Source organism: Bubalus bubalis, chromosome 4, assembly GCF_019923935.1.
Source record: "Bubalus bubalis isolate 160015118507 breed Murrah chromosome 4, NDDB_SH_1, whole genome shotgun sequence".
Lineage (NCBI taxonomy): Eukaryota > Metazoa > Chordata > Mammalia > Artiodactyla > Bovidae > Bubalus > Bubalus bubalis.
In genome coordinates this window covers 50,730,568-50,874,746 of record NC_059160.1, presented here as the reverse complement: position 1 = coordinate 50,874,746, position 144,179 = coordinate 50,730,568, and the positions used below count along the sequence as shown (strand labels likewise).

Genomic DNA, 144,179 nt, shown 5'->3' with positions numbered 1-144,179 from the left:
GCTCTTCAAACCTTATGAGAGCTATATGGGATGCTTTAAATATTTCATGGAGAGTAAAGGAGTAACATTCTAGCTCCTGGAGCTTCTTCTCGGTAGGATCTAGCTATCCCAGGTGTGGAGTGCAGGGAGGGTATCGAGTTGCATTAAATTTTAATCACAAACCTTAGTCCAGCACTTAGAGAGTTTGCCAGCAAGCTACTCCCTTGCCTTAAAATATATGGCAGTCACTGAGTATCTATTATTCTACCTATTGAACACACGTCCTTTTACAGGGCCCAAGAACAAAGTTCATAGGATGAGTAACACTACATTCCCAATCCAAAGAGTCCTGCAAGAATCTCTGTAAAGAGAAAGTTGTCTGAAGAATAAAGCTTGCGTCTATATGCCTCTGTCTGGAATGTGGAAGACCGCAGCAGGCTTGGAGGTCATCTTTCTATTGTGGCTGTCCCGTAGGCATGTTCTTATAGCTCATAAATCCACACCATCTATTGTGGCAGAGTTTGAGAAATGGTTGATGGGATAACTCTAGCTGGACACTTGCCTTTCTCTCTGCTCATTCCATTATGTAGAAAAGGCCTATCTAGCAACTTCAGCCATTCAGAACATGGTCCCAAACAAAGATAGATGCATAATCACTTGGTCTATGTGTATTCTATCTCCCCAGTGAGATTTTTGTTTCCTTATAGCATAGGTAAGAACCTTATTTTTATTTAAATTATCTACAGACAATACACAGCTGGCACAAGATAGAGATTTTTCTGGATAATGATGGTGGAGTCAAAACCTGCCTTTTGTTGATGTCCACTTAACCAAATGTCATTGGTCCATTTACTGGAGCCATCTAGAAAAAGCTTTCTCCCTTCCACAGATGAGCTTTGCTTTTTAAAAATAATGGTTCCTCCCGTCTGTTCATAGGCATCATAATTGCTTTTGAAATGTTTGAAAGAATCATTATATGGACTTTAGAGGAAGACAGGCCGGAACTGAATCCCAAGTTTGCTTCTCTGTGGCCAGAGACCCTTCAGGCCATTAGGCTTCCTTTATTTGTCATTAGAATTGGAATGACAACCAGAAAGGCCTAAGGTTTCTTGAGAGGTGATGACACAGGTAATCTGGCCTGAGGAAGACTCAGTGATTGATTGTTGAATTTAAATAGAGTAACCCAGATCTTAAGCCCAGTGCCTTTTAACTCCAAGTTTGGTTTGTTTTCACTCTGCTGAGTTACCACCAAGCCCAATCAACTTGACAGACAATGCTCTTTGGTTATTCATTCTCCAACTATCTTTTTTTTTTTTTTTTTGTCCCTTAGAAAAATATAATAACACATCTGGGACCTATTATATGGTGGTATATATTTCAGTATATGTTTCTGCTAATGCTTTAGTAAACAGAAACCGCATGCATGTTGATTCTTCAAATACAGTAGCTGCTAGTCTGCCTTGAGAAAGGCTTAATACAAAGTTAAACATTGCAGGAGTTTTAAAAAGTGCCTCCATCAAAAGTAGAACTCAAGCCCCAGTTATATCAGAGTCACTTTTTATAGTTAATGCATTTAGTCACTTCCTACTGCTTAGAATGAGGAAAAACTTTAGTCTGAGATGTCCTTATTTATATCAATGGCAAAAATATCAGGAACACTTCTGGTTGTTAATATCAGAACACTTAACTAATGGTGATTGACCACATAGAGGGATATTTTGTCATTGTTTTCATAATTTCTCAAACAGAAACTTTGGTTCAGGGCCAGTATCTCTAGTATTCTTTTATTTTCCTCCTGGTTGTAAGATGGCTGCCTTGATGCCAGACATCAAGTCCACATCCAATTGAAGAGATTGAGTGAGAAAGTAGAGCAGTTACATGCACATATGTCCAGAAAAACAAACATTTTCAGAAGCACTGAAAAGACTTACACCTCATGGTGTCACAGGGCCACTTCTATCGGCAAAGAAGATTGGGAAAGTGAGGTTTTACCTATTTCAGCCCCTGTTGTAGAGGCAGATGAGAGAAAGAGAGATGAGTGTTGGGTTAGCCAATCCCCAATGTCTGTGATCATGAACTTCATAAAAGTGTTTGTAAGCTGAGGCCTATGCCAAATCTCCCTAAATGAACCCTGAAAACAACAGAAGTATCAGGTTGCAAAGCAAAGAAGAACTTTGGAATCAGACTCACCAAACTTTATGTCCTGGCTCAGTCACTTACTGAGAGGGATGGCTCTGGAGAAGTCACTTTTTCTCCTTGAACCTATTATTTCCTCACTTATAATAAACAATACTATGTCTTAGGGTTAGTGTGAAGATCAAATGAGACTAAGAAAGAACTTTCTGCACTGATTACTCCTCTGCACATGTACATTATAAAAGAGGAACAAAAGAGCCTGTTCCATGCTACACAGAAAAGCCAGTCCTGTAGGTCGATGATAACCCAGAGCTTCCTTTCTTTGGCCCTTCCTTCACGAAGCTCATTATTTGACACCCCTAAACTGTGATCTCAATATATCACATTCAGTTTTGCATCCCCAGTGCCTCATGCAAGGTGATAGGTGCTCAGGAAAAGTTTAATGAGTGAATGAATCTCCCCCAGGAGCGTGAACTAGTTTGAAAAAGAGAATATTGTCATTCAAACATGTTCAATAAAGACAAGTTTCTTGGGGAATTATTCAGTAGCTATTTAAGAATAAATAGGCAAGGAATTCTAATACGAAGGTGCGGACAGTCTCAAACATCCACAAACCTGCTAGACACAAGAGCCAAAACCCATGGGCTACATTTGCAAAAATAACTGGGTGACAATGTACATAACTTCCAACCCAAAACTATGGTGGGTGATGAAGAAATGCCAGTAACCGTAAGATCTGCATTGTCTCAACATCTGTGCTGGAGGAGCAAAGGAAGCAAGAAGACTGAAGGACCTGAGAAGAGAAGCCCAAATAGCCAACAGGTATTCACTGAGAAGCAGAGAGGGGTAGTTTGAGAACAGCCGCTACAACAGACATTCTGATAGGATTTTGTTCACTGGAAGAGGGGTGAGGTCACAGGAAGAACTGAAAATCCTGGGGCAGTCTAGCCCCTATGAAATCTTGAAACTGACAGCCGTTTCGTCCTTTCAGGAAAAGACCCCATACTAAGGAAAAAATCTGAGGAGTGGAATCAAATTTAGCAGGTCAGAGACAATAGTGATGAGGACAGAGAAGGTTCCGATAAACTAGAGAAGCAAGGAAAAAACACAGGAAATTTCTGAAAGAAAATCTTTATGTTTTTAAGAATACTTAAAAACCACAGAAGAGTGAGCTTTATGAAATTAAAAATGTTATCTAAAGAATGTCAGCTTCTTTTAAAAATTAGCAGAAACCAATTTCACATGAAAGTGAGCAATAGGAAATTATGGAGGTCAAGTTCTCTAAAAAGCTATTTTAAGAAAAAGGAGACAAACACATATGTCTCCTTCCCTATGAAAAATGAAAACATGCAAGAAAGATTTGTCCATAAAACTCAAAATTTCAATTTATCATTTTTAAATGACTAAAAGACATAAGAAAGTGTTATAAGACATGAAGAACAAAATAAATCATAATTAGACAAAAAGTCAGAAGTATAACTGAAGAAATAATTTAAGATAAAAAAATAATTTTAGTAATGAAGACCAAACTTTAAGGAGCACAGAACAAATAAACACAACAAATGATGCTTTTAGAGAAATAGAAGGTGAAAGGAGAAAAAAGTTTTAATCAAAAAATAAACAAAGAGCTAAAAGGTATTCAAGAGAATACTCTTTGTATATATTATGTATCTATACATATATAATATTGAAGATAGGTAAAGAAGATCCAATATTTAAATAATCAGAGTACCCTGAGAAGAAAATAATATCAAAGGAACAGAACAAATTCTAAAAATGAATTAAAAAAAAACTTTTCTGAAATTAAGCAACATTTGAACCTTCATACTGAAAGAACATATGAGGTACCTGAAAATATTAATATAGACTAATCAATGACAAGAAATATTACTAGATTTAAAGGAAAAAGGAAAAAAACCTCTTAGGCATCCAAGTCAAAAACAGCTTGTAACAACCAAGAAAAGAGAATTAGGTTACCTTCAGACTTTTAGGCCATATTTTATAGCAGAATACATAGAATACTTACATAGAATAACATATTTTAAATGGTAAGTTTAAATTCAACTGCATTTATAACTATATTAAAAGCAAGTGGTCTAAAAACCTTTTAAAAATAATTTTATTTATTTATTTTTGGCTATGCTGGGTCTTTGTTGCTGCATGGGCTTTTCTCTAGTTGCAGCAAGTGGGGGCTACTCTAGTTGGAGTATGCGGAATTCTCACTGCAGTGGCTTCTCTTCTTGTGGAGAATGGGCTCTATGGTGTATGGGATCCAGGAGTTGCAATTCCTGGGCTCTAGAGCACAGCTCAGTAATGGTGGCAATTGGCTTCACAGCATATGGGATCTTCCCAGACCAGGGATTGCATTGGCAGGCAGATTCTTTACCACTGAGCCACCCAGGGAAGCCCCCTAAAAATCTTTTTGGAGGTTGAAACATTTTCAGTATTCCTGCAGCACTCTCACCCCACCCTGCCTTGTTGCATTCAAACTCCACCTTATGATGGCAGAGAGCCTTGGATGAGACTAAGCTTCCTGTCCATGTCTCAGTGGCAATAGGACTCTACTTTATATCAATGTGGGATCCTGAATGTGATGGGTTTTTGCCCCTTTGCTAGCAGCAGAGGAGTTTTCCTAAGTTCAGAACAGCCAACGAGGGCTTGTTTTCCACTTCTTCTGTTGCAAGCCACCTTTGCCTTGAAGCAGGTGAGGGAAACTCACAAGAGAGTTTTCTGTTTGTCTTCGCAGTGGCAGCCAATCACCACCACGCACTAATGAGGGCTCAGAATGTGGACAGGCTGCTCCAAACTACCTTCAAACTTTGCCAAAGCCTGCTCCCCTTCACTGTGGAGGAGCGCACTCTCAGGTCTCCTTTCCTGCTGTCTTTCTCATATGCACTTGGTGAATGCCCTGGAAATGAGCCGTTGAGTATGTGTGGGCCCTCCAGTGTCTGGAACCCCAGCACTGTCATGCTAGCCCGCACTTGACATTTAAGAAGTTGTTGACATTATAGTTGTTCTTGTTCATTTTGATGGTTGCCACCTCTCCCCCCACATTCTGCCAAAGGTAAAACATTTTGTGTGGCCCGTATGTTCTCAGAGGGATTTGTCCATTGTTCGTATTCAGTTTATTTGGTTGTGTTGAGACCTCAGATCTCTGATGGACTAAGCAGAATAAGATTTTGTAGATTATATGGTCTTTTGTTGTTGTTGTAAAGATGGGAGTGATATTCTTATGTGGCTTTCTACAGCCTAAGTGAAAGAGAAGTTTCCAATTTTTAAAAAAACTATTTTTTGTTATCATAATTGGTAGTGGCAGTATTAGTATTATTTTGACCATTGTGTGTATAATTGTGTACTGTGGGATAAAGGAAATGAGTAATGATGAGATATTTTAATTCTCTCATTCACCGCGTCCTTGAGAACCAAGGTTTTTGGTATGGAAAAAAGGAGATACATATACAGTGTGGAAGGAAATAAGAAAAAATCATGCAACTCTGAATTTGAATTTGAAACACTATTATAAATTTATAAAATATTTTATATTTAAGTATATGTTTATTTCCTAATTCTACCAAAAATGTCTAGAAACATGACTCTCTAGATTGTGATCTTCAGACACCATTTCCTACCACAAGAAACCAGGGTTTCTTAGAGAAATAGCTGATTCATATTTGGGGTAGAAACTATGCAAAATGAGCCTAGACCATCTTATCCTACCAAATAGAAAAGATGCTATCAAAGAATAATGGGGTCATGTCAAATGGACCGAGCTGCCAATCTTAGGAGATTTCCACTTGCCAAAAATGGGACAACTTGAGTTTGAATAAAGAAAAAGAATGCAATGTACTTAAACCCATAAATATATCTAAATTAATGACTTCACAATTATATATATATTAAAAATCAAATAAATCTCTTTTAGAGGATCAGAGAACCAATTTATTATCTTGAAAACAAGTAAATAAACAAGCATTTTTTCTTTTATATCTAAACTATGCAACTGGGTAATGAAATAATAGATGAGAGAAGCATCTCTTTATAAATTATTCCAATGAAAACGTGAAATGAGATGTAGAATTAGAATGTCACCATTTTTCAATTTCCAATGAATTTATGGGTCTAGGCAGTGAGCCCACATGGCTGTTGACATCACAAAAAGAGAGACAACCAGACATATGCTATCTAGTGAAATAACATGCCACTTCCTACAGTCTTGCCAAAATGACTGAGTTAAAGTTTTATCCATCTCTGAATCCAGCTTCTGATTTGTAGATAATGCAGAGGACAGAGAAACATGTTGGACAGGACCATGAGTACACAATCAGCAAAATCCAGACGAGAGGGAAATTCCACAGGTCAAACCTTGAGGGATCTTTAACAAATAAATTATAGGCCAAAGGACAGGATGAAGGGAAAGCCAACAGATTCAAAGAAAGGTTAAAAACTTAGCAAATTTTTGAAAGTGAGTGAGAATAAACTGTAGTGCTAAGAATGTATACTTGAGTAACCAAATCGTAAAGAAACATAGGGAAGAGATTACTCTAAAAGTCAAGATACTGGTTATTTTTGGAAAGAGGAAGGAGACACATGTGAAGGCTTCTGAAATATCTGGAAATTTTCTATTTCTTGATCTGAGTGAGTGTTAGCCTTATAATTCACTAAGCCATGTGTTTGTTTTGTATGGTTTTCCATATCTGTGTTTTATTTTATAATTAAAGTTTTTTTTAAAGTAAAGTTTCCCTTCAGATCACCCTCTTACTCTCATCCCCCCAAAAGTGAATTGCATCTCTATGTGTAAAAACAAAACACGTTATAAATTTTTTAAAAGTATAAATAGACAGGAAGGATATGTTTAAGAATATGTTATAGATCAAATTATGTTTCCCTAAGTGCCTTTATTAGAACCTATTTCACAAAATCCTTTCCTTCCTTAAAAAAATCCTTTCAGAAGAGTCTGTGCACTTTTTTCTAGACTTGCCAAGCTAAATAGCTAAAAAGTATTTCCTTTTCAAAGTCCAAGGAACATGCAATCCTCTATATAATATAAAAAAAAGAGATGTGTTAAGGTTTCCAGTTCCCCACCCCTTCCTTTCATTTTAGAGGGGAAAAATATATGTGTATAAATATGCACACATGTATTTATAAAAGCAACATAAATATTATAATGTAAGTGTAGAAGTGGGATTCAAAAGAGAAACCTTCTCCATGAAAAATATAAATAATACCTTTTTCAGCAAGAGGATAAAACAGCTTCATCAAAAATTGAAATACATTAAAGAAATTTGATTGCCATCTGAACTGTAATTTTAAAGCTAAAATGTGAGCCCAATGTGGACATTTTAACAACTGAATTTGCTGACTTCTGAAAAGGAACTCCGGGTCTTCCCAAGTCTTTTGAAGTTCTATTTTGCTTTGTCTTCAGATGCCTTGACATAATCAGCCCATTGATGCCTTGTGCTGTCTCGTGAACGCAAGCGTTTGCTCCCAATTCCATATCAGGGCTGGAGACAAGGAAAGGTTCAGATCCCTTTGACACCAGGGCGCCTGGTCAGGAAGTTCTCAGATGTGCAGTCACGTGAACTTTTAGCTGAACTACTGCCCAGTGGGGCTCCCATCCTTTCAATCTCCATCGGCTCAGGTCTTCAAAGGCTGGGAGCATCTGTACCCAGTGACCTGACTGGCTGGCCTGACACATCTCTTTCCCTTGAGGTGGTGGGGGTAGATGGGATTGAAATCACTTTCCCAACTTTATTCCTCAAATTTGAGCCACAGCCCTAACCCGCCCCTGCCCCCCAGATCAAACAACACCTCAGTTGCCCTCTAGTTGCACTGGCCACTGAAGGAATAGCTGTTCGACCTGCTTTAAAAAGCTTGTTTCCCACACTTTGGGATTAGCACTGATTGTGACTGAGATTCTGCCACACACTTAGCTGAGTGTGAACACTGCCCTTCTTTAATCACTGCAACAACCACATAGGTAATTTAAGATAAAGGTACTGAGTGAATTCACTCAAGAACATGTATGCAATTATGGAGATTTTAACTCAGGGAGCAAGCTCTAGCTAGCAAGGCCATTCCTTAAACCACCATGCTATGGTGCCTATGGCCAGGGGAATAAACACCATTATAGACATAGTTTTGTGGAGTACTGCTGATGTTAGCTCCCTCCATGTGTCAGGCAATATACCAAGCTTCACAAACACTTCATTTAATTATTTATAGGAAGATCCCGTGAAGGAGGGCATGGCAACCCATTCCAGTACTCTTGTCTGGAGAATACCCGTGGATAGAGGAGTCTGGCGGGCTACAGTCCATAGGGTTGCAAAGAGTTGGCCATGACTGTGGATACTTAGCACACACACACACTTGTAGATATGGGCTTCCCTGGTAGCTCAGATGATAAAGAATCTGCCTGCAATGTAGGATACCTGGGTTTAATCCCTGGGTCAGGAAGATCCCCTGGAGAAAGGAATGGCCACCCATTCCAGTATTCTTGCCTGGAAAATCCCATGGATAGAAGAGCCTGGCAGGCTACAGTCTAGGGGGTTGCAAAGAGTCAGACATGACTGAGCGACTAAGCACAACACAGCATAGTACCGATACAAAGACAGAGATGGATGAAATCCTAAAATTTAGGACCTAGGTTTCATCCAGATTGCCTAGATTTAATCCCAACTCCACAGTTTACCAGCTGTGTGATCTTGAACAAATGCTTTTGTAGCCCTGGGCCATGGTCTCTTCAACCAAAAACACATCCCTCAGAGGATACTGCAAGTATTAAATGAATAATTTAATTTATGTAGAGCACATAATATATTTCCTAGCACAGAATAGGGACCAAAAAGCTAGATATGATGATAACCCGCCTGCAATGCGGGTGACCTGGGTTAGATCCCTGGGTTAGGAAAATCCCTTGAGGAGGGCATAGCAACCCACTCCAGTATGCTTGCCTGGAGAATCCCCATAGACAGTGGAGCCTGGTGGGCTACAGTCCATGGGGTCGCAAAAGAGTCAGACATGACTGATATTGACTCAGCATACAATATCATACATTATTACTAATACATTAATTACATGTCATATAATTAACAATATGAATACTATTATGCAATAACAGTGTTTACTATTACTATTATATACACATTTGTTGTTGTTATTTAGTAGCTAATTTGTGTCCGACTCTTTGCGACCCCATGGACTGTAGCCCGAAAGGCTCCCCTGTCTGTGGGATTTCCCAGGCAAGAACACTGGAGTGGGTGGCCATTTCCTTCTCCGGGGATCTTCCTGACCCAGGGATTGAACCCACGTCTCCTGCATTGGCCGACAGATTCTTTATGCTGAGCCACCAGGGGAGCCCCATTATATATACATAGATGGTCTATTTTCTCAAGCAATTCAGAAAGCTTAGTAAAGAGGAGTAACATTCTTCAAAACTTTTCTGGGTAAATGATCACCAAAAAAATATATGCTGAGCTGGCTCATTTTTTCCCAAGGAGATCAATATTAGAGATACAAACCAGCAAAATAGACTGATGAGAGTACAGCTGAAAATAAGTCTCAGGATGAGAGCCCACACACACCACACAAAAGCATTGTTCTGAGCAAGAGAGGCTGCCAACACTCTAGAGGGAGGACAGTTAGCATTTAGCTCTCATTGTCATTGTTGCTGCTGTTCATCTTGGCATGCATAAAGGCCAGGTGACCCTCTGATCACAATCTTCACTTTACCCATCTTTCATCACTGGTGAAAGATTCTGGTCCTTCTAAGATCAAGTTTATTTCTATCTCTATTCTAGTATCCAAATCTCATCTGGTGTTTAAACAATACATTCCTGTGTGGACTGATAATATGAGGGACTGATAATACAAACACAGGTAGAGGTTACTGATCAGGTATTTGAAATGGGCACTGTGTTAAACACAAGCATTCTCTCTTTGGATCTCATGGCTCCATATGGTAGTATTAGATCATCTTCAGGTCCCATATCCATATTTACTAATAGCAGAGGTGTCCTCAAGTTCAAATTCATTTATGCTGTTAAACCTTGCATTCAAAGTCGCCCTCATTCCTTTCCAAACTCTTGTTCACTTTATCTCTCTTTAACCACCATCCACACTCTACTTAAAGAAAGTTACCAAAGAAGCTCCTTCTCTGGGCATTAATTACTGGAAAAATAGCTGATGCGTCCATTTTTCTCCTCTGAACACATCTAGCATGTTGAACATGGTCTTCCTCCATCACTAGACAGTGACTTTTTGAAGGTGAGAACCTTGTCTTCTTCATCTTTCTGACCCTAGCGCTTAGCACAGTGCTGGCATAAAGAAGGATCTCAATAAATACTTGCAGTGAGCATAAATGATTGCCTAGATGGTTAGATGCATATATGAAGGGATGCCTCAGATGACCTCCTTCTCTTTCGCTAAGACATCACTACTAAGACCCATGCTGTTGATCACCAAAGAGTGGCTACAGCACTTAGCACAATGTCACTTCTATGGTTGGTGCCCAACACGTTCTAGTGAATGAAAAAATAAACACATAATTCAGGCTTAAGGTAATATAAATCACCTGGGAGATCTATTTAAACACTACTTGTTCTTCCATTTCTCATATCTATGGCAAAAGAAACCAACAAGCTGCTGGGAACAGGGGCTGCAGCCCACCAGGGCCCAAACTGTGCTGTGCTGGCCTCAGCCTATAATGAAGAAGCTGTAGCCTTATGACATTTTCCATCATGTCCCCCGCAGGCTGCTGTGGATGATTTTGTTCATTGCATCCAGAGTTGGGGTTCTGTCTGGTTTCAATGGTAAAAATAGTTCTACTTCTGAGAAATTGGCCAATTTGTATATTATATACTTGGTAAATTGTGAAATTGTCTTTATTTCCCCCTTTTTTTTTGGCCAGTAAAAAAATGAAACAAAATAAATAGCCAGTGGGAATCTGCTGTATGACACAGGGAACTCAAACTGGGGCTCAGTAACAACCTAGAGGGGTGGGTTGGGGAGGGAGTTGGGAGGGAGGTTCAAGAAGGAGGGAACATATGTATACCTATGACTGATTCGTGTTGATGTATGGCAGAAACCAACACAATATTGTGAAGCAATTACCCTTCAATTAAAAATAAGTTTTAAAAATTGGAGCTAAATCTGTAGCTACTCATAGCAACAGAAAGATCTTTTAATAACACATTTTTTCAATGTCCGTCTTGGCTCTTTTTCATTTCCTTACTACAAACCCTTTCCTTCCTTTTTCTTCTACTAATTTTGTACATTCTCATTTCTTTAGTAATGATGGTAAGCCATCCAGTGATTATAAAAGAAACTAAATGTAAAATAGCTTACTTTATTGTGTAACCACAGACTGAGCAAATGTATTCATCAAATATATTGTTATTCAAATACACAATTACTTTTACTTCCCCCTGGTATATTTAATGTATCCAGGACTAAAATCTTCTCTGGGGCTTCCCTGGTGGCTCAGTGGTGAAGAATCTGCCTGCCATTGCAGGAAACACAGGATCGATCCCTGGTCCAGGAAGATTCCCACATGCGGCAGAGCAACTAAGCCCATGACCACAACTACTGAGCATGTGCTCTAGAGCCCAATAACTGCAGCTATTGAGCCCACGTGCTACAACTACTGAAACCCACATACCCCAGAGCCTGTGCCCCGCAGCAAAGAAGCCTCTGCAATGAGAAGCCCACACATCACAACTAGAGAGTAGCCTACACAGCAGTGAAGACCCAGCTCAGCCAAAAATAAAAATAAATTAATAAATAATTAAAAAAAACTTCTCTGGAAAGAAGAAATAAAGTTATAAAATATTAAATAAAAAGGATATTTTAATAAGTCTGCTGGTATCACTCTCTGTGTGTTGGGAGTTTGACTCCTTAGGTGGCTGATCTTAGCTCTCCTCTGCCTCATGAAAGGGAGTCACCAAGTGTTTGCTGCAGGAGAAGAAAGGGAGGCAAGGAATATGCAAGAAGAGATGAAGGGATAGAAGGAAAAGAAAAGAGGGAAATGGAGAGAGGAGAAAGGACCTTCAGGGATGGGGATGGAGGAAAGGTACAAAAGATGAACTAACAATGGAGCTTACCTGAGCAGCTAAGGCTGATTCTCGGATCTCAGTTGTCTTCAAGAGGCTATTTGATGGCCAGAAATAAGAGGAACATTGGAGGTTACATCACTGCATTTACAGCCTTCTGATAAAGATGGTGATGGATCTATTCTATTCTATTTTAATACTGAACCGAGGGGATAAGTCACAACCAAATTTTAGAACCACCAACTCAGACCTTCAGCTCAGAATCAACCTTCTCACCACCCAATTTACTGTCTTGAGAAATACAAGCCAAAGTTTTCTGTTTTTCCTTGTGTTAAAAATCTAGCCATGTTTTCTGAAAAGTAAACTTAAATCATCACCATTTATTTTATATTCTTATTATATTAATTTTTCCTGAGAATAAAAGTAAGCAATCTATTGTAACCAATAGGGCAACAAAATTATATTAAAATAATATAAAATTGCTTTGATCTATCACCAAGAAATAACCATTGCAACAACTTTTGATTATTTCCTTCTCTAATCTTATCTATTTTCATATTTGTGGGGTGGACATGTATCAGATCAGATCAGATCAGTCGCTCAGTCGCGTCCAACTCTTTGCAATCCCATGAATCACAGCATGCCAGGCCTCCCTGTCCATCACCAACTCCTGGAGTTCACTCAGACTCATGTCCATCGAGTCAGTGATGCCATCCAGCCATCTCATCCTCTGTCGTCCCCTTCTCCTCCTGCCCCCAATCCCTCCCAGCATCAGAGTCTTTTCCAATGAGTCAACTCTTCGCATAAGGTGGCCAAAGTACTGGAGTTTCAGCTTTAGCATCATTCCTTCCAAAGAAATCCCAGGGCTGATCTCCTTCAGAATGGACTGATTGGATCTCCTTGCAGTCCAAGGGACTCTCAAGAGTCTTCTCCAACACCACAGTTCAAAAGCATCAATTCTTCGGCGCTCAGCCTTCTTCACAGTCCAACTCTCACATCCATACATGACCACTGGAAAAACCATAGCCTTGACTAGATGGACCTTTGTTGGCAAAGTAATGTCTCTGCTTTTGAATATGCTATCTAGGTTGGTCATAACTTTCCCTCCAAGGAGTAAGCGTCTTTTGATTTCATGGCTGCAGTCACCATCTGTAGTGATTTTGGAGCCCAGAAAACATAAAGCCTGACACTGTTTCCACTGTTTCCCCATCTATTTCCCATGAAGTGATGGGACCGGATGCCATGATCTTCGTTTTCTGAATGTTGAGCTTTAAGCCAACTTTTTCACTCTCCACTTTCACTTTCATCAAGAGGCTTTTTAGTTCCTCTTCACTTTCTGCCATAAGGGTAGTGTCATCTGCATATCTGAGGTGATTGATATTTCTCCCAGCAATTTTGATTCCAGCTTGTGTTTCTTCCAGCCCAGCGTTTCTCATGGTGTACTCTGCATATAAGTTAAATAAACAGGGTGACAGTATACAGCCTTGATGAACTCCTTTTCCTATTTGGAACCAGTCTGTTGTTCCATGTCCAGTTCTAACTTTTGCTTCCTGACCTGCATACAAATTTCTCAAGAGGCAGATCAGGTGGTCTGGTATTCCCATCTCTTGAAGAATTTTCCACAGTTTATTGTGATCCACACAGTCAAAGGCTTTGGCATAGTCAATAAAGCAGAAATAGATGCTCTTCTGGAACTCTCTTGCTTTTTCCATGATCCAGTGGATGTGGCAATTTGATCTGTGGTTCCTCTGCCTTTTCGAAAACCAGCTTGAACATCAGGAAGTTCACGGTTCACATATTGCTGAAGCCTGGCTTGGAGAATTTTGAGCATTACTTTACTACCATGTGAGATGAGTGCAATTGTGCAGTAGTTTGAGCATTCTTTGACATTGCCTTTCTTTGGGATTGGAATGAAAACTGACAGCTGAATGTAATCTCAGTCATTTTTTCCTTTTAATATTTTAATATGTCCCCAAGTTAACCCTGAATATTCATTGGAAGGACTGATGCTGAAGGTAAAGCACCAATACTTGGGCCACCTGATGTGAAAAACCAACTCATTGGAAAAGACCTTGGTGTTGGGAAAGATTGAAGGCAGGAGAAGAGGGTGACAGCATGAGATGGTGGGATGGCATCACTGAGTCAATGGACATGAGTCTGAGTAAACTCCAGGAGATAGTGAAGGACAGGGAAGCATGGCGTGCTGTAGTCCATGGGGTCACAAAGAATTGGACACGACTAGGGCTTCCCTGCTGGCTCAGAGGTTAAAGCATCTGCCTGGAATGAGGGAGACCCAGGTTCAATCCCTGGGTCGGGAAGATCCCCTGGAGAAGGAAATGGCAACCCACTCCAGTACTCTTGCCTGGAGAATCCCATGGAGGGAGGCGCCTGGTAGGCTACAGTCCATGGGGTCACTAAGAGTCAGACACAACTGAGCGACTTCACTCCACTTAGCAACTGAACAACAACCGTGCCAAGAAATAAATGTCCTTCAAATTTTGATTTTTTAATATATGCATTATATTACATTTACAGAATGAACTCTATTTTATCTTGCTATTGAATCTTTAGATAGCTTCCAAAAGATGGATATTTTATGTTTTCATTTAATTCCTCTAATTGCAAGGCACTCAAGTAATGGGATTTTGGTGTGAACATTAGTAAGAGAATCAAAAATCAGGTGGAAATCCAAAAAAGTCAGAGACCACAGTATGGTTAGGATTTAGAGTACTGAACTGCATTCAGGATAGCTCTTGTGGCAGGCAATCAAAGCTGGTTATCAATATTTATGGTTCTTCACTTTTCAGAAACTCTGTATAAATTGTACTTCTGTACTTTCCTATCTCTTGGGTTTAGACATGATCACGTGACTGTTAAAGTATGTCAAACACTATTCCTTTTTATAGCTGAGTTGAAGGTTAGTGAAGATTTGGTGGGCATGGAAGGGGCAATGGACACGGAGAGATATGTTCAGGGCCAAGGTCCATTTTGTAAGTAGGATGGACAAGACTTGGTGATTGATTGGATGTAGGAAGTGAGAGAGGGTTGACAAAAATGACTCCTGGGATCTTTGGACAACTATTTGGGTAGAGAGGTCATTTACCAAGAAGGGGGACTCTCATGGGGAAACAGGAGAGGAGAAGACCTTAGTCAGGTTTGTGAGCTACTACCATGAAGTATCGGAGAAGGCAGTAGCACCCCACTCCAGTACTCTTGCCTGGAAAAATCCCATGGGCGGAGGAGCCTAGTAGGCTGCAGTCCATGGGGTTGCGAAGAGTCAGACACGACTGAGCACCTTCACTTTCACTTTTCACTTTCATGCATTGGAGAAGGAAATGGCAACCCACTCCAGTGTTCTTGCCTGGAGAATCCCAGGGACAGCAGAGCCTGGTGGGCTGCCGTCTATGGGGTCACACAGAGTCAGACACGACTGAAGTGACTTAGCAGCAGCACAATGAAGTATTATTATTATTCATAGTTGATGACAAGCAGACAGACTCAGGAAAGCTATTTCACTTGCTCAAGATCACATATCTAGTAAGCAAAAGAGTCTGGGTTCACACCCAAGTTCATCTGCTTGACATCCCAAACTGTGCTGTTTCCCCTAGCATTTTCAGACAACCTCTTAAGAGGAAAGAAGAGATTTCCTGGAGCACAACAAAAACGGTGACACGGGGAGGTCAGCCAGAGAAGTGACATGAGCATCCCCAGTGAGGGTTGAAGGCTGCACCAGAATCACATGCAAACACCCGGATTGTGCAGCCAGGCCCTCAAGACCAGGACACTGGAAGTCAGTCACCAGACACAGTGATCCTGGCCAAAATGGCTTCCCTCAAAACATGACTGGGGACCAAGGACTCTTGATTTAGATCTGTGGTCTCCAAACACAGTCCCTGGATGGTAGCATCAGCAGATGTCAGAAGCACAAACCCTCAGACACCACCTCAGACCTATGGACCAGAGGCTCTGGGATTAGGATCCAGTTCTCTGTGTTTTAACAAGCCTCCTAGGAGATTCTCGCCGACACTCAAGCTTGAGAGTCGCTGAATTAAAGCATCTGGTTTCAACTGATGTAAGTTTTCTCCTGTGAGCCTGCATGAGTGCAGTATAATCCCATTAACAGGCCGAGTTTGGACGAATGCACAAGCTACTGCTGAAGCTGGATGGAAGCTCTTTTTCGCCGTCGTCTGATTCTTGTACATAAATCCTCATCCAAAAAGGAAATACCCACCCACCCCCACTTTTTTTTTTTAAAAGGACTGTTGTTTTGTGGCAAAAGGAATGCTTTGCTAATTTTAGGAAGATGGCTTCAGTTATAGACAGGAAGTCTTGAGAGGAGGGGAAACTTTGTCTTGAATTTTTTAAAGTTCTGTTTCTTTCTTCTTTTTTTTTTTATTTTTGGAAGAGAAAAACATTCCCAGCAAAGAAAACACCATTAAAAAAAATAAAATAAAACCTCAGCTGACTGAGAAGAGGAGCCCTTGGTAACCATTGGCTGAGTCCCCCTGAGCTGTAGCTGAGTAAACCTAGAAGGCAGTGGGCCTCAAGATTTCACTTGAGAAAGAGAATCTCTGCAGTTTAAATTGGCTCTGGGAAGAAACAGAATATCCAACTTCTTGGTAAGACGGATTTTCCAGAACATTCTTCATCTGCTATCTCCTCTATACTATGGGTGTTCTTCAGACAGGACCCTCCAAGTATCTCCCTGATAACCAAGTGCTCAGGAAGGCTCCTGGGCTTCACAGTTTCCAGAAGACTTCCACAGGCCTTATCATCTTTACTTTACAGCAACTCAGGCGCATCAGATGATTTTCACTTCTCAAGTAAGAAAACGGAGACTTACCGAGGAGGAAGTCTCAAAGGGAAAAAAGTCGTGAACCATAATTTTAGAGTCGTTAACGGTAATTGCATCTCACCGAATTCTTAAAGTGAGAAAAAAGTCTTGTTTTCGCTTTGCAGCTGAGGAAATTGATGGCTTAGAAAGTAGTGGGAATTAATCTAAAGTCACAAAGTTAGAAAGTAGAGGGACACAATCCAAGCTCAAGACTTCGGACACCCAGCCGTCTTCTCTGGATTAGAGATGAGTGCTCTAAAACTGTCCTGGAGAGCACATTTATCTCATACTGATCTCTAGAAAACCGAATATTTCAAAATAATTTCTTATAAATTCAGCTTATGCCAATAGGGGGCCCAGCCTAGAAAACATAGTTGAGGAAATCCTCGCATTAGGAATGTTTACCATAATAAACACAGCACTCAGAGGTCCAGTGTTGTAAAGAGTCTGCCAGTGCAGGAGACGCAGGAGACATGGGTTCAACCCCTGGGTCAGGAAGATCCCCTGCAGTAGGAAATGGCTACCTACTTCAGTATTTCTTGCCTGGAAAACCCCATGGACAGAGGAGCCTGGTGGGCTGCAGTCCATGGGGTCGTGAAGAATCAGACATGACTGAGCATGAGAGCAGAAGCTCACTGGGTAAATGTGGGTGCATAAGGAGTGGGCTGAGAGGTGGAGATGGATCATGGAGAAGAAGTTTTTCCCAAGGGTCTGAATGCCCTTCACAGCCTCTGGTCTGCCCTCTCCAAGATGAGATCGTCAAACCCTACTTGACTCCTCAAAAATCCCCTAAACAATGAAGGTGAAGCATCCCTGCTCCTTTTGGTACAGAACCATGAAAGAAAAAAGTGAAAATGTTAGTTGCTCAGTCATGTCTGACTCTTTTCGACCCCCATGTACTGTAGCCCCCCAGAACACTCTGTCCATGGAATTCTCCAGGCAAGAATACTGGAGTGGGTTGTCATTCCTTTCTCCAGAGGATCTTCCTTATCCAGGAATCAAACCTGAGTCTCCAGCATTGCCGGTAGATTCTTCACAGTCTGAGCCACTAGGGAAGCCCCCACAGAAGCAGGACCTGTCACCATTTCTTCCAGTGCACTGTGAGTCTCCAATGGTACCATCAGAAGATGGTTTCTGGGCTCAGGGAGACAGTGGCTGGCCACAGTGTGGGACCTTCAGGTCACTTTTGGCAAGCCTGGATCAGCCCACACATCCACGTCCAGCAGGCAGGCATACTGAGACAATCTGCATTACATGGACTCAAACTGCTGCCTATGAGGGTATCTTCATTTCTCTGGCTTCATGTGGGTTAGATTTGACCCACACTAGTCATTGGAATATAAGTGAGAGCCTAGGTATCACCTTCTATTTAGAAATGTTTGATGACATCCCATAGCCTTCAGGGTGAAGTCCAATGGAATGGAAAGCAGAAATTTCAAAATTCTAGCAGCAAGAAATCTATCACTCAATTGTCATACTTTCTCACCTCCTTTCCTTCATGATAGATTCTTTTAAAACATCCAACTTCTAGATGATGAGAAGGAAGAGAAGAAGGAAGAGGATGAGGAAAAAACCAGGGTGGTGGAGAATCAATTGACTAAATGCCCTGGCAGAAGTCTGAAAATGAATTTGGCTTTTACTAGCAAGTTCTGGCTTTTTTGGTTGTGAGGAGAAGTGTTTGTTTTTAAGAAAATCAAGTCTGTGTCAATTATCTCACGCTATCTCTCAGTCTCTGGAATTGGCTCAGAAATGAAACTGTGTCCCACATCGGACCAGTGACACCTGAGGACATAATTTGTTGAGGCTTCTGGGAATGGAAAAGTTTTGCATGTAAGGGAGAACTACCAAGAGAGCTATTCCCTTGTCTCCAGGGGATCCTCATGTGTGGATTAGGGCAGTCATGTGTTTTCAAGCCCGAAAGTCCAGTGAGTCACACAGAAAGAACCCAAGACCACATTGGATCAAATGAAGTGACTCCTTCTCACCGCCCCCCATGGTGAGGGCCCTGTGGGCAGGAGCTGGGTTGATGTCACCCACACTATCCTGCACGGTCAGCCTGGCCCAGCACCTGGCATGGAGGATAGGCTTGGCTCAAGATATAAGAATGAGTGGCCATTGAATTTAGGGTTTCCCCAGTGCTGTCAACTGAATTGCAAGCTTAACCTCATGCATGTAGTACAGGTTTCCCAGGCTGAGATTCAGGGACGTACCAATCAAATTTTGATAACGAGATGTGGGTAGGATATTGGGGAGGAAAATGGCAGGACAGGGCAGGGGCAGGAAAGAGCAAAGCATCGCCGCTTCTGTGCAGTGCCCCCGCCAGGACCACGTGTGTGAGTCCATCCCTGCCATGGACAAAACGTTCTCCTGTGTGCCTGTGCATGCTGAGCCAGCCAGGCACTTGGAAGGTGTCTGGAAGACACGTTAGATCTTTATTAGCTTAAGTACTTTACCAGAGTGTAGATTACATCCAAACCTGGAAGTTTTCAACAGCAAGCTTACAGTGGCTTTCCAAAAGCTTGAGGCTGGCCTTTCCTTCAGTCAAAAGGTAGCCTGTGCCAGTTAAAGCTGAGAACCAGAAAACGACCATGTCGATTTTGAAACTTGTATTTGATGAGATTTTCATGGCTTTCTGCTATGCAGACATCTAGTAAGGCTACAGAGATAGGTCAAATCCAACCTGCGGGCTCTGGCTCTTTCTGAATTAGCAGCTGCCTTATCTTGAAGGAGCTTCAAGGTCCAATTGAAAACAACTCTGGGCTAGATTTCATCTGAGCCCTAATTTAACTTGGCAGAGATGTTGACCTCTCTGGGCCTATAGCCTCTCCTGCATAAAGTGAGGGGTAGGAGAAGGCAGCAGCAGAGAAGGAGATAGTTAGATTGCATCACAGACTCGATGGAATGAATCTGAGGAAACTCTGGGAGATAGTGAAGGACAGGGAAGCCTGGTGTGCTGTAGTCCGTGGGGTCATAGGGAGTTGGACACAATTTAGCAACTGAACAACAATAAGACCTATACCAACACATTGAGAAAAAGCATTAACATGAAATGAAAATCCAAATAGCATTTAGAGAAAAAAAAGAGCATGTAATCTGGGCACAACCTAGGATTCAAGATTCAGTTCTGCCACTCACTACACAGCCTCAGTTACCTCACTATATAGCTTTGACTCTCAGTTTCATGATGTATATAGAAAACAGAAATAATCTCATTTCCATTAAGTAGTTGACAAAAAAGTAGATACCAAATAAAAACTTAATTCAGCAAATGTTTATCAAGTGTATGCTATGTGCCAAGAACTGTGCTAGGCTATAGTAATAAGCAAAATAACATCATCCTTACCCTCAGGGGCAGACAGACAAAACATTAGGAATCACATTTAAGAATATATAATTTCCTTATGAGATAAGACCTACAAAGGGAAGTGGTAGGGGGCTATGACACAGACAACTCCTTTTTTTTTTTCATTTGTCATTTTTTAAATTAGAGTATAATTGCTTTACAATAGTGCATTAGCTTTTGCTTTGTAAAACAAAGTGAATCAGTTATAAGTATACATATATCCTCTCCGTCTTGAGCCTTCCTCCCACCCTCCCTGTCTCAGCCCTCTAGGTCAGCACAGAGGACCAAGCTGGGCCCCCTGTGCTATACAGCAGCTTCCCACTAGCTGGCTATTTCACACGTGGTAGAGTCAATGCTACTCTCCCAGTTTGTCCCACCCTCCCTTCCCCGCTGTGTCCACAGGTCCATTCTCCATGTCTGCACTTCTATTCCTGCCCTGTATATTGAGGACTTCCTTGGTGATCCAATTGGTTAAGATTCCATGCTTCAACTGCAGAGGGTATGGGTTCCATCCGTGGTAAGGGAAGTTCCATATGCTATGCTATGCAGGGAAAAAAAATTAAAAAACAACCAAAACACTCCTTTTTTAATTTAGCAATGTCACCAAAGTCATCATTCACCAAAGGTCTCCCTCACAGCCCTTTTAATGGGTCATCAGGGAAAATGTATCACCCCAAACTTTATTTCCCTCTAGTTAATTTTCCAGTATCAGAGGTCTCTGGGACATGAGCTGATTTCACATGCAAATCATGCATAAAATAAAGCAAGCCTCTTCGTGGGAGTGGGAAACTAATCTTGGAACTGACATCGCCAATCTCGTGTTCTTTCTCCTAAGTCTACATGATCGCTCACCTCAGCTGAGGTTGATTTGATTACTCAACACATCCTGCTCCAGTCATCATCGACGAAGTTGTCTGACTACGAAGAATGAGGGCTCTCTGCCCAGTCTGACACCCACCTGGCGCCAGGTAGGTGCGGAGGCCCCAGGAGAGCCAGCCAGCTGGTGTAAATCCTGTCTGAGAGCCAAGGAAGAGGAGAAACCCTACTTTAGTAACACGGGAGTTTAGCTTTGTTAGGTAGGGAGTGTTTGGCATCTTGAGAGCAACTTGGGCATATCACCTCTAATCTCCATGCCACTGTTTTCTCATTCACGGCCAGGAACCATCACAGCCCAACCTGTGCATCGTGCAGATTCTTCATTCACATCATGGGAGTTGAATGTCTGCTTACTTCTTTCAGATCCATCACTTTACTTACACATCTATAATCAAAATCCTGTTCAAATCTTATCCTCTCACATCTGGTTTATCATGGTAATCTGCTCACAAATCACTCTTCTCTCAGTCTTGATCCCAAATTCCTTCTAATCTAGCTATGATATTGCTTCTAAGTTTAAAATATAAGTGATGTTGGAGAAGGAAATGGCAACCCACTCCAGTAGTCTTGCCTGGGAAATCCCATGGACAGAGGAGCCTGGCAGGCAAAGAGTCAGACACGACTGAGGGCGGGGCAGGCGCTCGCTGGAGGCCCCAGAGCTTTGGATGGCAGAGACAGCACTGTGGCTGAGGACTCCCGGCTCCCAGGCCTCTCTCACCAGATAGGAGTGTGGAAAACTAGTCTAAAATACGCCTGAGGGCTTTCCTGGCGGCTCAATGGTAAAGAATCGCCCCCCTGCCAAAGCAGGGGACGCGAGTTCCACCCCTGGTCTGGGAAGACCGCACGTGGCAGAGCAGCTGAGCCCATGCATCATAGCCACTGGGCCGGGGCTCTCGAGCCCAGGAGCCGCAGTACTGGGGTCTGTGGGCACCAGAGCCCGTGCTCAGCAACAAGAGGAGCCACCGCGGTGAGAAGCCCACGTCCCCTGACTGGAGAGCAGCCCCTGCTCGCCACAGCTAGAGAAAAGCTAGAGAAAAGCCCATGCAGCATGAAGACCCTGCACAACCATAAATAAAATCATGAAAAAATAAAAATAAAATAAAATATAAGTGATAGCCTATTGCTTTCTGCTTAAAAATATTTGATGAGAGAATTCCCTGGTGGTCCAGTGGTTAGGATTTGGTGCTTTCACTGCTGAGGGCCTGGGTTCAATCCCTGGTCATGGAACTAAGATCCTGCGAGCTGAGTGGCACAGCCCAAAAAAAAAAAAAAAAAAGTTTGATGATATCCCACTACCTCAGAATGAAGTCCACAATCTTCAGTGTGCAATTTATGGCATATACCAGGAATTGCCCACCCACCATCCATTCTTCTCCCCTTTCATTCCAACAAAATCCAGTTTAAGGTTTGGTTACAATATATTCTAACCAAGGGGATAAACTATGATTATGATAAGCTTATTCTAAGCCAACCATAGTGATCTCATTTCTCTTTGGATTAATAGGCATGTAACCCAGTTCTGGTCAATGAGATACAAGGGAAAGTTGACTGGCACTTTAGAGAAAGACTGTTTTCTTCTTGATAGAGAGAATCATGTGAAAAGATGGCCCATTTTCTGTGTGATGCTTGGTGCTGTGGCAGCCATGTTGTGACTGAGAGGAGAGATATTAAGATAACTCACCCCAGGTTGTCTGGGATTTTCCCACTTTTAGCACTAAAAAGTTCCATCTCCTAGGAAACCTTCAGTCCCAGGATAATTGAGACAGTTGGTCACCCCAGGACACATCACTGGGATTCTGAGAGAGAAAAAAATAAAATAATTTGAATACCTTAATGACCATCATTGAGCTGCTGAACCAACTCTGAGGGTCCTATTCTCATGTCCTCTTGTGTAAGTGCCTAAATGCCTTCATCGTGTGTCTTATAACTTGCAGCTGAAACTTGCAGCTTGAACACATCATATGGCCTTCATCAAATGAAGGCCCAGGTTATCTTTCACCTGTGATCTCCTACCATTCTATCCCCTCCCAATATATACCCAGTGTGGAATACCACTATTTCCTGAGCTTACCATGAATCCACACACCTCTGTGCCTTCGTTAATGTCATTTTCTTTTTCTGAAATTCCTTCTCTGCCTTCCATCACTGAAAATTTCTTAAACTTCCTCCAAGGCCCATTTTACCAAGTTTCTTTTTTTTTTTGTTTTTTTAATGCCTTCCACCCTCTCATTCCTTCCTCTGCGCTCCCATGGTTTTAGGAAGCAGAGAAATTCCTGGTTTATGTCTCTCAACTAACACTTTGAGTATTACAAGGGCTAGGATTATAACTTAACTCATTTTATATCTATAAGCCTTAGCCCAGTATCTGCCAATCATATCATGCTTGTCTACAGAATGAATGATGATGTTTATGGGATAAATAATTACATGGAATGAATACATTCGTTTTGAAAAAGCAGAGTGTTATGGAAAGTGTCCACTGCCCTTCTTTTTCTAATGGCCTCTGCCCAAGGAACCTTCCCTAAAAAAATGCTTATTCATGTTGAGATTCCTCTTCCTTGTAATTCACTTAATAACCACATTGTTATGGAGTCCACATGAGATGGCACTGCATACTTCTCAAAATATTGCAGACAATTATAGATGACTGGCTCTTATATAACTATTATCTTCCTAATAAAAGAATAAGAAAAGCAACTTTCATCTACTATGAAGGCCACCTAATTCTGAGCCTAGTGCTCTAAATGATGAAGTTTGGACACTATAAATGTTGGTGAGTAAATGCAATAAATGCTGTATTCTGCTGTTACATCAGGAAAGCATTTGGCTGCAAGTAATAGAAAAATCTACTAAGAGTTATTGTGGCAGGGAAGAGCTAGCCAACTATTAAAGGTTTAGATTTCCCTTACATAGTAGACTTCCCTGATGGCTCAGATGGTGAAGTGTCTGCCTACAATGTGGGACACCCAGGTTCAATCCCTGGGTTGGGAAGATCCCCTGGAGAAGGAAATGGCAACCCACTCCAGTATTCTTGCCTGGAAAATCCCATGGACGGAGGAGCCTGGTTGGCTACTGTCCATGGGGTTGTAAAGAGTTGGACACGACTGAGTAACTTCATTATCTATCTATCTATCTATCTACATAGTACAGGGTTGTTAAGCAGCTTTCTAGGCATAGACTTCATTTCTAAGTTGCCTTGCATTGAGGTGGAGCCATATTTCTACTTACAAGCCATTGGAATATGAACTGAAAAGATGAATGTCATTTTCCAGCCAAGAGGTTAGGGAGGGTTTATACCCATATTTTCATCTCCTTTAACGATGACTTTGGAGGCCAGAAGCTGAAGATGACAGGATCCCAAGCTGGAAGGAGCCTGAATCCCTAAGTTATCAGTTGAAGAACAATCCAATTAGAAAAAGCCTTTTTGGATTTTGTTTGAGCAAGATATCAACAATGATTGTATTAAGATACTGAGATTTACAAAGTTATTTTTACAGCATTTATATTTACTTATATTTATATTTACAGCTTATACTATCCTGATACATACAGTGACCTAAACAAATAATATATCATTTCTCAATAATAGAATATCTAAAGGCTTCCCAGGTGGCACTAGTGGTAAAGAATCTGCCTGCCAATGCAGGAGACACAAGAGACAATGGTTTGATCCCTGGGTTGGGAAGATCCCCTGAAACAGGAAATGGCAACCCACTCCAGTATTCTTGCTAGAAAATGTCATGGACAGAGGTGACTGGTGGGCTATAGTCCATGGGGTCACAGAGAGTCAGATACAACTGAGTGAACACATACAAAGACAGACAGTTACTGGTATTGCTAAAGAAGACTTTAAAGTTTCAAACACTTCTTATATTTTTACTCTGCCATCCTTAATTCTTTGCTTTTCTTCTTGTGGCTCTTGCCTCATGGCCACAAGATGGTAACTGCTGCTCCAGGCTTCACATCATTGTACCAACAGAAAAAGAGTCAAAGGAGTAGACTTTATGATTTTAATTCAAGTGGAAACTTCTAACCAGGTTCTCTTTCTGTGCCATTTGCCAGAATTAGGTCACATTGTCAACCCTAACTGTCATAGAGGCCAGTCAAAGGACTATGTACCTTTTCCTGTTCATCTAGATGAAGACAACAGGAAAGACTATGGTAGGGAAGGGATCTTTGGGCCAACTGACACCATCTGCCACAGCTTTTATTCCAATTTCCAACCATTTTATTTATAAAACTTGGCTGTATCTTCCTGTTAACAAGATAAGATTTACTGGTCAACCTGTCAGTGTTGGTGGTTTTAAGTTACTAAGTCAAGTCAGAACACAGATGGGTCCATTGCATTAATGTTTCATAAGGGCAAATTCATCCAGAGTGTGTGACAGGCATCAGAAAGTACAACCTTGTGAAGCAAGGGTGAGCTCAGGGAAGTCCTTGGGTTCCATCAACTCCAGTGCAGTAATGCTATTACTCACATTCACAGTGTACCTTGCTTCCGTTGTGCCTCTCTTTTTCATGTAGTTCCCCCATCCTGCAGCACCATTTTACTGGGCTCTCAACCAGGAGACCCACAGTCAGTATCAACAAGTCATTTCTCCTCTCTGGGCATTAGTGGGCTCCTCTATAAAATAAAAGGTTGGGTTGTCAAGATCTCTTAAGATTTCTTTCATCTCAATCCTTTGGCCCTTAGAGTCCTTAGAAAGATACTCATGCTTCAAAGCCAAGTTGAAAGGCTGCCTCCTCCATGAAGCATTCCTTGACTCCCAGCAGCCAAGCTGTAATTCCTCCTTCTAGGCTCCCTCAGTGAAGCTAATTATATAATTTACTCTCCTATCATTTTAAGATAGGTGGTTATTCATATGTCTGGTTTCCAACTGAACTGTGAACTCTTTGAGAGGAGACTCCTCTCTTTAATTCCCACTACTGCCTAGCAGAGTGATTTCCAAATACCAATAGCAGAATAAAAGACAATTGAATTGATTAATTAATCGATTACAAAATATGGGGAATTGAATAATGAAATGAACTGATTCTCCAATGTTTCTTTAACCAATGAACTTTTTTCCCAAACAAATTCGTAAGCAAAAGCTTTAAAGAAGAGGAAGAAGAGCTATTCGCTGGTTGAAGTGGGCCTTAGAGTCTAAGAACTTGACTGAACCGTCCTCCACCCACTAGGCACCTGTCTGTAGAGAACCTGAGGAGTCAGGGAGTATGTGTCCCAGATGGAATTTGGCTTCAATTTTATCATCAAATTATTGCTCTTGGCCTCGGTCTCCTGACCTACAAAACAACACGAATGGCAAATAAGTGACCCCGCATGATCATTTCTCTTTTACCTTTTCCTGGGCTTCTTTAGAATTCTTCAGAAGCTTTCTCAATGCATCACTCCCGGGAGTTTCCTTAGCTAGCCATTTAAGTTGGCTTCATATCACCTTTGGGCTAACTCTATGATGCTTAAATTCTCTTTCAGGTCTAACATCTCCTAATTCTCATTTTTTAAAAGTTCGGTGGCTCTGCTGATGCTGCAGTTCCGTCATCAATGACATTGTTAAGCAAATTAAGCCCTCCGAGTATGTGTCTAGAGATTCGTTCAGCAAAATCAGTATATCCAGAATGGGTAATTTAAGGCTAACAGAACAACTGAATCATGCAATATGAATCTGATCTTGAGCAAGATAAATGTGAGAGCCGTAACTTACAAATATGAACATAAGTGGATGACATTTACTAATTTCTTCTAATAGCCTAGGCTGAAGGGTCCTGGGCCCAAGGAGATGATAATGTGAATGGAAATTTTGACAGAGGGAGATAAAAATTTGCTAATGCTTTTTACTCTGGTGATGAAAATACCCACAGAGGATAAAGAGGATATTGAATCTCTGAAGGCCCTTCTAACAGATTTTGTCTCTAAGAATAGAACTAGGATTGAGCATAGCGGCTTGTTGACAGCAGAGATTGCAGGCTGGTGGCCATGTGCATCAGTGGGATCATCTATAAAATAAGAGGTTGGGTTGTCGAGATCGCTAAGGTTTCTTTCATCTTAAGCCTGTGGTCCTTAGATTCCTTGGAAAGATACTCATCCTTCAAGGCCAAGTTCAAAGGCTGCCTCCTCCACGAAGCATTCCTTGACTCCCAGCAGCAAAGTTACAACTCCTCCTTCTGTGCTTCCTCAATGCAACTAATTATATCACTTACTTTCCTATCAACTTACAGTAGATGACTATTCACCTCCCAGAGAATATCCTGTCTGGCTCATACAGCCTTTAGGAAATGTTTAACATAAAGCTAACTTCAAATCTTGATTACTTACATAAAAATATGATTTCTATGGCCTCTTAAAAATTCAGGGGATCTGATTGACATATATACACAACCATGTGTAAAATAGATAGTTAATGGGAAGCTGCCGTATAGTACAAGAAGCCCAGCTCAGTGCTCTGTGATGACCTAGAGAGGTGGGATGGAGACGGGGAGGGAGTTCCTAGAGGGAGGAGGCCTATGTATACAGAAAACTGATTCACTTCATTGAACAGCAGAAGCTAACCCAATATTGTAAACCAACTATACCCAAATAAAAAATAAAATCAGTGGGGGAAATTTTTTAAAAATTCAGGGGAGTTGGAAATCCCATCCTTGAGTGAGTACCTGGGACTGCTGCCTGAGGGTTTGCACTTGGGGTAAAGGAGGGGCACCCCATGGGGTACAGGTGGCTCTACCTTACTTTCCCCTTCTGACAAGTGAGACTTTATTAAAGTTATAAAATTCAAATTCAAATTTCAGTTTTGATATTTAACAATATCCTTAAGTACGGCCTCCATTCCAGTGGGACACTCCACATGAGTTAGGTTAACCTGGCCCCAAACAAAGCCTGGGAAGTCTGAACCTACATTCCTGCAAGGAAATCCTCTACTGATGTGGAGAAGCAGCCTCTGCTTTCAAAGGGTGTCTCTTTTCCAGTTAATCATCTTTCTCCATGACTCCTTGTCTTTACCAATCCCATGTCATTCATTTATCTTACCTCTCTCTGTAAGTGTCTCAGGCTTTCCTGGTGGCTCAGTGGTAAAGAATCTGCCTGCCAATGCAGGAGATGTGGGTTCAATCTCTTGGTCGGGAAGATCCCCCCAGGAGAAGGAAATGGTAACCCACTCCAGCATTCTTGCTTGGGAAATCCCATGGACAGAGGAGCCTGGTAAACTACAGTCCATGAGGTCACAAAGGAGTTAGACACAGCTTAGTGATTAAACAACACCACCACCACAGGAAAATAGATTCGGGTTTCATGTAAGGATTGTTAACTATCTAAAAATATTTCAAGTGTAATAGGCTTTAAGAATGAGAGAGTGAGTTTCCCCATCCCCAGAGGTATTCAAGGACCACCCACAAAAGGGAAACTGACATGGTTGGAAGATGGTTTAGAAGATACCCTTTGAGGCCTTCTCATCCTTAAAAGGCACAGCTCTGTGAGCAGCTGGTGGCCAGCAGGACTTGTTCAAGGCTGAGCATGCAGGAAGACGCCTGAGAGCTAAAAGAAAATAATTGGCGCATTACTTCAAGGTTAGGTCCAAAACCGTCTGGCAACTTTCTCCAAGGCAGGAAGAAAAATTTTAGTGCTCACCAGACTTGAAAAATAATCAGCATTTATTCCAGGAAAAATAATATTTTTCATTTGCTTGGTGCCGTGTGGTTGGAAGAGGACTTTGACATACATTGTGTGAGTGTGTGTGTGTGTGTGTGTGTGTGTGTGTGTGTGTGTGAGTCGCTCAGTCATGCCTGACTCTTTGCAACCCCATGGACAATAGCCCACAAGGCTCCTTTGTCCATTCTCCAGGCAAGAATACTGGAGTGGGTTGCCATGCCCTCCTTCAGGGGATGTCCCTGAACCAGGGACCAAACCCAGGTCTCCTGCATTACAGGTGGATTCTTCACCATCTGAGCTACCAGGGATCCAGCTCTATCTTCCCAAGGTTACCAGAGGAGATCCACATGGGTAAGAGTAATCCAATAATTCAGATGGAAATGGAGGTCCAGGAAAATGAAGCAAACAGGAATCAGGACCTATCTCTAGGTCTCAGCACTCTTTGCCTTTTACTCTTTACCAATATTATCTCATGGCAGCAAAGCTCAGAGTCAGAAAACTGAAGAAAATCCTCTTAGGCTCACCAGCCAGACTCCCTTCCTCAGGAGCTTCCATGGGAGAGATGCCATTGATAAGCTTCAGAGGCCGGGGCACTCGGCGCTACAGCCCAACAGCTTTCCCATCGGCCTCCCTTAGATCTCCTTTCCCCGACAAAAGCCTGATTCTTTTTCTGCTTTGGAGAAGATAGACAGATGGCCGCCATCTTCCCTAGAACAGCTCCACATGGACCCGAAGCCTATTATTAAGCTGACGCTCCATCTTTTTCATCTCCAGACAAAATAATTGACTTAACCTTTCCCCCAAATGACAAACACCCTCTTGAGTATCAAACACCCTTTTCGCATAAATGGAGAATTCCAGAGTGCCCACTTAACAAAACCCTCTTCTTTGAAAGCCCCCCCTTTCTAAAAGCAGTAAGGCTTTTAGCCAGCAAGCTCTTCAAGTAGCCCATTAGTATTCTGAAAGGATCAGTAAGAAATGCAATTAGACCTTTGACCTCAGGTCTGAGGGAGCACTTTGAAGAGAATGGCCAGGCCGTGAAGTCAAGGCAGGCTTTTTCTCTCCCTCCTCGGCCCCAGCTACTCCCTCAGTAAGTGTAGGGACCGCTGGGCTCTCTTGGGATCCAGTTCCTGCCTCTGGCCTCATCTGACTTCACATCCTGAAGTCCATTGCTGGCCATATCTCAAGGAAATTACATTTGCTTGATGATAATTCTTGGACCACAAACACGTTCCTTCTGTCTTGTTTTTCCACAGAAGGGACTTATGAAGTGTTTAAACTATTGTGACTCAAACTGTTTTTTTCCATCTGGCTTCTGGTAGTTAAACTATATTTCCTTCAACACAATAGAGAATAAGATTACTATATGTTTTTAAATGGTTGTCGTGAGACATACATGAAGTGAAGCTTATGAAAGGCCTTCAGAAGCTGTGAGGTGCTTTGTGCATGCCCAGAAGTATTAGCACTACCGTCTTAGCCACCCTTAAGATGATCCCCTAGCCTGCAGGTCCCCATGAGGGTGAGAAAGACAACGTCTCCATTAAACCTGGCCCAAATGAGGATGCTGGTGACAGGGGCAGGTGGTGTGGCTGAGCTTCTTGCATGTCTTGCTTTTGTTCGTGCACACCTGCCATCTCAGACATCTGACATCGGTGTAAATAGGCCCCTCATAGGAATTGCCTTTGTCACTGCACCTGCCGTTTCCAATTTACTTGCTGTGATCAGAGCCCATGGCTCTTGACGGCTTTTCAGATTCTGAAGGCACAAAAGAAAGCCTCTCCCTGGAGCCCATTTGTTTCCTGCTGAGATGCCCCAGTGGCTGCTAGTCCACACATGGAGCATTTGGAGACCCCCAGCTTGATTTGCCATCTCACAAGGTCCCTGCAGCCTGGCATCTGAACAAGAAGCTGCCTTTTTTCCTTTAATTTCTTGGTCTGGAACTGCACCCTCCCCTTGGTGTGACATTTAGGGAGGACCCTCTATCAATTTGTAATATACCATCTGAAATAAAAAGATAATTTTTTATTGATAAACCAAAGGAGATGTAAATAGACCTCTCATAAGAGAGAAAATCTATTGTTACCTCTGGTAGACTGATTGCATTACTGAACCAAATTCTTTTTTTTTTTTAATTTTCAAATTCTTGTTTTCTAATATGTAAAATACAAATACATAAAAAATTTACCATTGTAACCATTTTAAGTAGACAGTTCAGTGGCATTAAAAACACTAGTAACATGTTATTCTCACAATCATTTATCACCAGAACTCTTTTCATCTTGTAAAACTGGACTCTATATTCATTAAACCATGACTCCCCATTTCCCTCTTATCCTTCTCCATGGGCACCACCATTCTACTTTCTGTCTCAGTGATTTTGACAACTGTAAATAATTGTATAATTATTTACAGTTGTATAATTTTGTTGTTACTCAGTTGCTAAGTCATGTCTGACTATTTGTGACCCCACGGATTATAGCATGCCAGGCTCCTCTCTCCTCCACTATCCCCTGGAGTTTGCTCAAATTCATTGAGTTGGTGATGCTATCTAACCTTCTCATCCTCTGCTGTCCCCTTCTCCTTTTTCCTTCAATCTTTGCCAGCATTAAAATCTTTTCTGTGTATAAGTGAAATCATAGTATTTGTCTTTTTGTGATGGGCTTATTTCACTTAGTACAATGTCTTAAGTTTCATCCATGATGTAGCCTGTTGAATCCAGTTCTTTATTCTTCCTTCATGTGACTTTGGGGCCCTTGCAACAAAGGCAGGGTATATTTCTGTATCCCAGGAAACCCAGTTAAAAGAATGTTAGAGAAGTGAAGACGGACCTACATCTTCAGGGGCCTTATGTGTTTAAATTTGGCCTTGAGCTTCCACCCCTGGCAGGTGAAGAACATGTCTGAGCTGGCTGGGTCCAGGATGGGTTTGAGAAGCACATGGAGCACAGCTGCCCAAGCTTAGCATCAAACTCTGCTCCACAGAGCCGAGTTCACCTACAGACATGTGAGAGAGCCCAGCCAAGGGCACCCAACCCCCCAGTGACTCACAGATACACAAGACATAATAATACATGACTGTAACATTGGGTTTTAGGCTGGTTTGTCATATGCATGCACGCATGCTTAGTCGTTCGGTCTTCTCCAACTCTTTGGAACCCTATGGGCTGTAGCTCGCCAGGCTGCTCTCTTCATGGGGACTCTCCAGGCAAGAATACTGGAGTGGGCTGCCATGCCCTCCTTCTGGGTATCTTCCCCATCCAGGGATTGAATCAGCATCTCTAATGTCTCCTGCATTGGCAGGCAGGTTCTTTACCACTAGTGCCTCCTGGAAAGCCTGATTTGTCACATGTGTGTGCATGCTAAGTTGCTTCAGTAGTGTCTGACTCTTTGTGGCCCTATGGACAGTAGCTCGCCAGGCTCCTCTGTCCATTAGCAATTGCTAATTTCAGTATCACCAATGACAAATCTTCAGAGAATTAAAAAAGTTCACCTTTTCCTAAAATAAACAATGTTAAAAAGGGAAATGTTAGGAAATACATAAAGTTTCCCTTATTACTGAAGAATCAATTCATTACAGAATACTTAGAAAATAAAAGAAAAAGAGAGAGAAAAAAACAAACTATTTTTTAATCCTGAGAAGATCAACAGCTGTTGACATTTTGGTGTTTATCATCTTTTCTTTTAAAACCCCAAATGGTTTTGTTACTACGCTTAAAAATAATAGCAATAAATCATAAAGGAAAATATCAGTAAATCTGAGTGAATAAAAATATAATATGTCTGCATGTTTAAAGGGAATACTAGAAAATGAAGAACAAGAGAAGTGGGAGAAAATATTTTTAAGACATATGACAAAAGAAGTTATATCTTTGGAACATGAAGAATTCATCTACACTGAAAAGAAGAATGTGTGATCCTAAAAGCTAGAGAGCCAAAGGGCCCAACTAAAACACTGACAGAAAGACACATACAAGTAAACATAATGTGGGAAATTATCCAATCTTATATGCAAACAATGAAATAGGAATTTAACTGACACAGAAATGTTACTTTCCTATGGTATTAGAAAACAAAATTTAAATTATACTTATGATGAGAAGTAGTAGCTGTTGTTTTTTAGCCTCTAAGTTGTGTTTGCCCCTCTGTGACCCCATGGACTATAGCCTGCCAGTCTCATCTGCCCATGGGATTCTCCAGGCAAGAATACTGGAGTGGTTGTCGTTTCCTTCTCCAGGGGATCTTCACAATCCAGGGATCTAACCTGTGTCTCCTGCATTGGCAGGCAGATTCTTTACCACTGAGCCACCAGGGAAGCCAGTAGTAAGGTATAATAAATACACATTGGTGAAGTGGTAAATATATGCAATCCTCAGGGAAGTAAATACGTCTTATAAGCCTTAAAATATGCATCCTTTTGACCCAGTAATTTCACTTACAGGAATCTATCCTAAAGACATAATATTAAATGCAGTCAAAACTTCTTGCATAATTGGCCAACAATAAGGCAATCTTTAAGAAAATTGTGATACCCACAATGATAGAATTGTATGCAGCTACTAAAATAGGGAGCATGAGGCATTTTAATAACTTAGTGAAAATACTTACATTTAATATCAAGTGAAAAATCACCACTAAATTATACATGAAATGTAATTAAAATTGCATGCAATAAAAAATCTGAAAAGAAATATACCAAAATACTCACAGCAGTTTGTTTTGTTTGGGATGATGGAACAATGAGCTGCTTTGTCATTTGTTTCTATTTTTCTTCAGTCCAACTGAAACATTTTCTCAATTGATGGCAGACCTCACATTGGCCCTTTAAGCCTGTTGCTCTTGATGCTGTGGTCAGGAAAAAGCTCAGGAAAACACTAGCATTCTAGTAATTCTTTGCCCCATGACACACATAGCACCTTGCAATTAAATTAGTTTCCTAAAAATGTGTCTTTGGCTGTGTGGTGCCTGTCTAGTGAGAATTCTCTAGAAGCAGATCCTGAGATAAGAATTCTTATGAAAATGATTTGTTGAAGAGATATTCTTGGGAGGAGGGAAGGAGCTGGCTAGGGCAGGGGAGGGAAGCGGAGCCAGGACCAGCTGTGGCTCTCGATGGGTTGCAGCATGGCACCAGAATCTCTGGAGCAGGACCTACAGCCCCACGTGTCTATGCCCCGCAGTCACGAAGTGCTGGCTCTCCTCACCTCCCCATCCTGACCTTCAGTGTGGATGTCTGTCACCTGCTCAGCGAGGTCCTATCCCCGGAGAAGGAGGCAGCTCAGGCATGTCATTGGCACAGGCATGAGTGCACTGGGCCTTTTGGGGTCTGGACCACATTGAGGGCTGAAATTCCTTTGTTTCTTGGCTTCCAAACATCTCTGCCATGTCTCTGTGACCCAAAGTATTGATAATAGGGACATCTGACAAGAAGCCAGGCTTGGACAAAACTGGGACTGCGTAATTCAGGAGGGTAGTGTATCAGCATCTCCCATGGAGAGACCTGACCCAAAGCTGTGGCAGAATGGGCCAGGGTCTTCAGTCCAGCCTGTGTGTGTCCTTCCTTAGACCTGAGCTCAGAACATGGGCCTTTGAAAGGCTGGGACATAATGGTGACCACACTGGCTAAACAGAGAGAATGGGGAAATGTTATTTTCAAAAGAATGCAAGGAGTTAAAAAAAGCTGGTGACTCAAATCGGCTAATCCTGCTGGTGAGTTTTCCATCCATTTGTTAATCTCTTCCAGGAGCCACTGTTGAATGATCTGTAAATACTTCCTGAGGACTGAAAGGATAGGGGAGAGGAGACTTTTCTAGCTCAATCAGTCATGAGTAAAGGTGAGGTCAAGTCTCGGATGTACACAGAGTGTCTGCAGGCAGTGCGAGGTGGGGCTGCCTTGGGGAGCAGAGAGTTCAGTCAACATCGAGTATTGTTGATGGAATCTCCTTAAGCTTGTATTTATCCTGCAATTAGCTGGAAATGTGATGCTCTGTGGGCCAGATCATGTGAGACAAAACATTACAAACATTGTGGAAATATGTTCAAAGGAATGTGTTTATCAAATTTTAAAAATCAAAATATTTTGAATTTCTGCCTTAGTCCATCAATATCTGATGCTCCCATCTCTATTCTCCAACTATGTAGCTCATTTTGTGTTGTATTGGTTGATCTCATTAGGGAAATTTATCACAAAAAAGTCAGATTGTAAACTACAAGAATGGTCTTATTTATCTTTAGATTCCAAGCAATTGGCAATGTATGTTAACTGAATGAATGATGAATGAATTGAAATGAAGCTGTTTTTCTTTCATAACACCTCTACCAGAAAACCCTTCAGTGTCTGATTGTTTTACATTGCTGCCTTGCCCTACAGATGCATCCTGCATCCCACAAGCCCACTCCTGCTGTGTTCCTCCTCTTCCTCTATATTCCAATGTGTTGGATTCACTTGATGTTTGAGTCTTAAATTCTAAAAGTCTGGCTATTGCTCACCCTGCCAGGGAAGCCTGTCGAAAGTGCTATTCACAAGGGTTTTGCAGAGTTACAGGATTCTGGACCTGCAATGTTCCCAGCGGAATTTCTGTAACCATGGCAACTATGCAATTACTAATGCCATTGACCACAATGACACTGTTCTTGGTCCTTTACTCTCTGACTGGCATTGCGCCGAACACTTGATGTATATTTTCTCATTTAATTTTTCAGCCACTCTATGAGCAAAGTGTTATCATTGTCCCTATTTTCCAGAAAAGGAAACCAAGACTCAGAGGGGTCTGTTGACTTGCCCAAGGTCAAAAGATTAGTCAGAGAAAGGGAAGAAAAGGTTAGTGAAATGGTAGCACAAACCTTGGGATCCAAGTCTGGGTGACTGTAGGGCTCAGGTCTCCAATAGCTGCACTAAATTCTGTCCCAGAGTCACAAGCATTCACAGTTACTGAGAGTTGAGTATGTCCAGGCAGGGTGCTCAGCGCTTAGCGTATGTATCTCATTTAACCTTCTATGGAAATACAACTGGAGGGAGGGACTGAATTGTCATGCAGAAAGCAGCCAAAGGATGCCAGAGAAATGGAGACTAGTGTCAGGTATGATGAGACTTCCAGGCCGACAGAAGAAAATGCGACCACATGGCAGGGAGGGAGTGGAGTAGGCTGGGATGTGAGACACAAATGAGTAAATGAGTGAATAGTTTGGGATGATGGTGGAGAAGCCTCCAAGAGTATTGGAGCCCACCTTCATGTGTTAACTAAGGGCAAATGGAAGCAAGTTGGATCCATTCAAAGGGCGGGGCTGCAGCATCTTCGACAAGAACATCCTACTGGGTCCAGCCCTCATGCTCTCTCCTTTCAAGGACTGGCTGGATGCCACCTACTTTCACAGTGGGCTCCTCACTTCACAGACTATACAGAGGAGGGGTGTCAGGGTAGAGCAGATACAACACTGATTTGGAGTCCAGAGATCCTAAATTCTTTTCCTGTTCAGTCTCCTATCAAATGTGGTATTTTTAGGCACTAATTTAACCTCTCTGAACTCTGGTTTCTCAGTGGAGAAAATGATGCCTACACCATAGGGTACTTGAGTGACTGGATGAGGTACCATATGGGCAGCATTTAGCCCAAAGATGCAAGAGATGGAGGTTCCGTCTCTGGGTCAGGAAGATCCCCTGGAGTAGGAAATGGCAACCCACTCCAGTATTCTTGCCTGGAGATTTCCATGGAAAGAGGAGCCTCGTGGACTATAGTTTATGGGGTCACAAGGAGTCAGACATGACTGATTGACTGAGTGTGCACACACATGCACTTAGAAGTAATTCAGTAAATATTATCCTCCTCCTCCACAGGCTTCCCTGATAGCTCAATTGGTGAAGAATCCGCCTGCAATGCAGGAAATCCCAGTTCGAATCTGGTTTGGGAAGATCCACTGGAGAAGGGATGGGCTACCCACTCCAGAATTCTTGGGCTTCCCTTATGGCTCAGCTGGTTAAAGAATCTGCCTGTAATGTGGGAGACCTGGGTTCAATCCCTGGGTTGGAGAAGGGAAAGGCTACCCACTCCAGTATTCTGATCTGGAGAATTCTATGGACTGTATAGGCCACGGGGTTGCAAAGAGTTGGACACGTCTGAGCGACTTTAACTTTCACGTCACTCCTTCTCCATCTGTCTTTCTACAACCCCCTCTTTCTTTCTGTCCTTCCATTGCTTCATACAATTGAGTCTATGTCTTGAACTAAGTTGTAAATTCCTTTAGGACAAGGACTAAGTCTTTTGTTGTCTTGTTTTTGTTTTTTTTTTTCATTCATTCATTCATGCAACAGATACTCTATGTGAAGCACAGTTTACCTAGAGTTGATATTATGGATCTGATCACTTTTTTAAAGTAATCAATAGTATACAATCAATTTCTTGTTCTTAATATATATATTTTATAGAAGTATAGTTGACTTACAATGTTTCAGGTGCACAGAAGAAATGTGATTCAGTGGTACATGTACACATATATTATTTTTCAGGTTATTTTCCATTAAAGGTTTACAGTATAGCACAGGGAAGTATAGTCAATATCTTGTACATGATCAATTTTTTTATAGAAGATCCTTCACTAAAGTGTGAGGCTATGTTAACCTCAGTTTATACAACATAAAAATGTTACTTGGGACAGGCTTCTGAGTATGTGACATTGTCAAACATTGAATCAGCACACTGAATACTTGAAAGAAACTATTCCCAGAAGATGTCTCATTTCCCTCAGTTACTGAACACATTGCCTTAACCTCCACCTTTGACATCAATCACCCATGCCTTTTACACATTTTGGAGGCATAAATAGCTTAATCAGTGTCATACATCAACTTGTCAAGTTTTTAAATTAAAATTTTTTTCCAATTTATAAGAGGAGTTCATGTTTTTGCTTACAAAAATATTTTAATAACAATGAGAAAAAAGAAGACACATTTAAAACATTTTTAATCATTCCATGTAGAGGTACCAATTATCAACACTTTGATATAAATCCTTCTAGATTTTTGAAATGTGTGTGGGATTATATTATATATACCTAAAATAGGATTATACTACATAATATTTGTTTGTCTTTCATCACTTTAATTTCCACTTTGGATTCCACCAATCTTGATTTGTTTATCAAAAAGAAGATGAAAGAAGGATTTTCACATAAATATGAAGTCAAGCACGGCAGTGTTTATGTTACTTGAGTTCTCGGCTAACGCTTCTGTCAGCAAGAGTCTGTCCTCACGTAGAGAGAGGAAGGTATGCGTGTGTTTGGGTGTGTGTGTGACCCCAATGCCCCCCGCAGGTGTGGGTCCCACTGCAAATACTATTTCTTTTACATCCTAGTACATTCTGACTTTTTTTCACCCTCTCGCCCCCATTGTTGTCACTTATTTCTCTCTTGGCCTGTTAAGACCAAGAGACATTACAAGGACATTAACAGCGTCACCTGAAAAAGAGGTCAAGTCCTTCGAGATCCCTGTTCTCCAAGCGTACTGCCAGCAGCCTTTAGCTGACACACACCACAGGTGGCTCCGGTGGGGTGGATGGCGTACTGTGCAAGAAAGGAGCCAAGGCAAGGACACTCAGTTCTGTCTGTAATCAAATCCCATTAAATCGCGAATTCTTCGATTCAAAGGTTTGAATAGGTTGGTACTTTAAAAAGAGCTCCAGCTGGTTAAATTTAGAGTCTGAAAAAAAAAAATTCTGGTCTAACAATATGTTCTGGCTCGGGGCCCACCACATCCTTTAGATGGGGCGGCTGGATGAGTTTTCATTGTCTCTGGGCTGCTGTTGCGTGTTGACTCGGAGGCAGGCCACAAGCATCTTCACTTGAGTTGGCCTGGAGAAGATGGGGCCACTTAATGAGAAGAGCAGCTTCCTGTGTATCTCTGGCTGTTAAAGCAGCCTCGTGCTTGCTGATAGATTTTCAGAGGTGGATTGTGCAAGAAATAGTGCTATTTTTGTAAATGGTTTGGCCTCTTCAGTCATTAACCTGGCATTTCTTCCCATGGCCCTACCACATCCATCCACCCCTTCTTTTGTTTGTAAACTGTTTGCGAAAGAAAGTCCACAGAAATGTCCATCCTCCCGGCATCTCATATTAATGTCAACAAGAAATTTCTTTTGCTTATGTTTATCAACTCTACTAATATAGACATTTTCAGACTCTTAGCAGTACCTTCCTAATTCTTCCTAGTCTCTTAATTTAGCAGAGCATGTGCCCAGTTCCAGACCCTTTAATTGCTTGATTCTATCAAAATCTAAGTCAGCAAATGTTTCAGAAGTGCTTTCTGTGGGCAGGGCCCTCTGCTAGGTACCTGGGTGATGGAGAGTAGAAGAAACTGTCAGTTCCAGGGATTCACAAGCTGACCACACCAAGCCCTTCCCGCAGTTCTCCAGGCTGAATTAGCTGCACCTTCTACACCTACACCAAGATCACAGTCCCTCCCGATCATCCACTATGACTGGGCACTGCGGAATTTGCACATAGTAATCTTGTCTTCCAACACCCTTGAGGTGTAAACATTATCAATCTCATTTCATCGATGAGTAGACTGGGGCTCAGGGAGTGAGAAATGTAACTTAGGTAGCGCAGTTAATAGGTGGCAGAGCCAGATCAAACACAAGTAAACTGACCCCAGGGTCGAAGCTCTTTACCACGATACTATAGCACCCGGGACAGCCTAGAAAGGAAGTAAGATCGTTTTTCTTAGATTCTCCCTGCTGCCTCACCCCAGGGATTTTACTCAGCCTCAGAGATCAGCTAGCCATTGGGACAGTCTATGCTGTATGCTGGGGGAAGGAAGGTCTTGTCCTCTAAAAGTCTTGCCTAGCCTGGCTGCTGTGGGATTTTCCAGGCTTGAGCTGTGAAAGAAACTTTACACTACACACACACACACACACACAGGCACACACCTCTGGCTTCCAACCATGGAAGGCTGTGGATCTGCCTGACCCTTAAGGACTGTCCCTTCACAGAGGTACCTGCCCCAGGTAGCTTGGCTCCTTAGGAAATCTGGGCCTCTTCAGAAGGGCCCAACAACCCCTTCATTGTTCAGCAGAGGTTGGGAGGACACAGAACCTGACTAGGCCATCCAAGCTGGAATGTTCTGGAAGGTAAGAATTGGTGGAGGGGGAAAGGGAGAAGTGTTTAACTTTCCACATTATGTATATTTGTGTCATCTGAATTTTTTTAATTGAAATATAATTGATTTACAATATTGCATTAGTTTAGGTGTAGGAAAGTGATTCAGTTATTTTTCCAGATTATTTTCCACTATAGGTTATTACAAGACGTAGAGCATGGGTCTCTGTGCTGCACAGTAGATCCTTGTTGCTTATCTATTTTATGTATAGTAGTTTGTATCAATGTTTGTTAACTCCTGACTCCTAATTGATCCCTCCCCACTTTTCCCTATGGTAATCATAAGCTTGTTTTCTATGTCTGTGAGTCTGTTTCTATTTTGTATATAGATTCATTTGTATTACTTTTTAGACTCCACGTATAAGTGGTATTATGTGATATTTGTCTTTCTCTGTCTGACTCACTTCACTCAGTAGAGTAAATTTTAAGTCCATTCATGTTGCTGCAAATGGCAGCGTTTCATGCTTTTGGTGCTTTCACTCTTCGCTTTCATGCATTGGAGAAGGAAATGGCAACCCACTCCAGTGTTCTTGCCTGGAGAATCCCAGGGACGGGGGAGCCTGGTGGGCTGCCGTCTATGGGGTCGCACAGAGTCGGACACGACTGAAGCGACTTAGCAGTAGCAGCAATAGTCCACTGTGTGTGTGTGTGTGTGTGTGTCTGTACCACATCTTCTTAAACCAATCATCTCTTGATGGGCACTTAGGTTGTTTCCATGTTTGGGTTAGTATAAATAGAGCCGCTACCAACATTGAGTGCATGTATCTTTTCAAATTAGAGTTTTCATCTTTTCAGAATATATTCCCAGGTGTGGGATAGCTGGATCACTGTTGTTCAGTCACTCAGTCCAACTCTTCATGATCCTATGGACGGCAGCACGGGAGGCTTCCCTGTCCTTCACTATCTTTTGAACTTTGCTCAAACTCATGTCCATTGAATTGATGATGCCATCCAATCATCTCATCTTCTGCCGCCCCCTTCTTTTCCTGCCCTCAATCTTTCCCAGAATCAGGGTCTTTCCCAATGAGTCAGCTCTTTGCATCAGGTGGCCAAAGTATTGCAGTCTCAGCTTCAGCATCAGTCCTTCCAATGACTATTTAGGGTTGATTTCCTTTAGGATTGACTGGTTTGATCTCCTTGCAGTCCAAGGGACTCTCAAGAGTCTCCTCCATCACCACAGTTTGAAAGCATCAATTCTTTGGCACTCAGCCTTCTTTAAAGTCCAACTCTTACATCTGTGCATGCCTACTGAAAAAACCATAGCTTTGACTATATGGACCTTTGTTGGCAAAGGATCCAACTGCTGGATCATATGGTAGTTCTATTTTTAGTATTTTAAGGAACTCCCATACTGTTCTCAATAGTGGCTACACTAATTTACATTCCCATTAACAGTGTAGGAGGGTCCTCTTTGCTCAATACCCTCTCTAGCATTTATTTATAGAGGTTTTTTTTTTTTAAAGGTGGTCATTCTGACCCATGTGAGGTGATACCTCACTGTGGCTTTCATTTGCATTTCTCTAATAATTAGTGATGTATCATTTGAATTTTAACAACAAAATATTACATCTGTAGTATGTGGGGAGTGATTTAATGTATTACTTACAGACCCAGGGCCAAGTCAAAATGCATAGGTTCAAATCCAAGGCCCACCACTTGTGCCAGTTACTTAAACTTGCTGCAACCTCAGTTATCTGGATCTGTAAGTATAGTAACAACACCTGCCTCATAAGATGGTTGTGAGGTTTAAATGTAATAAGGAATGTAAGACTTTAGGGAACTTTAGGCACAAAGAACATACTTAACCAACTTTACTATTTATTATTATTGTTGCTGTTGGTGCTGTTTGAAAACAATAACATTTAATGAAACTTGGGGATTTCAAAGCAGGGAGGCAGCCTCCTGCTTCCCCAGCCATGGGAGCCCCGGGAGGCCAGCTAAGGGTGAAGGACGCAGAGAAATTAAAACCAATGGTTCCCCATTTTGCCCCCGCATCCTTTGACTTTTTCTGTCTCTTCTCATTTTCCTGAAACCTCTACCACCTGGGTAATGGGACAGTGAAAGAGACAGAGGAGGGAAGAGGGATGGGGACCCAAACTGAAAGGAGGGATGTTCATGGAAACGGGCTGTTTATAAAACCTAAGAGGTTTTATTTTTTATGAATTCTGTGAAAGCTCCAAAGTCAGTTTGTCATGAGGTTGCTGGGTGCGCCGTTAGAAGAAGGTTTTCCTGACGCTGCTATGATCTGGAGTGCATGAAGCCGTGTCAGGAGAACTGACCATGGGAGTTGGCCCATCATTCACCCCCATGGCTGGACCAAAAGGCCTTCTTTTCCAGTACTTCCTCTTTCATAGGGAACTAGAGAGGAAAATCAAATAAGATCCGTTGCCTTTCAAAATTTGCTCAGCAGTGATAAAAATAAACTTCAAATGTCCACATATTTGATCAATTTGCTTTTATCCTTTAATCGAATAAGCCCTGCAATCAGAAAGAAAAACATTTCGCTAAGCATTTCATTTCTCCAGTGATTCATCTAGCCATGGTCGCAAAGCTGACATGATGGGAATGAGGTATTTAATGCTGAAATAATTTCTATGACCACATCACAAGAGGCTGGAATGGCTTTTAAGGTACATCATATTTTAATCACAAGCACACATAAAGCATCCATTGCTTGAAAACTTCAGAGAAGTTTGAATTGGAATGCCAGAATCATAATACCACTATCAAGAAAAGAAAGACGGATTTTTTTTCAGTCCTTAACTCCCCTGTGTTGTCAGTTAGTTTGATAAACTTAGAAGCATTTTAGTAAAAAAGTAACAAAAAGTACATGAATTTGAGCAAACTCCAGGAGACAGTGAAGGACAGAGGAGCCTGGTGTGCTGCATGGGGTTGAAAAGAGTCAGACCGATTTAGTGACTGAACAACAAAAGCATACACAAAAAGAGATATCAAACCAGCAGATACCCAAAGACTCTTTAGAATAGCTGACCTCACTGTCTTAGGTTACTCACCAGGTGGAGGGAGAGTCTCCTTTGAAAGATCAGAAAGATTTCCAGCAGCCGGGACATCTGCAGCATTTCCAAGGACTGTGCTCCTAGCCAGTCTCCCACTGGTCTGTTCCAGACTCAATATCTCTGTCCTCCAAGGAGGGAGGAAAATTAAACCATTCCTGTGGTCGCTAATGCTAAGGCTCAAGTCACCCTCTCTCCAGTCTTTTGCCATTTAGGTCCAGGGAAACAGCAGGGAAAAGGCAAAGAGAAGTGGTTCAGGAAAGAAAGGAAGCAGACAAGAGTAAATGAGGAGGGGGCGGGGGTGGCTAGGAGGGTTTTTCAAGGAGGCAGGATGATATAGTGGGAAAAAATGAGCTTTGGAGCCAGCAAACCTGGGTTCAGATACTAGATCTGTCATTTTTTCAGCATGATCTTGGACCAATGACTTAACCTGTCTGAGCTTTATCTTCTCAAAACTAGGGGAAATAGCTGGTGTATTCAGTTATCATGAGAATGAATTAGATTTATGTAAAGGTTTTAGGTCAGTGCCTGAAATATAATAGGTACATGATAAATATTCATTTTCATATTTCCTCTTGTCCTCCAGCTTCTTCAAAGATGAGAAAATAAAATAAAATAGAGAGTGTTGCTCAATTCAAATCTCGTCCCTCGATTCTGAAATCCCTCCATGTTGCACCATGTTCTACACGAATAAAGCCCTAGCTTGCGGGCAGAGCATCTCAGTTCTGCATGATCCAGCCCCAGGTTGGCATCATTTGCCATCTCTCCTGTCACATGCATCTGTGTACCTTCCATCCCATCCCTTCCAGACCATTCTACACTCTCATTTTGCCACTTTTTTTTTTTTTTTTTACTTGTGTTACTCTCAGCTTGGGATTTCTGTCTCTCCTTATTTGTTCATGGAAATCCTAAAATTCTTCTCACTTATTGGGCAACTACAGTGTATCAGATGCTCTGCTGGGAGGCAGAAACTCAAAGAGAAAGATGACTGGCTTTGATTTGAGTGGAGTGGCTTGGGGTGAAGGCAGAGGAGATAGACTGTCCAACCAAGGCTTGAATACAAGCAAGGGAACCATGAATTTTCCTGGGAAAGATGGGCATGAATAACAGAGAGAGGAAGGAGGCAGCCACTGAACTGGGTTCTGAAAGTTATGTAGGAGTGTTTTGAAAAGGAAGAAGGAAGAGGGGCTGTGGTAGCAAAAGCAATGAAATAGACACCTTTCTGAGGGAGTAGCAACCTAATCACACCCTGCTGCTGCTGCTGCTAAGTCTCTTCAGTTGTGTCCGACTCTGTACAACCCCATAGACGGCAGCCCACCAGGCTCCCCCATCCCTGGGATTCTCCAGGCAAGAACACTAGAGTGGGTTGCCATTTCCTTCGCCAATGCATGAAAATGAAAAGTGAAAGTGAAGTCGCTCAGTCGTGTCCGACTCTTCGAGACCCCATGGACTGCAGCCCACCAGGCTCCTCCGTCCATGGGATTTTCCAGGCGAGAGTACTGGAATGGGGTGCCATTGCCTTCTGCGAATCAGACCCTAGAGGACACTAAAGCCGGGTAGTACAGGGCAGGTAACAACTCCAAGGTACAGATCACACACACCACTCTCTGGCTGGGCATTCTGGGCAATTCCCTCACCTCTCTAACTTCAGTTTCCTTGTCTGTAAAGTATGGTATAACTAGCCAGATGTGTGGAGATAAAAGCAGGTGATCTGTGTAATATTCTCACAGAAAATCTGGCAACATAGGAAGCGCTGAGCAAACATTAGTGGTTCTTACTTCTGTTTAAGTCTAGCATAAATGTCAGCCCCTAGTCAGCTTTTCATAACCCTCTGAGTCAACTCCATTTCCTTTGTCCTCCGTGCTTTCACAGTGCTTTTATCAACCTCTAGTTCATGGCCTTTCACATGATCCTGAATTTGTTTCTCTGCTTCTGTCTATGGTATAGGGAACCCGGTGCCTGGTTCATCTGCAGCATGTCCTATAGCACCAAGCACGGTTCCCTGGACGTGGTGATTAAATGCTACCAACTCAGCGAAACTTCTCATTAAACAACTTGAAGGGAATCATCTTTAAGAAATATTAGAGAGAACAGAAATCTTCTAATTCAATGTTTTTCAAATTTTGTTTACCCAGCCCTCTGTAAGGAAAGGATTTTATAAGACCTAAGGTACATCTACATATATATTTATGGTTAAAGGAAACAAAAATTTCATGAAACAATAGTTATCCTTACTAACTTCAGTAAATCTAAATATGTTCCAATCTATTCTTTTTTAACATAATTTTTTCCTTTAGAAGAGTTTTAGGTTAAAAAAAAAAACACCTATTTTGAGGATATCACAGAAAGCTTCCATATATGTCACACCCGGTTTCCTTTATTTTGAATATCTTACCTGAGTGTGGTACGTTTGTCACAATAAATGAACCAATATGAATGAATTTTTACCTGAAATCCATACTGGAGCTCAGATTCCCTTAGTTTTTACCTAAAGTCCTCTTTCTGTTCCAGGATCTATATTACATTTAGTCATCCTGTCTCCTTAGGTACCTGTTGGGCGAGAGAATCTCTCAGACTGTCTTTGTTTCTGATGACCTTATCCATTTTGAGGAATTCTGGTCAAATATTTGTAGAATGTCCCTCACTTGGGACTTGTCTGGCATTTTTCTCTTGATTAGACTGGGGTTGTGGTTTGGGGAAAGAAGACCACAGAGGGAAAGTGCTATTCTCATCACACCCATGTGTACACTGCTATATTTAAGGTGGATAACCAAGAAGGTCTTACTGTATAGCACTTGGAACTCTGCTCAGTGTAATGTGGCAGCCTGGATGGGAGCGGGGTTTGGGGAAAATGGATAGATGTATGGATGAACCCTTTTGCTATTCACCTGAAACTATCCCAACATTCTTAATCTGCTAAACCCCAATACAAAATTTAAAAAAAATTTAAAGAAAAGGGTACATACTATCAATATCAGTTATCAATGCTGATAATAACCTTGACACCTGGCTTGAGGTGGTGTTTGTCAGGCTTCTGCACTGTAACATTACTCTTTCTTCCTTTTTCTATACTGCACTCTTAGCAGAAAGCCCCTGTGTGAAGCCCGCACCTGAGGAGAGGTTCTATGTTGCATCATCTTGAGGATGGAATATGTACATGAACTACTTGGGATTCTTCTGCATTGATGTGTCTATTCTCCTATTTACTTATTCATTCATTCATTTATTCCTATCAGTATGGACTTATGGATTCTTCTTATACTTTGGTTATAATTCAATACTACTGCTACTACCTTAATTCGTTGTTGTTTTTTTTTTTTTTTTGCTCAAAACAACTATGGTTGAGCTGCTGTCAGCTGCCTCTAACTTACCAGTATCATTTATCATATTATTAAGATGGTGATAGATTCTTAAAAGCCAATGTGTGCTGGTGTGTGAGTTTGGGAGCGCTCTCTGTGCCCAGACCCAGGGAGTGATGACACCCTTCATCTCCTGGCCCTGCATTTAAGCCCCAGGCATCAGCACCTTCTGCAGGTGCACAGAGAGCATGGTGACGACAAATCCCAGCCCAGGACAGCTCATGGCTAGAATGACTCACCAGACACACAAGAGAAGAAGGAGTGTGTCTCGGTCTGGGTGAGCCAAGTGTTAGTCACTCAGTTGTGTCTGCCTCTTTGGGATCCCATGAACTGCAGCCCACCAGGCTCCTCTGTCCATGGAATTTTCCAGGACTGGAGCAGGTAGCCTTTCCCTTCTCTAGGGGATCTTCCTGACCCAGGAATCAAACCCAAGTATCCTGCGTTTCAGGCAGATTCTTTACCAGTTGAGCCACCAGGGAAATATTAAATTCTAGTTTAACGCTACCTGATGGCCACCAGGAAAAGACGAAATAGGCAGAGGGATTTTTCAGTGGTGTGGAGAGAAGGGGCAGGACGCAGGCAGGAAGGTACACAGCACCGTCTGGGCCTCCGTTACTTTCCACTTCATATCAGGAGAACTTCCTCTTCCTATGGCTGGCTCAGCTTTGGTGGCTCCCCACTTTGTTGTCCCTTGAATACACTTTATGAGTCAAAGGAAACCCAGGAATCACTGGGTCAGTGATGACTGGGGAAAAACAAACCCAACCACATTCACATTTGTCATTTCTCCAACATTTTTGATAAATCTCCAATTTACTCAAATCTCCTTAGACACGCCACTTTAGATGTCTGGCCTAATGTGAACCATTCAACACAGCCCTGCATGAATTATGGGTGATTTACAGAGATCACTGTCTGTAGTGGGGCTGGGGCTTCACTCATGTGGACGTTTTGTGCAGGATTCAGATTGCACAGGGCCCATCCACCTAATGACGGTTTCCTCTGCATTTTCTTTGAGTGCACTCACTAAGTGTTCTTGGAATAAACAGATGAAGGAATCTCTGCCTCACCTATAGAAGACAGGGAATGGGGAATAACATTTAATCAGATCCCTAAGAAGCACTCATTAGCTGATTACACTTACTATTCTGAATCATGGAGTAAAATTATAAAGCACTTACCTATTAGAGGCTCACTGGTTAGCTGGTCTTTATTAATAAGCCAGTTGTAGGTGGTTTGCTTATTACGGTATGTAACAAAATACAATATATACCTGGTTAAGAGCAGGGCTCTGAAGGCTCAGTGCCTTGGTTCAGAGCCAAGCTCTAGACTGCATGTGTCATCTATGGAAAGTTACTCAACCTCTGTGCCTCCATGATTTTCATCTGTTATATGGGGATGATAATAGGACACTAAAGATTATGTTATGTGTACAGTTAATACAATCAAGGGACCACTACATGGTGAGTGCTAGATAAATGTTACTATTAGATAGTGTTCGATATTTTTAATGATATTTTGAGAAGAGAAAGAAGTAACAATGTAATCTGATGGTGGGTAGAGCATCAATCTTATAGAAAGAAAATTCAGTTTCCAGTCCCCATCTTAGCACCCTGGCTATGCCACCCTAGCATGTTCTTAACCTCTTTAAGCCTTCCTAAGCTCCCCTTTCCTCACCTAGGAATTGGAGCTGACGGGGACATCCTCTCTGGATTGTGTGAAAATTAACCAAGATGCCATCTATGAAAAGATCCACAGCAGTTCCTGGGACATTTGAGGCACCCATGGACACTGAGTTGATGGTACTCGTTACATCTTTATTTTACTCATTTACCATTTTCCAAGAGATATTCACTCTATGGCATGTAAACTGGGGAAACTGTTAAAAATAAACACCTGTCATTTAGGGTTGGCAATGGCTCCCTGGAAAACCAGCATCTGGTGTTTGACTTGTAAGAGCAGGGAGGTGGGGCTGGTGTGGACAGAGAACATTGGCAAACATCTTCCAACACCAGAGGGACAGCTTCTTGTTCAAGGTGGTAGAAGGCATGCAGATTTTCATCCTCCAGAGAACTCACTGAACAAACCCTTCAGTAAAGAAAAGGATTCTCTGGGAACAAGAATTTCTCATCAGTTTGATGGAGATGTGTTAGTAGATGAAGCCAAGACAGAAGTTAGTCATGGCCCAGAATATGCCACCAAGGGGTGGGAGACTTGAGGGCACATGAACCATCTTCCAAGGGACACATGTGAGACCCCAAATTTGGAGTCAGTAGGTGCTGCAGATGGTGGGACTGGGAGCAGAGCTTGGGAGTAAGTCAAAGATCTCCATGTTGAACAGTGTGCTCCAGTGGGTCCCACCACCTCCCTTTCCCATTCCCAGCTCATGGGGCAAAGAGAAGCCTGGATCTCACCCCACGCAGATGTCTGGGAGGAGCTGATGGGCCTCGGGTATGTCTTGGCAGCTCAGAAGAATGTCCTTTTCCTTCCGGTACCAGGCACTGCAGGCTGCCAGCTGACTTTCTTTCTGGCCCCTATAAGTCCACCAGTCCAAGCATGCAGAGTCCTCACTGCAGAAAGAGGCTCCTGAAAGCAGCTCCAAAATGGAAGGCATCTGCACTGTGCTTGTAGAATACTGAACCCAGCCTTTCATGGTTGTGTGGGTAACCGCAGCCGTTACACTTGGGGAGATAAGTGCAGGGGACATTGTTGTTGTTGTTCAATCATGTCTGATTCTTTGTAACCCCATGGACTGCAGCATGCCAGGCTTCCCTGTCCTTCACCATCTCCTGGAGTTTCCTCAAACTCATGTCCTTTGAGTCAGTGATACCACCCAACCATCTCATGCTCTGTCACCCCCTTCTCCTCCTGTCTTCAATCTTTCCTGGCATCAGAGTCTTTTTCAAGCATTTCAAGACTCAGATGCTTTTTCCTAGCATCAGAGTCTTTTCCTAGCACTCTAGGAATGCTAGAACTTTTTCAGAGTTCTTCGCATCAGGTGGCTGAAGTATCAGAGCTTCAGCATCAGTCCTTCCAATGAATATTCAGGGTTGATTTTCTTTAGGATTGACTGGTTTTATCTCCTTGCTGTCCAAGGAACTCTCAGGCATCTTCTCTAGCACCTACAACTCGAAAGCATTAATTTTTTGACCCTCAGCCTTCATTATGGTCCAACTGTCACATCCATACATGACTACTGGAAAAACCATAACTTTGACTATATGGACACTTGTTGGCAAAGTCATGTCTCTGCTTTTTAATACACTGTCTAGGTTTGTCATAAATTTTCTTCCAAGGAGTAAGCGTCTTTTAGTTTCATGGTTGCAGTCACCATCTGCAGTGATTTTGGAGCCCAAGAATATAAAATCTGTCACAGCTTCCACTTTTCCCCCTTCTATTTGCCATGAAATGATGGGACTATGCAAATAGAAAGTGAAAATGAAGGTCACTCAGTCATGTCTGACTCTTTGTGATCCCATGGACTATACAGTCCATGGAATTTTCCAGGCCAGAATACTGAAGTGGGTAACCGTTCCCTTCTCCCGGGGATCTTCCCAACCCAGGGATCCAACCCATGTCTCCTGCATTGCAGGTGGGTTCTTTTATCAGCTGTACCACCAGGGAAGCCCAAGAATACTGCAGTGGGTAGCCTATCCCTTCTCCAGGGGATCTTCCCACCCAGGAATCAAACCTGCATTGCAGGTCTCTGCATTACAGGTGAATTCTTTACCAGCCGAGCTATCGGGGAAGTTGTATGTTATTAAACTACATAAGTGAGGGGAAATTGGAAAATCTTTCTGCATTGTGTAACACAATATCTGGACTTTTAATATCTTGAGGGAAGCCGAACCTCAAATTTCATCTTAAGGCATGCCTAATAAGTGAGCTGCTTTCCTTTATATCAGAGCAAAACAAGTGTCCCTAAATCTATGAACAAAACAACTTTTTTCTATTCTACTTTGATCATTTGTCAAATGTTTCCACTGAAAATTAGGTCCTCCTCGCCCTCTGTGTCCGTTACCTATCTCCTTAATAATGTTGTAGAGCAATTTTCTCCAGAACGTGGTGGTTTTGCCACTTTTCACAAGTGTGTGCATCCCTTGTGGTTGTGTGCATCCTTGTGGGTGGTTCTTCTGGTCTTGCCTGGGATCACCCGTGCATTTGTGGATCAGTTCTGCCGATCTTGGCTGGGCCCTCTCATGTGTGGAGGTTGATTGGCTCTAGGCTGGTCTAGGACGGCCTCTGCTTGGGATGAACGGCCTCTTCTCCATGGACCTCTCATCAGTTTCCACTGCTAGGCTAGCCCAGTCTTGTTCACATGCCATTGGGATGGATTCAAGAGAGAGCAAAAGTGTTTAAGGGCTCCTGAGACGTAGGCTTGGAACTGGAACACTGTTACTCTCACTTGCTTTGTTGCCCAAAGCAAGTTCCCAGGCCAGCGCAGAGTCCTGATGGGAGAAGCTGCAAAGCCATTGCAAACAAGTGAAAGTGTTAGTCGCTCAGTTGTGTCTCTTTGTGACCCCAAGGACTGTAGCCCTCCAGGCTCCTCTGTCTATGAAATTCTCTAGGCAAGAATACTGGAGTGGGTAGCCATTCCCTTCTCCAGGGTTTCTTCCTGACCCAGGGATTGAACCTGGGTCTCCTGCATTGCAGGCAGATTCTTTACTGTCTGAGTCACCAGGGATCTGTGTTTGCAAACAAGGGGCACAGCTAGAAGAGGAATGGTGGATCATGGTCATTTTTGCAATCAATCTGCCACACCCTCCATTCCACTTGTCCAATTTTACTACTTCCTTCTTAGAGTGAGTATCTCTCTCGGGGCAAATGGGAGACTCAAGATTGACCCAGTCTCATTAGGCATCTGCCTCCCTCTTCCCATGAGGTTGTAAGTGTATAGTGTCCCAAGGCTCTCTAAGTCTGGAGCTAGTTCATTATCTTTAGAGTGAAACAAAGAAAGAGGCTTCTATATTCACAAAAGGGCAATTTTCTCTTCCTATGTATCTACCATGTATTGAAGGGAAAAACAGAGATTAGAGAGTATCAAGTAAATATTCTCTGGTGGTGTGGTCATCAATCTCATGGACATAGAGAAAGAACTAGGGGAGGGAAGGTCAGTTTCATGAATTTCACCCACATCCCAGCCCCACAAGATACTCCTCATCTGCTCCCTTCCTCACTGTCTTTATCACACTGCCCATGAGTTCTGCTTGTCAGTCTCCCTGGTCTGCTTTGAAGGCACTGAATATTTCTTACTCACTGTTGTAACTGAGGATCTAGAAAAGTGTCTTACTCAAAGAAGATACTCAGGTAACTGCGTGAATGAGTGAATGACAACTGAGTCTGAAGAAGAATGACTAGGCACTGGCCAGGGGATAGAGGGAACAACATTCCAGGTGGCAGAAACAGTCTGTACAAAGACACATGTGTTGTTGGGGTATTTGTAGCAGAAGGGGACAAGGAGAACGTTAGGATTTGAGGCTTGAAAGATGGGCCATTTTAAGGAATTTGAAGTTTATTTTGAAAAAATGAAGAATTAACCAAGATTAATTGTAATTAATATGTATAATAATTAAGGTAATTTAATATGTAAAGAGAGGAGTGTACAAAATAAACTTTCATTAAAAAAAGCTTTCACACAACCAACTCAGTAAATTCATTTCTCCGAGCCTCAATTTTCCCATCTTTAAAATAAGGATAATAATAGTTGACACATAGTTGGCCAGGTTCTAGCCTAAGTACCTATTCTTCATGTGTATGCCCAATAACCCTATGGCATAGGAATTATTATCATACAACCATTTCTCATATTATAGATGAGGAACTGATGCTCAGGGAGGGTAAGGAACTTACCTGAGGTGACACAGCAATGAAATGGGAGAACTGAAATTTGAACCCAGTCTGGTTCCAGGGCCTGTGTTCTTAACTCTTATGTTATTTTATCATTTATCATCCAGTGGTACCTGGTTCATAGCACTATTGTAAAAAATCTAGGCAAAGGACCTTAAAACAGGGTCCAGCATACAGTGAAAGTTTAATGTTTGTGGTTATTATTGCTTATCATTGTGTTGTTAGATAGAAAATGGTGATATTAGTTAATATAGTTATTTATATAAATTACATTTTATTCATATTTATATAAGCACTATTGTTTATCTATACATATTTATACATAATTTATACATATAATTAATTTGCAGAATTATTATGAAATGTATGTGAGCAATTATGTAAGATATCTAACACAATGCCTGGAACTTTAGCATAATCCCACTGTTTCTTCTTTTCCATGTCAGGTGGTTTTTTCGAAGTTATTAAGCACTGTGTTAGATCAGATGACCAACAGCTTTTTCAAGGTGATCTAGGTTTTTTCTAACGTGAATATCAAAACTCTTCCAACCTCGACCCATCCCTCAGGTTCAAAGTCACTTCTACATTTTTAGGCATTTGTTATACAGCATCACTCTACTTCTTTGTACTAAAATCTGTTAGTGTGCTGGGGCTGCTGTAACCGAATACCGCATGGATGGCATAAACAATAGAAATATATTTTCTTACAGTTCTGGAAACTGGAAGTCAAAAATCAATGGGCCAACTGAGTTTACTTCCCCTGAGGATCTCTCTGTGGCTTGCAGATGGCCATCTTCTGTCCGTGTCCTCACGTGGTCATCCCTCTGTGCATGTCTGTGTCCTAATTTCTTTCTTACGAGGACACTAGTTACGCTAGTTTAGGCCCACCCACATGACCTCATTTTAATTACCTCTTTAAAGGTCCTATCTCCAAATACAGTCACATTCTCAAGTACTAGAGTTAAGACTTCGACATATGGATTTTGTACCTGTGTGCTCAGTTGCTCAGCCAGGTCTGACGATTCCCAATCCCATGGATTATAGCCCACCAGGCTCCTCTGTCCATGGGCTTCTCTAGGCAAGAATACCGTAGTGGGTTGCCATATCCTCCTCCAGGGGATCTTTCCGACCCAGGGACCGAAGGCATGCCTCTTACAGCTCCTGCATTAGCAGGCGGGTTCTTTACCACTGGTGCCACCTGGGAAGCCCTGTAGGGCATGCAATCAGTCCATAACAACCTCTTATCCAAATTATCTAGGAGAGAGATGCCAAGAGTCTAAAAGCAAAAGAGCGGAAGAGGGAAATGTGTTATAGATGAATAACCTTTATCTGTCTAGATCCTCCTAGCAGTCCCCAAATCTATCTTCCCAAGGTGCCTTGATAACTGTTCCATTTAGGGAAGAGGAAAGAGCTGAGTAGGATCAGTTCCTTGACCTCATGTTGAGAAATGAGTGGCCCCAGGATTTTCTGAGCATTATTCATTTTTCATGTGGTCATGTTGGCATCATGAAGACAGAAGCTGAGAGAAACATTATGAATTTGGAACTAAGGGAAACATGAAAACAGAAAGAATAAAAGGAAAAAGGTAACTCATTTCACTCCAGAGATCAGCTAGGGAAATCAAGAACTTCCAGCCTGAGCCTGGCCCTCTGTGTCCCAGAGAGGAAAGATCCCAGCCCCTATGAAGGGCAATGAAGGAGGGAAGAGGGTATTCCAGAGAAACGTGCACATCTGTGTTTATGGTGCAGACTGATGGAGACTCTTCTGCCAAAGTCACTTTTCATCAGAAAACAGCATGGTGTCAACAGAATTGCCTGTTTCTCAGGAGGAAAGGGCTTTGCAACTTGGGGACTTCAGGTTGTAAATGGCCAGGAGGGGGTGGTGCTTCTGGATGTGGGGGTCCTGATGGAAATCAAGGGTGAAATAGAGAATTCAGGGTCAAGGCTGAGCAATAGATCCTTTCAAGCAGCCATCTCCTGGTGCCAGTCCAGGGCTCGCCACCTCCAATGGAGGGCACAGGGAAACATCCCACCAGCATGGATGTTACCCAAGACAGTGGAAGCTGACCACTAGAGTCTAAGGAGAGGATAGGGTGGCATCTTCTATGTGAGCATCAACTTGGGTACCACTCACTTCCAGGGAAATCTTCAGCTACTTTCAAAACATCTCTGATGGAGCACTGGGATGGGAGTCAGAAGACCTGGGATTGGTTCTTGAATCTGCCTCCTAACATCACCTAAGTGATTTTGGACACATTTCTTGATTTTCCTGAGCCTCAGTGCCCTCATTTAGGATATGAGAACATTATATGTGTGGCCTCGCCCCACACTGGATTATGAAATTAGATCATGAGAGATATAAAAGCATTATGTTCATTTCTAAAATGATGAAGAAGAAACAAGTTGGGCCTTTAAAATCAGACAGATCTTTGTTCAGATATGGTTTTAGACACTGACAAGCAGGTTGATTCTGAATCAGATCTTAGACTGTTTCCTCATTTACATATTCTTTCATTCATAACTATGTTACAGAGCCCAACTACAGATGAGGTTCTAAATGATAAAGCAGACCCAAGGTCCTTAACTTCAAAGAGCTATCTTATCTGTAAAAAGGAAGAAGTGAAGTGCCAGTCTTACAAGGGTGCTGGAATAATTCAATAAGATCAAGCATTTGTAACACTCAGCCTAGTAGAGGCTTTCAGTTCAGCTCAGTCGCTCAGTCGCGTCCGACTCTTTGAGACCCCATGAATTGCAGTACGCCAGGCCTCCCTGCCCATCACCAACTCCCGGAGTTCACTCAGACTCACGTCCATCGAGTCAGTGATGCCATCCAGCCATCTCATCCTCTGTCGGCCCCTTCTCCTCCTGCCCCCAATCCCTTCCAGCATCAGAGTCTTTTCCAATGAGTCAACTTTTCGCATGAGGTGGCCAAAGTACTGGAGTTTCAGCTTTAGCATCATTCCTTCCAAAGAAATCCCAGGGCTGATCTCCTTCAGAATGGACTGGTTGGATCTCCTTGCAGTCCAAGGGACTCTCAAGAGTCTTCTCCAACACCACAGTTCAAAAGCATCAATTCTTCGGCGCTCAGCCTTCTTCACAGTCCAACTCTCACACCCATACATGACCACAGGAAAAACCATAGCCTTGACTAGATGGACCTTTGTTGGCAAAGTAATGTCTCTGCTTTTGAATAAGGGACGATCAATAAATCTCTTTCTTTGAGAAAAGCATTATCATCATTAATATGGGAAACTTCTTTTGAGCAATGTTTTTTAAGAAAAAAAATTGAAAATGATTACGGGAAAGGCCAGTTACTTTCACAAATTAAAAATGGGTTTGAGCATAAGCACAGTCTGCTGTGGCAGCCTGTGATGGATGGAGGATAAATGATTTGGAGATTTCTTTTCATTGAAGTCTAAATTAATCCGAGTAACCAGCCTGAGTCCACTCAACAGAATGTAATTCCATTTGCAGATGGAGATGCTATCTGTTTAATGGGCATCTGGAAGCCTGTATGTGAGCATCAAAGCCAAGAACCTATCCCTCTTTCTGTTTTGCTCTCCTTTGTTTTATTCCTCTCTTAACATGAACCTCCAGGCATATATGCACATGCATACACATGTACGCATATGTGTGTGAACATGAATACACACACACACACAGACACAAATATACACATGTGTACACACAGTTCCTGGAAGCTAGTGTGCCCTCATCATAACATCCCATTTTGAGAAATAGTTCATATTTTTGCTACTCTAGTAAATGTTTACTGAATGAAGAAATGATGGAAGAAGGAGTTAGCTTTCATGGGCCAAACATCAGTGCTGAAACATGCTTTTGGAAAAAAAAAGGGTACCCCAGTCAAATAAATTTAGGGAACACTGAATCCTATAATCAATCCCTGTAGGAAATTCATAACACACAAGAGCATGTTAAGGTTCTGAGAAGTTTTCTAGTAAAGAAATCAGTTTTGGACCTTCCTGGTGATACACTGTATAAGAATCCACTGTGTAAGAATCCGCCAATGCAGAGGACATGGGTTTGCGCCCTGCTGCAGGAAGATTCCACATGCCACAGAGCAACTAAGCCAGTGTACCACAACCCACGATCCCATACCCTAGAGCCTGCAAGCCACAACAGAAGCCTGTGTCCTCTAGAGCCCGTGCTCCACAACAAGAGAAACCATCACACTGAGAAGCCCAAGCCTGCCACAACTAGAGAGTAGCCCCTACTCTCCACAACTAGAGAAAACCCACATGTCGCAATGAAGACCCAGCTCAACCAAAACGAATTAAAATCAATAATTTTTTTTAAGTTTTTCTCCTGGTGATTTATCATTTAAGCCTGACAGTGCCCCATCTATCTTCCTTGAAATGTAATTGACTTATACATGGTGTAAATTTAAGGTGTACATCGTGTTGAGAAACCAGTTTAACTTTGTTAATCCAGAGATGTCCCAATCTACTTGACCAAGGATAGCTCCATTCTGTACGTGCTTGTTTGCTTGTGCTGCAACACCCATTAACTCCACAAAACCTATTGTTCTGAGAAAAACAGTTCAGGGGAAACTGTCCCAGCTAGTTAAGGTAATAGCACAGCCACACTCCCTGGACTCCAGCTTGGACCCGGCACTATGCGGTGTTACTGTATTGGGAAAGGCTCACTCTGCTGATCTCTGCAGATAATGGAGGTAAGCTCCAGTCAGGCCAACATTAAACACTGGGCTCTATAATAAGGGCAAGGGCTTCCCAGGTGGCACTAGTGGTACAGAACTCACCTGCCAATGCAGGAGATGAAAGAGATGCAGGTTTGATCCCCAGGTCAGGAAGATCTGGAGGAAGGCATGGCAACCCACTCCAGTATTCTTGCCTGGAAAATCTCATGGACAGAGGAGCCTGGTGGGCTACAGTCCATAGGGTCACAAAGAGTTGGACACGACTGAAGTGATAGCATACACACACAATAAGGGCAAAGGAGATCTCAGTAAACTCAAGGCCAACGATCCATGGGGATTCAGAAAATACTGGAATCAAGGACTAGAAGGTAGCAGGATGCTCTGTTTCCCATCCCTTCTCTTCTCCTTACATCAGCTTCATTCCTCCTGCTGGACATCCTTCCTTTGCTAACAGGTCCCCGAGCAGGTCAAAGTTGTCCATGGCAAAGTCAACATCTACTCCTACACATTAGCACCAAAGGTAGGTTATCCCAGCCCAGACATTTGTAGTCATGGGGCAGCATCACATCTGATAAGTGGCTGCTGGACCCCTTTCCCTTTGGGGAGGAAGATGGCTAGAGATTTCTTGGCAGCCACTGCACAAGGGTATACCATACTTTCATATCCTTTTTCCACTGTGGTTCTAAGCCATGGCTGTGCCTTAGAATCACCTGGAAGCATTTTCAAAATATTTGTCCTGGGCTCCCAGCAGAGCTGCCAATTCAGTAGATCCAGAGAGGGACACAGAAGTCTACATGTTATAAAAGTTCCTCTGATTTTGTCAACGTATTGCTCTAGGATCATCCATCTATGGTTGTAATCTGAATATTTCACATCCTCCAGAGCTCTCGACATATGGTTCTCATTATTTGCTCGCCTGGGTCATCCTCTGACAATTTTTTAACCTGTCAAAATAGATTTCATCTCTCAAGGCCCATCCATTTCCCAGGTGGCGCTAGTGGTAAAGAACCCACCTGCCCATGCAGGAGACATAAGAGACTCAGGTTCGATCCCTGGGTTGGGAAGATCCTATAGAGGAAGGCATGGCAACCCACTCCAGTATTCTTGCCTGGAGAATCCCATGGACAGAGGAGCCTGGAAGGCTACAGTCCATAAGGTCACAAAGAATCGGACACAATGGGCTACAGTCTTAGGGTCACAAAGAATTGGACACAACTGAAGTGACTTGGCACACATGCACTCAAGGCCCAGTTTAAATGCCTGCCCTCTAGGAAGTTTCCCTGATTCTGCCCACCCACTGAAATCAGTGAATTATCCCTTTGTTCCTTTATTGCATTTGCCTGTAATTCATTAGAGATTAATCTTTCTATCCCGCTAGATTACAAGCCACAGAAGGCAAAAGACCAGTTACTTTAAATAATGTTTTTCTGATCATAAATAATATACATTCATGTAAATTTTAGGACTTCCCTGGTGGCTCAGACAATAAGGAGTCTGCCTGCAATGCAGAAGACCTGGGTTCAATCCTTGGGTCAGGAAGATGCCCTGGAGAAGGGAATGGCAACCCGTTCCAGTATTCTTGCCTGAAGAATTCCATGCACAGAGGAGCCTGGTGGGCTACAGTCCATGGAGGTCTCAAAGAGTCGGACACCACTGAGAGAATTTCACTTTCACATGTAAATTTTGGAAAATTCGGATAACTCAAAAAAGAAGATGAAAATTTCTAATTCCCCCAAACAGAAATAGCCATGGTTAAGTTTGGATATGTTCCCTCTAGTCTTTTTTCAGGGCATCATGTATGTATTTTTTTTTCATATTTGGAATCATATATAATTTTCTACCTTGCTTTTCTTCAGTTGACTTTAGATTGTTTCCTATGCTATTGTTTCTCCAAAAGTGTTCTTTTAAATGGCCATGTAACATCCACAGCAAAGCATACCCCACTTTATTGACTCTTTCCCAGTTGTTGGACGTTCACACTAGCTTCCATTTTTATTCTTTCTCTTAATGCTAACAAAGTGTGCTGGGCATTTCTCGTTTGTCTCTGCAGATCCACTGGCCACGCTGGGCCCATATGGACTTTGTCAAAGGGCTGTGTTGCCATTGACTTTGCTTGGACTCAGAATGGAAGATGTGGGCAGGAGACTGGAAGTGGGGAAAAGGATAAGGGTGGGTGGTGTATTCCTCTAGGGTGGCCACCCGGGGCCCTCTGCAAGAAGCCTCCCTCTCCAGGTTCTTCCCCACAGTCCTGCACCACCCCTCATGCTGTGATCACACCCTGCCCACACTTGGTAAGTAGTTGGGTTTTTTTTGTTTGTTTGTTTCACTATGCTCTTTGATTAAACTGGCCTCAAATGACTCTGTTTGAGAGTGCTGATTCCTGACAAGATACACATGGCAGTTGACATGTTGTACTTCAATATTTCACTGTGCTCAATTTCCCTGCTAGAGGTTCTAGATAAATTCTTAAAAGTGCATCAACAGATAGAAACAGGTTTATGGCACTTCATTTAGACTGTCACATTGCTTGTCGGCGAAGAGCTGACTCATTGGAAAAGACCCTAAACCTGGGAAAGATTGAAGGCAGGAGGAGAAGGGGGCAAGAGAGGATGAGATGGTTGGACTATATCACCAACTCTATGGACATGAGTTTGAACAAACTCCGGGAGATAGTGAAGGACAGGGAAGCCTGATGTGCTGCAGTCCATGGGGTCACAAAGAGTCAGACACAATTTCATGACTGAACAAAAAGTCGATTGAAGCTTAAAAAAAAAAAAGTCAATTGTCAAAAATTCAATTATGTTAAAATATGCTCTTCCTAGTGGTGCCTGAGAACATTAAAAAATACCATTTTAAATCCTCACAATGTTGGTAAGCAAAAAGAAGTTCATGTTTTAATTTGCATTTCACTGATTCCTAGGGAGAATGAGTTTTTTCACATTTTAGTTGTTTTATGAATGACCATGTTATATTTCACCCTCTGTCCCTCATAATATTTACCTACCTACCTAGAACAATCATCATAAGAATTGCGATTAGTATAGTCATTATTACTAACCTGGGCAATCAAATGAAGAGTTAAACTACTAAATGAGACAGAGACTAAAGACATGCTACAAAATGGAAAAATTAATAGCATCTGTTAAATGAGAATGCTTAGGGACCACATGTATTTTCAGTCAATGCAGAAATAATTGTTTTATAAAAATAGTACCTGGTAGTTATTGAATTCCTATTACTTGCCAGAGGCTGTGCTAAGTGCTTTACATTTGTTATGTCATCAAACCACTAACACAGGTTCTGACTGATCAATATATTCAAATAGCCATTGAACAATTTCTAGACATTATTTATGAAGTCCAACTCCACCTCCTCAAGTTTTACAAGTACTAGAAATCCAGTCTTTCTCTGCAAAATGGTTTTTCTCTAATAAGACATGGGTTCCAGCATGATGTGACCTTATTGATGCTATAACATCCCTAACTTTCGGCTCCAAAATTAAACAGAAACGGAAACGCTGAAATTCCACCAAGCAGACAAACTGTTCTTGGATAGCCCCAGTTCACTGAGGGTTTGGAAGTTTGCAGAAACATCCAATAAATTTTGAACCTTTTGCTGCTTAGAGCAATGTGTTTGAGATTCATCTGTCAGACAGAAGAGATTTTTAGAAAACAACCACATAAAAGTGACTTCCAACTTCTCTTTACAAGTTCTATTTTAGAATGAAGTGAAGAATTCCTAGGGCAAAATATGGCCAGTTTGCAGGAAGCAAGTGTCTCTTGAGCTAAGTCAGCTTGCCAGGCCAGCCGGGTGTCACTGTCATTTCAAGTTCTTCCCTTCTACAGATAGCATTTCCCCACCCGTTTTCAATCTTTGTATTTTCCATTCTTAGAACATCAAGTTCACTTTCCATATTTCTCAGTTCCCTTCTTTTTCCATGTGAAGGGGCAGGAGCAAGAATGAAGTCAGTTTTCTCTAGGGGTTGATCTGGCAGGGGGAAAAAGTGGTAGTTTTGCAGAAGAACCAAATGCTATTTCTGAGCTCTGTGGCTTTGCACAGATTTTTCTCTCTGTTAGAGGTTGTGTTTTATGTATTATAGTCTTAGATTTCTGCTTGTTGCTGTGGACAGCCAAGCCTCAGTTTAATTTCATATGACTTTGGCTGGTAATGATGAGTCTGGAAGATGAAACAGCACTCAGAAACAATTTTCCCTTCCAACCCTGCTAAAATTGCCCCTTGCTCATTTTCAGAAAGAGCTGACATTTTTAAAAGTAAAATGAAAGGAGTATGAAGAAAAGGAATGACCCAATGCCCCCATCCCAACTGATCCCAGCATCCTTCCATGGGTGTGACCATCCAGATGTTAGCTTCTCCAGGAGGGCAACTCTATCCACCCCAAGGCAGACCCACCTGGCTGCGAGACTGTGATGTATATGAGGTCAGGCTGTGTATCTCCAAGTCACACAGGTAAATGAAAGATTCTCTATCTCCAGCCTCTGGGTGTTCTAAGCCCAGCTCTCCCTCCCTATCAGGTCTGCAGATCATTCAGGCTCTGGGTTTCCAGAGGAAGGAGAAGAGACCATTTGTCCAAGGAATCATCTGTAATACATGTTAAGTGGCCTGGGGAGAGTCCTTTCCTTTATTGGCTGAAACATGAAACAGAAAACATGTGCAGCTAAGCACAGGGCCCCCGCAGGCTCTCACTTCTTCTCAGGAAATGGAGTGATGAAGGATGAAGCAAACACGTGAATTCAGGCAGCCCACATGCCTGGGTGTTTCACAATGCAAAAAGCATCTGTTGGGTGGAAATCCCGGGCATTGGGTTTGGAATTTATAGAGACAGATTGACTCCTAGTCTCTAGCAGGGATTCCATTCCTGCTGCTATGGGGATAGATTTTTCCATTAAGCAAGAAGGAAGCATTCCTCATTGAGTTATATATATTTTTTAATGCATTTGATGTACATTTATCAAATGTCAGAGTCTATTGGACTTCCCAGGTGACACTGTAGAAAAGAACCCGCCTGCTGATGCAGGAGATGTAAGAGATGTGAGTTCCATCCCTGGGTTGGGAAGATCCCCTGGAGGAGGGCATGGCAACCCACTCCAGTATTCTTACCTGGAAAATCCCATGAACAGAGGAGCCTACCACGCTATGGTCCATGGAGTCGCAAAGAGTCAGACACGACTGAGTGACTTGGCATGCAATGTCTATGTTAGGAGCTAAGGACCAAGAGATGAATAAGGCATGGGCCCTCCCTTCAAGAATCACACTCTCGAATGAGAGGAAAAGAATGAATAAATAAAGAAGGATTCAGGAGGAAACCGGAAGGTACAGTCATCTGTAAACCAAGAGTACTGGATATTGGCTGGTTTTGGCCATTGTAGATTCATTTTTCCTTCCTCCTAATAACATTAGGAATAATTTTATGTTGGCTATTCATCTCACTCACATCCAACTGGCTGGACCCAGATTGGCTGAAGCCAACCATCCCTTCTCATGTCTCTCTGGCTAGAATCATTGGTTCAGGGCACGGAATCCAGTCCAAATTTGTGTGATTCAGGAGGCCGTTGCTGGAAGGTTCTGGAGGAGAAACTCAATTGTTCTTTCAAGAGAACTTCTGAGAGAAGTTTCTCTTCTTACTGGATGGCTATGGTCTCCAGGAACTCTTTGCTTCAAGGGGGTAACTAGCCTTAGAATGGAGAGGAGACCACAGAGGGTGTGTGTACTCAGTCACTCAGTCATGTCTGACAGTTTGCAACCCCATGGACTGTAGCCCACCAGGCTCCTCTGCCCACGGGGATTCTCCAGGCAAGAATACTGGAGTGGGTTGCCAGGGAGTAGAAATGAAAGATAACAAGCTTTGGTGCCGGTGCTGAGCCATGGATGTAGGCATTTTCTAAACCTTATCGTGCCACCTATGACTTCAGTTGGAGGGACTGATGAACTCCGTGTATTATTCAAACCACCATGGGTGGAGGTTTCTAATACTTGTACCCCAAGATAGACAGTGTTTCCAAAAAGGAGATAGTAATTTATATTCATAATAACAGCTAACAGTGCTGAGCACTCACCATGTGCCAAGTACTCTACTCAACACCTTGTGTGATTTTCTTGAATCTTCACAGTGATCCTAAGAGGTAGACTACTTTTACTCCCATTTTACAGATTAGAGAGTCGAGGCTTAGAAAGGTTAAATAACTTTTTGTCCAAGGGCACATAGAGCAAGTGTCGAATACTGTGAATATTGTTTTGAGGTTCAATCAAAGGAGGACTAAAACATGTCCATTAGATTGAGCAACATGTAATTAACAGACAGAATCAGACCATCACTCCCACTCTCATCCAAAAACTGAACTTGAAGTCTGACACTACCTGTTTCACATTCTTTCCCAAGTTGGTGCAGCAAGGGGACCAATAGCTTCAATTCTGCAATAGCAAAAAGGGTCCTAGCCTGAGGGATGGGAAAGGCCAGAGAAGGGGGCCCAGGAGGGAGGGCCCAGGAAGCCCCCTTGGACCCAGGACCACCCTCTGCTAGCTGTGGTCTGTCACAGGAGGTGGCGGACCCATCCCTTAGCCTCAGGGGCCAGAAATGAGTGTTGCTGGGCACAGATGAGGGGGCAAAGGCAATTGTGAGAGAGCAGGACCCCACTGAGCACATAGATTCAGCTCCTTCATTTCCAACATAGAAGAAACTTACAAACCATCTTGATGTCACGAACAAATTGGCTACTAGTCCCGTCAAGGTTTGGGCTTCCCTGGTGGCACAGCGGTAAAGAATCCGCCTGCCAGTGGAAGAGATGCAGGAAATGTGGGTTTGATCTCTGGATCGGGAAGATCCCCTGGAGGAAGAAATGGAAACCCACTCCAGTATTCTTGCTTGGGGAATCCCATGGACAGAAGAGCCTAACAGCTAGAGTCCAGGAGGTCTCAGAGTCGGGCACGACTGACCAACTGAGCATGCATGCATGCCCTTCAAAGCTTGCCACCAGGTTCCTCAGCAGAAATCACTCATCATATCTCACACGGGGAGTGGTCCTCCCCAGCTGACAACATTGTGTTGAGCAGAATGTTGTCAACCAAACCAAGAACCTTGGACAAGAGACCCTGGCCAAGAACGTGTGACAGTGCCCCCCTGTGATGGAGACTGGGATAGAGATGTGAGGGAGCAGACCAGTGTTCCCCTTTGTCTGAGCAAATCACCTACTTTGGTAGCAACAGCCTGCCAGGAACATAGTTACAAAACCTAAGAGTAACCTGGATTTGGGCATGCATGAGTCTGCCACAAGCTCTGCTATGGACACCCGAAGGGAATGCACAGGCACTGAATATCTAGCTCCTGAAACACCAAATCCTAAAGAACCTTCCTTCTTCCTGCTGCCAGTGGCTTCTTCATGTTTCTCCGAATCTATTTCTATAAGGATAAATCATGACTTTCAAAGAACAAGTGTCCTAGCCTAGGGATTAGCACAGTGTTTTTCTGCCTCCTCTGGATCCACTTGGAAATATGTAAGATACTGCAACTGGCCTTCCCTTGGGACATCTTGAGTTTGGATCCCTGGCCCTACAGCCAAAGCAGTGTGTGACCTTGGGGAAATTCACTGTGGCCAGTGCCTTAGTCTCTACGTAAGGGAAGAGAGAGGAGGGCAGGGCTGAAAGTGATAACTTTCCTGAAGAATGCTGGGGAACTCCCTAACGCTTTACACAGCTCTGAGATACACTGTGTGAGCAGGGGTCAGACTCCACCAAAGATCAAATGGACATTTGCCCAATGTCCTGGGGAGGGAAGGGGTGGGGAACAGAGTGATGGTCGAAACTTTATGCACTTTTCGCCAAGATGGGTGGGAGCCCGATGTGTCTCTGGCCCCCAGCAAATGAAGCTCATCTAGCCCTCTCATATCGTGGAGATTGGACTATCCTGTTCAGCAGAGGCCACAAGACCCGGGTGTGATGTTAAGAGCCAAATCTCAAATCCCTTGAGCCTCCTCCAGTTCTACAGTACTGGGAAAACAACTTGCATTTGCTGGCCATGGGATGGCCTTCCACCCAAGGAGAAGGACAGGCCCCGCTGTTTCCAGCTTCATCCGTGTGGGTGTGGGTGTGACACATGCTCCTCCCACAGCTCAGGCTCCATGGATTCTGCTGTCCCCTGACTCTGAGTCAGAAGGGACTTCCAAGGTCATCCACTGATGCCTACTTGCTTTCTATCATCCTCAACAAATTGCTGTGAGTCTTCTGTTTTAACACCTCCAGTAATAGGAAACTCATTCCCTAACTTGGCAACCTTATTGCTTATCTTGGGTTTTTTCCCCCCATATTTCATGGAAATTCCTTCCTAGTAATGAACAGAAACATATCCCCTTGTAGCTCTTTTCTGTCTTAATGTAGAATGACTAAATTATTTATTGCCCAAACCCAGGTTCATGTTTAAGACTAAAAAGAGGCACTACCAATGATTATACCAGGATAATAGGAGTAAATTGAAACTCTGCTGACAAAAATGAGACTTAAGACTGCCCCAATTTTAGGATTACTCTGGCACTAACTAGAAAAATTGTATTTACTCTTCCTTGAGAGTCATTGATTTTTTCTAATGACACTTGAATTGTTCCTGAGTCTTCTTTCCTCTAGAATAAATAAGGGAAGCTTACTTCTTTTGTGAAAAGATAATTGGACTGAGAACAAGGATTAGCTATGGTTAGGGGGCTGTATCAGGAGGGGCCAGTTGCCTTCCAAGATCCAAGGTTATGGCCTGATATCCCAGAAAAGAAAGCATTTTGTAACTTCTGAAATGTGAAACGTCTGTCAGAAGGACATGAGATCAGCCACATGAATTGTGAAACATCAATTGTGGTTTTCTTTCTTCTGCAGAAGTATTAGAAATTGAAGATTTTTTGTGAGGTGGTATATTGTGTAGTATGGTATACACAAATTTGTGGTCAAGGGCTAGCTCAATATTACTAGTTATGTGACTCAACTTTTCAATGCCTCAGTTTCCACCTCTAAAAATGAGGATGCTAATACTTACCCCATAGGGTTGTTGTGATGTTTAAATAAGACAAAACATAGCAAGTGCTTATCCCAGTGGCTGGTCCACAGTGAGTACTAGATAAATGTTACTTGCGAAAACCACATCATGTTGAGGATGACAATGGTGTCAAAGACAAAGATAATACTAGGAAAGGGAAACACAGAAAGCTTATTAGTTTCATAAACTAATTACCATCACATTCAACTTCTTAGGGCACCATGTGGCCACTTTGTTCACTATGACCCGAAAAAAGCCCATGACCACAAATTTGCGTGGCCTTTCTGTACATGCCCAGGTCTCAAATATAAAATGAAGGACTTGTATCTGAAGATAAATAGAGATTCCATCCAACTTTAATGCTCTATTAACCCCTATTTACTCAAAAAACAACATCCAGGCATTTGGTCTTAACTTCTGACTTTCTTCTAGACCATTCTAGCTGCTGATGTTCACCTGGACATAAAGCCTCAGGGTTAAATGTGCCTTTCCAGGTATGTTCTGAACTCAAAAGTATATAGTAAAAGAAATAATAAGAAAATTAAAATGGTAAGGGGTGAGCTATCATCTCTGTCATTCCAGTTCTTATACCGAGGTAGGCTCGTATCTCTAGTAATTGTGATGAGGTTCAGGAAGAAGATGGACAATGAGATGGAGGGACGAGCAAGATCAGACCACCAGGGAGTGAGGCAGGGCCACGGAAGAGGAGGAGGCTGAGAAGCTGCCTATTTTTGCAGGCAACATTTACTCCTCCAAGGAGGTTAACAGAGATTGCAATGAGAACATCTTGGCTGAGGCCATGATTCACCATCCAAAATTGGGCTGGGCCCCCAGCACTGGGAGAATTTCACAGTTTCTCACATTATTCTCATACCCTGCTCCCCTATTTAAGGGTGTCACTCAGGGTTTATTACAAAAAGGGTCCAAAGGCCTCCATTCATGTATGTCCTAAGGGGCCAGAGGCTTGGGAAGAGTAGCAGCAGTGTTGGGGGCAGCCCAGGGCAGGGATAAAGAGCAGTTCTGAGATATCAGCAGGCAAGCTCCTAGGAAGGAAAGCTCAGCTCTCTCTGTTCACGCAACCTTGCTTCAGTCATCAAGAGAAGCAAACACTGAAGTGCAATGGAAAAACAAGAAGATGGAACAAAATGTAACTTCCAAGAAGCTCTCAGCCAACCAGAGGTACATATAACCATGTACTGCTGCATTATCTGGGCACTGCACGATTTCAGGGGTGCCCTTCACACAAGTCAGGGATGGGCAGACTTTTTCTTCAATGGACCAAACAATATTTTTGATCTTGTGAACGATCTAGTCTCTGTCACAACTACTCAACTTTGTCATTATAGCCAGGGTGGCAAGATCAAATACAAGACAGCGTGTATTTTTATTTGCTAAATCTGGCTACCCGATCTGTAGCACAGAAGCTGCCATGGAAAATCCACAAACAAAGGGGCATGATTTTGTTCCAACAAAATTTTTGTTATACTAGGAGTCAGTGAGACAGATGGGTGATGATATGAATGGCAACCATTGGAGTTTCACGGTGCCATGGTCCTTGCCAGCCAGCAGTCCCAACAAGGCAGTCCAGTGTTCAAACAGCCTGGTAAAGTACAGCTGTAGTTTTCAGACATGTTTGGCCATAAGTCCCCTGGTAAGATACAAATTTTATATCATGATCAAGTTTCACAAAACCACACTTATACTTGTGAAGCATGATACACTCTATTATATTCCTTTTTCAGTTTATTTTTTAATGGGAGGAAAATTGCTTTACAATGTTGTGTTGCTTTCTGCCACACAACAATGCAAATCAGTCATATATATCATTATTACTCTATTATATTCTATTTAATTTTTAAATATTAGTGGCAACTGAATCAATTAATGTAACGATCTTTAATATGCCTCAATTTCTGGGCTCTTGGATTTTGGAGCCTGGAGACCTGACTTTCAGTCTTAGTTCCAACTCTTATCAACAGTTTCTACTTAAGAGAATCACTTAATTTGAGAATTTGCATCTAGAGCTGAGGATCATAATTATTTCAGAGTGATTTTGCAGGAGAAACATGAAATAATTCAGTTCTGCCACGTGGTGTAGTTACCAGTGGTGGGACCTGGGATGGTTTTCAGTAGTACACAGGTATATATTATAAGTACTTATTTTAATTATTTACAAGTATACACAACTTATATCAAGTGCATAATGTTAGCAGTGATATAAATCTTCCTTTCAAAATGTATCTATTTGAAATAACTCTAATTTATCTATGTTATTTTAAATAAATTTATTTAGGTTAGGCTATTTGAAGAAAATATTGTAATAATAGTACAAATTAAAAGTGAATGTGGCATAATTTATCCAGATGGTGAGTAAGCATAGTATGGGAAGCATGGAGATGATGCATGAGCAAGTACAATCTAAAAGGTGGTAGATGTAACACAGTGGGCCCTTGGAAACAGCCGAGTGAATGAATTACTGCTGACTCTCCAGTACTTAGAGTTGGATTGGCTTAAAATAGATGCTCAAACTGTTTATGATGTATGGGTGATGGACAAATGGGTAGATGGATGATGGATGTTATGGATGGATGGATAGATGGATAAATAGATAGGGATGGGTGGATGGATAGATAGGATAGATGAATGATGGATAGATGGGGAAATGAATGAAATAATGAAACCCAAACCTTTTGGAGTCAGGACTTAGTTTATAGTTGAAGCATTGTGTCAGAAGCATCAGTGACTGGAAGCAGGAAGGGGAAGCAGACATTCTTGCTTTGAGTTATCAACTAGATGCTAAAACCCTCCACATTGTCATAGTTAACACTTGGATAAGACAATAAATAAAATAAAACACTAGACTAAAAAAACACTAAACTGAGTCCATCTCTGTTGCCCACCTCAAAATGTCATTGCTGGATGAAGGCACTTGTAGCAAATACCCACTGAAGAGAGCACGAATGGAAATACCTAGAGCTACAAGTGTTTGGAGGGCTTCCCAATGGGCTTCTGTCTTTCCTGCCTTCAGATGCTACTGTGCTAACCTAATTCTGCAATTCAAAAACACTACTGGGACTTCCCTGGTGGTCTAGTGGTTAAGAATCTGCCTGCCAACCCAAGGAACACAGGTTCAACGCCTACTTATGGGAAGATTCCACATGCCTCAGGGCAACTAAGTCCACGTGCCACAACTACTTACCCCACGTGCCACAACTACTGAAGCCCTCATGCCTAGAGCCTGTGCTCTGCAACAAGAGAAGCCACTGCAATGAGAAGCCTGCAAACCACAACTAGAGAAAGCCTATCACAGCAATGAAGAGCCCGTGTGCCCCAACAGAGACCCAGTGCAGCCAAATATTAATAAAATTTAAAAAAACATTAAAAATTCATGAAGTGTTAATTAACTGGATGTGTATTTTTAAGTTTTTAATCTTAGAATGAACTCTCCCTCTTTTTGCCCACTGATTTTTTTTCCAGTCCAGCCAAATGTGTGCATGTGCGTGTGTGTGTTTGTGTGTGTGTGTGTGTGTGTGTGTGTGTGTGAGGTTGAGAAGAGATGCTAAAATTTGATTCAAATGACCTTGAAGGTGAACCTGACTTCATCTTTATTCTGTGAGACTTTGTGATGAGGGTGTATGGAGGAGGAATTGATGGTTCATGGTGACTCCTGCCTGGCAAGAGCCACTGGTCCCCTGTGAAGGTCATCTGGAAGACTGAGGCTGCTAAAGGTGATGGAACTGTTGCAGCATGTGCCAGCTTTTTCCAGGCCTCAAACCTTCTGTCCAGATCCAGTGCCCAAGCATAAGACATCATCTTGAGGGACTGCAGGGTAGAGAAGGGATGGATGCCAAGGAAGATGCATCTGATGGATAGGAGAAATGGGAAAGAGCCTTGAGGGAGGTTTTCCCAGTAGCCTGAGATTTTCCCTGAGCAAGGAAGCAGGAATATTGCCTGAGTGAGGGGAGGGGAATGGCAGCCTGGAGTGAAGCTGGAGAGAGCTGACTACGTGGCGGAAGATGCCAGGAGACGCTGAGGGCCATTTACTAAGGAGGAAAGGAATGTTGCCTCGCTGTTCAGACCCTAATGTGTTCTTCTTAGAAAAGCAGCTTCCACTCTTGAAGCATTGGGCTGTCATATCTGAAGGTCTCCTGAGGGCAGATGGTGGGTCTGTGCAGCTCAACCACACTGAGCACCTTTGACCCAAGAAGTAACAGGCATTAACAGGGGACATCACATTGCTCATTATTCCATTAATGGAAATGAGCTTTGAGTTTAGTGATTTACACTAGTTCTATAAATTGAACTGCTCCTCTCCTAGGTCCTAAGAAGAAGAATGGAAAGACAGACAGTCTTCAGATCCCAGTATCATCAAGGAAGATCTTGACTTTGTAACTCTTTGCTTTCAGACAAAACTTCGTAGATCTGTTCAGCCACCAAACAAACCCACACTTCCTGTTGTTCAGGCACTCAGTTGTGTCTGACTCTTTGCAACCCCGTGAACTGTAGCACACCAGGCTTCCTTATCCCTCACTGTCTCCCAGAGCTTGCTCAAATGCATATCCATTGAGTCAGTGATGCCATCCAACCATCTCATCCTCTGTGGTCCCCTTCTCCTACTGTCCTCAATCTTTCCCAGCACAAGGGTCTTTTCCAGTGGGTCAGCTCTTTGCATCAGGTGGCCAAAGTATTGGAGCTTCAGCTTCAGCATCAGTCCTTCCAATGAATATTTAGGCTTGATTTCCTTTTGGATGAGCACCTAGTACGTACCAAGGACAGTGCTGGGCTCTGAGGATGCAGTGGTGATGGGAGGAACAATGTTCCTGCTCTCATGGAACCTACAGTCTGATAATGAAGACAAACGCCAAACCAAAAGACAACAACATTCGTAAGTAAGGAAATGGATTACTGCAGATGGTGACTGCAGCCATGAAATTAAAAGATGCTTACTCCTTGAAAGGAAAGTTATGACCAACCTAGACAGCATATTAAAAAGCAGAGACATTACTTTGCCAACAAAGGTCTGTCTAGTCAAGGCTATGGTTTTTCCAGTAGTCATGTATGGATGTGAAAGTTGGACTATAAAGAAAGCTGAGCGCTGAAGAATTGATGCCTTTGAACTGTGGTGTTGGAGAAGACTCTTGAGAGTCCCTTGGACTGCAAGGAGATCCAACCAGTCCATCCTAAAGGAGATCGCTCCCGAGTGTTCATTGGAAGGACTGATGTTGAAGCTGAAACACCAATACTTTGGCCACCTGATGTGAAGAGCTGACCCACTGGGAAAGACCCTGATTCTGGGAAAGATTAGAGGAAGGAGGAGAAAGGGAAAACAGAGGATGAGATGGTTGGATGGCATCTCCAACTCGATGGACATGAGTTTGGGTAAACTCTGGGAGTTGGTGATGGACAGGGAGGCCTGGTGTGCTGCGGTCCATGGGGTAGCAAAGAGTCAGACACGACTGAGCAACTGAACTGAACTGAACTGAACTGAAGGAAATGGAGAAGGTGAGGAGAGAGAGCAACAGGGTGCACCTTGGTAGGGAGGGGTTGGTGTTCAGAGAAGGTCTTACAGGAGAGCAGGATAAGCATTCAGGTGAAGGACGGTGTATACAGAGGGACCCAGGGAGGAAGGAGCTGGTGGGGCAGTGAGCCTCAAGTTGGGTGAAACAGGAAGAGGGATCATCAGAGGCACAGGCAGCCCAGGTGGGGCCTGAAGTTGATTCTGAGGGTCTCTGGAAGTCAGCTTGGGCTTCTGCCTTTGGACCTGGTGAGGTTTTTCTTCCCAGCAATGTCCAGGTTGCACACTTTGAAAGCTTTCACTAAAGGTATATCTTTGCATCATCCAGACTGTCCCCAAGCTCTCATGACCAGAGAGCATATTTGGGAGATGGCTGGGGATCAAGGGTTATGCTAAGCTCAGACACTTTTCCCTTAAGAGAAGCTCACCGCCTTAGCTGACATCAAAGCCACTGGGAGCTTTGTAAATACACAAGGGAAGCCGGAGCTCTGCCTTAGATCTCTGGCATCAGAGTTCCTGGGAGGTTGGGTGGGTGGGTGGGGTGGGGTGGGGTCAAGGCCCTGACAATCTCACTGCCCGGTAAGGGTGGAGCGCCCCTGCCTTACAAAAGTTCCAACTCACCACCTCAGCCTCATAAAACCCAGGTCCCGCCAAAGACCGCATCAAAGATGGGGCCCAAAGAGACGGTTTCCTTCTGTTGCTAAATGACTCAACCAAAGCATTTCTCCTCGGCCCCAGGTACCTGCCTCGGGCCTCTTGGGAAAGTAAACCTGTCCATTTGTCAATATTTACCCTGTCTGCTGCCTTCAACAGAAGAAGGGAAAACAGTTTTCACTGTCAAACTCGTGTTTATACAAAGGACGTGTAGGCCCTCTCAGAGGGATGGAAAATCAATCACCCCCAGTTAACCTGTGCCCTTAACGAAGTGGTGGCTTTTCTCCCACCATCCTATCCATCAGGGGTGACAGTCCACGGCTTGTCAACCGGTAAGGATTCAGGGTGAAAAGGTTTTCACCCAGAATCTTGGGGAGACAGATGCTCAGAGTGTAACCCCAGAATGGAAGGTGAAGGCGGTCCTCCTGATCCTGAAGGACGGGGCCGCTGGGGCTGCATCTGGGTCCCATTCAGGGGAGACGAGCAAACGTTGAGACTCCTCTAAGAAGTCAGTATTCTTTGGCGCCTGGAAAGCTTACCAGCCCATCACAGTGGCTCCAGTCGACAGTTCGCCTGGTGTTACTTGTAGGAAGGGCTCGGCTGCTGAGGCGTCAAAAGGCACCATGATTCAGGTCGTTGGAACCGCAAGATGCTCCGAGACGGGCATTCCTGAGAGTTGGCTGGGCTCCTCCTAGGGGTGAGCAGCAGCGTTGGCAGCGCGAACAGCCGCCGGCTCCAACCCGGCTTCCGTAGTCTCAGCCACAACCACGCGGTCTGGACGGCCCTGCCACCGGGGACAGACACACTGAAAAGCCATTTGCCGCGCTTGGGAGGAAAAACAAATCTGATCCCTACCTTTGTCGTTCAGAAGAGGCTTTGGATTTTACGGGTCAATCCGAGGGGCAAAAAGCAGGCACATCTGAGAAAGAGCTTCAGGGCCCGCGTTGGCTTCTCCTAAAGTGCAGCCCAGACCTGCCGCTCTGGCTCCCAGCACCATGTGCCCAGCCCTGAGCCAGTCAGACAAGGGGCAAAGTGAGGTTGCACAGTGTCAGGCAACTCGCAGTCTGATGAATGGGCTCAAACTCCCCTCCTCACACAAACAGAAGAATCTGGCTGAGGTCAGCTCATGGTGGGGAAGGGAAATAAGAGAAAGAATGGAGGGCAGGTAGAGAGAGAGCAAGACATGGATGGATTCTAACATTGTTGTTGTTCAGCTTGTAAGTCATGTCTGACTCTTTGCGATCCCATGAACTGCAGTACAACAGGCTTTCTTGCCCTTCACTATCTCCTGGTTTGCTCAGACTCATGTCCATTGAGTCGATGATGCCAGCCAACCATCTTGTCCTCTGTCACCCACTTCTCCTGCCCTCCATCTTTCCCAGCATCAGGGTCTTTTCCAGGGAGTCAGCTCTTTGCATAACGTGGCCAAAGTATTGGAGCTTCAGCCTCAGCACCAGTCCTTCCAATGGATATTCAGGGTTGATTTCCTTTAGGCCAGTGAGAGTTTTCAAATTTTGATTCATTGAATCCTCCTAACTCAGCCCTCTAAGATAAGCCCTGCTATCCTTAAAATGTGAACAATATTAGCTGCTGCTGCTAAGTCACTTCAGTCCTGTCCAACTCTGTGTGACCCCATAGACGGCAGCCCACCAGGCTCCCCTGTCCCTGGCATTCTCCAGGCAGGAACACTGGAGTGGGTTGCCATTTCCTTCTCCAATGCATGAAAGTGAAAAGTGAAAGTGAAGTCGCTCAGTCGTGGCCGACTCATAGCAACCCCATGGACTGCAACCCACCAGGCTCCTCCATCCATGGGATTTTCCAGGCAAGAGTACTGGCTTGGGTTGCCATTGCCTTCTCCGGAACAATATTAGAACCCACCCCAAAGGATTGTCCTTACAATAAAATAGTAGCGTGTAGTAGTGTCCTTACAATAAAATAGAATCTCAATAAAATAGTAGCGAGGATGTACATAGAACAGTCTTAGCATGTAGTGAGTGCTCAATCACTGTATGCACTTATTATTATTATTATTACTTTTACAATTCCCATTTCACAGATGAGGAAACTGAGGCTTGGAGAGGTCATGGGATTAGCCTGAGGTCACATGGGCAGTGAGCAACAGCCAGCATCAAATATTAGGTCTCTTCCCCCAACAGAAAGTTCTGTTCTGCATGAACCATGTAGTGTGAGGACCTTGCCTCCTCTAGTAAGACTCTGGAGCTGTGTGGACCTGCTCTCGGGTGCCTCGGCCACGAAGCTGTTACTGTTCTTCTGTGCCTCCCTCATGGAGCTTTCTGTACTTCACAGGGTGACCAACCTCTCCAGTTCTCTGGAAATAGACAGCCCTGCTCTGGGCATTTGTGTCTCAGGACACTGCTCCAGGCCATTCCTGGGATGTCCTCAGTGGGAGATGCTACATCTCCCCGGAGGCCCTTTGCTTGTGGACACAGGAGAACCCTCACCTCCTAAAACCTTGGCCCTTGCTTAAGTGTGTTGAGCTTGCACCTGGCTGGACATCACCGAGAAGTCTAGCAGCTCTTACCCCCTTGTGAGGAGAACATGCTCAGGCCCCTCATCACCCAGTCCCCTAAGCATTTGAAGCTGGTATTGGCTCTCTTGTTGCTGCAAACAAATTACTGCAAATTCATGGTTTAAAGCAACACAAGTTACTCTTAACAGTCCTGGAGGCCAGAAATCCAAGATCAGCCTTACAGGCCAGGGCTGGTTCCTTCTGGAGGCTCCAGGGGAGAATCCATGCCTTGCATCTTCCAGCTTCTAGAGGTCACCTGCAGTCCTCAACTCTGGGTAGCACCTCTCCAGCCTCTCCTTCCATCTTAACATCTCCTCCAACTCTGACCCTCCTGCTTCCCTCTAATAGCAACCCTTGTGATTATGTTAGACCCACATAGATAATCTAGAATAATCTCCCATCTCAAGATCCTCAACTTGATCACATCTGCAAAGTCCCTTTTAGTATGAAAAGTGATATTCTCAGGTTCTGAGGATTTGAACAGGGACATGATTGGGGACTATGATTTATTCTATTACAACAGGTTCCTAGACCTTCTTCATTTATTCATTCAGCAGCTTGCACTGCACTCCAGCCAGGTCCAGGTACATGTCCATAGCCTGGGAACAGATGGGCCTGTTTCCTTGAGTGCCCTCATGTTCTCTAGCTTCTTGAGGGTATGACTTCATCTTGTTTGGCTCCCTCCCTGGTGCCTAGCCCGGAACAGTTGCCAGTGTTTGCTATATACCAGGTTTTCTCTTGAGCACTATCAATATGTGAATGGCATCCATGCTTGCAACAACCCTATGAGTATCTGTGATGGACTCTCCACAGATGGGGACCCAGAGGCTTTTTACCTCACCTAAGTAGCATAGCTAGTGAGGCCATGATTTGCCCCTGGGCAGCCTGACTCCTGCCTGAGTCCTAGCCCCACTGTTCTATCTGGTCTCCCAAAGAGCTGGTTTCAGCACATCCTTATTAAAAGAAGGGAGGGGAAGACAGGCCCCAGAGCTGCTTGCTCAGGAAACTTAGGTCTTGAGTGTCACGAGTGGGCCTTTCATGAAAAAGAGACTGGAAGGAAGGGGTCTGGGCCTCCGGGAGAGGCTCTGCCAGACACACACTCCAGGGGCTTGGTGAGGGGTGGCTGGAGCTGCAGGGACCACCCTGATGGGTCAGAGATATTGGTTTCAAGGTTGTTCCCCAGGTCCTGGGTGCTCCACAAGGAGAAGAGGTGTTATCTCAAGCCTACCACAGTTCCTGCCCAGGGTTGGTGCTTGATTAATAGATGTTGATTCATGAAATGATTTAGAGGTGTGCTGAATCCACATTTTGACCCCAGTGGCCAAATATTATTGTTGTTCCGTCACTAAGTCATGTCTGACCCTTTGCAACCCCATGGACTGTACCACAACAGGCTTCCCTGTCCTTCACTATCCCCTGGAGTTTGCTCAAACTCATGTCCATTGAACAGGTGATGCCATCCAACCATCTCATCCTCTGTCATCCCCTTCTCCTCCTGCCTTCAGTCTTTCCCAGCATCAGGGTCTTTTCCAGTGAGTTGGCTCTTTGTATTAGGTGGCCAAAGTATTGGAGCTCCAACTTCAGCAGCAGTCCTCCCATTGAATATTCAGGGTTGATTTCCTTTAGGATTGACTTGTTTGATCAAAAGGCAATATTCAGCCAGAGCCAAGTGTCAGGGCTGACTGTGACCATGGACTAAAATTTTAGATTATCTTAGTTTCTCTTTCCAGAAATCAAGGCCTGGGGCAGAGGGTCCCTGGGAAAGATGCTGTTCCACAGGACCATCCCTGGATGCAGGGATGAAGACTGGGGCAATGAGGCAGAGAAGGAGGGCCAATCGTTTTCTACCACTGAGGAACAAATGACCCCAAATTTAGCGGTTCAAAATGACAGAAACTATTACTGCACACACTCTATAAGGGTCAGGAATCCCTGGGAGATGTAAGTAGTTAGTTCTGGTCCAGGATCTCTCGAAGGGTCTCATGCTGTCAGTCAGGCTCTGATTCCTGCAAGCCCACCCACGTGTCTGCTGTCAGGAGACTTCAGTTCCTCACCTCCTGCACCCTTCATGGTGCTGCTCACATGACACGGCAGCTGGTTTTCCCCAGAGTCAGTGATCTGAAAGAGAAAGATTGCATCTCAGTGTGCCTGGGTTGCCATGACAAAATCCCCTTGACTGGGAAGCTTCAACAATAGAAGAAGCTTACTTCTCACAGTTCTGGAGGCTAGAGGTTCCAGTCGAGGTGTCAGCGGGGGTGGTTTTCCCTGAGGCCTCTGTCCTTGCCTTGCAGATGGTCAGCTTCTTGCTGGGTCCCCATGGCTTTTGCTCTGTGTATGCAAGTCCTTATTTTATTCCTCTTCCTATAAGGACTCCAGTCCTATTGGATTCGAGCCTACCCTAAGTGCCTCACTTAACTTTGTCACCTCTTGAAAGACCTTATCTCCAGGTGCAGTCATTGTCTGAGGAACTGGGGGCTAAGGCTTCCACATATGAATTGAGAGGGCAGGGGCAGAAACAAAATTCAGTCAAAAACAGCGAGCAAAACCAAGAAGGAAGCCATAGTCTCTTATACCCTATTCTTCTGAATGCCATTCCATTCTTCTGCTGAATTCTGTTCCCTGGAAGCAGGTACTGAGTCCTCCCACACTCAAATAGAGGGAATAAAACGCTACCTGTTGAGCGGAAGCATACCAAAGGCTTTGTCAACTCATCATGTGGATGGACCTAGAGTCTCAAACAGAATGAAGTCAGAAAGAAGAAAAACAGATATCATATATTAATGCCTATATGTGGAATCTAGGAAAAATGGCACAGATGAACCTATTTGCAGGGCAGGAATAGAGATGCAGATGTAGCGAATGGACATGTGGACACAAAGGGTGAAATGAATTGAGAAATTAGGATTAACATATATACAGTATCATGTGTAAAATAGATAGCTAGCGGGAAGCTGCTGTGTAGCACATGGAGCTCAGCTCAGTGCTCCTTAATGACCTAGATAGATGGGGTGGAGGTGGAGGGTGGGATGGAGGCTCACGAGTGAGGGGATACATGTATACACATGGCCGATTCACTTCACTGTACAGGAGAAACTAACAGCATTGTAAAGCAATTATACCCCCAACAACAGCAAACAAAAAACTACCACAGAGGGAGAGCCAAGGAGAGCATGCATTATTGAACTGGCCATGACTAAGTGTGGCTGGCTGTGGGGTTTTGTGGGACCATCCCAAGAACCACATGCACTGAGTCTCAGGACTCTCTGTGGTAAAGAAAAAGGGGAAGACTTTATCCAGCAGTGCCCATCATCCATTGGTCAGTGCCCTCCTTATGGGGCAGTGTCTCCCTTGGATTCCTCATTACTCAAGCAGGGCATCCAGTGGACTCCCTTGGTGCCAACAGAGAAGCCCAGGCAGGAGTGGGGAGGCTTGTGTGTGGATCTGAGCATGGGTACCATCAGGGGCCCCTACAGGAAGTTGGGGACTTCTCAGAGCTGAGGCCACAACATTACTAGAACAAGATAGGTGAGGCCAGAAGGGTCTGAAGGAGTACATAGTAGGCATCAGCATGAATCCGAAATTTGATCCACCATAAAATTGACTTATTAAAATTTTACTTAAAATGTTAATAACTGAATTTTACATTTTTTGACATTGGAGTACTGGTCCAATAATTTTTTTAGCACCATCCTCTCTGGCAGTCACGTGGTGACTGTCTAAGACACGGTCACCTGCAGCAGTCGAGGAGCAAGGCTCTTCCTGGCTGGTGGTGCCCATCATGGAGCTGCCAGCATGGATGTCAGTGCCAGGTGAGGCTGGTTATTCTCCCCCAACCCTACTGTCCTGGCCCCACAGGAACTGACCACAGTGAAGCTGCTGCTGTCTCAAAGCCAAGGTGGACTTTTGTAAACACTGTTTTTTGTTTTTTTTTTAACAGTTCGACCCACTAGAATAAAAATGAAGTTAGAGCATCCTGCATGCTCCTCTTTTCTTCTCATTTTGTATATCTTTTGAATGTAAGTTGAAGACAGTTTATCAGAGATGTCATGTCACATGATTTTGGAGTTTTTTCCTTCTTTGAGGAAGTGAATTTGCATTTCTATTTTTTAATTTCATCCTCAGAAGAGGTGACGTGTTCTTTATATTTTTAGGTTTTTTTTGTTTTGGTTTTGGCTGTTCTGAGTTTCATTGCTATGCATGGATTTTCTCCAGTTATGGCGAGGGGGGTTACTCTCTAGTCGCAGTGTATGGGCTTATTGTGGAGGCTTCTCTGTTTCCTAGCACAGGCTCTAGGCACGAGGGCATCAGTAGTCGCAGCACGCGGGCTCAGTAGTTGTGGCTCACAGGCCCTAGGTGGGGGCTTGGTAGTCGTGGCACACGGGCTTAATCACCCCATGGCACGTGGAATCTTCCTAGATCAGGGATTGAACCCTTTTCTGCTGTATTGGCAGGCATATTCTTATACAGTGTACCACCAAGGAAGTCCTGAGGTGAAGCATTCTGCACAAAACTTTTTCTCAGAAGACTCGTGGCCTAAATGGGAAATAAATATCAAAAAAGTCTATCTAACTCTTAAAGGGTATTTAAGTAGCCTTTACAATCACTAGCATACCAAATCTACAACCATTAGCGTCCTAATCTAATCTCTATTATCTCTAAATTGTGTCATGTATTATTATTCAATCTTTATAAACATTTGTTGGCTCAAAAAGGCTATTAACTTGTTTTTAAAGTTATCTTGCTAACCCACTCCCTTTAAAATATCTATATGAGCATCACACTGTCTCTTTACTATTTGAAAAGCCTGATAACTGTTTTATATTTAAAATTAGTAGCTTTTATTGCCGTCATTAGTTATTACAGTGTTTTGCAATAACAAGTATCCTCTTTGCTCCAAGAGACTAATAGAATTTCAACATGTCAAGAACATAAGAAGAATTTTCTCTTCAGGCTATATCTGCCTTGTGGTCCTCTCTTCAAAAATGCATCTTCAGGAATGAATGATAAATCAAGTGACATGGCTTGATCATATGACTGACTATTCCACTGAGTAGACATGCTGTACCTACAAGGTCACAGGATCATACATTTCACAGACCCAGCCAGATGCCAGAGACCACGCAGAAGAGGCACTCAGCAGAGGCACTCAGCAATCAGCGTCTTCCAAAGTCAAAGCCAAATAAACAGGGACTGAGTGTAGAAGCTGGCTGGCCAAAGGACTAGAAGCCCATGTAAAACTGTATTGAAATGATCTCTTTGCCCTTCATTGGAAACTAAATTGTGAGCCTGATGACAGCCAGCCTCGTGTTTAAATCAGTGCAGTATCTGCACCCCCTGGCACAGCACCTGCCTGTCACATAGTTGGTGAAATCAAACTGACTGCCCACCCCAGGATTCTGAGAGGTTAGCTATATTCTCTGGCAGCACCAGCTTCACTCACCCTCCTAAACACACATCCTCAGGCTCCAGCTTCCGCTTCCAGGCCATACCTCTGTCTTCTGCTGGGCTGAGCTGGCCAAAGCAGGCCATGGCCTTGTCCATCATGATTAACCTTTGGGGCCCAGACCTCTGACCTGTCCTGCGAGAGGTCCCAGCTCAGCAGCTGTCCCTTCACCAAGCAGCCTCATCAAAACAGAGGTATCTCTTGACATGAGATCAGAAAGGCTTCATCATCTGAGTTTTCTGGAGAAATAGAACCAGGCTGAAGAGAGAGGAAGAGAGGTTAGAAAGAATTGGTTCATATGGTTATGGAAGCCGGAAGTTCCAACATATGCAAGCACTGGGCTGGAGACCCCGGAGAGTGAATGGTGTGCTGTCAGTCCAAGTCCAAAACTCTGACATCCAGAGGCACTGACGATATAAATTTCAATCCGAGTCCAAAGACAGACAGAGATCACTCCCTTCTTGGCCTTTTGTTTATTCACTTGATTGTGTGAGACCCACCTACATCTGCTTGGCTCCATCTACTTGTTCAAATGTTAATCTTATTCAGAAACACCCTCAGAGACATCCCCAGAATCATGTTTTACAAATAACTGAGCACCCTGTGGCTCAGTCTAGCAGATATACAATTAGCCATCCCAGGAGTCAAACTGCCTATGTAGATCTTTGTTCCCAGGGAGGCTGGAAATCCTATAAAGTTCTGGCAGTGTAGGGAGAACATGAGTTTGGGTACCAGCTAAGACTGAGTTTGAACCCCTCTCTACCACTCAAAAGCTGTATGGTCTAAAACAAATGACAACCTCTCCACATCTCAGTTTCCTCATCTGTACAATGGGGCTAATCCCACCCATTTCACAGGGCTAATTTGAAGAGTCATTGAAAGAATCTGTATTGAGGGCCTAGCTTCTCACGTCTCAGGAAATGCCAGTTCTCCTCTCTCTCCTACCAAGCACATTTTTGCACTGGCCTCCTCTTCAAACTTTTTTGTCCCTGTTTGGTGAAATATCTTGCTTACATGCAGATTCTACATGTCTTGTAAAGTCCTCATCCCCCAAGGGTTCTGTCCAGGAGCTCCAGCATCCCTTCTATAAGCTTCTACAGCATCTTATTAGTAACACAGAGCTCAGTACACACCTGTGTCTCGGTATCATTTTTATACCCTCAGTCAGATCATAAGTTCTATGATGGAGACTGCTAAAGACATGGAAGCACCTGAATGTCCATGGACAGATGAATGGGTAAAGAAGATGTGGTATATTTATATAAAGGAAAGCTACTCAGCCATGAAAAAAAGTGAAATAATGCCATTTGGAGCAATATGAATGGGCCTAGAGATTATCATACTAAGTGAAGTCAGACAGAGAGAGACAAATACCATACGATATCATTTGTATGTGGAATCTAAAATATTACAAAAATAAACTTATTTACAAAACAAAGAGATTCACAGTCATAGGAAACAAAGTTATGATTATCAAAGGAGAAAAGGGGAGGAAGAAGGATAAATTAGGAATTTGGGATTAACAGATACACATTACTATCTAAGGGAAATATAGTCAATATCTTATAATAACCTATAATGGAAAAGAATCTGAAAAGGAACATATATACTATATCATATTTTATATATATATATATACACACACACACACACACATACACACATCTGAATTACTTGGCTGTACACCTCAGTCATGTCCAACTCTTTGCGACCCCATGGAGTATAACCCACCAGGTCCTCTGTCCATGGAATTCTCCAGGCAAGAATACTGGAGTGGGTTGCCATTTCCTTCTCCAGGGGATCTTCCTGACCCAGGGATTGAATCCAGGTCTCCTGCATTACAGGTGGATTCTTTACCATCTGAGCCACCAAGGAAGCCCTTGAAACTAACATAATATTGTAATTTTTTGAAAAAAAGAATGGCATCACAAATGTCAACTACAATCAAATTAAACTTGTGCTTTATCCATGAAAATTAAGGAGGCAGCTGTAATCTTAGACAATTCTGTCCTCTCTCCCTGATCCCAAAACATATGTGCATGCAGGACTGTGAAGACTGAAGTCTGATTCTTGGAAGAGAATGATTTCTTTTTTTTAAATTAATTTATTTTTTATTGAAGGATAATTGCTTTACTGAATTTTGCTGTTTTCTGTCAAGCCTCAACATGAATCTTTTAATAAAAGAGAACGCCTTCACCCTTAATCACAACATACTTAAGGAATCCATACACCTCACAGGTCTGAGTACTGGCATGAGGGACCGAATGAGTCACACATCACAGAGCCAAGCTTCGTGGGCTGCCCAAAGAGCTCACAGTCATCAGCTGGAATCAGGGTGTCTTAAAGGCACATGAGGGTGTACTGGAAAATCTGGGAGACAGAAAGTTCTAGATACAAATCCCCCTTGCCATGTTCTGTATCACTTTTGCAAGCAAGTTAAACTCTCTGTTCCTTGTGTATTATTATTGTTGTTCTTCAGTCACTAAGTTGTGTCTGACTCCTTGTGACCCCATGGACTGCAGTACCCCACACTTCCCTGTCCATCACCATTTGCTGGAGCTTGCTCAAACTCACATCTATCAAGTCAGTGATGCCATCCAACCATCTCATCCTCTGTCATCCCCTTCTCCTCCTGCCTTCAATTTTTCCCAGCATCAGGGTCTCTTCCAGTGAGGCAGCTCTTTGCATCAGGTGGCCAAATCGGCACTTCATCTTTGACATTAGTCCTTCCAATGTACATTCAGGGTTAATTTCCTTCAGGATTGACTGGTTTATCTCCTTGCAGTCCAAGGGACTCTCAAGAGTCTTCTCAAGTACCTCAGTTCAAAGGCATCAATCCTTTGGTGCTCAGCCTTTTCTATTGTCCAGCTCTCACGTCCATACATGACTACTAGAAAGACAATAGCTTTGACTATATGGACCTTTGTCAGCAAAGCAATGTCTCTGCTATTTAATGCATTGTCTAGATTTGTCATAGTTTTCCTTTCAAGGAGCAAACATCTTTTAATTTCATGGTTGTAGTTACCATCTGCAGTGATTTTGAAGCCCAGGAAAGTAAAATCTGTCACTGTTTCCACTTTTCCCCTCTTCTATTTGCTATAAAGTGACAGGATCGGATACCATGATCTTCTTTTTTTTTAACATTGAGTTTCAAGCCAGCTTTTCCACTCTTCTCTTTCACTCTTATCAAGAAGCTATTTAGTTCCTCTTCACTTTCTTCCATTGGAGTGGAATCATCTACATAGCTGAGGTTTTTGATGTTTTTCCTGGCAATCTTGATTCCAGCTTGTGATTCATCCAGCCCAGCATTTTGCAAGATGTACTCTGCATAGATGTTAAATAAGCAGGGTGACAATACACAGTCTTGTACGCCTTTCCCAATTTTGAACCAGTCATTTGTTCCATGTTCAGTTCTAAGACAGATTTCTCAAAAGACAGGTAAGGTGGTCTGGTATTCTCATCTCTAAGAATTTTCCACAATTGTTGTGATCCACAGTCATGTTTTTCTGGAACTCCCTTGCTTTCTCCATGATCTAATAAACATTGGCAATTTGCCCTCTGGTTCCTCTACCTCTTCAAAGCCCTGCGTGTACATCTGGAAGTTCATGATGTACATACTGCTGAAGCCTAGCTCGAAGGACATGGACATAGACAGTATGAAAAGGACCAGGAGAAGAGGCTCCTGCAGTAATGTGGAGGAAAGAAGATGATGGTTTGATCATCTGGGTGGATATGGGGTTGTGTGCTTTACATGTTCTGGTCGAACAGACATTAACATTACAGCCATCTGAAAAATACACCATTTAAGGAGCACTGGAGAGGAACTTTGGAAGATAAATCAACTTATTTAAAGAATAAAAAATAAACTCCTAATATTCGGTTATTTTAAAAGAATTTCCTGTGCACGTGCAAAATGCCCAGCTTTTATTCTCTACTAAGACATGCAGAATCTATTATTATGGGCCTGCTGTTTAACTTACCATCAAAGAAAGGAGGCCAAGATGACCAGATCTGAAGTTCAAGAATGTTAAACACTGTTCACAACATGTCCCAGTCTTAAAATGCTTTCTTTAATACTGAATAGCATGGTTCACAAAGGACGTATCCTTTCTTCCAGAAATAGGATGAGGATGTGAGAGTTGTTGAGATAACATTCCATAAGAGGCAAATGGCCCAGATAGTAAAGAATCTGCCTGCAATGTAGGAGACCTAGATTTGATCCCTGGGTTGGAAAGATCCCCTGAAGAAGGGAATGGCAACCCACTCCAGTATTCTTGCTTGGAGAATTCCATGGACAGAGGAGTCTGGTGGGCTACCATCCATGGGGTAGCAAAGAGTTGGACACAAATGAGCAGCTAACACTTTCACTTTCAAGAGGCAAAGAAACAGAATGGGATCCAAAGTCCACACCCTGATTTCTAAACCTAGTTCTGCCTTGTATTTGCTGTGTGACCTTGGACAAGTTGCTCAACTGCTCTGGGCCCAACTCTCTTCACCTTATTATCACTGCTAACCATCCCTGACACTTTGCATGCATATGAGAGGGCAGAACTTTATGATTTTCTTTTCAGCAGGGGAGGCTGCTGTTGAGTTGCCAGCTGCCTGTATCTCTAACAGTGAAGATAGAGAGTCATTTTCCAGGAAATTGTTTTGTTCTTGGAAGAATTCTTCAAAGGCCTTTTGGTTATGTGGATATAGGATGAGGAGAGCCCCACTGCTCTGGAGGAAAGGCTCGATAGGACAGTTTCTTGGCCTAGAAAAAGCCATTCCTCCCCAGCCTCTTCCAATTTTGTATAAGGGCAAAGGAGACCATGGGAGGAGAAGGTTGGAGGGGCTGGCTCTTTCTCTTTGTAGGTTCCACTGCAAGAACCTCTCTGATGGATGGAGGAGACTTGACTGAGGCCAGCTGGCAGGAAAAGATCCTCCCAGGGGCCTGGGAAGGGGAAAGATGCACATGTTTGTTATTATCACAGAGTAAACATCAATAATCACTAACATTTGAACTGCTTTACAGTTTACAAGGCATTGTCACATATATTAATATCATCTTCACAATACCATCATCTGACCTGAATCCTCAGAATGAAGAATTCATGTGTCCCCCACCCTATACACCTAAAAATGATTTCTCTGGGATTCTATCCAAGACATGCCCTAGTGGGTGTCTAGCATCTGTGATCTCATATTCTTGAATACCAGCCTCTCCAACCTACATTTTCCCCTTAAATCCTTTTTCCTCACCCTGTTCATTACCAAACACTCATTCTCTCCCCTAGCTATAATTCTTCCTGAGTCCTTTTAGTTCAATTTACAGCTCACTTTTCCCCTAGCTTTTCATGCCCTGTTCTAACTCTTGGCTGCTACATTCTTTTCTTCTCTTTAGCTTGATAATTGCATATTCACATCCTTCTCTACCAACTCACCTTGGCTCACAAAACCTATTCTTGGTACACTGACCCGTAAGTAGTTCTTGACACCTTTATGGACAGAACCTGGACAGTTAACGCCATCTGACCGATGAAGACTGCCCAGATACACACAACCAACCAGACTGTGTCACGCCAATGTGAAGCCTGGCTCTCAGACCTTTTCTACACATGTATCTACTCTTTCCCTCCCACGAGTTCATCTTTCACCTCTAAGTAGTTTAGCAACACATTCAGCTGTGTGATGCATCCATTAAATCCAGAATATTTCATTGGGTAGAACAGAGTTTCATCACATTCATATCTCTTGGGGTGATACCCCACCCAGCCCCACCATCGTGGCCAGAGTGGTTCTTTTAGGGTGAGCAGGAAGCAGCAGTAATAAGGCCACTCATCCTAACCCAAACCAAAAGTTAGACCAAGGAGACATGGTTGCAGAAGGGACAGTGAGTGGCTTGCCCAAAAGAAATGGCCTCAGGGGGCAAGAATCTGCCAAACAGCTGACCAGTGAAATATAAATTGGCAATGAGGCCCAGTCCCTATTTCAAAGGGGAAATTAGAACCAGGCTTTCTGGGAGGGCAGGCCCTCATCAGAAGGGAGGGGATGCCTGTAACCAAGGCAACGTGTAAACACCAACTTTTCCTTTCTCTTCTTTTCCTCCCCAGTGGCCAACTTCCAAAAAGTCCTCCTACACTTGTAAATCTCAGAGAAAGGTGACAAGAGAGGATGAAGACATCTTATCATTCCCTGAGAAAATCCAAAAGGCTTAGGTAAAAAAGAACAAAGGATAAAGAAAAATCACTATAGTTGGGTATATCAACAGAGAGACTTCCATAATAAATATAGGAAGACATGTAAGTCTTCCCAGACTGAGGTCATAAAGATTCTTCTAGAAGGATTAGAAATTCAAGATTAAGTTATGTAAAAACACTTAGTCAACAGTCTCTTACATGGATATAGAGTGCTGCTGCGTGTGTTTTCCATACATTACTGTCGTGAGGTAGATCTCATTGTCTCCATTGGCAGGGGGAGAAAATAAGCCCCAGGCCATGTGAGTAACTTGTCCAAGGTCTACAGCATGGCCCAGAACCTCCAGTGGAGAGACTCCTCAGTCATAAACAAATGAACACAGCTCACATCAGAGCTGACTGTGGATGGAATTGATTGTGGAGTTCAGTTTCCTGCTGTTTTGCTACATCCTGTGCTGTGCTCAGTGGCTCAGTCATGTCTTACTCTTTGCAACCCCATGGACTGTAGCCCACCAGGCTTCTCTGTCCATGGGGATTCTCCAGGCAAGAATACTAGAGTGAGTTGCCCTACCCTTTTCCAGGAGATCTTCACAACCCAGGGATCAAACTCAGGTATCCTGCATTGCAGGCAGATTCTTTACAATCTGAGCCACCAGGGAAGCCATCCTAGTGGTACTGAATTCCTATAGGAGCTTCACTCTTACATTTCATCAATTCAAGGAACCCTCAGTGAGACCCAGACTCTATGCCAGGCCCTGGGTGAAGTGCTAAACCCAGCAGTGAGGGAGGCCTCTGCCCCTTGGAGCTCATACCCAAATGGTGGGGATAAGGGTTGGGAATAGATATAGTTGGCAAGAAGAAAGAGGTCAGCAAGACAATCTCAGGTTGTTATAAATGCTCTCAAGAGAACACACAAGTGTTCAGGTGTCAGAGAGCAACTAAGCAAAGATGTATGTCCATATGGAGCTCTCTAGGAGACTCTGAAGAGCTGTTGTTGAACATCATGGCTAGACATTAACAATATACATACCGTACTAGCCTATCACCCAATAGTTCTTTAAAAAAAACTATTTATTTATTTATTTATTAAGGGCTTCCCTGGTGGTTCAGTGGTAAAGAATCTGCCTGCCAAAGCAGGAGATGCAGGTTCGGTTTCTGAATTGGGAAAATCCCCTGGAGAAGGAAATGGCAACCCACTCCAGGACTTTTGCCCAGGAAATCCCAAGGACAGAGGAGCCTGGCTGTCTGTAGTTGGTGGGGTCACAAAGAGTCGGACATAACTTAGCTACTGAACACATACACACATTTATTTATTTGGCTTTGTCCAGTCTTATTTGTAGCACTCAGGAACTTTCATTGTGTCATGAAGTATCTTTCATCGTGGTGTACAGGTTCCAGAGTGTGTGGACTTCAGTAGTTGTGGTACATGGGCTTCGTTGTTCCACGGCATGTGGGATTTTAGTGCCCCACCAGGGATCGAACCCACTTACCATGCATTGCAAGGCAGATTCTTAACCACTGGACTGCCAGGGAAGTCCTACCCAGCAGTTCTGATATCTACAAGCCTCAATTTAAGGACACTTTTAGAGAGCTCAAATTACTGTTAAAATACTGTTTGGGTGGAAATTTTTAATAACTATTGTGCACTTTATTGCTTTATAAAGCACTTGAGTGAGGTCTAGAGGGCTCTCAGCTCTACACTCAAGGGTCCCACTAAATTATGATTTTTGTCATTTCCTTTTGTCTGTCAATGGCCATTTCTTAGTCGGGCAACATCAGCAGAGCTACCCCTCATATTTCTAATCAGTTCTGAGCTATGACCTGGGAGGAACTTATTTCTGATACATTAAAGTCAATGGTGTTTGGTAAAACTGTTTTCAGTTACTCCTGAGATGACAAAGGAGGTCAAGCTGGGGAAGGAGCAGAAGGAGCAATCCTTTCTTTCTTGCGCAAATTACTTAAGAGCATGCTGCTGCTGCTGCTAAGTTGCTTCAGTCATGTCCGACTCTGTGCAACCCCATAGACGGCAGCCCACCAGGCTCCCCCGTCCCTGGGATTCTCCAGGCAAGAACACTGGAGTGGGTTGCCATTTCCTTCTCCAATGCATGAAAGTGAAAAATGAAAGTGAAGTCGCTCAGCCGTGTCTGACTCTTAGCGACCCCATGGACTGCAGCCTACCAGGCTCCTCCGTCCATGGGATTTTCCAGGCAAGAGTATTGGAGTGGGGTGCCATTGCCTTCTCCGACTTAAGAGCATACAAGTAGTTAATAACAGAAGCAAGAGGAGAATACGGCATCTCAACCAAATTCAGTGCTCTTTCTAATCTAGGCCACAGGAATCTGTGGAGGCCCAGTGCTGTCAGCCATAAAAAGAATTAACTAAATGACCTGAGGTTTTTTTCTGGCTTTAAAACTCTGTGATGGAGGATTTTCACTTCCAGCCAAGATGGAGTAACAGGAACTTAGATTCACCCTCCAGTTAAGACAACTGAAATCGCTGACAAAATATATGAAACAATGCTTTTGAAGACAGTGGGCACCAAGTGATGAAGACTAGATGGAAAGTCAATGATTTTCCTAGTGTCTGTCTTGAAAGAGCTCCCAGGCCATGGGGTAGGCAGGGAAGGGAAACCCACGTAACATCCAGTGAATTTCCTGAGTTGAAGACAGAGCTGAGAATCCAGGAAGACAGAGGGAGCTAGGACAGGGCAGAGTTCTTTAGGAGAGATAGATGCACAGAAAAAGAACTCCAGAAATCTGCAGGGGACTCTGCTTAAGCGTTCAGCAGACATCTGATCAGTGGAGGCAGATGAGAAGACTGAGTCCAGGAAAAGAGCAACCCAAAAGGATGAAAGGGAACAGCATACAGCATTCACACAGACAGGGAAGAGTCAAACTGGGAAACTTCGTACACCACAGGGCACAGGGTAGAATGCTTGAAAAGGTTTTGCCTTAAGACTGGTGGACAGAGCAGGAAGCCCTAGACTAAGTGTTGCCCTAGTCCCGTTTCATGGGCTTAAAAGGAAGATCTAAAAGGATCAGACTATTTCCAAGTAACTTAACTATGTTTCAGAAGAAAGTTCAAGAATATTTATAGGAATCCAAAAATAGCCAGCAACCAGGAAGGTAAAATTCACAATATTTGGCATCCAATCAAAGATTCGCAGGCTTGCAGAGGGAGAAATATTTGACACATAATAAGAATAATCAACAAATTGACCAAACCCTAGAACTGACACTGATGATCTAGAATTAGCAAATAAGAACATTAAAAGTTATTATAACTACACCCCATCATCGTTGTTGTTTAGTCTGTTGAGTCATGTTCAGCTCTCTGCGACCCCCTGGACTGCAGCATGCCAGGCTTATATAACTATTTTCTACAGTTAAGTAGAGGCATGGAAGGCAGAAAAAAAGACCAAGGGGTACACATTTTCAGTTATAAGATGAATAAGTTCTGCCATTTAGGAGGACTAGGGGAGAGTTAGGACTGAAAAATCATCTAAAGAAATAATACTCAAATTTTTAAAATGTCTTGAAAACTATAAATCCACAGAGCCGAGAAGTTCAATTAATTCCAAAATTAAGAAATATGAAAAAATACATCAATGTATATCATAATCAAATTTCTCAAAACCACTAAAAAAAGATAAAATATATAAAGTAACCAGAGGGAACAACTGCCAGGGGTTAATTTCCTAAAGATAGAAACAGCTCATACAATTCAGAATCAAAAAAACAAATCCAATTAAAAATGGGCATAAGGCCTAAATAAGCATTTCTCTAAGAAGACATGTAAAAAAGAAGACATACTGATGGCCAACAGGCACATGAAAAGTCACTCAACACTGCTAATTATTAGAGAAATGCAAATAAAACCACAACAAGGTACCACATCACACGGGTCAGAATGACCATCATCAAAAGTCTACAAATAACAAATGCCAAAGTGGGCAGGGAGAAAAGGAAACCCTTCTATACTCTTAGTGGGAATGTAAATTAATGCAGTTACTGTGCAAAATAGAACGGAGGTTCCTTAAAAAACTAAAAATAGAGTTACCATATGATCTAGCAATCCCACTCCCAAGCATATATCCCCAAAAGATGAAAATGCTAACTTGAAAAGATAGATGCACTGCAGAGTTCATAGCAGCACTGTTTACAGTAGCCAATACACGGAAACAACCTAAATGTCCATCAACACATGATTGAATTAACAAGACAAGAAGACATTATATATGCATGGGCCTCCCATATGCTAAGTAAAAGAAGCATGTTACAAAAGATCATATATTGTATGATTCACTTATATAAAATATCCAGAATAAGCAACTATACAGCAGTAAAAAGTAGAATACTTGTTGTCTAGGGCTGAGAGGGTCACGGTTGGTGGGGGGAAGTCAGAGTGACTGCTAATAACTATAGGTTCTTTTCTAGGGGTGAGAAAAATATGAAATTAGATTATGGCTATGGCTGCACAGCTCTGTGACTATGCTAAACACTGTTAGGTAATGCACTCTATCTGAGTGAAGTGTGTGGTTTATGAATAATATCTCAAGAAAGATGTTTTTAAAAGGCAAAATAAAAACTTTTGGGGATATATAAAACATGAAAGAATTCATCAGCAACAGAGCTAAACTCTAAGAAGTATTAAAGGGAATTCTTCTTCAGATGAAAGAAAAATGATACCAGATGGAAATGTGGATGTACACAAAGGAATGGAGAGCATTGGAAATGGTAACTATGCAGTAATACATTGTGAAGACTTTCCCATGTCAATAGTTTCCAACTGAATATTTACCACCTGCATGGTTTTCCATCCTAAGGATCCACCATCATTATTTAAAGCTGGTGAAATGAGAAGGTCTTGGATCCAACACATAGGTGAGGAGTTGACCTTCTATGTATGGAAAGATATTATTTTTCCCACTGCAACAGAAAAGTAGGATATGTGCAGATACTGGTAGATTACAAGGAAATTTTTTCCTTCTTTCTTTTGAATCATAAGGTAAGAGGAAATATAAGATGGTAAAAACAGAAAGTATATCTTCCTAACTACAGTCAGGTTCAAAATAAAAATGGCAACGGCTTGCAAGAATAAACTGTGGAAAATTCTGAAAGAGATGGGAATACCAGAACATCTGACCTGCTTCTTGATAAACTTATAATATGCAGGTCAGGAAGCAAAAGTTAGAACTGGACATGGAACAACAGACTGGTTCCAAATAGGAAAAGGAGTACGTCAAGGCTGTATATTGTCACCCTGCTTATTTAACTTCTATGCAGAGTACATCATGAGAAACGCTGGGCTGGAAGAAGCACAAGCTGGAATCAAGATTGCCGGGAGAAATATCAATCACCTCAGATATGCAGATGACACCACCCTTATGGCAGAAAGTGAAGAGGAAATCAAAAGCCTCTTGATGAGAGTGAAAGAGGAGAGTGAAAAAGTTGGCTTAAAGCTCAACACTCAGAAAACAAAGATCATGGCATCTGGTCCCATCACTTCATGGGAAATAGATGGGGAAACAGTGGAAACAGTGTCAGACTATTTTTGTGGGCTCCAAAATCACTGCAGATGGTGATTGCAGCCATGAAATTAAAAGACGCTTACTCCTTGGAAGAAAAGTTATGACCAACCTAGATAGCATATTGAAAAGCAGAGTCATTACTTTGCCAACAAAGGTCCATCTGGTCAAGGCTATGGTTTTTCCAGTGGTCATGTATGGATGTGAGAGTTGGACTGTGAAGAAAGCTGAACGCCGAAGAATTGATGGTTTTGAACTGTGGTGTTGGAGAAGACTCTTGAGAGTCCCTTGGACTACAAGGAGATCCAACCAGTCCATTCTGAAGGAGATCAGCCCTGGGATTTCTTTGGAAGGACTGATGCTAAAGCTGCAACTCCAGTACTTTGGCCACCTCATGCGAAGAGTTGACTCATTGGAAAAGACTCTGATGCTGGGAGGGACTGGGGGCAGGAGAAGGGGACAACAGAGGATGAGATGGCTGGATGAAATCACTGACTCGATGGACGTGAGTCTGAGTGAACTCTGGGAATTGGTGATGGACAGGGAGGCCTGGCGTGCTGCGATTCATGGGGTTGCAAAGAGTCGGACACGACTGATCGACTGAACTGAACTGATCAGCATGTCTTTAACTTGAAAAGCCTGCAGGCACCACCTTAATCATCTGATCGAGGTCAGCATCACCAGTCTATAGGACATATTGATATCTTATACCACCTGAAATGATGCAGTAAGAAAGGCACCTTACTTCTGTGAGATTCTCACCAAAATGAATCTTTTCAGTCTAATTATGAGAGAATATCAAGCACAAATTGAGAAAATATCAACACAAATTGAGAGACAGTCTAAAAAATAATTGATCAGTAGTCTTCAAAGGGGTCAAGTCATGAAAGATACGGGAAAACTGAGGATCTGTCATAGACTAGAGGAGACAAATGAGACATGATAACTAAATGCCATATGGGATCCTGGATGCAATCCTAAAAGATAAATCTGGGAAAATTAGTCAAATTTGAGTTAGATCTATATTTTAGTTAATGATTTCAGTATTAATTTCTTCGTTTTGATTATTGTGCTGTGGACTTCAGGTGTTAACCTGATGGGAAGTTGAATGAAGGATAGGCAGGAACTACACTACTTTTTAAACTTCTGTATAAATAAAAAATAATTGCTACATAGACAGTTTCTTAAAGATGTATTATTTATCAGATAATAGATGGCCAGCAACCTCAACCATCTAGAACTGAATTAGAGTTCTAAAATGAAATCAAAGAGCCTCCAAACACAAGAAAATGAGTTATCACGAAGCCCAGGCAATGATAATACCTCCATTCCAGGTTATTGCAAGACCCAAACCATATCCTGGTTGTAACATGCCGAAGATTTCGTAAGTCAGTTCTCAATAACAGGTGGATTATCCTCTGTTATACAGGCACCCCTTGCCCAAAAGGCACGAAGTTCACAGTGCATCGGGAAGTAAAAACTTAGGTTTTTTCATGTCTTCTCCCTTATTTGCTCTTTCAATAAGTATTTATTGAGCACTTACTAACAACTTGTTCAGTCATTCAGTCATGTCCAACTCTTTATGACCCCATGGACTGCAGCATGCCAGGCTTCCCTGTCTTTCACCATCTCCTGCTCAAATTCACATCCATTGAATTGGTGATGCCATCCAGCCATCTTGTCCTCTGTTGAACCCTTCTCTTCTTGCCTTCAATGAATGTAGTTGCAACTACACTCCACACAACCACCTTTTGTGAATTTGCAGTAAGTTTTCATTCTTTTAAAAAAATTTTTTTAAATATGTTATTTATTTATATATTTGTTTGCATCGGGTCTTAGCTGCAGCACTGGGCATCTCCACTGCGCTATGTGGGATAATTGCAGCACACTGATCCTCTAGCTGTGGCTCGCAGGCTTAGTTGTTCCATGTATGTGGGACCTTAGTTCCCTGACCAGGGGTTGAACTCACATCCCCTGCATTGCAAGGCAGATTCTTAACCACTGGAACACCAGGGAAGTCACAGGAAGTTTTCATTCTTGTTCTTCTAAACCAAGACTCAGCAAGCTTTATCTGTAAAGGGTCACAGAGTAAATATTTTAGGGCTTGCAGGCCATAAGGTCTCTGTCTTAACTGGTTCTGCCTTTGTAGCCTAAAAGCAGCCATAGAAAACACATAAATAAGTGGGAATACCTGTGCTGCAATTAAGTTTAATTTATGAAAAAAAAAAAAAGATGGTGAACCAGCATTGACCTATGCATTGTAGTTGGCCATCTTCTGTCCTAAAAATTCAGGAAATACATGAATATTCCCAACAGCCTAACATGGAGAAGATAATCTCATCCAAAACTCCTAAATGAACTTCACCAAAATAAAACAAAACTCCAAATTACTTTAGTTTTCAAATGAGGTCATGGATAAGGAAAATGGGCTCAGAATTTCACATTTTCAGTTGAATATTTGCCTTTAAAAGTTTCTTTTTACATTTAAAAATATTTAAGATGACTTCGGCTGTCAAGCAAAGGCATGCATGCAAACAGAGGTTAGCCTCTGGAGGCCTCCCTGACCCTTGACCCTTTGGGGGGTTGCAATTCAGCATCTGTGACTGGCCTTTGTTCTTAGATATTATGCTTTAAATGCAGTTCAGTAAAGCCACAATTACAGATTCCAAATACGCATCCTCATCATTGCTTTTGAAAGGGGGTGTTTTAGAGAGTGTGGAATGGCTCTGGAAGTGAACAGAGAAAGTAACAAATAGCAGTCTGGTATCTAGTGGCCTTTGCTCGGGGAGGAGAGGCATTTCTGAAATCTGCCGATGACACAACTTGGCCTGTTACCTGTCCAGGAAGAGTCAGAAATGGTCTCTCCTCAGGACACAATGGGGCCACTGTCCTGCTGCCCGAGTTGTAATGCTTAAGGTGGACACCTCAGCCGTTTCTCTGAAGCTCAGCTTCCCTCAAGCAGGGCACTTGCAGCACAACTGCGAGTGGATGCCCCTCTTACAATAGGAGAATCCACTTTCACCACAGTGTAGGAAAGTAATATAATTTTCCTAAGTGTCTACTTCCAAGGTGTATTCTAAGGCCCCATTAGGGGGCCCCATTCTGTTTGCAGAATTACAACTAAAAACTACATGCTGCAAAGGAATGGGAAGATTTATTTCAGGTTAAAAATACAACATTAAATAAATATCCATTTTATAGTTTCAAAACCAAAAAACCCCTACTCACATATTGAATATTATGTTTAGATCTGGGAGATGGCAATCCACTCCAATATTCTTGCCTGGAGAATCCCATGGACAGAGAAGCCTGGTGGGCTACAGTCCATGGGGTCACAAAGAGTCAGACACGACTGAATCGACTTAGCACATGTGTCTAACACACACAGTGGATCCACGCACTGGACATCATACACAAAGAGGGCTTTGGACTAGCATTTCCCAAAGTAAGCTGCCTTGCAAGATTTTAGTAATTCCATGGAAAATCAGTTAGGGATATATTTGACTGCATTTCACGAAAAGGCAACTACTGATAGCTTGAATAAATAGAATTTTGTTTTTATTTCATATGAGAAGAACTGAAATGTTACAGACAAACCAGGGCATGTGCTTCAGTTTAGGAATGTAACTATAGATCCAGGATCCTTCTGTTTTTCCTCTTAGCTAGACTTAGTCTGTTGGCTTCTCACCTCTAGGTGACAATTAAGCTGCTGTAGCTCCAGACATCATATCCATAGTCAAAGCAGGAAGAAGAGGGAGACTAAGAAAAATTTCCTGAAATGGCTTTTTCCTTTTATCAGTCAAGGAAAAACTAACTTGGAGGCCTTCAACACCCCTAAAACTTCCACACAGATTTTCTTCTGCATTCTGTTGGACGTTTATGAGTCCTATGACTATTCTTAGCAGTAAAGAAACTGGGAGAGTAAGAATGTTGGCTTTCTAACCACTATAATATAGAGTGGCAAGGAAGAAGGGGGTGGATAGATAAATGGATTAGTCAACCCAACTAGTCTACCACAGCACATTATAGGTATTTTTATATTTCTATTTTTTGTGTTTTCCCACTTGTCAGTAATAAAAGTATTCATTTTACTATTTAAAAAGAGTAATTTTAAAATGTTAGTGTGGTGATAACTGCATTGCTATTGAAGTCTGTAAAAATGTTGACTTCTAACTCAATAAAAATTTTGTTTAAATAAATGTTATTGGTTTATAACTGCTCTTCCAATATATGCTCTATAGTAGAAATTGGCATGGAGAAGGCAATGGCACCCCACTCCAGTACTCCTGCCTGGAAAATCCCATGGACAGAGGAGCCTGGTAGGCTGCAGTCCATGGGGTCGCTACGAGTCGGATACAACTGAGCAACTTCACTTTCACCTTTCACTTTCATGCTTTGGAGAAGGAAATGGCAACCCACTCCAGTATTCTTGCCTGGAGAATCCCAGGGATGGGGGAGACTGGTGGGCTGCCGTCTATGGGGTCACACAGAGTCGGACACGACTGAAGTGACTTAGCAGCAGCAGCAAAAGAAATTGGCAAGTGGCTTCCCTTATGGCTCAGTGGTAAAGAATCCACCTGCCAATGCAGGAGATGCAGGTTCAATCCATGGATTAGGAAGATCCCTTGGAAAAGGAAATGGCAACCTACTCCAGTATTCTTGCCTGAAGAATCCTATGGACAGAGGAGCTGGCAGGCTAGAGTCCACAGGGTTCAGTTCAGTTCAGTCGCTCAGTCGTGTCCGACTCTTTGCAACCCCATGAATCGCAGCACGCCAGGCCTCCCTGTCCATCACTATCTCCCGGAGTTCACTCAGACTCACGTCCATCAAGTCAGTGATGCCATCCAGACATCTCATCCTCTGTCTTCCCCTTCTCCTCCTGCCCCCAATCCCTCCCAGCATCAGAGTCTTTTCCAATGAGTCAACCCTTCAAATGAGGTGGCCAAAGTACTGGAGTTTCAGCTTCAGCATCATTTCTTTCAAAGAACACCCAGGACTGATCTCCTTCAGAATGGACTGGTTGGATCTCCTTGCAGTCCAAGGGACTCTCAAGAGTCTTCTCCAACACCACAGTTCAAAACCATCAATTCTTCAGTGCTCAGCCTTCTTCACATTCCAACTCTAGCATCCATACATGACTACTGGAAAAACCATAGCCTTGACTAGATGGACCTTTGTTGGCAAAGTTATGTCTCTGCTTTTGAATATGCTATCTAGGTTGGTCATAACTTTCCTTCCAAGGAGGAAGCGTCTTTTAATTTCATGGCTGCAGTCACCATCTGCAGTGATTTTGGAGCCCACAAAAATAAAGTCTGACACTGTTTCCACTGTTTCCCCATCTATTTCCCATGAAGTGATGGGACCAGATGCCATGATCTTTGTTTTCTGAGTGTTGAGCTTTAAGCCAACTTTTTCACTCTCCTCTTTCACTCTCATCAAGAGGCTTTTGATTTCCTCTTCACTTTCTGCCATAAGGGTGGTGTCATCTGCATATCTGAGGTGATTGATATTTCTCCCGGCAATCTTGATTCCAGCTTGTGCTTCTTCCAGCCCAGCGTTTCTCATGATGTACTCTGCATAGAAGTTAAATAAGCAGGGTGACAATATACAGCCTTGACGTACTCCTTTTCCTATTTGGAACCAGTCTGTTGTTCCATGTCCAGTTCTAACTTTTGCTTCCTGACCTGCATATAGGTTTCTCAAGAGGCAGGTCAGGTGGTTTGGTATTCCCATCTCTTTCAGAATTTTCCACAGTTTATTGTGATCCACACAGTCAAAGTCTTTGGCATAGTCAATAAAGCAGAAATAGATGTTTTTCTGGAACTCTCTTGCTTTTTCCATGATCCAGCGGATATTGGCAATTTGATCTCTGGTTCCTCTGCCTTTTCGAAAACCAGCTTGAACACCTGGAAGTTCATGGTTCACATACTGCTGAAGCCTGGCTTGAAGAATTTTGAGCATTACTTTACTAGTGTGTGAGATGAGTGCAATTGTGCGGTAGTTTGAACATTCTTTGGCATTGCCTTTCTTTGGGATTGGAATGAAAACCAACCTTTTCCAGTCCTGTGGCCACTGCTGAGTTTTCCAAATTTGCTGGCATATTGAGTGCAGCATTTTCACAGCATCATCTTTTAGGATTTGAAATAGCTCCACTGGAATTCCATCACCTCCACTAGCTTTGTTCATAGTGATGCTTTCTAAGGCCCACTTGACTTCACATTCCAGGATGTCTGGTTCTAGGTGAGTGATCACACTATCATGATTATCTTGGTCATGAAGATCTTTTTTGTACAGTTCTTCTGTGTATTCTTGCCACCTCTTCTTAACATCTTCTGCTTCTCTTAGGTCCATACCATTTCTGTCCTTTATCGAGCCCATCTTTGCATGAAATGTTCCCTTGGTATCTTTAATTTTCTTGAAGAGATCTCTAGTCTTTCCCATTCTGTTGTTTTCCTCTATTTCTTTGTATTGATCCCTGAGGAAGGCTTTCTTATCTCTTCTTGCTATTCTTTGGAACTCTGCATTCAGATGCTTATATCTTTCCTTTTTTCCTTTGCTTTTCGCTTCTCTTCTTTTCACAGCTATTTGTAAGGCCTCCTTAGACAGCCATTTTGCTTTTTTGCATTTCTTTTCCATGGGGATGGTCTTGATCCCTGTCTCCTGTACAATGTCACGAACCTCCGTCCATAGTTCATCAGGCACTGTATCAGATCTAGTCCCTTAAATCTATTCCTCACTTGCACTGTATAATCATAAGGGATTTGATTTAGGTCATACCTGAATGGTCTAGTGGTTTTCCCTACTTTCTTCAATTTAAGTCTGAATTTGGCAATAAGGAGCTCATGATCTGAGCCACAGTCAGCTCCGAGTTGCAAAGAGTCAAATGACTGAAGGATGCACACAGAAGTTGGCAAACGAGGGCCACAGGACAAATCAGGCCACCATCTGTTATAAAAAAGTTTTATTGGAACACAGACACACTCATTCATTTACTGTTGTCTGCAGCTGCTTTTGTGCTACTACATAAGAGTTGAATAGTGGCAAACAGTATGGCAAAGAGCATGTTATGTCTGCACCTGAAACATATGCTGTCTGGCCTTATAGGAAAAAATGGCCAGCCCCTGACTGATAGGCTATGTCCTAAAAGAAGCTAGTTCATCCTGCAGAATCTCAGACTCTCCTGAGCCTCAGGAGACTGACTGAAGTATTTTTGATAAAAAAAAAATACCCCCCACCAAGGACCTTGTGACATCAACTCTGCCACCTACAGAGACAGATGTGGCCCTGGTGTCTTCTGCGCTGGGCCACAGGTTTGCCTTTGTTGCTAGCTTCCCACTGAAGGTAAGATGTTGTGTATAAATCAGATACTTGGAGAAGAGGATTATTTAGCAAAAATATTGATTTTCTTATATATGATTTTTCAAAACACCAAGCAATGAACCACTGGCTTCCAGATCACCTTCATAGCTGAATCAATCGTAAATTGTCTTGTTATTATGGACTTTGCAAACAAAAACTTTTTCAGAAAAAATAATAAACCTTGTCTAAACCAGGGCAAATAGGACATAGGACATGCTCTACAACAGAGAGTTCATTGGAAACTGATTCTGTCTCCCTCCATCTCCTTTAAGAGCAGGAGCCATACACCCCTCTTGTAATTTATCCTGACAGTCTCTGAGGCCACCTTTCCTAACAGAGCAGTTAATCTCTCTGATATTAACTGTGGCTGGTATCAAGTTCTGGCTTTGGATAAAAATCCAACACACTTGGATATGAATCTCCAGAACACTGAGCTGCTCTTGCCGGTCGTGGAAGGTAAAGCCCAGGAGAGACCCAGATGCCCTGTCCTCCCTCCTGCCCTAGTTTCTGAGCTACTGACCACATGGCACGCTTTGCAATGGGTCAGCAGTTGTGGCTAGCTTGGCCTGTGGTGCTGCTAATTATATAAGCTATACTTACCTAGAAAGTATGGGTGGTTTCTTATGAATCTGGCTACTATGATTACAAATTTAATTCCTAAAAGTAAGCCCCAAATGTGGGTTCTTCTCTCTTTTTTAACCCTAGCCCCTATACTTGCCGTAAAGCAACTCAAATGCCTACAGAACAATAGATATTTATATGGAAGAAGAAAGCAAATCTTTTTGTTGTTGTTGTTCACCTACTTTGGGCTTTACATACAGTAGCTCATGTCCTGTTGTCTGACTGACAGCCTCTAACCAAGTGAGCTTATTTCACTTCTATGCAGAGTACATCATGAGAAACGCTGGGCTGGAAGAAGCACAAGCTGGAGTCAAGACTGCCGGGAGAAATATCAATCACCTCAGATATGCAGATGACACCACCCTTATGGCAGAAAGTGAAGAGGAACTAAAAAGCCTCTTGATGAGAGTGAAAGAGGAGAGTGAAAAAGTTGGCTTAAAGCTCAACATTCAGAAAACGAAGATCATGGCATCTGGTCCCATCACTTCATGGCAAATAGATGGGGAAACAGTGGAAACAGTGTCAGACTTTATTTTGGGGGGCTCCAAAATCACTGCAGATGGTGACTGCAGCCATGAATTTAAAAGACGCTTCCTCCTTGGAAGGAAAGTTATGACCAACCTAGATAGCATATTCAAAAGCAGAAACATTACTTTGCCAACAAAGGTCCATCTAGTCAAGGCTATGGTTTTTCCAGTGGTCATGTATGGATGTGAGAGTTGGACTGTGAAGAAAGCTGAGCACCGAAGAATTGATGGTTTTGAACTGTGGTGTTGGAGAAGACTCTTGAGAGTCCCTTGGACTGCAAGGAGATCCAACCAGTCCGTTCTGAAGGAGATCAGCCCTGGGATTTCTTTGGAAGGAATGATGCTGAAGCTGAAACTCCAGTACTTTGGCCACCTCATGCAAAGAGTTGACTCATTGGAAAAGACTCTGATGCTGGGAGGGATTGGGGGCAGGAGGAGAAGGGGACGACAGAGGATGAGATGGCTGGATGGCATCACCGACTCGATGGACGTGAGTCTGAGTGAACTCTGGGAGTTGGTGATGGACAGGGAGGCCTGGCGTGCTGCGATTCATGGGGTTGCAAAGAGTCGGACACGACTGAGTGACTGAACTGAACTGAACAAGGAAATAGTCTTGAACCATTGAGCCAATGTCCCTGTGTACAGACAGCTAGAAGTTCCCAGGGGTTTAAATCCTCTGAAGGCAGGCTCTCTAGCCAGTGGCTGATGGGCTGGGATAGGAAAGTCCAGCTCCCTTGCCTCCAGATGGGGCCAACTCTCAAGATGTAGTTTCTACTCCAGAATTCCCTGAAGTTTCAGATTGAGACTACAACTTTGCCTGAAACCATCCCCTTGATCAACTGCTTTCTCTTCTCTGATCTACTTTCCTCAGTCCTTTTCCTGCTGCTTATAGAAGCACACTCAAGAAATTACTCGTGCACAAGTTGTCATGCTTCTGGGTCTGGTTCTGGGCAACCTGTCCGAAAGAACAGCAGATTAAAATTATTCCTTGCAGTTTTGCATCTTTCAGTAGTACAGCCTTCCTGCTGTCATCAATCACAGTAGCAATCATCCTGAGCCGCCTCTTATGTTCCTGACCTGCTTTAGCTCCTCCTCTTTTCTCTTCCGATTCTCTACCTTTAGATCTAACTTTTCTTGATGATTATAAAAAGCTTAATGGTCACATAGGAAACAAACAAAAAAGCCAGAATCCAAACTAGGTTTGTCTGATTCCAAGTGCATGCTATTAGCCACGGGATACCTACCACTGAAGTTTTGCCTTTGTAACTGATCTCTGGGATTCTGATTCTAGAATATGTTCCAAAGACTCTAACGTGGATTCCCTTCATAGAACTTTTAGGGGTTTCCCTGGTAGCTCAGTGGTAAAGAATTTGCTTGCAGTGCAAGAGACACGGTTTCAATCCCTGGGTCTGAAAGATTCCCTGGAGAAGGAAATGGCAACCCACTCCAGTATTCTTGCCTGGAGAATTCCATGGACAGGGGAGCCTGGTGGGCTACAGTCCATGGGGTCTCAAAAGTCAGAAACAACTTAGCGACTAAACCACTACCACCCATAGAATTTTTGCAGTTCAAATTCCCTCAAGCCTTTCTATCTGACCATTGAGCATCTAATATCTGACTCATTCAATGAAAGATGATATTTTGAGCTTTATTTGTTCATGTTCACAGTCTAGAAAATATTTATTGAATGCATTCTCTATACTGGGCTGTATTTGAAACACTATGATTATTGGATTAGGGAAGGAAGGGAAGGACATTTAAGGCTCTCACTCTCTTTTCTGGTTTTAATTTTCTTTAATGCCTTTTCCCAAACTCCACCAAAAGTTAAAAACAATATAACACAATAACAATGGGCTTTGGAAGGGAAGCAAAAAAAGAAAAAAAAAAAAAAAAAAAAGAACCTGAGTGTTCAAATGCTCCAAGCAAAATACTAGCTCTGTGAAATTGAGTAGATCCATGGAAGGTGACTCAAATGGTGGTATCAACCTGGATACATCCAGGGGATATTTGCCAATGTCCAGGACATCTGTCACAACTAGGGGATGGGGTTCTGGCCAGAGAAGTAGCTAAGCAGCCTGAAATGCAAAGGACAGCGTCCCATAAAAAAGATTAAACAAAAAAAAGACTCCAAATTATCAATAGTGTTGAGGTCGAGAAACCCTGATTTATAGTAATAGTTCCAAACTCACAATGCAGTCATAGAAACAAATGAACAACTGGCTCCCACTAAGTTTGAGTTCCCCCCTTTCTCGCCCTTCCTCTCTCCTCTGTAGCATAGAATATGAACACATTCTCAGATCTGGGACTTTGCTGGGAAACATGAGTCCAGGCCTAACCCTACCCATCCCACCCCCACCTCATCCCAAGAGAATGGCTCAAATTCACAAGGCAACTCTTCTCACTTCAAAGGAGAATATCTGTTCTCTGCAGTGACAGAGATTAAATAGTTGCTTATCATCCTAGCACATGTTGGGAAACAAGCCTTTTCTTGTGTTCCTAAGATGGAAGCCACAAAGAGATCATATAGCAAGTGTAATGGCAACCAGATTTCATCCTGGGCCTTACTCTAAAAAGCCAGGCTGCAGACATTTGACTACCTGAACAGCAGCAGCAGGTCTAAGCCCAGGTAGACCTCTGGGACTGATTCCACTTTACTCTTTCCTAAAGCTACAGCCGGAGATGGCACCCCACTCCAGTACTCTTGCCTGGAAAATCCCATGGACGGAGGAGCCTGGTAGGCTGCAGTCCTTGGGGTTGCTAAGAGTCGGACACGACTGAACAACTTCACTTTCACTTTTCACTTTCATGCATTGGAGAAGGAAATGGCAACCCACTCCAGTGTTCTTGCCTGGAGAATCCCAGGGACGGGGGAGCCTGGTGGGCTGCTGTCTATGGGGTTGCACAGAGTCGGACACGACTGAAGCGACTGAGCAGCAGCAGCAAAGCTACAGCATTCTTGACAAATTTCACATTCATTTGTATCATTAATTCAAGTTTTGTCAAACTACGAAGCTATGGCCATGAATTTAGTCATTCTTGATTAGAGTTTAAGCTGTGTCACTCATTCCTGGGTTGTCCAATATGATAGCCACTAGCCACAAATGGCTATTTAAATTAAAGTTAATATAAAGGTTTTAAAAATTAAAAATTTAGTTCCCTAGTCACACTAGCCACATTTCAACTGCCCAGTAGTCCTTGTGGCCAGTAACTACCACACTAGACAATGTAGGGGCTTCCCTGATGGCTCAGATGATAAAGAATCTGCATGCAATTCAGGAGACCTGGGTTTGATCCCTTTGTTGGGAAGGTCCCCTGGAGAAGGGAATGGCTGCCCACTCCAGGGAATGGCCTGGAGAATCCCATAGACAGAGGAGCCTGTCAGGCTATAATCCATAGGGTCACACAGAGTCAGACACAACTGAAGTGACTTACCATGGACGCACAAATATAGAATAGTCCCATCATCATGGAAAGTTGGACAGCTCTGTACAAATGATATTCAGCAAATCATTTCTTAATTTCTTTAAACACTTGTTTCTTCAGTGGTAAAAGTAGAGACCGTATTTCCTGACTTGTCCCTTTTCCAGAATTCTTGGAAATGTGAACCAATGGAGAATGAGAATGTGTGCCTTATAAAATACAAAATAGTATGCAAATGTAAGGATTGTGACAACAGCCCAGATCATTTCCTTTAGCAAACATGGTCAGACCTGCTTTATTGCCAAGAAACCATAATGCTTCTGTCCAGATCTTTTATTTCTGGATTTATAAATTATTGCTCCAGGTGAATACCTTTAAGTGGAGGAAGTTTTGTGGGCATGTTTTCCCCTCCTTCATAACTTAAGTCTCTGCTGTGTACATTGTAAATCTATTGGTGTATTCAAAGAGTTTTGAAGGTGGTGAATTTTCCCATTGCCTGTTGAGGAAGTTTTCATTCATCTTGCATTTACCTTCTAAAGAGTCAGGCCAGCTCCTCTATCCCTAATGGGGCATTTGAGCAAATTCAATCTTTGGGCTTGAGGGAGTCTTTGAATTCTTATTTAAGATCAACAAAGCCTTTCAACTCAAATAGAAGGGATAATTCCCGTTAAGCCCTGAGTAGTCTTTGGTGTTTGTTCTGCTATCAGCTGGGACACACTCCACCTAGAGAACAAACCTCTGTCTTCACTTAGGCTTGTCCTGATCTGTTGTAAGTTGTAGCTCGGTGAAAGCATTATAAGATAATAAGAGTATGAGTGTCAAGTAATTGGCTAAATTATGTCTGAGAAGCCTCAAAACATGCCAACAGGGCAGCTCAGGCAATCTAGAAAGTACCACTGAAGTCTGGAAGGTCGAGCGTTCTCAGGCCTCTCAGAGGCCCTTTTGTGTCTTTCTAATCATAATAATAAGGCCTGAGACTTCCTTGATTGTCCAGTGGTTAGTACTCTGTGCTTCTGATGCAGTGAGGACTGGGTTTGATCCCTGGTCAGGGAACTAGATACCACATGCTGCAACTAAGGTCTCACATGCCACAACTATGACCTGGAACAGCCAAATAAATAAATATAATTTTTAAAAGAATTAAAATAATAATAATAAGCCATGGCATCTACATGCTGTTTAGGGTGAAGATGCTTTATTGACATCCACTGTTGAGCCATGCCATTAATTACCTCATGTAAGGAAACACTATAGACAGAAAATGGTGTCCTGGAATCAGGCTGGGCCAGAGGACAACTTTAAGTGTTGCCTTGTTTCTCCTTCTATGTATCAAAGCTATTATAGTGAAAAAGCAGACAAAACCCCTAGCTTCATGACTGGTAGCTCAGATGGTAAAGAATCTGCCTGCAATGCAGGAGACCTGGGTTCTATCCCTGGGTCAGGAAGATCCCCTGGAGAAGGGAATGGCAACCCAGTCCAGTATTCTCAGCTGGGAAATCCCTTGGACAGAGGAGCATGGTGGTCTATAGTCCGTAGGGTCACAGAGTTGGACACGACTGACTGACACTAACTAACACGGAACTTATGTTTTAGTGGGGAGGGGAAGGCAGGAGGGAGAAAGGTAATTAAAAAATGAACCTCAAAATATATGCAATAAGAAAATATAATGGGACAAGAATGTCAAAGTAAAAGTTGAAATTTCACAAAAAATGAATTTTTTTTTATTCAGGGGGGACCTCATAAGGTGACATTTCAATAGGAACATGTGGGAAATGAGAAGACAAACCCTGTCTCCTCATTTCAGTAGGCAGATTTCAGTAGACAGAGCTTACCAGGCAGAGGAAGCTGGCACATGCCAAGGCCCTGGGGTAGATGCAGGCAAGCCTGGCCTCTTTGTGAAAGTGTAGCAGATTAGAGTGGCTAAGGCAGAACAGGAGGAAGAGGGAATATCTGGGGAGGAGGTCATGGAGGTGACATGGGGCCAGATCATATAGGCTTCCTTCCATATTCTGCTCTGTAACACAGGAGGACTCTTTGTAGAGTTTTGAGCAGATGAGTGAAACAATCCAACTTAAGTTCTTAAAGCACCGTTAGGGATATTATGCTGAGAATAGACCAGGTGAAGGGGAAGCAATGTAAGGATGAAAGCAGTTTATGATCAACTAGCCTCACAGGGTTTTCTCTGACCCCTGTTTTCCATCAGCAGCTCACCAGCCTTGCCTCTAGGACGTAGACATTCATGCCAACCTGTGCTATCCCCTCCAAGAGCCAGCTCATAGACTGCAGTGAATTGCACCATTGAATTCATTCTGTCCATTGATTCTACTCAGCCTTATAAAATCAGAGCTCATCTGTGTTGGAAGGAACACAGACAAGTGCTTGGTTCAACTGTTCCTTTTGAAAATTGTGAAACAGATCATACATACAGAATCATTTAAATGATACTTTAGTATTCATGTACTACTATCCAGTACTATTCATTACTAATCCCTTACATACCCAATGGGGCCCTTCCCAGTCACATGCTTCTCCCTTCACCCCATCTAGAAGTAACTACTATCCTACCTTCTGTGTTAATAATTCCCCAGGATTGGCTTTTTTTTTTTTTTTTTTTTTTTGGTGGGTCTCTCACTTGTGTTTCCTGATGGCTCAGTGAGTAAAGAATCCACCTACAATGCAGGAGACATAGTAAATACGGGTTCAATCACTGAGTGGGGAAGATCCCCTGGAGGAGGAAATGGCAGCCCACTCCAGTATTCTTGCCTGAAAAATCCCCTGGACAGAGAAGCCTGGTGGGCTATAGTCCATGGGGTTGCAAGAGTTGGACATGACTGAGCAATTAAGCATGAAGGTAGGCTCCCCTATGCATGAAGATCCAAATAATAAGTTTAGTTTTGGAAATCAGGCAGCAGCACACACCTGCATGTGTCCCTGCTGGATGGAGACCCACAGGAGGAGACAGGCTGAACTAAGTCTCCAGGGGATGATTGTGATCTGGCTCCAGCCTCCCTGAGATTGTACAGGAGTCCCTTTAGGAGAAGCGACTGGGCAAGGTCACAAGTGAGTCATCAAAACATAGGGCTCACTTAGAACATGACAGTTTGTCTGGCAACACAAGTGTGGACCAAGAACTGGACGTGAGAAAGGGGCAGAGTTGGAGAGAGTGGGGTAGCTGTGAATGGCACGGTATGTGTCCGGCTCAAAAGATCAGGTCAAAGCAGAATGCTGCTGTGGGTGGCATGAGTGTTCTCAGCTTATCCAAGCAGTCAGGCATGGAGCAGAGAGCAAGGGGTCACTCAGCGTATGGTCAAGAGAAGCCAGGTCTAGTCCAGAGCCCAGGGCACTCTCCCAGGTGTTCTGTCCTCAGGTTAGTGGGGGATTTGGTATTGACAGCATTCTGTGGGTCTGTCTCTGCAGATCTGGTCATGTTCTATAGACACAGCTGCCCTTCCGGGATGGACCTTCACCATCCTTCCAGGAATTCCCCTCACCTCTCTCTCCTTTTGGCACTGCTATATCCACATCTTCTCCTTCTTGATTTTTTTTCTTTCATTTTGTTGAAGTACATCCTTTAGTGGATTTTTTAGACCATTTTGAGACCTTAAATATGTGAAAATTTGCTATTCTACCCTCAATTATGGCAACCCACTCCAGTATTCTTGCCTGGGAAATCTCATGGACTGAGGAGCCTGGTGGGCCACTGTCTAGGGGGGCGCAAAGAGTCAGACACAACTGAGTGAATAACACACACACCCTCAGATTCTAATGAATGATTTGGCTAGGTATGTAATTGTTAGTTAGATGTTATTTGGGTTTCCCAGGTGGTGCTAGTGGTAAAGAACCTGCCTCCCGACGCAGGAGACATAAAAGACGCAGTCCTTGGTTCGGTCCCTGGAAGATCCTCTAGAGGAGAGCATGTCAACCCACTTCAGTGTACTTGCCTGGGGAATCCCATGAACAGAGGCACCTGGCAGGCCACAGTCCATAGGATCACAAAGGCTTTAGAATTTGGACAGGTGCTCCTGTTGAAAAATCTAAAGTTTTTCTAATGTAATCTGGTTTTTTCTCTCCATAAAGTGAAAGTGAAGTCACTCAGTCATGTCCGACTCTTTGCGACCCCATGGACTCTAGCCTACAACGCTCCTCAGTCCATGGGATTTTCTAGGCAAGAGTACTGCAGTGGGTTGCCATTTCCTTCTCCAGATGATCTTCCCAACCCAGGGATCGAACCCAAGTCTCCCACATTGTAGGCAGATGATTTATTGTCTGAGCCAGCAGGGAAGTCTCTTTTTCTCTCCATAAACTCGTAATCAAAAATTTCCTCATAAGCTTTTATGTGAATTTTTCATTCCAACCCCTGTGAACTTTGGTTATACTTTTGATCAATCAATCCATGTCCTTCAATGCTGGGAAATTCTCTTAAATGATTTTATGAACTGGTTCCAGCCTTCCTCTGGGCTTTTTTCAGATTTCATTTTTCTTAAATTCCTTTTTGACCTGCCCTCTAATATTTAATATTGGTATAATTTCTTTTCTATTTTTTATTTGTCTTTTTGCTCAAGCTTTTGTGATATTTCTTCCAATTTATCTTTCAATACTAATGAGATTTTTATCTGTCCTCATGTTTTTAATTACTAAAAACTCATTTTCTTCTCTTTTAGAACATCTTTTCCTCATTTCATTCCTGGGTTATCTTGTCTGTCTTAGGAACATTAGTGAAAGATATTTTGGCGTTTCATTTCCCTTGAGTCTATATTTCCTCTCCATTGCATTTCCTGTTTATTTGTTGTGGCCTCTGTATTTCATGTGAGAGCCTTTTCTGATGTCTGATAATCCTTGTTACTTATTATAAATAAAAGTTGGAAAATGAAAAACCTGATTGGATGCTCCCAGCCAAGAAGTAGAGTCTGTCAGCATTGACTGGACCAGACCATGTGTTAGGAAATCCCCTTTGTTGGTATCTTTCAGTCTTTCTTCTTGGCTGGAGGTTAGAGTCCCCAGAGAAGACTCCACCCATCTCTGGCCTGGAAAGGAGAGCTCTTGGCACATTCCGCGGTCAAAGCAAAAGGAGATTAGAGATCTCAGCACACAGCAAGCATTGTGAAGTCACTTAAGTCCTTGTCTTTTACAGTGTTTATGATTCACGCCTGATGTCCCCTGCTCCAGTGACCTCCAATTTTGCACCCCTCCACCCTATAAAATAAGCCTTCAGACTTACCAGTTTTTTAACCATTTAAGGCAAATAATCCTAGCTGCAGTAACAAACAAATTCCCAAATCTCAATGGCTTAACAAAATTAGTTGACTTCCTATTCCTGCAGAGCCTCATGTCAATGATCCGACATGGCAGAGTAGGGGTCCAGTTTCCTTTCTTCTTGTGGCTTCACCAGGTCTCACAGATTGCTCTATTTAGCTTCTGTATGTTGAGAAAGAGAGAATTATGCATGTAAGGTTGTTATAGGTCAAGCCTGGAAGGGGGGCTTATCATGGTGCCCACTTTACATGTGGACTGAGTCATGTGGCCACACCTAATTGCACAGAGACAGAAACGTATTGAGCTGTGTGCCCAGAAGGAAAAGCAAATGGGCTTCACTGAACACATAGCAATCACTACTCTAAAGACCCTAGCATGTTGCTTAACCTCCATGAGTATCAATTCTTTTAAGCTATAAAACAGTAACATTGGAACAATACTGTCTGCCTCACAGCTTACTGTGAAGGTTACATTTGTGAAATGTTTGGTCTAGTGCCAGGCACACAATCAACCCCCAGGGAATGATTGCTGTTATTATTGTTGTTGTGTGTTTTTCTTATCTCTTATTGTTCATTTTATAAAAAATGGGGATCTATGAAAGATCAAATCTTAGAAATCATAGAAATTTACAAAACAGATGACAGTAGACAGAACAGTAAGGAAAAGAAAGAGGATGAGGAGGAGAGCCTGGTACTGAACAACATATCATTTCATTTATATGTTGAATATTTTCTGAACATCTATTGTGTACCAAGCATTGTGTTAGAGATCCAGAGATACTGAGATGAATAATATCCCTGCCCTTGTGGTCTGACTGAGAATCAAAAAGCTAAACAGTGACACACTTTTGGAAACATTGGGCCATTTTTCAGAGAAAAGTTGGGAGATATCCCAGAGGATAACAAAATCTGAAATAATTTTCCTTTTTAGTGGTCAAAACTTAGATTAGTCAAGGCTATCAATCACCTCCATGACCCTAAACCCAGTGGTGAATTCTCGGTCTTTATCTTACTTGCCTTGCATCTAACCGTGACCTCGTCTTTGACACAGTGTCTTCACCTGGCCTCCAGAGCAACAGTTATCCCTGGTTTTGCCTTCATTTTGTTGGTTGCTTCTTCCTAGTCTCTTGTTTTGGACCTTTTTCATTCCCCAAGTCTCAGGTGTTACCTCTTCTTCACCCCTCCCTTAGTGATCTCATACAGGGTTATGGCTTCCAAGATCACCTAGAAATTGAAGACCCCCTGAACTATGTATTCTGCTCAGGCCTCTCATGAGCTCCAGACTCAAATATTCAGTTGCCGACTCAAGTTCTGTCCTTGGGGGCCTATTAGCTGAACTTCTGATCTTTTCCCATTTCTAAAGCTCCTCTTCCCACAACTCTCTCAATCTCATTAATTGGCAATATTCTTCCATTATTGAGGCCACAGATTTAGGAGTCATCCTCGACTCCTGTTCACACAAACCCTCAGTCAATCCCGATCACTCTACCTTCAAAAGATTTCCGCAACCCAAATACCTTTAACCGTATCTACTGCCATTGCCACAATGCAAACCACCATCTTCTTTCACATGGGTTATGTCATTAGCCTTCTAAATGTTTTTCTGCTTTTTGCCATAGTATTTGGGGCTTCCCAGGTGGTGCAGTGGTAAAGAATCCATCTGCTCTTGCAGGAGAGCTGGGTTAGATTCCTGGGTCAGGAAGATTCCCTGGAGTAGGAAATAGCCACCCACTCTTGCCTGGGGAATTCCAAGGACAAAGGAGCCTGGCAGGCTACACAGTCCATGGGGTCACAAAGAGTTGGACAGACACAACTGAATGTCTGATCATGCATGCATGCAAGCCATAGCATTTATCACCATCTGTCATAATGATCACTTGTCTCTGCTACTAGAATGTAAGTTTTAAGGATTCTTTGTCTTAAGATGTAAGTTTTAAGGGTTTTTTTTTAGCTGCTGTGTCCCCAGTAGCTAAAACATTGTCTGCCACATAGTCTGCCACATAGTAGGTGAGTAAATGAAGAAGAGAATGTGAGTACTGTATTCATATCTCTCCTGCAATTTAGAATAGCCCCTTCCATCCTTGAAAGAGATCGAAGCAAGCTCAATCTGATTTGAGCACTTCTGCTGCCTTTGTATCTTTTAGAGTATTATTGTATTTGCTGAAGCAGGAGTTGGGCTGACATTAAGCAAGAGGATGAGCTCTTGGGAGAAGAGCACAGGTTCAGTTCTCCAGGCCCAGGAGAAATGTTACAGCCTGGCAGTTTTGGAAAAGCACAAGTCAATGCCATGTCCCCATCCTCTTCCATGATGCCCCTTTGACAAAGTTAGCAGCCATCTCCTCTAGGAATCCCTGGCACTTCATTCATTGAACTTAGAAGATACTGTGGTTCTTGCAGCAGGCAATGCTGTTATTCCTCCACCTTCTGTTCCCAGCACCTAGCTAGAATGACTAATTCATCCTGGTTTTCTGAGGACTGTTCTGGTTTTAAAACTGAAAGGCTTGCCTCCCGGGAACCCTCTCAGTCCTGGATAAACCAAGAGGGTTTTGTTCCCCTATTCTTCACCCACCTGTGACCTCATTGGTGGTGGTGTTCAGTCAATAAGTTGTGTTCTGCTCTTTGTAACCCCGTGGACTGTATAGCCCACCAGGCTCCACAGTCCATGGGATTTCCCAGGCAAGAATACTAGAGCAGGTTGCTATTTCCTTCTCCAGAGAATCATCTCGAACCAGGGGTATGATCCTTGGTCTCCTTCACTGGCAGGCAGATTCTTTACCATTGAGCCACTGTCCCCTGGTAGGCCATAATAAATAAATGTTGGATGAAGCTGATGCATTGCAATTATCTGTTCATGCTATTCCCCTCCAGTACCTGGCATATGCCATAAAGTTTCCTAAAATGTATTTCAGAGAACCCTAGTTCCATAAGATACTGACAAAGATCCCTGCTATAATAGATGCTGTTCCTGCCTCCTACCCTCAGATCTCCTTTCCATGGATGGTACATCCATCCCTTAGATGATCTGACTCCTGGCTACTAACAACAAACAACTGTACCCTTTACCAGAAAAGAAATTTCCTTTAGCCCTAAGAGAGGCTTCTTGCATAGAGATTTCAGAGGGATTTTTCCCTCCTTCCCCAAGGGTCACTTGGAGGCGATTAGTGTCTGATTCTGGCATAAAAATCTCATCCCACCTTATTCAAGATGAGATCACTGACAACACAGGCAATTACTGTTGTTCAGTTGCTAAGTTATGTTCAACTCTTTGTGACCCCATGGACTGCAACACCCCAGGATTCCCTGTTTTCACTATCTCCCAGAGTCTGCTTAAATTCATGTCCATTGAATTGGTGATACAATCTAACCATCGCATCCTCTGTAACCCTCTTCTCCTGCCCTCCATCTTTCCCAGCATCAGGGTCTTTTCCAATGAGTCAGCTCTTCGCATCAGATGACCAGAGTATTGGAACTTTAGCATACTTCCAATGAAATATTCAGAGTTGATTTCCTTTAGGATTGACTGGTATAATCTCCTTGCAGTCCAAGGGACTCTCAAGAGTCTTTTCCAGCAACACAATTCAAAAGCATCAATTCTTCAGTGCCTAGCCTTCATAATTGAACTCTCGTAACTGTACATGACTACTGGTAAAACCATGACTTTGAATATTGACCTTGTTGGCAAAGTAATGTCTCTGCTTTTCAATAAGCTCTCTAGGTTTGTCATAGTTTTCCTTTCAAGGAGCAAGCATCTTTTAATTTCATGGCTGCAGTCAACGTCCACAGTGATTTTGGAGCCCTACAGAAGAAAATCTGTCACTGTTTCCACTTTTTTCCCTTCTATTTGCCATGAAGTGATGAGGCCAGATGCCATGATCTTAGTTTTTTCACTATTGAGTTTTAAGCCAGCTTTTTCATTCTCCTCTTTCACCTTCATCAGGAGGCTCTTTTGTTCCTCTTCACTTTGTGCCATTAGGGTGGTATCATCTGCATATCTGAGGTTGTTATTTTGCCCAAAATTAGTCAAGTCCATTCATCTGCTTTCATTAATCAAGGTTGTTTTAATTGTTGCTACAAAGACTCACATGTCCTCCAAGCAGCAGGTGACCTAAACAATAAGACGTTTACTGGGAACTTGGAGTCAGCAGCATCTAGTTTGAGCTGAGCTGGTTAAGACTGGATAGGACCGTGGCCCTTTCTACTGGGCACCTGCAGAGAACTCTAGTTTAGTTACGCCTGCACAGAATAATGATTATTGTGCCTCTCTTTCCCCACGTTCCCCACGCCTCAGACCATGCTGCTTCTTTATTTGCTATCCCATAAATGCCCCCAGTCCCTTGCCTTTGGGGAGCAGAATTGAGACTCATTCTTTCATTCCTTGACTGGGTGCCTTGTGAATAAGTTCCTCTTTGCTGCAAACCAGAATCTCAGCTTTTTGCCTTGCTGTGTGTCAGGCAAAATGAACTTGGTTCGGTAACCTACCTCTGTAGCATGTTTCATGCTATAGAGCTCCCCATGGGATTCAATAGAGGCTAGGTTTCAGCTGAACCTGTATCTTTGCAAAGTTTGTTCTCTCTTTTTCTTACAGATTTCTCCAAAGAGAGCTGCCTCAGTAAACCACTTGTAAAAGCATCTCCATCTTAGACTCTGTTTTAAACAAGCCAAACATAAGGCAGTTATTACTTAGGGTTATCCTAGGAAGGTACCTCTAAGGGTTCTGGATTTGAATCTCCCACCTCATTGCAGCTGGCGATGAGGCCAACCACCACCCTCCCCCCAACCTCTGCTGGTCAGTGGAAATTTGTGGTCCTTGGCATACTGTAACCAGTAAATGCTAAGATTTCCCCTGAACTTTGATACCAATACAGGTGTAAGAAGATGCACTAACAAGTAAAATACCTCTACAAGGGATAAGGCATAAGGGAAGCAGTAATTATTGAGATAGTGAAATTGGGTAGTTGTTTCTGAGTGGCCTTTATACACAGAAGAAAGAATATCATAGGTTCAGATTAATGGCTCATCAATTCAAAGCAAAGTTTGAAATTCAAACTTGACAGTATTTATCCTGTAACCTAGAGAACCAACTGGGCCAAACACCAGGCTCAAACTTATTTGTAAAAGCAGTAGAACTTCAGAGAAGTTTGCATTCTAAGTCTTAGAAAGTCTTCTAATGCTGAAGTCCTTCCCCGACAGAGAGGTGGGATGCTGAGCCTGGGATGAGGGTGTCTGGGGAGACGTGCTGGAGAATCTTGAGCTACCAGTTGTCCCTGAACCTCTGCACCTTGACGGAGTGAGCCGCATTCCCTCCGTAGAGCCTCCTCTCCCCACCCAGCCTCATGTGATGATGGCACATAAGCCTCAAAGGAGGCAATGCTCACCCTCCTCAAGATTTAGACCTACTTTCCCTCTTGGCCACCAGCCCATCTTTATAGGCAAACCTCAGCTTGAATCAGCTGAGGAAGTGCTGGCCATAGAGGAGGGACTTCACACCAACTCAACATCACATGTGGACAAAGGAGCTGGTAGGAACTGGGAGAAATGCCAAAAATACATCAGGAAGGTATTGGGTCAAGGAGAACAACATAGAAAATTGGTTAAGGGAGAGTTTCAGGATGTGGGTACTCTCTACAACATAAATCCCCAATGATTGTTGGGATATGCTGATTGTTGTTTAAATAACTGGCCTGGGGGCTAGTCTGATATTCTGTGGAGGTATATGTTGGAAACTTGAAGAAGCAACAGTTAGTAATAAATGATACTGAAACTAGATCGACTGTCTAGATTGTAGAAGAAGAGATCAGAAAGCCCATGAAAGCAGGTGTGATAGAGTGGGTCCTTGGGATAAGACTGGGATAAGAGATAAGCTGTCTTTTCCTCCCAGGAAGGCCCAGAAAACATTCTGTTGACCAAGGTGACAGGGTTGTGTTAGGAGAACAGAAGCATTGTTCAGATGCTCAGTCATGGCTTTCCTCTGGAGGCTGAGCAGATGGTAGGAGTTTCCTAGTAGCAATGGGATGGCAGAGGTCAGGAGGCAGTGCTTAACTTTGGAAACCATGTAAATAGAGCTCCAGAAATGATCAGTAAGGCTGGGCTGGCAGCCAGAAAGGCCTGACATTCAAGGATATTTGGAGATAGCTAACAACACGGCATTTCTAAGGACAAGATTGACAGCCAACAAGACATTAAACTAATTTCTTTACTCTGAGACGTCTCAAATTTTACATTAGGTTCAGGTGTGTATTTGACCAGGGAATCATTTTTTAAAGAACCCCTCATGGGACCTTAACGAGCTCATTCTCTAAGTTGTGTCTGACTCTTTGCAATGCTGTGGACTGTAGGCCACCAGGTCCCTCTGTCCACGGGATCCTCCAGGCAAGAACACTGGAGTGGGTTGCCATTTCCTCCTTCAGGGGATCTTCCGAACCCAGGGATTGAACCTGCATTTCCCGTGACTCCTACATTGGCAGGCTGATTCTTTACTATCAAACCACCTGGGAAGCCCCTCATGGGATAAGTATTATATGAATACATAGTAACAATGCTATGTAGTTCATTGTTCAAAATATTTACAGAGTGAGTGTATATTGAAAGTATAAAAGGTTCCTTGGTACAACTTCATATTGTCACTGAACACATCTAGAGGTCCAAAGATTATTTCCACACCTACATCCTAGAAGAAAAAAAATGAGGAAAATATTGATCTACTAAGGAAAAAATAAATTTACTGATGAACTGACCAAACCAAAAAAACTCAAAACTTCTGTGATGTGTCAATAACTCCCTTACCCTCCCCCACTCCAACAAAGCTTAGGAAGGCAAGACATCAAGAAAAATGTCTTTGGGGAAATTAATGAAACTATGTACAGAAAAAAGGACAAAAGTCAATAACAAAACTTGTACGACTTAAACAGCCCAAACGAAAACCACAAGGTGAAAACTTATTTACACTGAGTTACATTTAGTGAAAATAAGTCCCTGTGATTTACTTAGCATTCCAGAAGATAAAGAGCCATAAACAAATGTTTCAAGTGAATTATGTTATCATCAGAGTTATGTGCTTCCATGATTCGAAGCTGGGCACAATAGCATTCACCAGCACGCTGTAAGCTTTGTCCCTTCCATCCGACTGCCTATGTGATTCCATCACTGCAGCAGCAGAAATGATTCAACTGTCACAATAAGACATTTCCCTTCAATCAGGGGCAAATTATAGAAATGTGGTTGGACCTGGAGTCTGTCATGCAGAGTGAAGAGTGAAGTCAGAAAGAGAAAAACAAATATTGTATATTACTGCATGTATGTGGAATCTTCAAAAATAGTACAGATGAACCTATTTGCTGGGCAGGAATAGAGACTCAGATGTAGAGAATGCACATGTGGCCACGGTGGGAGACGAGGAGGGTGGGATGAATTGGGAGATTGGGATTGACATATATACACTGCTGCTGCTGCTAAGTCACTTCAGTCATGTCCAACTCTGTGCAACCCCAGAGATGGCAGCCCACCAGGCTCCCCGTCCCTGGGATTCTCCAGGCAAGAACACTGGAGTGGGTTGCCATTACCTTCTCCAATGCATGAAAGTGAAAAGTGAAAGTGAAGTTGCTCAGTTGTGTCCGCCTCCTAGTGACCCCATGGACTGCAGCCCACTAGGCTCCTCCATCCATAGGATTTTCCAGGCAAGAGTACTGGAGTGGGGTGCCATTGCCTTCTCCTATATACACTACCATGGGTAAAATAGACAGCAATGGGAACCTGCTACACAGTGCAGGGAGCTCAGCTCTGTGCTCTGTGATGACCTAGAAGGATGGGTTGAAGAGTGTGGTGGAAGGGAGGTCCAAGAGGGAGGGGAAGTGTGTATACATACAGCTGATTCACCTTGTTTCGTGCAGCAGAAACTAACACAACATTGTAAAGTAATTATACTCCAATTTTAAAAAAAGAGGGAATAAATCCAACATTTGCATTAGTTCCAAAAGACATTCATTTTTTCAGTAGTATACGCTTTCTGCCTCAGGTCTGTGTTATTCAGACACTTGGAACAATCTCTAGTCTGTTCCTTTGGGAGATGTCTCTTTCACTGCGCTCTGAACCTTGCTTGTAGATCTCTCAGTTTGAGATCTCTCAACTCTCACACAAGAGTACCAGTTCTTCCTCTCCAGCCCCACTATCACCCAGGTGCGGACTTCATCTGAGGGAGGTAAAGATTATCGTTCAATGGGAGTGACTCTGACCTTGTGCTCATGCTTTGTGAACTAGAAGACGAGATTGCTAATCCTTGCTCTGTCATCCACTGTCCTTGTAACCTAGGGCCGCTCACATCCTTTCTCCACACTAGTGTCTCATCTCTTATGTGTCACATTAGTTGATCTCCAAGATGTCTCATGAAGAAGCTATCCCAAGAAATTAAACTCAAAATTGTTCTTTGTGTTTTCATGTACATTGTCCTCATTCACATGTGGAAAACTGTGCCCTTTGTTGAGATTCGGTTTCCATATTGATGGAAGCTGATGTAGCTGTTTGAATCTTGTAAACGTTTGCCTGTGAGTAAAATTATCAGGGACTCAAATATGTCATAGAACACGTTGAAACTAAAAGCATGGTTTCAAATGTCCCTACTAGTTCTACCATTCCATTTCTTTAAAAAAAATTATTTATTTATTCATTGCTGTGAAGGCCTTTCTCTTGGAGAAGGCAATGGTACCCCACTCCAGTACTCTTGCCTGGAAAATCCCATGGACGGAGGAGCCTGGTAGGCTGCAGACCATGGGGTCGCTAAAAGTCGGACATGACTGAGCGACTTCACTTTCACTTTTCACTTTCATGCATTGGAGAAGGAAATGGCAACCCACTCCAATGTTCTTGCCTGGAGAATCCCAGGGATGGGGGAGCCTGGTGGGCTGCTGTCTTATGGGGTCGCACAGAGTCAGACACCACTGAAGCGACTTAGCAGCAGCAGCAGTAGCAGGCCTTTCTCTAGTTGTGGAGAGCAGGGACCACTCACCAGCTGGGGTGTGTGAGCTTCTCATTGCGGTGGCTTCTCTTGTTGCAGAACATGGACTCTAGGGTATGCGGGCTTCAGTAGTTGCAGCTCCTGGGCTCTAGAGCACAGCCTCAGGAGTTGTGGAGCAGGGGCTTAGTTGCTCCATTGCATATGGGATCTTCCCAAATCAGGGATCAAACCCATATTTCTTTCATTGGCAGGCAGATTCTTTACCATGAGCCACCAGGGAAGCCCCATTCTGTTTTTTATTGGAATATGAAATGACTTTTTCCCCATAAGAACCTCCTGAAGTCCCTGAACACAAAATTACAGGGAAAAGTGTCTCTAAAGTAAAAGAAAGGGCTTCAGTTGAGTATAAAGGTGAGAACTAGAAAAAGAATAAAGTTCACAAGACAAGGCCTTTTTTTTAGTCCTCTGAATGGATATTTCCTCTGGATTAACATGAAGATGCAACTCTATTCCAAAAATTTCTACTGAGCATCCACCATGACCCAGATCTGCTCTTCAGTCTTGGATGTACTGGGGGAGTGTTTAAAAACTTACACTTGTAACATGGGACTGGACTAGAGGATCAAATTTACATTTTAGAAAGATCACTGTAGGGAGTGGATTTGAGTGGGGAAAGAGAAAAGTCAGGGAGACCAGGGGGAAGGTTTCAGAGGTTACTGACAAAGTCCTGACAAAATGCTATGGTGGTCAGAGTTGGGGTGTGCTGAGAGAGGTGACGAGAAATGGATAATTCTGAGAGATGCAGGAGGAGGAAAAACCCAAATTTGGTGACTGGGTAAAAGACACGTATACAACGGGTTTACATTTGTAATCCATGAGGTACAGAGTAGGAGAGGGGTGAACAGGAATGCAAAGCATGAGATGTCTCTTAGAAGCAAGTCCTCTTCACAGGACTTGGTGAGGATAGAGGTTTTCCTTGATCCTCTTTATAAACCTGCACAAGAGAAAAACAAGAGGCCTGGCAAGAAGATGTATGTAGGAGGTAAAAGGGAAAACATGCTTGGTCCTAATAAGATGGTAGATGGGGGAGAAAGGGTGAAGGAATGTTCTGAAATGATCTCCCCAGAGGTGAGGACTGTTTGTGAGGCTGCCAGGATTTGCAGGGAGATGTTAATGGGGGTTATCATCTGTCATGTAAACAAAGGCAGCCTGTGCTGACAGCCTGTGAGCCAGAACCAGCCAGAATGTGTGTGCACGCCTGTGTGTGTGGGTCCCAGAAGAAACACCAGGCTTCCTGCATACAGACGACCTCTGAGAACAAGCGCTCTTGGCAAGCGCTTGAAGTAAGCGCTCTTACTCCAGACAGACACCTTTAATGGAGGTGTAGCCCTTCTCAGCAGGGCTCCCTTTGCATAGAGTTGCTCCTCCTCCTTTTATTTCTGGCAGAAATGGGGTCCCGTTTCTCCCAAAGAGACGCTCCCTCCACAGAGGAAATCACCACACCCCAACCAAACACCCAGTCACATATGCACACAGTCTCACAAGCCTTCTCTGCATTGAACCAGTCCATTTTTTTCTCCTTGCCAATTCACTTTTACATACCAGGGCTTATATTTAAGCACATTCCTCTTACTCAAAAGTGGTGCTCCTAGAATAGGCTCTGGAAATGCATCCAGAGTCAGATATCAACAGATGGAGACCCAAGGGCATCTCTCAAAAAGGACTGTGCATACTTTGGCATTTTACCCTGCTTGACACCATCACAAGGGGTCCAGGAATCACCTTGATATTCTAGGTTGCCTGGAAAATATCTGACTTTTGGAAATCTCGGTAGCAATGACAGCAGAATCATAAGTTTGCAAGTAGATTGACTTGGGCTGAGTCCTGGTTTTTCCACTGACTTTGAGTCCCTGACTTAATATCTCTGCTTCAGTTTCCTCATCTGTAACATGTGAATAAGAACCAAGAGTAGGCACTACTATTATCCCTATTTTACAGATGGAGTAAACTGAGACCCAATGAGATGAAGTGATTGCTCCCAGATGAAGCAGCTAATAAAAAGTACAGTTTGAATGTGAAACCAGGGAGTCTGGCCCCTTCTTGCATTGTCTGTCATCCTCACTCCAAATTTCTTCTTTAACCCTCAAAACAAATCTGTTAATGGGAACTTGAACAAATTACTTGCCTCAAGAGAAACTAGGATTTTGTTATTGAAGACCTCATAGGATATTAAAGAAATAACTGAAAAATGCAGGTAATAGGATTCAGAGTGCCTGAGCTCTTTTAAGCAGAGTAAGAGCCTGTAGACCGCAATGGTAACACTAACCACACTTGTTGGCATCACAACACATACTGTACTTGTAATTATTTGTTTCAATGTTTGTGATTTCCTTGAACTATATGTTCGAGGACAGAATCTCTCCCTTCCTTACTTGCCCCTGTACCCTCAGCATTTGCCAACCTCATACAGAGACTCAGAACATACTGTGCTTTCCATGTTATCCATCGATGAATGAATATGAAAGAATAAATAACCTGATGCCGCCTCTCTCTTGGATCGCTGTAAAAATTAGATGAGATAATGTATGTGAAAACAGCTAGTACAATGTTTGGCTTGAGAATTTCACCAATTAGCCAGAGACCTTTCCCCTTTGAAGCCAGAACACATTATCTGAGACAAACACTCTAGAATCACATGACCTAGAGGATAACAAAGAGAATGTCTGGGCTCCTCTGACCAACACAAACATCCCAGCCAGAATCCATGGGCCACGTGGCCTGGGCAGGTGCACAGAAGAGGAGCTCCAGCTGGGCTCCACCTCAGTGAGCAGCACTGCCACGCATCACTGAGAAGCATGCTCTGAGCACGTTTGGTAGTCCCGAGTGCGGAAGAGGGAAAGCACTTGATGTACTGATTGATTAAGGCTACTAATTAGGTCCATGCACATTACAAACACTGGCAATTCTTGCTTATTGGATACCAGGGAAGGGTTTGGCAGAGATGAGTGAACTGGCAACCAATCCATGCATGAGCCAACACACTGCATCTATAAAGGAATGATTCAACTCAGTCCATTTGGAAACAGAAATTGCTGGCAATGTTCAGAAACCCTAAGTAGAAATAGTTGTTCAGAAACTAAATAGACAGGTGGGCAAAAATATCTCTCTTCTCTCTTGAAACGGCTCAGAAAAGAGCTAAAAATCAGAGACTCACAGACTTAGAGAAGGAATTTATGGTTGCTGAGGGGAAGGGATAGTTAGGGAATTTAGGATGGACAGGTACACATTGCTACATGTGTAGCAGTTAAAATGGATAACCAACAAGGACCTACTGCATAGCACAGGGAGCTCTGCTCAATGTTGTGTGGCAGCCTTGATGGGAGGGGAGTTTGGGAGAGAATGGAAACATGTATATGTATGGCTGAGTCCCTCCCTGTTCACCTGAAACTATCACAACAGTGTCCATTGGCTATACTCCACATTATAAAATAAAAAGTTTCTTAAAAAGCAACAGGCAGCGTGAAACATGGACTTAGGCATCAGGCACATTTTCCTTCCAGCTTTGGCTCTACGGCAGAAAGTGAAGAAGAACTAAAAAGCCTCTTGATGAAAGTGAAAGAGGAGAGTAAAAAGTTGGCTTAAAACTCAACATTCAGAAGATGAAGATCATGCATCTGGTCCCATCACTTCATGGGAAATAGATGGGGAAACAGTGGAAACAGTGTCAGACTTTATTTTTGGGGGCTCCAAAATCACTGCAGATGGTGACCGCAGCCATGAAATTAAAAGATGCTTACTCCTTGGAAGGAAAGTTATGGCCAACCTAGATAGCATATTCAAAAGCAGAGACATTACTTTGCCAACAAAGGTCCATCTAGTCAAGGCTATGGTTTTTCCTGTGGTCATGTATGGATGTGAGAGTTGGACTGTGAAGAAGGCTGAGCGCCGAAGAATTGATGGTTTTGAACTGTGGTGTTGGAGAAGACTCTTGAGAGTCCCTTGGACTGCAAGGAGATCCAACCGGTCCATTCTAAAGGAGATCAGCCCTGGGGTTTCTTTGGAAGGACTGATGCTAAAGCTGAAACTCCAGTACTTTGGCCACCTCATGCGAAGAGTTAACTCATTGGAAAAGACTCTGATGCTGGGAGGGATTGGGGGCAGTAGGAGAAGGGGAAGACAGAGGATGAGATGGCTGGATGGCATCACTGACTCGATGGACGTGAGTCTGAGTGAACTCCAGGAATTGGTGATGGACAGGGAGGCCTGGCGTGCTGCGATTCATGGGGTTGCAAAGAGTTGGACACGACTGAGCGACTGAACTGTACTGAACTGTGACCTGAGGCAAGTCAACCAGAACCTCTGAGCTTCCATTTCCTCTTCTGCAAAATGGAGAACACTCACTTCATAGAGGTATGGGACGGTATGAACACTCTGTATGAGGAACTAGTGACTGGTCAGTCTGCTACCATCTCTACTATCACCTAAAGGGAGTCATCCTGATTAAATGAGCCACACCATCTGGAATCAGTGAATTGCTGTGTGCTTGCTAAGTCGCTTCAGTTGTGTCTGACTGTGTGGCCCTGTGGACTGTAGCCCCCCAGACTCCTCTGTCTATAGGATTCTCCAGGCAAGAATACTGGAGTGGGTTGCCATGCCCTCCTCCAGGGTATTTTCTCAACCCAGGGATCGAACCTGCATCTCTTATGTCTCCTGAATTGGTAGGCAAGTTCTGTACCACCAGGGCCACTTCAAAGCCCCCAGTGCATTCCTATCTTTCCTCTTAAGTGGCTCTAGTGACTGTGTTAATGCTTTGGGTTGGGTTGTGAGTCACTGACTATTAACATAACTTACCCAAGGCTCACAATGGGACAAGAGGCAGATAAGGACTCAGGGGTGGAGGGGACCTGGCTCATCTTCAAATACGATAAGGCACTCCAGAAATGAATGACAGGACATCGGCTGGGATGGGTAAGGGGTGGTATGAAGCTAGGAAGCTGAAAGAGGGCAAAGTCTGAGAAAAGAAGCAACAGGAAGAGCTTGAGGAGAGAGCTGAAGGTCAACAGTGGCCCAATAAGAGAGAGTCACTGAGTGATCCTACATCTCCCGGTCCTGGCTGGGGATTCTTTACCCACCCAGGCTGAATTATGAAGACTAAGTATAGCAGAGGCAGCAGCCAATGAGAGGCAAGCTAATTCACGATGAGCATCCCTGGAAAGTCTAAGGAAGAAGAGAAGCAGATAGAACAGGAGGTGGGAAGTAAATCTAGGCTAAAAATGGGGCTGACTGAACACCCATGTAACAGGAGCCTTAGACACTAGGGTCCCCTACCTCATCAGATACCCAGGACAGGTGACACAGAGTGAACCTGAACCAGGCAGTCTCTAGACTCATCTTTCTTTAATTTTCTATTTAATCCTTTTTAATTTGTGCAAAAAGAGCTTACAATACATTTCTACCATACAGGATGCTAGTGAGATCTGGTACATGGTATATGGCATATACAAGAGTAGTTTTTTCCTTATTTAAAACTCAAAATTACTTTTAAGTCAAACTTTGTTGGAAAAATTAGCTAATAACTTTCACCATTACTTAAAATATATCTTTTCTTTTCATGTGCTCAGTCGTGTCTGACTCTTTGCATCTCCATGGACTGTAGCCCACCAGGCTCCTCTGTCCATGGAATTCTCCAGGCAAGAATACTGGAGTGGGTTGCCATTTCCTTTTCCAGGGGATCTTCCCAACCCAGGGATCAAACCTACATCTCTTGCACTTCCTGCATTAGCAGGTGGATTCTTTATCACTAGTGCCAAATGGGAACCCTTTCTTTTCATGTATTTTTAAAATTTATAAGGAGAACACAGCTAACTAATTGGCTTAAGATAAAACAGAATTTAATTTTCCTAAAGATAGGTTTGATATGTTTAATCTAAATAAAGTTTGTCCATTTTTACATGCTATTTAAAACATGAAAGTGTATTGATGGTGTTGAATAGTAAAGCCACTGAAATCAGAAACCAAAGCAATATGAATAAAAATATAGCCTAAGATAATTTATACAAGACCTTGAAAAAACATGCTTTTGTTAGTATCATCAAACTTAACTATAGGCCTAGCTGTTCCAACATAATTATAGATGTCTATTGGTTTCTATAGGCCCGTGGCTTCCCTGGTGATTCAGTGGTAAAGAATCCTCCTGCAATGCAGGAGACAGGCTCAGGAGACACGGGTTCTATCCCTGGGTCAGGAAGATTCCCTGGATAAAGAAATGGTAACCCACTCCAGTACTCCTGCCTGAAAAATCTCATGGACAGAGGAACCTGGGGGGTTACAGTCCAAAGGATCAAAAAGAGTTGGACACAACTGAGCACATGCATAAAAATGTTTAAAATAAAATACTTTTCTTACAACATGAATACTAAATTCTTGATCAAACCTGAGATCAGTACATACAGATCTTCTAACAAAAGTGAGATCATTTCTGTCTGGGGTCTTGGTTGCATGTTAAACACAGCAAAGCTTGCTCATACATGTACAAAGCTGAAAGCTGGACCAAAATGGCCCTTGATTTCCTATGCAAAGTTGGATTCTCCCCTTCACAAAAACCAGGACTTGTGAGGGACAGGTCAGTAAACCTCATTTCAAACATACTGTCTGAGTAACCCCTCAGAGAGTTGTTCCTCTTCTCTCAAAGTCAAATTCTCCTACAGAGCAGAAGATTCAGAGAAAGGATCCCTCATGCCAGCAGACACAGGTGTCAAAAGGGAGGGGAAAGACTCCTGCTTGGTCCCGAAGCTCTTTCAGTTGGTCGATGACAAGCCTTGTACGCTGAGAGCCTTTCCCTTTCACAAACCTAAGCACTAGGGGACACATGTCAGAAGTTCCTCTTGCAACGTTATTTCTTACCAAGAATCTAGGTCTTAAAGTCACAACATTCTTCCAAAGGCCTTGCAGAGACGATCTGTTCCCAAGCTAGGCTGATTTTTGCAGCCTACCTTTCACTTTCAAAGATCTTAGCAAATTTGGCCAACAATTCTCCTGAAAGTACCTCTGCCATTCACTTTTCAGCTCAAATTCCTATTGAGAAGAATCCCTCTGCAAAGTCACCAAATTTCTGTATGAAAAAACATCTCATGGGGCCAACTGCTAGTGATCCTCCATCAATACAGCCACCAACGCAGTTGTTCCAAGACAGACTTTGCGTTTCTAGATACAAAGACAAAGCGTTAAATATAGATGGTTTTGCAATTGTTTCAGACAATCAGTTTTGGTAGCAGAAAAAAATTTCCTGAAATTTACCATCACTTACAAATGCCACATCAGGACATCTACTGGTGAAATCTGTTCACTCATCAGCTTAGAAAAACTAATGTTTTTCAGTTTATGAGACAATCCTCTGCATCATCACATGAGGTGTTGTCCATACAATGATTAATCAAATGTTTTGAAAGTGGAAAGTTTCCATTTCTCCGCCTGTGTCTCTTCCTACCATTTTATTCATTTCATTTTTTATTCCTAGCATTGTTAGGCTTTTACCCACAGTGTGACTTTCCTTTAGATGGCAATAAGTTCTGCTAGTACGTAACTTGCTCCTTGAACCTGAATGTGATTTTTTTTAAGCTAAAGGTTTACCCTGTTTGTTTTGGGATTCCAGTAGCCACTTAAAATTATCGGCACCTTTCCTTGTCAAAGGGCTGTGATTTGTTGTTAAAAGCCATGCTTTGCTGAAGCTATCATTGCATTGGTGAGTTGCATGCCATAGACCTGAACAGTGGAATAGGGCAGCATAGATCACCAGCTGTGTGCATCCATTGATGAGTAGCTTTCATCACAAGGAGGGACTTCTATTGTGTGCCACTTATAGCAGGAGTGTGGCAGAATGACTCAGAAGACTGTAATTCTTCATTACTAATCTTATCAGAATCATCCATACCTGTAGGACTAGGAAAGCTCACATGGAAAAAGAAACATGGAAGAAGAGCCAGGGAACACTAAAAAAGGAAAACAACAAGGGAAACTAACCCTACCAGACGATGAAACATGCTATTAAGCCAGTATGCTTTTTTAAAAAAGACAAACAAATACAAGATTGACACATGAACTGACAGACCAATGGAATAAGATTGAAAATCCAGAAATAGACTAACTACTTTTGAAATTCTGCATAGGATAAAGGTGGCCTATCAAGTCATTTGCTGCAAAAAAATATGTACATTGTAGTAAATAGTGTTGGCCAAATAAGTAGTCAAGAGGTTGGGCTTACAAAGCAAGATCAGAAGAAGCCCTCCACAGAGTTGGGGAAAGAGGTTGTGTTAGCTCTTACTAGAGCTCTGAAAAGGTATATAGGCCCGAGGCTAAAAGAAGTGGAGGCTAAAACCAAGTGCCAGGGTGACTTTGACCGGAACAGGAAGAAATGAGAAATTCTTCCTTCCTTTGGTCTTCCAGTCTTCTCTGTGAAGTTCCTGGTAGAGGAGAAAATGTAATGAAGTCCCAGCACCAGCGTCACAGAGAAGAATAGCAAAAGGTGGATTTGGAGTTGAGCTTAATGTCTGGCAAACGTGTAAATACTGAGTACTCGCTGAGTTAGCACACATTATCCTACAAGTCTCTCAAGAGGAAGGAGCAAGGGAAAATAAACGCAGAGGATGGAATGTTAGTTACTCAGTCGTGCCCAACTCTTTGCGACCCCATGGACTGCAGCCCACCAGGCTCCTCTGTCCATGAGAATTTCCAGGCAAGTATACTGGAGTGGGTTACCATTTCCTTCTCCAGGGGATCTTCCCAACCCAGGTATTGAACCCAGGTCTCCTGCACTGCAGGCAGATTCTTTACTGACTGAGCTACAAGGGAAGCCCTAGGATGGAATAAGAATGCTAAATTTTCATCTTCCTTAATAGAAAGTTAAGGTGAGAGTTGGACCATAAGGAAGGCTGAGTGCCAAAGAATTAATGCTTTTGAATTGTGATGCTGAAGAAGACTCTTGAGAGTCCTTTGGATAGCAAGGAGATCGAACCAGTCAATCCTAAAGGAATCCAACCCAGGTATTCATTGGAAGGACTGATGCTGAAGCTCCAAAACTTTGGCCACTTGATGAGATGAGCCAATTCAATGGAAAAGACCCTGATGGTGGGAAAGATTAAGGGCAGGAGGAGAAGGGGAAGACAGAGGATGAGATGGTCAGATGGTATCACTGACTCAATGGACATGAATTTGAGCAAACTCCAGGAGATGGTGAGGGACAGGAGGCCTGGAGTGTTGTGGTTCATGGGGTCACAAAGAGTTGGACATGACTTATCGACTGAACAACAACAGCAACAATAAAGGCAGTATCTAAAATGATGTCAAGAATAGCAACATAAACACAACACTTAGAAAAACAATATGAAATAGCTTAAAAAAATAAAAGTAGAAGGATTGGCACTCAGGTGGGGAAGAGTGGGATAGAGGTTTGTTAGATTTTTAGATTGTAGATACATACTTGACTTTGCTTTTTAAATTAAAACTTCAATAAGAGCATATAAGTGAAGGGAAAAATTAAATTCAATATTATAGTTTCACATTTGGAAAAGTGAATGGGAAAACCATTGTTTTGGTAATACAAACTCCCAAAAGCAACAATGGAATATCATTTTTGTTGTTGAATCATGTGAGAGATGGATAAGAGATTAGGTGATGGACCTCATGGGGACAGATCATGTGTTTCTTTTATTCATCAGTGATACCCATATCTTATAAATAAATACATGAAAGTAGGGCTGAACAGAAGAATTCACAACAGAAAGGATGGCCACATATACCTGCATCAATCACAGGGAATCTTAAAGACTCGCCAAGCAAAGAAACATCTATCCTGTACCCAAGTTGCTGGTTTCAGATGAATAACCCGAGTATTACATTGGCATGTGGCTAGTGCTATCTCAGTGATGGAGACAAAGAACTGTGAACCATAGAAAGTGGAGAATATCACTCTGCCTGAGAGTACCTGAAGGTGACCCTGAGGGTTGATGGGCCATAGTTGGTCTGAGTCTTGAAGAACGTCTGAGAATTTCCCAGGTATGAAAACAGAGGAGTGAGCATGAGAGAGGACTCAGAGAGATGACAAGACTTGATCTAGCCAAGAACCGTCAGATGTTCTATAGGGGTAGAGCAGAGTCTGAGGAGATGCATCTAGGTAATGGACTTCCCTGTTGGCTCAGATGGTAAAGAATCCACCTGCAATGCAGGCGACCCGGTTTCAATCCCTGGGTCGGAGAGATCCCCTGGAGAAGGAACTGGCAACTCACTCTAGTATTCTTGCCTGGGGAATCCCACTAACAGAGGAGCCTGAAGAGCTACAGTCTATGGGGTCTCAAAGAGTTAGACATGACTGGGTGACTAATATTTTCTGTTTCTTCTAATGAGATTGAAGAGAGAGGTGGTTACCAAGCTAAGCTCATTGAATCTTCTTCCTTGAGCATTGGGGAGCAAACAGAAGCAGAAAAGTCCCTGAGTCAGATTTGAATTTTAGGGAAGATCATTCCAATAGTAGTGTTAGAAGAAGTACCCAGAGCAAAGAGGACAGACACAAGCCCAGAAATAGCAATAAGAAAATAACAAAAAGATGAGATAATATGCAGTCAGTGCTTATAACATGCCCAGGTTTGTGCTCAGGCTTGGCCTGCATTGTCTCATTTAATCTCTCTCTCTCTCTTTTTTTTTTTTTTTTTCTGATGGACTATTAATTTATTTTATTTCTAAATTTTTTTGGAGTATAGTTTTACAATGTCGATTTACAAAGCTGTATTAGTTTCTTCTGTACAGGGAATTCTTCTCAATATTTTGTCAAGACCTATGTGGGAAAAGAATCTTGAAAAGAGTGTATATATGTATATGTATAACAGATTCACTTCATCTCATAATGTATAATCTGGACTTATACAAATAGGGACACTGAGAAATAAGACATAGATTTTTTTTTAAAGAAAAAAAGTGTTCCTAGCCAGGAAGACTTCAATACATTTTCTGCCTGGGCAGGAACCAATCAACATGTGGGGCTGGCCTGATTCCAGCAGGTGTGATCACCCGGCAGAACAGGAAGCATTGGGCAGGAATGAGACAGTTCCTGACAAGTGCCGAATGACATTTGTTGAGAGGCAAGTAGGGTTAATGCCTAAATATGGCTAATAAAGAGAAGTTCAGGGCCGTGATGTCAGAAAATATCCAGCCAGTCTCCCAACATCCAGTGTTCCCCAAAGCCTGTCCACTCTAGCTCTGGGTGACTTAATCTCACTATCAAGAAGTATTAATCATGCTACTCCCCAATAAGTTACCATGTGTACCCAGAATGGTATGTGGCACACGGCATGTTCAACCCATGTTGTTTTCTTTTCCCTTTTTCTCTCTTCACTGAAATTCCTTCCTCTGATCTCCATAGAACCACTCTCCTATTTAACAAACTCACCATCCTTTACCCTCCTCCTAATTTTGACGCTGTCCTCAACTACTCAACCTTTGGCCAAGCAAGAAGTCTCAATACCATTCTCAACTCTTCCTTCTCTCCTCCATATTTAGCTGCCAAGTTCTATCTCAATTCTAATTCCTGAAGCTTTTCCACTCAATTCATGGTTACTTGGATGACCAAGTAAGTTGGAAAACTTGTCTGACTTAATTGGTAATCCAAAGAGCCTCTGACTTACTTGGTCATCCACCTCTGATTTACTTGGTCATCTGAAGAGCCTCCTTATGGTTGGCAAAACCACTCATTTTGCTAACATCAAAATAATTTTTCATATCCTCTGTTGAACTGAATTATGGCTTCTCAAAACAGGTTGAAGTCCTAAACACCCCCCAAGGACTTGTGGTGGTCATGGTGGTTTAGTCACTAAGTTGTGTCTGACTCTTGCAACCTCATGGACTGTAGCCCACCAGGCTCCTCTGTCCATGGAATTCTCCAGGCAAGAATACTGGAGTGGGTTGACCCTTCTCCACCAAGGACTTATACATGTGGCCTTCTTTGGAAAATAGGGACTTCGTAGATGATCAAGTTAAGATGAGTCATTAATGCAGGTCCTAATTCAATATGACTGCATTCTCCTGAAAAGAGGGCAATTTGGACACAGAGCTAGAAACACACACAGGGAGAAGGCCATGTGAAGGTGCAAGCAGAGAGGCAGTGATGTTTCTATAAACCAAAGAACATCAAAGACTACCAATCACTAGGAAGCTAGGGAAAGGTACAGAGCAGATCCCCTCCCATATCCTCAGCAGGAACCAACCCCACTGATACCTTAATCTCTGGCTCCCAACCTCCAGACTTTGAGATAAGGTTCTGTTATTTAATCTGCCCAGTTTATGGTACCTTATTACAGTAGCCTTAGCCAACTAATACAACCTCCAAGACATTTTTCTAAATGCACATCCAATCATATCAATCTTTGCTTAAAATCCTTTAACAATAAGAAAAGTGACAGGTTCTATTTATTGAGTACCTGCTGAGGGCAAGGTGGTTCATCTCTACTATATCTAATCCTCACAACCTCCCTTGAAAGAGGCATTACCATTCCTGATTTTGCAGTTGAAGTAAAGTGATACTTTAAAAAGCGGTCACTCTGCCAATTTCCCAAAAGTGGTGAACAGAAAGGCTGAATTTTGACTCTTGACCTCTTTGAATGCAGAAGTAAAGCTAGCATTGCATGTTTCACTATAACACATGGCTCAGCAAACTTCTTTTGTAAAGGGCCAGATTGCTATGATATGACAGGCTTTGCAGGACATATAGTCTCTGTTTTACAACTTAATACTGCCATCCATAGTGTGAAATCAGTCCTAGTCTATATATAAATGAATGGTCATGAATATGTTCCAATAAAACTTTATTAACAAAAACAAGTTTCAGGTCAAATTTGGCCCTCTGGTCACAGTTTGCCAACCCCTGCCCTACAACTGTCTCTAGGAAATAATTCACACTCCTAGATAAAGTAATAAGTAATATTCATAGTATGCTTGCTTTATCCCAGGATCTGTTCATGCCTTGATTTATTTAGATTCCAACTGCCCTTATCTGTACTTTAGAGGTCATGAACTTACCAAAATCACATAAACAGTGACAGAGCCGTGAATCAAAGTTGGGCAGTCAAGCTCCAAAGCTCATGGTCTCACACATTCTCCACAAGGATCTACATACCTCCCTGTGATCCATACAGCCTATCACATTCCTCCAACCACCCCTTCCTTCCTTTCCCAACACCCTGGTTTTTCAGCCATATAATAGCTGAGACCAGGAAATAAAGGCAGGAGACAGGGCTAGCCCCCACCCACCTACTCTGGAGGATACATTTGGCCAAGGCCAAAGCCCTGGCTTTCCAAGAGTCCTCTCTATCTGTGGGAAGTGCTGAGTAGGAAGTGGGTACCTACCTCTTGCACCTGGTTTGGGTAAAAATCTAGGGAGATGACATACAGTATCAAAGAAAACATACCAAAAGATGTTGGCAAAATGCCTAGGCTTGCTTTAAAGCATTGAAGTCATTTACTCCGTGATTCTTATCATTATTCAATAGATGATGATGATGATGATGATGGTTGGTCCTTGGTCTCACCATTCAGCATGCAAGATTTTAGTTCCCCAACCAGGACCAGGGATCGAACCCATGCTCCCTGCAGTGGATGTGTGGAGTCATAACCTCTGGACCACCAGGGAAGTCCCATAGAGTCTTCTTATTATTCAATAGAATCTTACTCATCAGCATCTAAGCTAGTGATGGCAGCAACTTGCTTCCTACCAGCTATGCTTGCTTTTCCTTTCCTATCAGAATTCTGATTTTGTCTGAGATGCCAGCTAGAGGTGACCAATGACCATCAACAGAAGTCTGCTGAGAATAAACAGGGCAGTTTGGCTTTTCTATCATAAATAAGTGTCTTTTCCTGGTTGCTTTCTTCTTTCTTCCTGCAATCCAGCCAAAGAACTGGGAGGAGAACCGCTCTCTCACAACCACGGGATGAAAGTTCTTTATCAAAGCTGCTGCTGCTGCTGCTAAGTCGTTTCAGTCGTGTCCGACTCTGTGCAACCCCATAGACGGCAGCCCACCAGGCTTCTTGGCCCTGGGATTCTCCAGGCAAGAACACTGGAGTGGGTTGCCATTTCCTTCTCCAATGCATGAAAGTGAAAAGTGAAAGTGAAGTTGCTCAGTCGTGTCCGACTCTTAGCGACCCCATGGACTGCCGCCCACCAGGCTCCTCTGTCCATGGGATTTTCTAGGCAAAAGTACTGGAGAGGGGTGCCATTGCCTTCTCCGTTATCAAAGCTGGCAGAGAAAAAAGATAGATTCTGGGTCGCTGATGGAATCATGCAGCTTCCACACCCTGCTTCACACTTCCCATCTCCAAACTTCTGGTCAAGGGAGAAAAATAGCCCCTCCTTTGGTTAAACCCTTGTAGTTGGATTTCTGATACGTGTAGACTTCCTAATGGAAAGACCTAGTCAGCACACAAGGGGCATCCTCAGCATAGAACATGATTTCTAGGATGTAGTTAGTAAGCTCTCAGTCACTGTTTGATGAATGAATCAATGTGTGCATGAGTATTAATAGAAGACAGAACACTAGATTGTACAGGTCGGTACCCTAGGAAAAAGTCATACTTCAAGCTACCACTTACTTGCTAAGCACATACTGCGTCTCCTGCATCCTTTCATTAGTCTTCACAACTCTTGGAGGTTGGTACTGTCGTCATCCCCATTTTACAGATCAGAAGCCAAAGCTGGAGGAGACTAAGTAGACTTAGAGGAGCACAGCTAGGGTGTGGTGGGACTAGGATTTGAATGCAGATCTGCATGATGTTGAAGCTTGTGCTCCTTCTCTCAAGCTGAGGTGCTGTTAGGACTATCTGCCCACAGCTGGGCAGCTGGGCCAAGGCTAACGGAAGATCAGAGAAGTTTGGGGTGGAACCCAGGCCCCACAGTCGTGGAGCTTTACAAGCACGGACAATTCTTTCCTCTGCCTCAGTTTCCTCTTGTGTAAGCAAGGCGAGAAGAAACCCTTCCTCAGTGGCATGCTATGTGACATGTGATGGGTGTAGGTGGGTGTTTGGCAAAATGCTTGTAAAAGCTCAGAAAATATGGCCCTCATATTATTGTCATTGTTCCCCCCCAAAAAGCCTGTACGAATCTGTGACACAAATGGGGGCCAGCCCTGAATACAGTAGAAGGCTCTGGAGGAGATATCCGCATGAGCTAGGCCTCCCAGCTTTCAGAGTCTGTGTGTTCTTTTCTGAATTAATTAGTTAATTATTTTTGGCTGTGCCCGGTCTTCATTGCTACTCTCAGACTTTCTCTAGTTGAGGTGTGCACACTTTCTCTCTGTGATGGTTTCTCTTGTTGTGGAGCACAGGCTCTAGGCAAGCCAGCTTCAGTAGCTGTGGGATGTGGGCTTGGTTGCCCTGCGGCATGTGGAATCTTCCCAGACCAGGGATCAAACCCGTGTCCCCTGCATTGGCAGGCGAATGCTTAAGGATTTTTAACCACTGGACTACCAGAGAAGTCCCATAGCCTGTGCGTTCTTTAACTTTGGAGACCAGGTCCCAACCTCTCACTGCCTTCACTAACATTCCCTTTTGAGCCCAGATCTCCAGGAGCCTCAGAAATGCCTGTGAGATTTCTCTTCCTAACTCGAAGTTCTGATAGCTCACTGACTTCTTTGTCATTCCCAGCTACGGGAGCGTCCCTTGGAGCCTGGAGGCTTGCCCCTTAATCCCACACAGGTGTCAGACAATGCCCGATGGGCGGACACCAGCTACCGTCTGGCTCCCGGCCGGTCCCACCTCAGCACCAGGAGCAGCTGGGAGTTGGACGCGTCTGAGATGAGATGCGGGGGCGGATTTGAGTCTGAGATGCTAATCTGTCCAACTGAAGGCTTCACATCTGTCTTGGCACACATACACACACACACACAGGCACACAGGATCTGAAGAGTCAGTTACAGCTCCCAGCAGGTGGGGCAGACAGGTGGGGCGGGGTCCTGGGACACTGAATACAGGTACGGCTAGATGCCTACCCTGACAAAGCTGGCGTGGCAAATTTCACTGATGCCGGGGGCCACTCAGGAGCAGCAGTGTGAGAAAGAATGGGGCAGGAAGTGGCTGAATAAAGTGAGGCCTTTGAGATCAGATCTTTGTTTGAATGCCAGATCTTTGCCTTATTCGTTTTGTGACTTTTACTGCATTATTAAACCTCTATTAGATGCCGTTTTTTCATCTTCAAAGTGGGAAAAATAATAGCACCCACTGTTAAGTGTTAGAGGAGATGATTCAGTAAGGCTTTCAGTACAGTCTTTGGAAAATCATTAATGATTGATAAATATTAGCTTTGATAATCAAGTATACGTATTGTGGAAGCACCAAATGCTTCTGAACAATTGATTACAATCTGCTGTGTGCTCTTCGAGTGATGCAGGATTGAGGCTGCACTTCATGTTTTTTGTTGTTGCTTCTTTCTGTCCTGTAAAAGTGTTAGGATGAATGGACAGAGTACTGTTTTGTGATAAGAACATATCTGGTTCTTAAAGTACAAGTTGAGTCAGTGCTTACCATCTCCTCAGTGCTGTGTTTATTGTTCCTGAATAAATAAAATTATCCCACATAGTTCCTGCTTTCAAAGAGCTTTCAGTCTATCTGGGGAGAGAGCATAAACAGAGGTAAAAGTCAAATACAAATGTGAAGAGCCCATGATAAGGTACACAGCTCAGTGCTAGTGTGGGTGGATGGGACCATAACCCCTGGGATTATTGAGAAAAGAGAGGTATCCAGGAGGGATGGAATGAATACCTAAGTTCTAGCTGACCCCCTCCCAAGGGGCTTGAGATCCCAAAAATGTGAGGTCAATGAGAAAAAGTGAGAGGTAATTCTTACATTGCATTTGTTGTTGTTGTTATTGTTCAAGTCGTGTCCGACTCTTTGCAACCTCATGGACAGCAGCACACCAGACTTCGCTGTCTTTCACCATCTCCCAGAGTTTGCTCAAACTCATGTCCATTGAGTTGGTGATGTCATCCAACCATCTCATCTTCTGTCATTCCCTTCTCCTCCTGCCCTCAATCCTTCCCATCATCAAGGTGTTTTCCAATGAGTCAGCTCTTTACAACAGCTTCAGCATCAGTCCTTCCAATGAATACTGGGGTTGATTTCCTTTAGGATTGACTGGTTTGATCTCCTTTCTGTCCAAGGGACTCTCAAGTGTCTTCTGCTGCTGCTGCTGCTGCTAAGTCACTTCAGTCGTGTCTGACTCTGCAACTCCATAGACGGCAGCCCACCAGGCTCCTCTGTCCCTGGGATTCTCCAGGCAAGAACACTGGAGTTGGTTGCCATTTCCTTCTCCAATGCATGAAAGTGAAAAGTGAAAGGGAAGTCGCTCAGTCATGTCTGACTCTTAGCGACCCCATGGACTGCAGCCCACCAGGCTCCTCTGTCCATGGGATTTTCCAGGCAAGAGTACTGGAGTGGGGTGCCATTGCCTTCTCCACAAGTGTCTTCTCCAGCACCACAGTTTGAAAGCATCAATTCTTCAGGAGAACCCCATGAACATTGCATTTACTATGTGCCAGATATTTGTCAGACCCAAACGTAGGTTTTCATTTCCATCTACATAAAACCCTATGCAGTTGGTCATGTCATTGTCCTCATTTTCAGGATGAACAAGAAGGGTACAGAGAAGCAAAGTAATTTACCCCAGGTCACACAGCTGGTAAGTGTACAAGCTGGATTTTAGACTCAGTCACCTTCTGTTAGATGTTCTTAAGCATTCTGCTATACTGCCTTGCAGAAGAAAGGAAACCAGATTGTATTCATTACATGTAAGTAACAGCAGATTCTATAATAAATAACCCCAAATCCTCAGTAGTTCACACAACAGAAGCTTATCACCTGTCAGATAGCAATTCAATGCAGTTGTTTACCTGATGTCCTTCCACACAGTGATTCAGGGGCCCAGGCTCTTCCATCGTGTGCCTCCATGATTCCCCAGGGCTGTGAAGTCCTCAGATGGAGCTCTCCTGGAGGGGGAGAAAACCCCCCACACTGGGTTTTATGGCCAGGCCTGAAGTGGCACCCCTCATTTCTACCACCACCTGGTGGTGTTCAGTCACACAGCCAGGCCTAATTGCAAGGGGAGCCAGGAAATGTCATTTAGCCAGACCTCCAGGGCAAGCATGGATACTGGTGAGCACAATCTCTGCCATACAGGGCAAGACTCAAATCATTCATCCAAGTGCAACAAAATAAACTTAACTCCAAATGCCAACCCCAAATGCACAGCTGTAGAGTCATACCCAAAGAGTGGCAACATCCTTGGTCCTAATTCTAGAAGAGGACTAAGAGTACCTGCAGGGCCCTTTCCACAGCTAGGACCCCGCAGTGGAAGCAGAGAACTTCAGGCGTGACTAAAGTGCTAGAAGCACCATAAACGCAGGCTTTTCCACCTCTTCTCCTGCAAAAACAAAACCTAAAACCGGCCAGATGCAGTAAGACCTCTGCCAGTGGGTCAGTGAGTCAGAACTTACCCTCCCACCTCCGCCCACCCAATTCTGAAGACTGGCAGGAAACCAGAGCCCTGTCAAGCTGTTTTAACCATAGAATAGTCTAGAACATGAATAGATTCAGGATGGGAATCAAGTCTGGATGGAGTGACCAGGATGCCAGGTGAGGGAAATAAGATAAGGTCTTGTGACTGAATCATTATAAGAGGTAGAGAGACAGGAAAGGGATGACGACAAAAAGCAGAGAAAGCTATCACTCAGTGGCCCCATGGATGCACCGAGAGATCAGCTTGGGCACATGGCAGGTTCTGAGCAAAACAGCCTTGAGAAGCAGGCCTAGACCACACATACCTTGAACTCATATCCAGAGATTCTCCCCATCTTACATTCCATGTCCTAGTAAACTGCACCACATCCAGTAAGCAATTTGAGTCATAAATTTGTTCTGTTGTTTAGTCGCTTAGTGGTGTACAACTCCTCTACAACTCCATGGACTGTAGCCCGCCCAGCTCCTTTGTCTATGGGACTTCCCAGGCAAGGATACTGCACTGTATTACTATTTCCTTCTCTGGAATATCTTCCTGACCCAGGGATCGAGCTCGTGTCTCCTGAATTGGCAGACAGATTCTTTACCACTGAGGCACCAGGGAAGCCCTGAGTCAGAAATATGTCATCACTAACCCTCCACTCAATCAAGCCCAGTGGATCCAAATACCTCTGAAGGTCTCCATTCTGCCCATCCCCACATCATAGTTCAGAAACCCCCTCTTTCCCGTCTGGGCTAACTGACCTATGACTTGTCTCCAGTTTCCCCTTCTTTCAATGTTCATTTAGTCCAACAGATGTTTATAGAGCTTTGTAGCAGATACTATGAGATTTGCATTCCAATATCCTTCCTTGCCTTCTTACCACCTGAATCACAGCTTGTTCAGGAAAGCAATATGCACAGTTTGAAAATCTCACCTTCCCTGCCTTCTTTGCCACTAAAGGTAACCGTGTGACCGAGTTCTGGCTAATGAGAAGTAGGCACATAGCTCTAGGGAGGGTTCCTTCCCTAAAATGCAAATAAAAGGCTTCCGAGGAGGTATCTTTTTCCATTCCCTCTGGCTTTTTCCTCTCCTTCCTGCCTCAAATGTGGACAGGATGCCTGGAGATTTCTTGCAGCCGTGGTGAAAAATGCCAGGCACTAAGGATAGTGCAGCCAGGAGCTAAAGGGACCAGACCCTTGATGACTTTCTGAAGCAGCTGCACACGCCTTGGGCTGCCTGCTTCCAGATATTTCATTAAATGGGTGTACTAGTTTCCTATTGCTGCTATGATAAATGACTATAAGCTTAGTGATTTAACACAAATGTATTCTCTTTTAGTTCTGGAGGGCAGAAGTTCAAAAGTAATCTCACGGGGTTAAAGTCAAGGAGTTGGTGAAATTGATTCCTTCTGTTAGCACCAAAGGAAGAATCCACTTCCTTGCCTTTTGCAGCTTCTGGTGGCCACCTGGGCTCCACAGCTCATGCTGCTTCCTCTGCCTGCAGTGCTTCATTCCAATCTCTGCTTGGTCATCATCCCATCTTCTCCCAGACTCTTACGCCTCTCTCTTTAAGGACCCTTCTGAGTCTAAGAGGCCACATGAGGATACACCGGGGTCCTCAGGGTAATGCAGAATAACCTCCCCCTCTTGATCCTTAATCACCACTGCAAAGTCCCTTTTTGCCATTTAAGGAAACATATTCACAGGTTCCAGGGATTCAGATGGAGAAATCTTTGAGGGTCATCATTCGTCTACCACGGTAGGAAAAAAAACCTTCTTGCTTATGTAAACGACTATTTGACAATTGTTTGTTACTCACAGCTGAAGGCAATCCAAGTTGATAGAAGCATCTCCTAGGTCCCAGGCACTGAATTCAGTCCTGGAGACCCTCCAGCCAGCCAAGTGAGTATCCCCAGCTGAGAGTCTGTCAGGCTGTGTTTATAACTCTTATTTGCTTATTTGATGGGCTTTGGGAGGTTATGAACTCTGGAAGGCAGGAAATGTGCAACTCACGCTTTTCTGTCATCTCAGCACCAATCAAGGGCCTGACACATCGTGATGCTCAAAAATTGTTGGCAGAACAACAGTTGTTGGTTAAACTGAGCAAAGGAGAGATCATGAGTCACCCACCATGTCCTTCACGAGAGTTAATTCTAAGATCACTGAATAGGAACGTGGAGATTATTGATTAATGGTCTGTCCCAACCGTCCCCAAAAGAGGTTCCATGGAACAGATGCAGGATGAAAACAAGAAGGGCCAAGAAGTTTGGGGCGGGGTGGGGGTGAGGTGGTGTTGAGACAAATTAGTTTAGAAAGTCTGAACATACATGCCTGTCTCTTAAAGTTTAAAAACTCTGAGATGCTCCATAATGAAAAAGCTTGCTTAGCTCTAGTTCAGTGCTTCCCAAACATATTTGACCATGATTTTGCAAAGAGCATGTGTTAATCTCCTATGGAAGCAGTGTTCTGTACAACATCTTTTGAGAAACAAAAGATGGTATTTTTGTCTACAGCCATACCACCCTGAATGCACCCAATCTCGGATCTTGGAGGCTAAGTAGGCTCAGGTCTGGTTACTTGAATGGGAGAAACACTTCTCCACCCTTCCCAGGACTGGTTTGGGAACTAGGGCTGTCCAGGGCCCACAGGTGGACTCAACAGTGGACCAGGCCAAAGTGCACCTAGGCTGCCAAATGGAGGTGCTGCCATTGCTGGGGGTGATGGGCCCTCAAAGGGCCATGGCATTTATCCCAGCAGAAGGGAAGGTTAAGCCTTTTCCAATTATCTCCAAAGGCTGCCTGGCTGGTTTCAAATGGCCCAGGTGCAGAGTCCATGAGCAGAGAGGAACAGGGGCTTCAAGACCTCCCAAAGGTATCATTCTTGAGTGGTCCTGACAGGGCAAGCCCTAGCTGTGCCCTGAGCCCAAGCCAGGTGACCATTTCCCAGCCACCCCGAGCCGAGAGGCAGCCAGAGCTTGAGGCCCTATCTCTTCCTCGACAGCGGCCAGCCCGGGCCCCTCTGCATTCTGATCCTGCTGCATCAAGAGGTACTGCTCCCTGTGCCCACTCGGCATTGACCTCCAGCCTCAGAGACAGCCCCACACCCCACCCCAAACCTTCTGAACTCCTGGACTCTTTACAGGACAAGTGTCCATGGAATGACGGACCTGAACGTGATGCTGAAGAGCCTCTGTCGTGTGGTTTTGTCACTCTGAAATCTGAAGTTCAGTGTCTTTGATTTCAATCTGAAATCTGGGAGTTTATCGAGGTTGATAAGGGACACAGTCTAAGGGACACAGGGCAGCTTTTCCTTTTTTTTTTTTTTTTGTATGGGACTCATTCCTTTACGTGGAGCTGTATACCAAGGTCACAGGATAAAAATCTCTGGAACTGACCAAGCCCCATAGCAACTATTGCCATGAGCCTCCAGATCTAAACCAGCCAGTTCCCTGATCCCATATTATGTAAAATACCCACCCTATCATCCACCTTATAGCAAGCTAACCAATCACCTAATGCCACCATTCCTGTAGGAATTTTCTCTGTTTTGAGACTATAAAAATTGGCTGCTAGCCTGCAAAAGGGTTCAACTCTCCCTTGAGCCAGCCCATTGTTCCAACCATGTCTCCCACTCTAGTAAACTTTATTCTCCTTTCATTCTGCCTCATGTCTGGAAATTCTTATCCAACTTCCACATGGACCACGACATTTTATGTTCCTTACAGATCATTTTTTTTTTAAATTTTAAATCATATGGTCTAGATGAAGATCTTTCCATAGTACACACGGGAAAACTGAGGACCTGAGAAGGAAAGTGAGTACCCAAGATTGCAAAGCAAATTAATGGAGCTGGAAGGAGAATCTGGGTCTCTTGACTCCTAATTAAGCATTGTTTGCCTCACACTCTGCGGTTCCTGGCGTGGGTGGCACTGCACCAGAATAGAGCATTTGATATAAAATCTTTATGAGATTTCTTTTTCCCCAAATCCCCAACAGTTACTAGAAACTGTGGGAGAAAACAGACTCTTAAAAGTAAATTTGGATTAGTATAAAAAGGAGCAGGATTCTTAAAGGACACATCCGGGGACTCCATTTGCTAAGTGAACTGTTCCTCCACTGCTATAAAATGGATTCATGTGGAGGGGGTCTCCTCACCTCCCCCAGCCCTCCCAAAGACAATCTACTGTCTCTTCTCTTCTCATTGGCTTCATGGTCATTTTTAGCGATACCACTCTTGGTAAGGAAAGTATTCTTAATCCTGCACAGGAAAGTATTCTTAATACTTAATACTGCACAGGCTTAGCATAGCCATGTACTTATAGCATCCAAAAGAATGGAACACTGCCCACCCCACAAAGGGCAAGTCCCATCCCAATCTACTTCCTGACCCAACCCCTGCCCGCCACTACCACTCTGCCCAGGGCAAAACAACAAAAGGGACTCCACTTATCAGAAGATGTGTTGAAGAGAATAAGTGTCTATAGAAAGTTTAAAGCAGAGAAATCCTTAACTTGACAGCTTGAGGATTTGCATCAGAAAAGACTGTATAGAATTTAAACAGGTAAGTTTAAATTCTATACAATCAAGTTGATCCACCCATCAAGTTCAATGAAATATAACTTTTCTTCTTGTTTCTTCCCTACACCCATCTCCTCTTGATGGCCGTTATGTAGGGTACAAATTAGTCACTTCTTTCAGGGAAGTATACTCTCAGGAGCCTGGAATTATGACCATAATACAAAATGAAGAGCTGAAGCTCAGAATGGTTAAGTAATTTGCCCTTGGTCACACAGTGACAAAGTGGTGAAGCCTGAATTCAGAGCCAGGTTTCAGACTCCAGTGCTGGTATTTTCTCCAGAGGGGCCTTTGCCTCTGTGAGGTGCCATATTAACAATGCAAGCTGACATTTATTGAAGTCTTGCTGTTTGCTGGGTACTGTGCAAAATTGCTGCCCTTGAAGAAGTATTGAAATAAACCCTCTGCCCTAAGGGACAAGAGTGGCTATGTTGAACCTACCTCGGTCATCCAGTTGAGAGAGGAAAAAAATAATCCATCTCTGGGAACTTCTAATTGAAGGGAATAAGCCCCAGATCAGATGTCCCTCTGCATGTCACCTCCTGTGCTCTTGCCAGGTCACAGAAACAAATAGCAATGTCACTTTGACAACTCCCATTTCAATATCAGATGTGGACAACATTCTAGACAATCAGTTCAGTCGCTCAGTTGTGTCCAACTCCTTGCAACCCCATGGACTGCAGCACACCAGGCCTCCCTGTCCATCATCGACTCCCCGGAGTTTATTCAAACTCATGTCCATGGAGTCAGTGATGCCATCCAACCATCTCATCCTCTGTTGTTCCCTTCTCCTTCCATCTTCAATCTTTCCCAGCATCAGGGTCTTTTCCAATGAGTCAGTTCTTCGTATCAGGTGGCCAAAATATTGGAGTTTCAGCTTCAGCATCAGTCCTTCCAATGAATATTCAGGACTGATTTCCTTTAGGATGGACTGGTTGTATCTGCTTGCTGTCCAAGGGACTCTCAAGAGTCTTCTCCAACACCACAGTTCAAAAGCATCAATTCTTTGGTGCTCAGCTTTCTTCATAGTTCAACTCTCCCATCCATACATGACTACTGGAAATATCCATAGCATTGACTAGACAGACCTTTGTTGGCAAAGTAATGTCTCTGCTTTTTAATATGCTGTCTAGATTGGTCATAACTTTTCTTCCAAGGAGCAAGCATCTTTTAATTTCATGGCTGCAGTCACCATCTGCAGTGATTTTGAAGCCCCCCAAAATAAAGTCTGTCACTGTTTCCACTGTTTCCCCATCTATTTGCCATGAAGTGATTATCTTACTTTTCTGAATGTTGCCATGATCTAAGTTTTCTGAATGTTGAGTTTTAAGCCAACTTTTTCACTCTCCTCTTTCACTTTCATCAAGAGGCTCTTGAGTTCTTCTTTACTTCCTGCCATAAGGGTGGTGTCATCTGCATATCAGGTTATTGATATTTCTCCTGGCAATCTTGATTCCAACTTGTGCTTCTTCCAGCCCAGCATTTCACATGATGTATTCTGCATAGAAGTTAAATAAGCAGGGTGACAATATATAGCCCTGATGTACTCCTTTCCCTATTTGGAACCAGTCTGTTGTTCTATGTGCTGTTCTAATTGTTGCTTCTTGACCTGCATACAGATTTCTCAGGAGGCAGGTCAGGTAGTCTGGTATTCTCATCTCTTTCAGAATTTTCCACAGGTTGTTGTGATCCGCACAGTCAAAGCCTTTGGCATAGTCAATAAAACCGAAGTAGATGTCTTTATGAAACTCTCTTGCCTTTTCCATGATCCAATGGATGTTGGCAATTTGATCTCTGGTTCCTCTGCCTTTTCTAAATCCAGCTTGAACATCTGGAAGTTCTTGGTTCACGTACTATTGAAGCCTGGCTCGGAGAATTTTGAGCATTACTTAGCTAGCATTTGAGATGAGTGCAATTGTATGGTAGTTTGAGCATTTTTTGACATTACCTTTCTTTGGGATTGGAATGAAAACTGACCTTTTCCAGTCCTGTGGCCACTGCTAAGTGTTCTAAATTTGCTTGCATGTTGGGTGCAGCACTTTCACAGCATCATCTTTTAGAATTTGAAATAGCTCAACTGGAATTCCATCATCTCCACTGGCTTTGTTCATAGAGATGCTTCCTAAGGCCCACTTGACTTCACATTCCAGGATGTCTGGCTGTAGGTGAGTGATCACACCATCGTGATTATCTGGGTCATGAAGATCTTTTTTGTATAGTTCTTCGGTGTATTCTTGTCGCCTCTTAATATCTTCTGCTTCTGTTAGATCTTAGACAATACCTGTGGCAATCGGACATGCCAGATGCTTTAGGAGGGTTCCACACTTGGTATCTGTCCTCTGATTCCCCTAGATGGCTTGTCAGAATGTGGTTACCATATATAAAGCCCACATGTGTGAAAGTTATGTTGCTTCAGTAGTGTCCAACTCTTTGAGACCTCATGGGCTGTGGCCCTCCAGGCTCCTCTGTCTATGACAGTCTCCTTGCAAAAATAATGGAGAGGGTTGCCATTCGTTTCTCCAGAGATCTTTCCGACCCAGGGATCGAACCCATATCTCTTATGTTTCCTGCATTGGCAGGTGGGTTCTTTACCACTAGTGCCACCTGGGAAACCCATAAAGCCTATAGCTCTGCCCAAACAGTTAATGTGAACCTCATGTCACCAAAGCCGGGAGTTTCAGTCTGAGCTTGAGCTTGTCCCTGGAACAGCTTTAATTTACGACTCCTTCAGAGGGGCAGGTTTGCATGTTGCAGCTCATGATCTCAGAGAAAGGCATGAGCCCCATCTCAGTTTAACAGGTTGGTTTCGGGAATCAAAGATTCCAAAGATTGAAGTGTCATCTGTGTTTTGCAGGCAAATATCTCCTTAATCACTACTCCATTGCCTGAGGTCAGAATCATAACATATGCAGGCGTTCTAAAGGAATTTGGTTTCCCAGTTGGCAATAAATTGCACACGTCTCCAAGCTGGGCATGTTTAGGCATTTGACATATCGCTCTGCAGATCTAAGAATAAGACAAAGGGTGGTTCTGTGCCAGAGCAGAATGGTGGAGAGGCGGAGGACACCCAATGTTGTCACATCTGAAAATATTTCTCCACCACCACTCCCATTTCACTACCTTAATCACCAAAGATACCGCCCTCCAGGCCTTTCTTTCATGATTTGAACAACCCCAGAGTATCCATCAG

The 144,179-nt window shown here is 43.1% G+C and overlaps 1 long non-coding RNA gene across 1 annotated transcript; it reads right to left on the bottom strand.

Annotated features, from left to right (window-relative positions):
* Positions 1-42,121: 42,121 nt before the first annotated feature.
* On the bottom strand, positions 42,122-44,231 carry LOC112584528. The gene is made up of 2 exons (XR_003108775.3): positions 43,009-44,231; positions 42,122-42,472 (listed from the first exon to the last, which is right to left on the bottom strand). It is a non-coding gene; the product is annotated as an uncharacterized LOC112584528 (long non-coding RNA).
* Positions 44,232-144,179: the final 99,948 nt, after the last annotated feature.